Below are 128919 nucleotides of genomic sequence, written 5' to 3'. Positions count from 1 at the left end.
TAATGTTAGGCGTCATATAAATTATTAAAATGTAAATTGAAAATGAAAGGGTAGTGACTATACCACACTTAGGTAATGAAAATTTTAATTTTTAACGAACAAATGAAATTTAAATGCCATTCACATCAAACATAAACTTTTTGACGTCCAACACGCCTTGCGTGATATTTTTACTCTATATTAATCGTTTTCTGAACTTTTCTTATGTCTATTTGAAGAAGTCTTATGAATTTTTGATTAGTTTTCTATTTTGAGGTTATTTTTAATCGAATTTGTTTTTTCTTGTTAGAAGCTATGTAATAATTATATGTGGAATTACGTGCAGCACAAACTCGTGGGATGTTCTTATAATATTTAGTTTAGTCTTAATATTTTGATCGAATTTTGATGTTAATGTGTTTTTAGACACGGACGTAGTTTTTAGTTAGTAATCTCTAAATGAATCCGGAATAATGTGTTATGAGGACACTCAAGCAGCACTACATAGTTGCTTGGGGATTGCTACGTTGCAGTATCGACTGTATAACATCAGAGAGATGGTGTCTTGACAGCACTTTGAAGATTGCTTTTATTTGACGACAATATTTCCGACTATGTCGGCAAGCAAATGGCTCAAAAATGGCGATAATCTGTCACCGTACTGCCTGCCGATTTGGTCGGTGTGGTGGTGACTCACATGACGGTGTGCCTTCCAAGTTTGTTCCAAAAATAAAATAGAATTTATTAAGTTCTCAAAAATATTCTCAATTAAATTGTCAATTTCTCATCATAATTGACCCAACATCCCCTCCTTCCCTTATCAGTTAAACATTCCAAATTGGTAATTCTACCATCAATAAAATAAAGTCATTGTAATGAAATAATTTAATGAGTTCTTCAATAATTGATATGACCTTTATTTTTTATCTATCAATTTCTGTCGTGTTCTAATGATAATTACAATGAAAGTTCGAATTTGTAGGTACAATGAATTAAAACATAATGAAATGGAATTAATTACAAATGGTGCGATGGATGCTCGTCCTTTTAGCTTTATTTCCATTTTTTGTATGTAAAAGTTCAACAATTAAAGGTATGAAATGAGTATTTTTACATTTTTATGGATGGTATGGCTTGATAATGCTTGTTTGATTAGGAACTTTATGTAGTGAGGTACATGACTTGAATTTAGTTGCTAACCTGCTGGATTTAATTATATTTATTAAAACTTTGCCTGTTAAACTTGTTAATATGCTTGTAAGACATCCTCATCTTGGATATTCGTTCCGAAAAAGCCGCGTTATTTGATCATCAATACGAACAAATATAATATCTATATCGCATGTATATTGGATGTTATGATTCATTCAAAGTTTTTTTTTGGAATATCTCAGACATAAAAATGTAAAAGAGAGATTCTCTGCTTGCATGTATTCTAAAGATATATGGTTGGATGTTTTTTGTTCTGTGACTAGATGAGTGTGCGGACTATCAATATATGAGACTTTTTATTGCTTTGTCTTTCATTCTACTCTGTTTTATTTCTTCCTTTCATCCATTAACATGTTCAATTTTTTTTTGTGTGCACCCCACACAAGGGGAGGTTGTGGAAATGAGAAAGGGAAGCACTTAAAATGAAGGGAGAGATTGAGACATTTCAGCATGTATGGAAAATTTTTATGATATTGTCTCTCACTATGCACAAAAAAACAAGAAACCCACACTTACAACACAAACATTCGTTATAATAATGAATTTTTTTTGTTCATAATATTCTTCCTCCGCTGTTGCTGTCCGTCTCCTCTTCTTTTTTATGCTGATGGGTGTCTTGTCGCTCTAATGTTTATGTTTGCGTAAATGATGTGCATCTTTTGTGTATCGAACAAACATTTAACACTCATCTAAATATTCATTTATGCCTATTTTCTTCGTTTCTTCTTCGTATATAGTCTATTTGTATGATTTAATGGTTCCGTCGCTAGTTTCACTTTCATTGCGGCGCGATGGGTGGAAATTTATTGTTTTCGGGCGAAAATATTTTATGATGGATTTATGGGTCAATTTTGATGGTAATTTAAAGTTCAAACCTGTCTTACAAATATGGGAAATTGCTTGATTAAAATGTGTAAATTTTATTGGATTTTAGGTCGGTTACATGACTTGTTGGTTGTTCTTAATTGGTGTTTGTTTATGTTATTAGATATTAAGATGATGAATCTTACTTCGCTGGTCCTACGGCTTAATTGTGATCATTCCTTATAAGGCGTCTTAATTGCTAGCTACCGCATACTTAAACCATGCTGTTCTTCACTGATCCTATCCCTTGTGGACAAAAATACTTTAGAACTGATCATCTTCTGGATTCTATTCTTCAGTTGTGATTCGTGATCTTCTTTAGATGATATCAGGATCATTGGCTCTTTAAAGAGTTTCTTTCTACAAACTACTTGAATGTCCACATGATCTCTTGACAAGAAACACACTGAATGTGATTTTATGTATCCTAAATGTACCACATTATGAAATGTTAGCGATAAACTGTTCTATTAATTGAGCATAGTCATAAATACCCAAAATATCCCAAAATGTGGATCAGCAAACAGTCACAAATCAATGATATAATAAACCCCATTAGTGTGAGATAAAATTGTGGAAAATTCCTTAATAGAATAACAGCCGCATTTCCACAATCATGAACACCAACGCAATTTTGTTGCCAACCACAATTTATTTTGTGAAGGGGAGCTGGAATTAATGGCATAATATTGTGAATTGATAGAAATTTGATATTTTTCTATGTTTTCGTTTGTGTATTATTCATTTACATTATTTAAATATAGCAAAAGGATCATCAATCACCTTCAATATCGAAATGGATATCAAGGATATATCATCAATATAATATTGAATAAATATCAATAATGATCTTGTTAGTCTTTCTTTCATTACTTTCTTCTTATTTCATTCCATTCTATTCAATTCAGTGGAGGACGACGAAATGAGAGATAAATAAAATTCTCAGATTACAAATAATGACTTAATGGAGGAGAAAAGTGGGTTGAGAACAATTTTTTTGTGTAATGCCAACAGAACTTTATTTTGGTCGTTTAAATTCGTCTTGCTATCATTGACATTAATCTTAAAATTACACAACAATCAATTACGACAACAAGGACCACAAAATATTTTTTTTGATGGAAAATTTCTGTGCTGATAAAAAATGGAAAACAATACTGAGTCAATGAACACGCAAAGTCATAAAAAATGTCATTTTGAAGCCATATAAATGGACATTCTCAAATGACTTGGTAACTGAATTCATAGAGTTAAGGATTTCATATTTTTTTTCCTTTTCATAAACTTTAACAAACTCGTTTCAAGCGTTTAAATTGCTTCAATGACAAAGCAAACTTTAAAGGAATGACGTCAAGGATCGTTTACATCTTGGTGACATTCAGCTGTTTTGCTATTATGTAAAAACATTTCTGATGTAATGTTCGCATTTATTCTTTGCGTCATTACGTTCATATCATAGAAAAATGCGCCATAATGTCAGCACATCCTCACTTAATTTACCACAACTTCCACTGTCTCCATCGACAACTCTTGTTTATTTTTTAAAATTGTTTACAAAGGAGCTCTAAACGTTTATGACTAAGTAGGGGTTGTGAGCGTGAGTGTATGTATGGAATATGATGGAAATCATAGAAGTGATAAGCATCTATCACTTTTACATTAAGTATGCATGTATGTATGTAGTCATTATTATTGCCATGAGGGATATATTTTTTACTAACATAAATTAGATTTTTTTTCCTAACTTTCATGCGCAAGCGTTTGACAAGTTTGTGCAGAAAATATAAAATAATGCAGGATATGACAATAGTCCAGCTGCAAAAGGATGAAATGCAGTTTATTGGAAAAATGCAGATGAGATTATAAAGACTTTTGTGAATGAATGAATTGGATCTTATCTGGTGTTAGCCAATTGGTGCCAAAATAATCTAGCTTTATAGCATCCTTAACCTAAAAATCTACAGCTATATCTATGTAAAGTTGCTACAATTTTCCATCATAAAACGATGATTCAGCAGTTCCTTTGTATGCGTTCAGCTAGCTGTTCTATCCCCACGAGTCTTCTCTACTCAGTCTTATCTATGATTTACTGCACATTTTTCACATTTCAAGCTGATATTAATAATTTACTGCAATGCATTGTAAAAAGGTGACGCTAATTCAACCGACAATGCATAATGAAATTTGAAAAAGAATTCTTTTTTTCCCATTTATTCATCAACATCAAGCCAAGCATGTGCTGTATGAGAAATAACGGAAAAGAGGCAAATAAAAATGCAAATATTCGAAAAGTAATTTATATGCGTCGCTGCAGCTTTTTCCTTCATACTTCGCTTCCAATCTTGATTTTTCTAGTACAACCGACGACAGACACAAAGTAAGTTGTGACAGTATCCTTGCCCTGCGATGATTTCAGGTTTATTTTAATTTCTTGAGGTTTTTATGGGGGGTTGAACTTTTGGAACTCCTAATGATATTAAGAAGTAGATATTAAGGGATCTAGTCTGAGCGACACAAATGAAGATATATCTGTCACAGGACACTATAGCCCCCCGTTAACCTCTTCTTCCATATGCATGCCAAATTTAGTATTTGGGAATTTCTAGTCGAATCTCAAGTTAAAAGTTTGACTGCTTAATGATCGCATGGGAGTCAATGGAAATTTTCCTTCGAATCTGAACAAATTTACACCTAAGGTCACCACCTTTTTTAATTCATTGTGGAGTCTGCTTCCTTTTTTAATTTTAATAATTTTTCTTTCTCAATCATGACGTGCCTTTTTATTCATCATCTTCGTCATTCATGTAAAGTTCTTTCTTCTTTATAAACACAATCAATGCATATTTGTTGTTGTCATGAGAGGTGTCTATGTTGATTTGGCGACAGTAAGAGTACAAAGAAGAAGTAAAAAATTCATGATTCATGAGGAGCAGCAATCTCTTTTTTAAGTATAATAATAAATACTAAAATTAGCACTCGTTAAGTCTGTAAGTGTCATTAAATTATATTTTTAGCCTAAACTTGCACTACCAACCCCATTGCATGTTTAAGTAGACATTATGGTCATTAAAAAGATTATTTATATGCGAACTAGCAATGGATGCATGTTCATAAAATTTGAGGTGTGAGTCCCGGGATAATTCCACCAAGAATGTCGTTTACTGTTTTCATATTTTTATCATAATCGTTTTTTCCATTCCTTTTTTTGTTCATCTGACGTAGACTCTTGCATTATGCCATACAAAATATTATGTATGAATAAATATTCGATATTTATATTAAATACACATATGGATTCTTGTATATGTGTTGAACATACATAACATTTTTATTGTCGACAATCACACAATATGGCACAATGAGAAATTCATTATTTCCTTTCATATTATGCTGATGTTTCGATTATTTCCTCTCTCTAACTTAGGCTGTGAGGCACACAACACATGATATTTCTCTATGATGACGATGATTGTTGTTTTTCATTTCACTTTTTCTTGTTCTTTTCTCTTTTATTTTATTTGTCGTCAACACAATCGTTTGTTGCGACGTGAGATGACTACTAATTGTTTTCGATTATAATTGTGGCATCAGACAAGTGTAAAAATGCAAAACACCAATAGAAATTGTTTTAGAATATATCTATGAATGTCTAGTTCAGATGTTGAGCTAGTGTTTTGACAGATTGTCTATGATAGACATACCCGATCGGTTCTTGTTAACATCTTGTCCACAAGACAGTAAAGGAGATAATTTAGTTAGAACTAAGCTAAATCCGCTTAGTAGTGACTTTTAGGTTTCTATCAAATGAGATTATCAATCTTATTAGACCGCCTGATTAGTCACCATGTAGTTGGAATCATTACAATACAAGCCAATCGGGTGATCTTTGTGAATATTGCAGATTCTTCAAAAATCTTAAACAGAACAGTCAACGCAGCTGATTCTCAATTCTCAAAGAAACCACTTTCGTACTCGTATTACAAATATTTTTCTCATTTAATATACAGTCGGCATATTCTTAATAATTGTTTTGCAAAACACACCAACATTGTATGCTTGGAAGCCTCAAAAGAAGAGACATAAGCTTAAATTTCACTTCCGAAAGCTTTGTTTTTCCGATGAAATCTCAATTTTCCTCATTCAATTTTAAATTTTTGCATTGCAAAGCAATTTTTTCTCTTCACTCATGCCTCACTTTACAAGGCACAAGTCAGTAAGTAGAAAATGCATGCATGAATATATGTAGTTATGAATAATTTATGTGTATACAAATGATCGCATTTGACTAAATGAGATTTGCAACAAGATTTGTCGTCGGTTCTTGAAGAGCGCAATGCTGTGTGAATGCTTTGTATAAAAAGTTTCACTTAGTCATTACATTTCATGACTTTTCACATAAATCATTATCATAATAATGCAAATGATGACGACGGTTTTTTGTCGTATGCACTTAATGTGTGTTTTGTAAAAAATTAAAGTGAGTGAGTTGAGTTCTAAGATGCGAAATGATGCTGAAGAAGAAGAAGATGAAAGGGATTAAGGTTTGCTCTTAGAAGCTCTGTGCATGCCACATATGTCTTTCATAATCGGGTTAGAAAATTTTGTCAGTAATGTCACTTATTAAGGCGTCTTTAGGGAATAGACTTAACTATCAAAAATAGGGTAATTGATCAAAAGTCTGATCCCAAGGTGGTATGACTCTGGCTTAATACCGAATGCTATTTAAATTCAGATCCTTTCCAGAGTCACATTGGCTGATCAACCGATTTGTGCTATTCGAGAGACTTTAATTTTCTTGCAGACATAAGGAATAATTAGCCATACTTGGAGCAGTAGATCTCAATATCCTCACAACTCTCCTTATCCACAGACGGTCGAATCCAAATCGTCCATAACACCACATCAATTGTCATAGCAAGATCTCCTTTCAAGCCACCAGCTTTCTTTTTTCTTCACATCTTAAAAAATTATAAAGAGGATAAAAATTATGTGTATGAGAAATTGTTCATGTATAAGCATGGATATACTCGTTAGGGTTAATGAGGCTTAAAGAAACTATTTTCCTTTAAATGATGCTGAAATGGGAAAGAAAAGAATACGAAAAAAAGCATCTTTATTCTTGGAGATAAAATGTTATAAGGAATGAAATGAGAACTTTAGAAATCTGTTGGATGCTGATAATAATCTAAAAAAATATTCCATTTTCTACTTGCATGGTTGGTGTGTTTTAATCGGAATCGACGGAGTTGAAAGTTTAAAGATTGTAATGAAATGGAAGTTTTTATGCAGTTTTTTTCGTGCAACGTTTTAAAGATCCTTAAAGTTTTGGTTGTAGATGATTTTTGTAGCGGAAAATTAGTTTCCATACAAGATTTTAGGAATGTTTTCATGAAAAACTCTAGAAAATTGAATGCTTTATTTTCAATAAAGGAGTGACCCCCTGAAAACGCTCCAGAAAATGAGGTTACTTCCGGAATTTCCTCCTTCATAATTATTCAAAAATATGAAATTTCAGCAATATATTCCAAATTATTACATCTAGCTCTATAATTATTCAAACAAAACAAAAATACTCGCAATTATAATTTTCTAAAAGTAACGCGCTAAACAAATGAAGAAAAAATTAATTCCAATGACTCACATTTTGCAATTCATTAGCATTTGCCTCTAAGTATTTCACTCACATATTTATTTATGCAAAAAACAGAAGGAAAGAAATGCAAAACAGAAGAAAGAGAAAAAATTAAGAAAATCTAAATTTAACATTTGCCGAAGTCACGGAAATTAAAGTTATTCACATTTGTTGGTGCCATGGCGCATGAAGATCCACAGGAAAAATAAAAATAATTTTTTTTGCTAACCAACTTAGATTGAAAAAATAATTGAAGGTGTTCTGGATGAGTTGGAGCATTGTTTGGTGGCGCTTTGGGTGGTTGATATTTTTTCGAACATATGGAATGTGTAGTCATAAGAATCTTGGACAGTGGACATTTTGTAGTGTATTTTGGATTCAAAATGAAGTTTAAATTGACTATTTTAATAAAAAGTTTGGTCGTTGAGGGCTATATGGCAGTCTAGTGCACAAATTGATTGGAATAAAGCGTTCTGTGAACATTTAGAAGCTACTGCATGTAGACAATGCTTGGTTCTGCTGTATGGACAACACTTTAACATATGCTGATCGGTTAAAGCAAAGCAGGAACTGTCAAAATTTAAGAAGCATGAAAAAAATGATGAAGCACCCAATTGAAAGTCAAGGCATCAAATAATACAAACATTACTAAAATCCTCTCAACAAACACAATAAATGGCTGCAAAAAATGCGCCTAATTCAACAATCCAGCCCTTAGACTATCACATCACTTTTAATTCTTTATTTAAGGAAAAAAATAGTAGAAGTAAGATAAACAAATAGAAAGACTAAATGGATAAACAGTACACATAGCAGAATACACACAACTGATACAACAGAAATGCATTACGAACGTGGAATAAGAATCATCTTGTATGTACATCTCTTCTTTACTTTCTACACATTTTTTTTTTGTCTAAATGAAATTAAGTCTTAAGTAGGAATGAAAATTTGTTGAACAATATTGCGATATTTTTATTTTTTCACTTCTTATGGCTTTTAGAAACTCCGAGTGAGGCAGGAATGAGAAGATATAGAGCAATTTCTTTCATTGTTCCTTAAATAGAATATTGCTGTATTTACATGCACACTAAAATAAATGAACGCAATAAGTAAGAAAATCTAAGCTTGTTTGCTTAACGCATGCCTGATTGTTATTAGAAAATTAGTCTCGTTGCTCTTAATTGTTGCTGTTCTACGGTCAGTACTTTTTCTGCACGAGTCGCTTTAAGATTTGCTGATTGTTCCTACATACAGCTTGTTGATTAATTAATTTACCCTATTTCGATTGATTAGTTTGTTGCTAAATTATGGCAAGTAATGAGACAAATTGACCGTCAACGACAAATGGAAGTTCCAATACTTTAAAAATATTGTGGAAGTCAAAACGTAAACATTTGGCACTACTAATTTCCATGGAGAAAAAAAGAAGAAAATTTAAAGTAAGTAAATGAGAGCAAATGCGTTAACAAATGATGATGAACAGTCCCAGTCGTTCTCTTCCATACGTCTTTGCATCCAATTTAAATACACTTTATTTCTATGAATGGAGAACCTTTTTTCAAGAATCTTCACACTTTAGAGTTGCTATGAGCCATCATCATCATCATCATCATGAACTGAAAATAGGTAGGAATTGTATACAAAAGCAAAGTTTATGGAGATAGGTAAATAGATGGATGAAAAGATGGCAAAGAGATATGTAGGAGATGATACGTGATACATCTTTTGAGGAAGAGAAAGAAAAAAGGAAATAGGAGGAAATTTGGAGTGCTGAATAATGCCACTTAGACACTATGGCTCCAACATATGAATATTGTTGATAAAGACATTGTTGCTTACTCATCACTATTTCAACATATTTTTTGCAGAACTAGTAAGTATAATATTTGAACCATACTTTAAATATAACTAAGCATAATTAAACTGTGATTTACAGCTCTACACATACAGAGTCTTTCATTACTTAATAGCATTAAGAATGGAGTCAGAACAGTAAGAGCATAACATAAACACATGTAATATCCATAGGTGGATATGCTTTATACATGATATGCCGAAAATAATTATGCAAGACAAAAGACTGGTCCGACCTACGGTATGGGAATTTGAAAGGAGATTGAGAGAACACAGAGCGTAGCAAAAAATATTGAACAAGAAAAGTCAATAAAAGTTAAGTGTATGGTCAGAGACTTGAGAAGGGAGAGTTTCATAACATGTATTTACATAATTCACAAGTTGGTCGAACGGAATTGAAAATCAGAAGAAGAACCAGAGACTTTTCACCTTTTTTCTTTCAAAAGTCAAATGGAAAGATTTTTGTTCCTTACTAAAAGTTTTGAATAAATCTAAAAAACTTTTTGGAATATTGAGCAGCACAGAGACGTAAGCTGCTTTCATTTTCTTGGAAGATTATGTTGTGGGTGCGTTGGATATTCGGACTAATTTTACTTAAAAAGCCGATGATCCAGTTCATTCGATATTTTCTGCTGTACTACCTCAACTCTATTGCTCCTACCTCATCTATACGTTTTAATTAAATTTGCTCTCATTTAAACTTTTACACAGTTGCTATTTTTACCACAAATACCGTCCACATTATTCTACATAATTAACCTTTATTCAGGATGTATTTATAAACAGTTTTATATAAATAAAATAACGCATAAGAATTAAAATTAATATTCATCGATAAATTCTCTATTGAAAAAAATCTCTGTGTTGCTATACACTTGTAAGCTTATTAATAATCTCGTATGGCGCTTGTTATAATTTCAACACAAAATGTCATTAAAATGGGAAAATGTGAAAAACTCAATCAATTTTCAAACGCATAATTTAGTGCATGTGTCTTGTGTTTGGGTATTTTGTCATATTGTCTGGGTTGGCATCAGTTTGGGGATTCAATAATCAGATTTGGTACCCGATTTCCGGATGGATTCTGGAATTGAGAAGCGCTAGCCAGCAAAAGAGATTGTTCTAGACGACATTTATATGAAGTCGTGGATCACAATTAATCTGTACGACCAGTGAGCTGAACTGAACTGATACCTGATCCAAGTGGCTGTCTCATGTCGTTAAAGTAACAAGTTTGATGTTAACTGCTGTATAAATTGGCACTTAGATAGCATGTGGCAGCCATCTGGTTGTAAATTGTGAATTATTCGCCGAATACTTCCTGAATTGTATTAATTCCAAGAATCAGACTATCCGAAACTCCAGTACTTAGAATCCTTATAGAATCTGTATAAAAATAGACTTTATGAATTAATTCTATGTCAACATAATCATAAAAATGCGCTTTATGTCCATCAATCCTTAAAAACTTTTCAAAAATTTTCATTCACGATTATTCAATTCAGACATTTTCCCTACAGAAATATACGCACAATCAAACAGAGAGTGAGAACTGACAGAGATAATCGGAAATATGGAGAAAAATTGACGTTATGGAAATAAGGAAATCGCACTAGTTGGCTAATAAAATAACAATAAGTAGTAAAAGTTGAATGAAATATAGGTGAATAAAATTCAAAAAGAAAGAAAAATAAATGCGCAATTTATAGCAAGTCATTTTTCAGTTCTTTGTTATGATTTTTTTTTGTGTTTGTTACAATTTGAACTCAAATAGAGAATCAAGCAAGTCTGATAAACATTTCAATTTATGAGGAAGTAAAAAATATTTCTATTTTCCAGAACTTCTATCAACAAATATCATTTTGAAATGATTCATAAAAGTTTTACACATAAATTTCCTTCCTTCCGCCCCGTTCCGCAGATTCTATGTATATGCATCCATGCACACAGCCAAAATAACAGCAGGAAAGCTTTATAATCTGAAAAAAATATACATTTTTTAATCATCATGTCACATGTTTATTGCAAGTGCAACGAATTCATGATGGGTGAAATGAAAAAATAATGGAAATGATGAAGAACGAGTTGGGGAAAAAAGTTGCTTAATTAAGCACGTTTTGTTGCCACATGATCTGAATTTGTTTTTATACAATATTTTCATTTTTTTCATTACGTTCTTTTGCTGCACATGAACAGCAGATATCAATTGCAGAATAATTTTTTTTCTCTTGTTTCTGTCTCATTTTATCTCCTTTTCACTCACTCATACTCTCTCTCTCTCTCTCTCTTGATCGCTTACACTTTATTATAATCCACTTGATTCATACATTGTTGGATAACATATTTTGTGATTTTTATTAAGTTATATAATTATTATTATTTGTTTGTGGTATAGATCCTGGTATGAAATTTTGATAAAGGGTATTTATTTCCGATTTTGAAGATGACTGGATGACCGGATGACCCAAGAACTCTTGGAAGGAAGCTGTTGATATAGACAGTATTGCATTTAATATTGGATATTGATAGATGGAAGCCATCGATAGTATCAGCTCAAGGTTACTGTCAGCTTACAGTTAGTAATATCATCAATAGAATGGTTCCGATCCCTAACTAAACTGCAGGCTCCACTGAAAGTATAGTCTTGTAAATCAATTATTAGCCAAAAATCATCTTAGTACAGCTCTGAATCTTAATAATCTTAAAAGCTGAAGTCAATTATTGCCTACTAAACTTCAAGCTCAGAATCAAACTCGCGTAGTGAGGAATTGAAGCGCCAATTAACGACCAAAGCCAGAATCAAAGTAAAAACTTATACCCGTTGTTCCAGTAAAGTGAATTTGCATATTTAATTCCTCAATCGCCTCACTCAATGGATGACTTCACTAGTTTTGATACAAATATTCATTGCTCCCCTTTTATTCCTTCTTCTTCTTCCTCGCATTTCAGTTTTGAATGCAAATAAAAATTGAATGTTGAAAAAAAAATATTGTAGCTGAATGGAAACAACATAAAATTGTTGCAAATATAGTTTCATAAAAAACTTTATTCAAGCCAATGAATGATTGAAAAAATTCACTCAATTTTTAAACAATATTGAAGTTGTTCCTTTGAAGAAAATAATAATTTTTAAATTGAAAATATTTTATGATGCAAAAAGATGCTGTGAAGTACCTCAGCTCGCACTCATCGATATCAGTTTGTTTGAGTGATTTCTGTAGAAATTTATAAGAGGAAATTAGCATTTTAAAATTGCGCAATATTTATTGAGCATGCATTTTTTAAGGATGAATCATAAATTATAGTAAGCTTTGAAAATAAATGAAAATTTATCGAGTTTTTATTTCTGGTGCATTTTTGTTGTGGTTTGCTGAAAATATTGTTGTGGCTTAAGGATGTCAAATTATTGCTGTCTGAGAATATGAAGTCGTCTGAAAAGGTAGGATTGTGAATTTGTAGAGTCAGCTGCTTTATCGGTCTCTGGTGAAGGGTTTGTTGTACTTTTTAGTTTGTGACACAGTTCTGTGAAAATGATAGGGTCGAGTTCTAATATCTTTAATATCAAATTAAGACACAATCAAGGTTATTGTCCAGAAATGGTATATCTCCTTAGGTATATTGAACTATGGGCCCTTAAAAATACCTAAAATGCAGTTCTTAACTCACTTCCTTCACTGTTCGTAAAAATCAATTGTGATCTATGATCTCCCAATGATGTCGCCTGGAACTGCCTTGAGCTAATTTACCATCAAAAAAGTCAGATTTGAAGAGCTTAATTAATAGAGTTTCAACAATTCTCCTAATAATCTGTCCAGCCAATCAATCCCTGTTCAGTAAAATTTAGCTAGTGCTGGCTAATGTATGATCTTAATAGGCAGCTCTTAGAGACACACCTTGAGTCATTCAATACTATCAACATATCATACATCCCCAACACGAGCATGCAATTACATTATTGCTAGATACTTATAGACAAAATTTCAAACATCTTGACATTTTCCACTGAGATAAATCCATGCATAAAGAATCAAAGGAAATTTTTTTCTCCTTTTTATATTGAAATAAATTCTTAAGAAGAAAATTGAATAGAAACGTAATTCCCATCACAATGTCCTTTTGAAGAAGAATAAAACTCTCAAGAATTTTCACTCTATAAAGTCAGAAGATTCCATCACAGATTGCAATTTTTCCTCATTTTTACCCTCTCTTACGATTGGTAAGTCACATAATCATCATCAACATCATCATATTTTCCTTGAAATTGACATAAGTGCCTCTCAAAAAGCATTCTATCATGTTTTTTGTGTGATTTTCTGCTCTAATTTTATTGATCCTTTCTTATTCTTCTTCAAGCTAGGAGACATGATGAGTTGATGAGATGATTATTATTGCTACAGATTCTAAATTTAGAATTGAATGAGATTGTCGTGTCTTTTTATAGAAAATAAAATTTATGGCTTACTTTTTGATAGCTTTTATTTTTTTGCTTGCATTAGAGACTGCAAATGCTTCTGGAAGAGATTACTATTTTGATAGCTGACGGAGATTTTAAATCTTGTTGGTTGCCAGAGCACTACTCTGTTATTCTTACAATTTTCCTTCCTCATATTTTATAGTAACAAGTTTATGCGTCAATAAAATGTCAGTCTCAATAAAAAGTTTCAATTTTAATGCAAGCCATTCAGTCATTCAACTACTATTTTATCACAACAATGTCATTGCATAAAATCTTTTTGCAACTTTATTTTTATTCATTTTATATGCAGATATCACGTTGCTATGCAAAGTGAGCTTTTTGCATACAATTGTGTCGTCCTTCTATTGTCATTTTTATGGACGAAGAAGAAGTAGGAAAATTGTTAAAAGAAGCAAAAAGTTCCTTTTGAGCGGAATGAAGTCAATGGTATGATTCAAGTCAATTGTACATCTACAAATATTCCATCAACATTTCAACTGGCTCTCCTTCCTTTAAGTTATTTCAAATATTTTAAAATGGCAATCGGCACAAATAAGAAGTGGAAATTTTCTCGTTTCATTTCTTTATGTTCACTCTTTATTGCACAATAAATGGATTGCGCACTGCATTGATTAAATGTGAATAAAAATGAGATGAGGATTTTCTTTTTTTGTGTCGCTGCCGCATTTTGACGATGCTGATGATGAGTCATCACGTTTTTATAATCCACTCCTTTCATATTTCATATTTTCTTTTTGCATCTTACCAGCTCACAGATCTCCATCATTAGAGATGTGCGAGGCAAGTATGAAAGCTAAATAGATTGGGTTTGAAGCGCATCTGTAGTTTGTGAACAGAGAGTTCAGTTTGAGCCTGCTTCATGTAAAACTCATAATGGCTTATGACCCTAGTCAAGAAAGATATATTAGGACCAGCACTATGCCAGGTTGACGTTGGACCGACTAATGACAATATCCTTGATTTAGTCACTAACTTGCTCCTACCTGGGATAGCACATATAGCAAAAAATGCCAACAAATTGCAAAGTTTATGTCAATTCCATTTCAAAACTGACTTTAAATCGATTTGACTTTGCCTTAATGGCAGATTTGCTCAACATGTGTTTTTCGGATACTTATCCTCTCTAAAACATCACTCTCCTTGTCTTACGTCCAATTTTAAGTATCTCAAAAATTTGTAATTGACATAATTTCCATCAAAATCACAGTCACTTAGTAACACACTTATAAATCCCCTTAAAAAAATCAATCATCCTCAAATCTGAGACTTACTTCCCTTTCGACAAAATTTTTTTCGTTTATTGCCAGCATTTCCATAAAATTACGCACCAATAAAAAATTATGAGATTCATATTCATCATGCTGTATATGATCATTGCACGTTTTCGCAACATTTGTTTTATTTTATATTATATGTGTATTATAGTCGTTATTGCTTGGGATTATTGATGAGCTGCTTGATGGTGTGAGAGAAAAATATGCAAATCAATATTATTTAATTCTGTATTTGATTTTCTTGTTTTTCCTAGGAAGTAATTGAAATTTCCTTTTATTTCCTGCTTAAATTAACATAATTAATTATGCATTGTTATTTATTTTGATAAGATTTATGGGATAATTTAACGATTTTTGTTCAAGCAGTGCTTGTTATTCGTGATGTGAAGGACTTTTAGGAGCTCTTTAATAGCTTGTTGTTGTGTGAATAATGTGGGTATTTGTATGGCTTCTAGGTTCAGCCTTGAATGATATTTATAGTGACAGTAGTCCAAAATTGGTAGGTTATGTCAATTTTAGGGAGTTAGGTACCTTAAAGTCATGTTTTTTGTCAAGAGTCACTTGCTGACAGGATTTTGAAATCGGAATAGAGTGATAAATGCGCGACCATACAAAGCCATGCACCTCCTATCGACTCATTTGTTTAATGTTTTCATTAATTGACTGTTGAGTGTATATTCCCTATAAATGTTAACATCTGGTCATTAAATGAAATTTTAAACTGTTTTTCTGTCTATAAAATAAACGACCCATGTAACCAAAATATTCCATATATTTTCCTTCGACATTAAAGGAAAATAATATGTACTATCCATTAATATATCAAAAATTTTTTGTTGTCCTTGTATGTTCTAAAAGTATTCCATTGATGGACTAACGCAACTTGCAAAAGTTCGAATCTCAGTTTTTCACCATAGAAAATTTTTTGGGAAAGAAAAATAAATTTTGTTCTAAATTTTGAAATCTGTATACTTCACAAGAGCAAACAGAAATCACTTTTATAAGTCCGACCCAAATTTATATGGAACTTATAAAAAATTATGAATGTGTTCGAGACTTAACAGTATGCAGCTTAATTAAATTAAGCTTCTTTTGTCATTTTTTCATGGTGTTAGTGTACTATAATTAAGTGCACACTAATACTTTAACAATAAAAATACATAAATATTCATGGAAAAAATACAAAGAAAACATGTGAATATTTATATGCATTTTATTGTCCATCAATGTAATACTTTTGTATTACATTGGTTTTCCCTTTACGTACTACATTGATGTCATATTACATCTTCCCTAATTATCTTCCTTTTCAAACGACAAGGGAAATACATGGAATGTACAAAAGTATTATCCATGGAAGATTCTTATGTAATACACAATTCTTCCTTTTGGTTACATGGGGAGAATCTCAAAAAAAGTAAATTTTGCTCATCAAATTTTGCGCAACTTTTTTCTTTTGATATCTATACTCGCATATGTGTGTATTTGAGAAGGGATTTCTTTTTTTCTATAAACAAAAATAATTTTTTCTTTCTATTCCGTTGATGCATACGAAGATGAAGATGAAGAAGAAAAAAAAACATTGAGAAACGAAAGCAATCAAATCAGATTCGGTATTGAATATTATTGAAAATATATCAACTTACATGAAAATGATGCTCATCATTTCTCAATCATTTTCTTTCTTTCATTCTTTTTCATGTGAAAATTATCATTTGGAAATGAAAATGGAAAAAATTTATGGTTATGAGGAGAAATGAGAAATGTATGTAAGTGGAGCACTTCGTTGCTGAGATTTTTGTGTGCAGATGCTGAGGGTGAATTTGCATTTTGATGTATCTTTTTTAGTATAATGCTCGGGAAACTCTTGAAGGCTATTGACTTGATATTGATGATTGCATAGTGGTAACCAGCTTATTAGCAAGCTTCAAGCGTTATCTAAGTGAGATCATGGATCGTAACTGTTCTGTACAATCAGCAAAATAAGCTTTACTGTGGGGTCGTCCAGAACTGCAGACCTACAGCCTTGAACTAACTCTAAAATGCAGAATATTCAGGACTGCGTTTCTCATACGAACTTTAGTATATTGACATTGCCAAATCACAAACATTCTCACTAAACTATTCAAAAAATCCAGTCAAATCTTCTTATCATGAATTAGCACCTCATCACTTAGTTGATAGAGTTACTAAATAATTTTTGACGCGTAACAGACATGCATCATTATCGTGTACACAAAATTTTGTGTGAATTACCTTTACAATCATTGTGAGTCAGTTGCTTGCAAAAGGTTGTTTCCACTGACTCATCTCTTTCAACAGTAAATGAATAAATCTTTTGTGAAAAGGTAAATGATGCTGTGAAATTTTTGAGTGATTCCTCTCACATTTCCATTTCTCATCAACACGTATGGAATGAGAAATAGAAATAGTTGCAGCTAATGCACTTCCCGATCGATATAGATTTGAATGTTGTCACTATAATGCTTTGATATTGCTAAAACAGAGTTTGATGTCGACTTGATTCCGAGTAGACTTACACACAACTTCATATTTCCCTCGAATTGGTGCTTAACATGATGGCAGCATTCTAACATGTCCCGATCGGGACTTAAAGCTTCTCGTATATAACATTCATTAATGGATTTTTTATGATGTTCACATAATTACTTGACTCCATTTATAGTTTGATTGCCTTCAAATGACAAGTTTTATAGAAACAATAAAATTAATATGTGACAATTCTAGTTTATAGATGTGTCAATAATCTGAGGATAAAATCGTGTCAGTGTCCTGATAAAAATCAATGATGACCTCTATTTTCATAAACTTTTCAAGTCCTGTGTTTTGTGCTTTTGACAGTATTGGAGATGAATGTGATTTTATAATCGGAATCAGCATGTGCAAATTTATATTAAATCTTAAAAATGTTATTTTTTGGATTTTAGTGGATTGAGCAATAGAATCAGAAATTACACAGTATATAGAGTTTTTGAGAAACCAAACAAAACTATGATCGCTCCATGCTGTAAAAAGCTTTCTTGAGTGAGAGAACAAAGAACTTTCTTGATATCTTCATGTCTCATAATTCTTCGGTGTAAAAATGTGTCTTGGTTAAAAAGCTGTCTTCACTAAGTTATATTGAGGTGTCCAAATTGTGATGGAATTATTATTATTGGAATTTCTTTAAGATGCTGTTTGAGAAAATTGAGCAGCAATTTTAAAATTCTCGAATTTCGCAAATAAATCAGTATTAAGGAGTTTATAAAAAAATTATCATACCCAATAAGACCCAATAATTCCATCAATATTGGCCACCTTAAAGTTGGTCAAAAATCCTCTCTCCTTACTCTCTCCAAATCCTCTCATAAGCTCACACATACAACCCAATATAGTCGTACATACATCTGCTTACTTACCTTTTGCATGCATAAACCGATGAACAAATAACAACAAAACAGAAATAGAAAAAAAGAACCACTGACTCTCTCTCCCGCATGTCAATGTATCAAGAATTTTCTCCAATATTATTATTATATTTTTGAGAAATTGAGAAGATTACTCTCTCAAAAATATTCTCAAAGAATGAAGGAACAGAAAAAAAAATTTATGCGACTGTAAGCCATACACAATTTCAGATCGAGAAAAACACTGCAAGCGTTCGTGAATAAAAGTCTCGTTGCTCGTCGTATTTGTTGACTACAACAAAAAAAAATAATTCGGAAGCTTTTGTTAATTAAAATCCATAATAAATTGGATTAAATTGGATTAGAGTGTATCGCATTTCGAATATATTTTCCAGTGTAAGCATAATTATGGTGGTGAATTTTGGAAAATATCGATAGCAGTGGTAAAAAAGTAATTGCTGAATAAGAATCGAAAATATATAAAAATTGGTTCATGTAAAATCAGCCTTTTTGGAAGATGCTGTATAGTGAATAAAATTGATAAAATTATTTGTGGCCGATAGAATAAAACACGGTAAATATCGTGGTCAATGTTAGTGGTTTAGTATCATAAATCAATATAAAGTTAATGGGCTAGTGAATTGTAATAATTTTCAAAAAAGGATATTTGTGTATTTTATGGACATTCCTAAGTGTTTTGCACAATTTTATGTACAATATATCAATTAGTGACTTGTGGATTATTAAAAGATTTAAAAAATAATTTGTGGATTAATTTGAAGTGAATACAGCTGAATATTTATAAGCATAAGGTAAATAGCTATTCTTATTGCATGTTAATAGTCATTTTGACAAATATTAAGGAACATTCCCGAAGTAATTTTACAAATCGGCTTATGTCCTCCAGTGCAATGCAAACTCGCTTTTTCCCTCCATCTATGCAAATTTATAACATTGAATGCATTCGATGGAATTAAAAATAAAACAAAAGGGGTTGGATGTATCGCATTTCAGACGTTTTGTTGAAACTTTTAAGACTAAGGACTTGTGCTGGAATTTTATTACAAAATTTTTCGTTATATCCAAAACGCTTGAGACTACAACTTTGTTGTAACATGTTTCATAATATTTTTTTGCGCACTTTTCTTCAAAAAACTGAAATATCCAATATCCTTACTCACCTTTCAAGTGGTTCTGTCTCACACCATATACGCATTTTAGTGCTTCTTACCATCCCATACATGTTACACTGTAGCAAAATAACACAAAGTGTAAGCAAGAACATTTTCAGTGAATGTATAGTGAGACTTCAAAAAAAAATTTTTTTTTTGTATACAGAACAAAAAGGCAGGCAGCAAAAAAAAAAAGAAAGAAAGAAGAAAAAAATCAATAAACATTCAGTTTCGTACGTTGTTTGGATTTTATAATTTCTCGTGTACGAAAATAATATTGCGTTTAAAAAAATAATTTCTCGTGCATCCAGAAAAGGGGAAGTAAGGCAAGTTCTTTTGTTCTCATCACTTGATTCCTAGCAAGAAATCCGTTAAGTGTGCAAAGTTTGTTTATATAAACTGCACATTAGTGAATCCAATTGTGAATGCCAATGTGTTTGTAGATCTTTTAGAAGTTTACATTAACGCTATTAATTAATTCTTAATTACCACATTCATTCACTTCGTTTCATTCCCAGATGGTTGTATTTTATTTGGGAAAAAAGAAGAAAAGAAGTGAGAAGTGAAAAGTAAAGAAACGAAACTTTTATTTTTTGGGAAAATTCTCAATTCATTAATTCTACTTAGCAATTGGAATAGCATGTAAAATAAGAATAGACATTTTTTTGGTAAATGCCGGCAAGTGTGGGCGATTTAGAAACGCATTTTGGAATTGAAATAAATTGTAAATACATCAGGAATTTTCTTCTACTGCTTGATTAGCCTTACTGTCTTGATTAAATTTTCATTTCATTTGTTATGACAGAAATGTACGTTTGACAAGATGTTGCCTTAAAGATTCTACCCACATTTAAGATAAACAAGTTTTTAGAGGTGTAGTCTAGTTTTTTAGCTTTGAAATTAAGGCTGGCTGCTTACTAGGCCAACACAGCCTTTAAAACCAGTGCCTCGTTCATCTTCGTAGCTTGGATTAACGTCCTTTCACCACGAGAAGGAGTGGTTGGTACATGGTGATGTTGAGCTAAGCGTAGCACAGAGCTACATATGTTGCTCATTTACACTCCTTTGAGGGGCCAATTAGGTAGTTTGACAGGGCTAATGTCATAATAATTAAAAAGGATATATCACTCCATAAGGTTAAAAACCTAACAAAAGACACTAAAGTCGCTCATACAAACATAAAACATTGCTTCCGAGCCTCCTTCCTACACGTCTGCAAGATTGTCACAATCACAAGTAGTTAGTCAGACAAAATGTCCACGAAACTTTATCATTAAGTAAAAGAATAATGCCAAAAAGTAGAAGGAAGATATAAATTATAAATAAGAAAAGAATATGAAAAAGTTTCTATTCTTTAAAGCGGTTAATGTGTGTATTTTGTGTATACAATAGTAAATCCGACCATCTGATGAAAAAGAATTTCCATTTCTAAGTGCTGAAAGAAACACAGCCAGGAATAAAGTGTGAAGAAAATTACATTAATTTAAGTCATAAATAAAGAGAAATGCTAGACACATTATCGTGCATGATATATAAAAAAAAAATCAATAAAAGAACAGAAAAGAAAGTGTAAAGAAAAGGCTTAAGGAATCAAAAAGTGTACAAAAGTTGAGTGGATTTAATCTGTTAGCAGCAATTAACATTTAATCATCATTCTCATGATTATTCTCACGTTGAAATGTGAAAGGTTGTAAAAGTAAAAGAAATTCTTTCAAAAAGAAAAGAAATTCTTGACTATGAATAGCAATAATCCGCACATACATACAAATAAATATTCATCCATACGTGTATCCATTTAATGCTTAGATTCTAAGTACATACCCATCTGAAAAAAATTGTATGTTACATTCAAGTGATATAAAAGTTTATTTCTATTCATCCAGAAAGAATAAAGTCAGAGAGAAAAAGAGTGAAGGAATAGGCAGCATAAAGGTATAAAGGTGAGAAATAAAAACGAAAATATCGAGAACGATTCTCTCATTTTTACGAGAATAATAAGAATGTACATACAGCAGCAATATAAATGAATAAAAAATAAAAGAGGAAGAATCAACGGAATAAGACAAAATGGGAGAGGAAAAAAACATTCCGGAAGGGTTATGCAACTAGCGTGAAGAAGAAACAATCAATTTTGGGGGAACTGAAAAGGAAATTTTATGGGAATAAATGAGGAATTAATGATTGTGGATGTTTTATAGAAAAAAGGGATCGATTGATTGAAATATCCATTCCCAGACTAACCCTAAAGAAGGATGTAAAGGATTACGATTCAAACTTACATGAAAATCCCGTGAAATAAATATTAATAATGAGTTTTTGCCCCAAAATATCCCATTTCATCATAAGTCTTCACTAAGCCACATCCAGATCATATTGAATTATTTATAAATTTGAACCAATTTATCAGTTGCACTCCATTCCATTCATGATCCCAAAGTTGAACAAAAACAAACAGTTCCCACTCCACTCCATTACGACAAAATCACTTTACTATCATTCCTGTAATAGTAATAATCTTAAGAAGTCGAGTAATGGTGCTTTTATTGCATTTCATGCTTTTGTGTGTAAATTCACTATCTGGTGAGAATGTGATGTACGTAAAAGTATCTCTTTAAAAGGGAATAAAAGGGAGAATGTTGAAGACAAAAAGGAAGTTTTATATTATTTTCACATGGCATTGTTTAATTCGACTAGCCGAAGGAGAAGTATGTATAGTAAGGATGTCAAATAACAACAGACGGACATGTGCGCATTTTACTGTGTGTGTCATCACGAATGATCAACAAATATGCAAGGTGTTGATTGATTTATAGCAAGACGTATGCAGGAAGCCATAGTAATATAAACAGTAAGACATTGATGGACATGGTCCCCATTTTCGGAAAAAATAAGCTAATAATAGTTTATATTAAAAAGTGAGTCAGTCGGAAAGTGAATGGATGTGATCTGTGTGTGGGATGACCACAAGTAAAAAAAAAAAGAATAATAAGTATAAAGGAGAAGAAGAAGAAGATAAAATAAGGCATGGCAAGGTACATTAATAGAGGAAGTTAATTTTTTTTTGTGTCTGTCGGTGGTGAATGAAAGGAGAAACGCAGCCGATGAAGAATATAAAACCCCAAAACAGCATAAAAAGAAGTTCATACATCAACCGACATAAAAAAATATTAGATATCAAAAAAAAACTCATTTCCCTTTAACAGACATACATATACATGTACACATATTCATGGCTCTTAGCTGCAGTGACATTGCATTCAACACAGACGAAGAGTCCCAAGAGCCGTGCATCAAAGCGTGAATTTTTAAGTGCTTATGCTATGTGTCTCTCTATTGCAATCATGATGGTTTGATGATATGTATGTAGAATGCGAGAGAGTAAGAGGAAAACAGACTGAAGTATGACGAGGATCATCATAGTCATAATATGCTAGGAAATATTTCTTTATTCTACATTATGGTTTTTGCAGCTTTAGCTAGATCAGGATCTAGATGGTCGGAATTCATGTTGGATTTGGTAGTTGCTCAAAAATTTATTATGCCGAGTTGGAAGTTGTGGATTTTTGTTGGTGGTTAAAGTATTTTTTGATAAGATGGAACTAATTTTAAGTACAAAAAACCACTGAAGATAATGAACTTTTGACTTGTTAGTTAATTGACTGACTAATTGGATGCTAACTAAGCTGAACTAAATGCTGTATTGTTTGATAGTTGATAGGATAATTGGTTCATTGAATGAGATGCTAATTGAATTAACAGTGAAGTTTTAGAGCGTTTAGACCTTGATGATGATGACGATGTCGATAATATTCGTTTCCTTTGAGATTCCTGAATTATTGGTCCTGATTCTAGACTTTTGCTGTTATTGAGGCACTGCCAAGATTCCAGAATACACCTTATCAAGGTTTATTTGGACCATTGCCTTTTTCTTAGACCTTATTCGGTCCTTAGTCGCACTAGGTACCTAAAATGCTTATTGGGAATATGCTTGGCTATTAGGGATTCCATCAAGTCATTGAGATTGTACCAAGAAATTTCAATATTACCCCCATATTGACTTCTAAAATAAGGATAAAAAAAAGAAACGAATATAAAGTCATATGTAGCACTTAGCATAAGAAAGAATTTTAAATGTAGAGTAGAGAAAAAAATATATGAAAAGATATTCAGCAGTGATAAATAAAAAGAGTTATGAGAAATTCCATTAACATAATGCTCTCAATTTTCTTACATAAGAGAAGAAGACACGAATACGACGAAATAGAATGTTGAATGCAAACCAACATAAATATATCTCAATTTTCTTTCAATTTCAATAATTTTCCCATCTTCTAAGTGGTAATTTGATCATTATAATGAAAGCATGTCAGAATGAATTTTGTTTGGCTTCAATTTTCTGTTATTGCACATAACAAACAAGTCAAGCAAATTTTGTATTGAATAAATTTAGTTAGTACGCTCGTCTACTTACTTCTCAAATAATTACGTCACATCATTCAGTCTTTCTCATTGCCATTAGACAAAAACTAATGTATGAATGTCATTGATACCCTTGAATTTGCTATTTCATTGCGTACGCAATACATTTAATATTATATTCTTGTTTTTGCTGCTTATTGTGCGTGTGGCTTTGCAAGTTGCCACATTAAATAAATTTTGACATACAACAAAATAAAAGTATGTTTGGGTATGCCGATGAACATGGACATAAACTATGACTATGACTCTATGGTGGATTAAGAGATAAAAATTTAATGAGAATAAGTGAGAGACATACATAAAGGTAATAAATTAATTTTTCGGTAGTGGTTTAGTTGGGATAGTTCCGGGCTATTGTGAATAGGACGCAGTTTTTCTAATGGAATTTTTCGGAACTTCGGGGCTTATCAGTTATTAGTTCCATTGCTGATATTACGTAATAACCCGACCGACACATGGTTTTATGCTGCAGTCCTCATGTATAACTGTCTGTGCTTAATTTCTGTGTAGTTCGGATGCACAGCAAGGGGTGAATAAGCATGCATTACGCAATATTTTGCTATCTGCAGCAAATTATCAGCAATATTTAAGGAACTAAATGCAAAATATTTTGTAAATAATGGAATTTTTAAATGCCTGACCTTGAGGGGAGTCTACCAGATGAGATTATAGACTTCCAACCTGAAATTATTTTGGGTTTCAAGGCATTTCACGATGTGTATTGAAAATAATTAGAGACTTTCTATTGACTCAATAAATCCCCTAAAATCAGTTCAACTAGAAATTCCAATCATCCATGAAAATTTTCTAAATTCTTATTTCCAATATTTACGACCATTAGTTATCCAACCCGAAAAAGTAGACGGGATAGTTCACAGAATTCTGACAAAAAGGAGTTCCAGAAAAAATTATTAATAAATATATTGAATGCAATAAAATATCATTAGACCATGATTTTGACATGTTCTCTCCTTCATGGTCTTCTTCTTCATCCTTACTTCGTCGTTATGTTTCTGTTGACTCTTTACCTCATTTTCTATCCATTTAATTCTCTTCCTTAATTTACACCATAAATTTATTTATAGTTCACATGAATGATGCACACAGGTTGTAAAGAAGGGCGCATAATATAAGCATAAATAAATAAGAATGAATAAAAGTACATAAATGAGCGAGCGACAGGCAGAAAAAAATGTTGCATCCTGTTGTTACAATTCGTGAGAACTTTTTTTCTTCCATTCTCAAACCTTCTTCTTCTCTTTGGCTCGTCTTCTTCAGCTTTATGTTCATTGAGTGTGTAGAATCTTCTTCTTATATTCTCTTATTTTTTTACAACAATCGATCGGAGAAATATGAAGGATGAATACATAAATTTCAATTGGCTTTATGGTTATTACTTGTGCTGATTGATCTCTTTGCAATTTTTATTCAAATTTATTTTCATATTAAAGAGATTTTTCCACGTTTCGAATCAAAATTGATTTCTTTGGCTGGGTTGGATCTTGAATTGGTTCAATCACTTCCTCAATAATCAGACTATTAAACAGTTAGATCTCAGCAAGATCATAATCAAGCTGTATTTTTATGGATTTTTTAATATCTACTGAAGACTATGATTTCAATGGTTTACTAGCAAGTCCGGACAAGACTTCGAATTTGTGGCGTCAAACTTTACTAGAATCTCAACTCTGCAACCCCAAGTAACGGAGATTCCACTTTAACTTTTAAATTATTTGCGGTTAATCATAATCAATTTTGGGAAATAAAGAAAAACTTAATTCAGTTTGAGAACTTTAAGATCAAGCCAGGGACGGAGCTGGAAATTTTCGGAAGAAGAGGCTTGCACTCTCAAGGAATCTGTTTCCATTTGTGACTCAAGTTTCAATCTAAAGATCCAAACCTTCTCAGAAACTGATTTGATTGACTGCATCCATTGAATGAGTTTAAAGATTGAAAACTCTCAGGCACAGCTTATATAGTCCAAAATTTTAATTGAATCATTTAAGTTGAACATAGATCCAAACAGACATGCTAGATTTTGAACAAATAATTTGAAAAGAGTAATAATTGAAACCATTTAACTTACCATAAATCATACAATTTATTGTGCTTCAGATGTGCTTTCAATTGAATTTTTCATTTTTCTATTACATTGTGAATGTGATTTTAATTAAATTTTGTGGTTTATGAAAGAAATTAGAGCATCAGTTATGATGTTGGAAACATTTGAAATGTGGCAGATAGAGTAACTGAATAAAGTTATTATTTGTAGGATTACTCAAATATTGGACAACAAAAAATTATTGTAAATTAGACATCGACAGTTACAAGATTATCACATTTCATGCTCGTAAACAATTACCTCTTTTTTGCCGATAGCCATGTGTTTATTTTATTTTAAATACCGTTGCCGTTCTTGAGATTTTATTAGTGAGATAATAGTCAGCATTCCATCGCGTCGCGATAATAATTATGCTGTTATGAGGATGTAATTGAATATTTTTATGGATCGTGATTTCTGAGATTGCATTGATACTTTTTGCGAGTAAGTTTGTATAAAAGTCGGAAAGATGTTTATTCATTTGTGCTTACAACTCTTCGCATGCCTTAAATTTCCACTTATTGTATAGCCTTCTGAGTAGCACAATGCAGTCGCTAGGGTACCGGTTCGTTGCCATATTGATGAAAGGTCCCCTAACAGCACCATCATTGCTGTAGTTGACTAATGATTACTTGCCCCGCAGCACACCGTGGGCGTTGCCCAGATGACACCGTGGTGACGGAGTTCAATCCATTTTTATGTCAGAAAAATGTTATTCATTGCATTGTGCTGCCCGGGTTAACTGCTTGAATCAATAAAAATTCACAATATTCAATTAAATTTAAATTTTGTCACCTAACCACATAGACAACAACTACTAAATCCTATATCAAGTATCTCTCATGAATAATTTAACTCTAGCATCTACATAATCCTTTAGTCTGATGTTAATAAATTTATTGCCAAACGATTAATATTTTCACAATACAATATAATTTTTTATAAATAAATTGAAATATAAAAAGCAATCAAGATCTATTAAAATTCAATACTAATAAAAGCCATAAAAAATTTAGACTTGCTTTGTTTTGCGAATTTGCTAATTCATAGAATTCACATGTTATATGGAACTGGACTTAGAATTTCCGATTAATAATTCATTTTTGGTATCATATTTTTAATGAAAAATTGTGATACTTTTGTGTGTAAATGTTAGACAATAGAGCCATCTGGGATTTGGAATGGAACCGCTGCACAAATATAAACGTAATTTTTAGATGTCAAATATTTTTCCATCGTAAATAGACGACAGATAGTCAGAAGCTAGTTGTTTCTAATTTCGTGACATGCAACATTCTGCGTTCATGTTGATTGGACATGAGATTACGCTATTATTTATTTAATGAATCTAATGACTATTTTTGAATTGTCACCTGCTCAAAAAATTAAGCATGCTAACTCTTGACAGAAGGCCTGTATTTGAAATTATTCAACCCATTAATCTTAAAAAGCTATAAATTTTAAGGCATACTCAAAATATCTATTCAAAATTCTACATGCTTTAATTCCGCAAGCTCATGCCATTATCATAATTGTACGTTATCATGGAAATCTCGTACTACATCTCAAAATATCATTATTTTAAGATTCCCATGCATAAGTGCGGCACTTCTTAGAGTCAAGTCAAGATTAGCAGCAATTGAAAATCAACCCATTCAAAAATAACTTACTGACTCTCATGTCTGCATAATAATGAAGTTTTTCATTATTCAAGAGTAATCAAAACATGAGAGGAGGAATTTTATATTACAATTTTGAATGGGACAGGAAGAAGTTGCTGTTATCTGTATTTTATCTTGTTGTCTCGATATGCAGCATCCTTTTCTTGTCAATGCAACTGATTAAATGAACTTTCGTACGTGTTGGAAAATTTTTAAATTTTTTTGAGTACTAAATAGTAAGGATAAGACGCCATTGCATCCTGTTTTGAGATTTCAGCAGATAGACTATAGAAATGCGCCATCATATTTCATTTATGATAGTATTCCATTAATATATCTAGGTACTTCCATAAACCACGAACATCCATAACTCACAATAACTTCTAAAAACTTGATATATTTTCCCTTATCTGCCCTTTTTAACACTAATAAAAAATTACTAGAGTTTTCAAAAAAGATGGAATTTATTTATTTTCGAGGAAATTCTGTGGTGGCAACAGCAACAGCAGTAAACATAAAATGGGAAGTAAAAGTAAAGTAAAATGCAAGCGAAAAAGGCAAAAAAAAAAACTAGAAAAAGATGAGAGAGAACATAAAACATTCATTATATGATTTTATGGTTGCATTATTCATGTGCATCATACATAAGAAAACAGCAGAGGCACTAAATGTATATATACATATATAGTGAGTGAGAAGAAGATAGAGTCATAGTTGTATAGCAACCCCTCATTGTTATTTAATAAGAAATTGAAATATGCTGTCATAGACTATAGCAGGAGCAGAAAGCGAGAAAAAATTGTGAGAGAGGAAGATGGAAACATAGTTAAATGTATATGTGGTATAAATATTCAATGGATGATGTACCCAGTAAGTTTATATGACATGTAAGAAGACGCGTATATTAGATACTTATGAATGAATATCTAAGTCAATCTTTCGATTCGATAACTGTGTAATGAGTCTGCATTAGCGGTTCCATAATCGCGATATCTTCCAGTACATTGACTTTCATTGGATATGATTTATCGAGTATTTAGTCCCTGATCTAATTTTGAAGTTGATAACTAGAATATATAGCTAGCTAAAACTTAGAACTGCTCCCTAGGCAAACTCATGAACTCAAGTATCATCATTTTATCGAAAGTCACGAGCTACTAGCTTGCTTGAAGCTCACAAAATAGAAAAATTATTCAAGACATCTCCTATCAGACATTATTATAAGCAATATTGCAATATATGCCACATAACATGCATGAATAATAGATTTGACCTTCTATCAATCATGATCTCTTGAGTTTTATAGTAAATAGCTAGAAAGATGGAACTACAATAACAAAAAAATTATTCAAAGTCATAAGTATAATACAAATAATATTCAGAATTCATTCAGACAATCGAAGTTACTTAACTGAATGTGAATGAATGAATAATTCGAAGTGTGAGCCTGTCATCTTGTCACAGTCACTTTTCTTTACATCTTTTCAATTGACACATTCGAGCACATATCAGAATCACAGTAGTAAAATCTAAACAGTCAGTTGTTATATAGCGGAAATCTGAAAAATGAGAATCAATAATCATCTTATGATTTTGGCACTTTGATTAAATACACATCATGTTTGATTTTCAATGTCTGTTTATTTTTGCTAGCTATAGAGTCAATTGATGTTGAGGATGAGTGGGTTATAGGTCATATTTTGCTGAATTGTCTGTGATTTTTTATGGTAGCAGATGTTACTTTTTTTAGTATGAGGATATAAATTTGATGGCTTTTTAACAGCCACTGAACAGCTTTGGAAGTTCAAGTGTTTTGATATGTTAGCCCTGGCACATACTGAACATAATTAAATGTTATTCTTGAATTATTTGTTTTGGACTGAATATCCGAAACGTGACTATTTTGTCATTTTTAATTCCTTGGGGGATATAAGAAGTTCCGCAAATCAGCAATAAAGCGCTCATATTTTTCTTATTTCCCTACTTAAAATGGATTTAATTTATTTTTCGAGGAATAAATCTGTAGATATATGAAATTTGAGTCAATTGCTTCCATTTGATGGCTGTATGTTTTTCCATCAAGAGGCATTGAGATGAGGACTTATCATTAAAGGATTATTTCCATTAATCTCTATCAAATATTTGATGTGTTTAAGGAAATATCATGAAATGACGGAAGTACTGTAAGAATTCAACCATAGAGTAATTAATCTATGGATTAAAATGTTATCTCAAAAGATTAATTTTAAAGTCATGAAATGTAGTTTCTGTTCCCTAAAATTTATCCCAATATTCATAATCCTCATTTATTCAGCACATTCAGAATCGAGATATATCTTTCGAAGCCATTAAGTCCTTTCAAAATCCTCTCATTAATCCACTTTTCTTAAAATTATTTTCTCACTGGGAATTCATTTCAAACTTCTCAAACTATATCATGTGCAGGCAATGAAAAGCCAAGAACGAAGAACAAGAAGAATAAATAAGTAATTCTTAGATCCCCATAGGAATTATTTCCATTTCTCTATAAGACTCCTTTACAGTCTACTCAGTCGATTCTTTTTTATTCTCTTTCTCTCTTACTCACTTCCATCTCTTCAATGTGCAATTTTTTATTTTCTCCTTGTTTTGCTTCTCTTCTTTCTTTCTCATTATGGAGATTCTGTAAGTTCACATACATTCTAGATGCATGATGATTAAGGAGGAAACAGGTATATTTATAGTCGGGGACAGTTGAGATTCAGCACATAGCATATATATGTATATATATACAATAAACATCATGGCATGTGTGAGAGTGTATTATGTCATTGAATGTGTATGGATATTCTTATGTTATTTGCCTTACTGCTTATGTTGGCTTATTTATTTTCAAGAGCATGAAGAGTGGAACATGTGAATAATAGACATAAATTCATATGCAGAATTTGTGTATTAAACGCACTGTTGAGAGGATTGTGATGATTTGTGGATATGCTGATGGTATTTGAACTTGATGATAAATCTGTTGATGTATGCCAAAAGATCTACATTTTAATGAAGTTTTAAGCAAAGTTTGAGTCAGGTTTAGAAAGTTCTCAAATAATTCAAGATAATTTTAAATGAAGAAACAAGGTTCAAATCCTTATGATCTATTTGATTTTCCCAAATAGTCCCAACGTGATTTTTTTGTCTTTCCACTTTTTTGATTTTTATAAATAAATTTCACTTTTTTTTTTCAAAAATTAAGTAGATAAATAATGAGAAAATATCCATCAACTCCAAACTAAAATTCACACAGTTCATGAATTCATGTAGGAAATAATGACTTCATTATGAAATTAAATTAGATTAAGATTAGTGTAAGACAATACAAAGAATGAATAGATTCTTAAACGTGAATGACTTAATTGACTTGATTTTCAGTTAGCTTCGCTTAGTTTTCAATAGAAAACTGCTTCTGTTTTGTATTAAATTGATTAATTAAGATATCTGATTTAGGAATTTGAAACAATGTTGAACAGATGACTATAATGCTTCCATATGGATGACATTCTCAACTTTGAAAACTTAATGAGTGATAATATTAATGAAGTCATATAAGTAGTCAGTGTTTTTATTTTCTTCAAGCATGTGCACTTGGAAGGAATTGTAATACAATGAAAATTTCGATTCACATAATTTATTAGAGTGTACTTTAAATTTTAGGGGAGTTTAAGTGCTTTGTTATGTACGTTTTGATAGATTTTTATGAGGCTGGTTCAATGATCTTTCTAATTTGACTTAGAGGAAGTAGGAATAATAGCTAAAATTAGAATTCTGATCTTTGGCAATCTGATAATATTGAATTAAATCGCATCTATTTCACTGAATATAGCTTAAGTTCTTGCAATAATCAGGTGTTTTCCAAAACGCATGTCACCTTCTTTAATTGTGGTAAATGTAGTTTAATTAAAACGACTTCCTGGCGGATTTGTAATTAAATGAGATGTTTATTCTTCAGAGTTTAAAAACAGACTGAACATTTTTCATTAAAAGGGGTTTTCAACTATGTTCAATTATATATTATTCAAATTTCAAATGACCGTTATGACATTATAAATGAATGAACGACAATTGTGGAATTTTGAAGACTTTTCTTGTCAAATTCATGACAGAAAATTCATATCTAATAGCATTAAATCCCTAAATATAGATGGACGTCATTTGTACACGACCCCAAAAAGATTTTATCATCCCAAGCCTTTTTCATCGCTCTTCATCTTATTCACACTAAATTACCTTTATAATTGCCTCTTTTATTATCCCCCAATTTCATCCGAATGTTACATCATAATCATCCACTTCGTAGTTAATTTTGTTGAGTCTATTTGAAGTCAATAAACTTGAACTGGGAATTTTTTGTCGATTTATAAACTTTAACAATTAACATTATTAACGCAAATTTCATTTTAATTTCCTCCAATTTTAATTGATTCACGTCATGAGTTAATATAATAAAATCAATATACAATTATGCTAGATGAGCTACATCCCATGCCAATAATTAAATTCATATTCAATTTTTTTACATTAATTAACCGCTGAAAATTAACATTTCATAACAAAAATAAAATTTCTCATTTTTATTTCCAAGCTTAAAATATGCAAAATATTTTAAAAGCCTTTACAACGAAGTCACGAATATTCATAGTAGTTCCTTTACCTTCTTTTTGCTTTTGAACATAAGTTTACAATCATAATAAAAATGAAAATCGCCAAAAATAAAAATTCCTCGTTTTGTTCTGTCTCTTTCTTTACCACACATCTCACATCTCGTTAAAGATTCTTATTCCTACAATCATTTCTGCTTTTTCTTTCCGTTCCTATACTTATTCATCGCGATTTTTCGAAAAAAATCTCTTTTGTGACGACAAAAACAGTGTAAAACTAGTTGGGAGGTCATGTTGTGGTTACATATATCGGACAGGTGGCGCATTTTGGGTCATGCTAGGCTCAGAATTCCTACAGATCTGACGGCAATGCTCCTTGCTTTAAGATCTAGTAGATATTTGATATGCAGCGTCTGTTTGTGTCTCCGCAATCTTAATAAACTGAAATGCTATCTTAATAGTCTATTTAAGTGTCCATAAAATCAGCCATTCGAAAGTGAATCATATGCAAATATTTTCATTCAAAATGCTGGCTTTCGGTCAATGAAGAACGATAGTAGAAGAGAGTAAGAGAAATGAAAAGGTAGAAGCGAAAAATCGGCAAAAATATACACGAAAAAGTTGAATAATATTGAGTAACAGAGAGGCTCGATTAAGAATGAAGCAAAAGAATTTGAGTTCAAAGCATAAAGTCAGATGAAAAAAAAAACATGAAGAACAAGATTCTTTTTTCACTTTGTTCCTATATACATGCTCACATTTTATGAGATGAGATTTTTTTCTCTTTCTTTTTTTGCCTTTCATTCTTAAAGCTTTTTATTTTTTTGCTTTGTTCTGGATATTCTTTGGCTCTTTAATTCTTTGCGCGCCACAATAGAAATCTCCATACAAAACTCATCGTAAAGGGTCAGGGCTGAGTGATGATGATGGAATTTTTCTCAATTTCTCTCATCTCAGAACTAACACAAAAAAATACATCACAACCGTGAGCGCACCATTTGTGCGGGCTCATTCCATCATAATCATAATGATCACTCAAAGAATCATTTTTCAAAATTAAATGTTTTATTTTTTTCGGTTCTTCTTCCTTTCTCGGCATGCTGTTGTGTCCATGTTACATAAAGATCTCATGTAGACTAAGCTCTATAGCTCAATTAGCCAGCATCTTTTTTTGATGAATTTGAAATCTTTTTATATAAAAATAAAAACAATTGTTTTCGGCCTTTTTTGTGGAATGTTTTTGTTGGGAAAGAGTGATGCACGGCATTCATTTTGGACAGATGATTTTGAGAAATTTTAGGAATCTTTTTATGTCTACTTGAAATTTTTATTGTTGTTTAAATGCTCTGATTATGCAGTTTAAATTCTCACGTTTAAAAAATGTACATTTATGCAGCATAACACTTGATAATATTGCCGAATTTCCTAACGGGACGTTCATCAATGATGTGAACTTTTTTGATTGTCACTGTCGAAATCTGGCAAAATCTTGTTCTGCCAAGACAGCAACAGAGAGTTAGAGACAATGGTTACCAACTCAGAATACATCATTTATGAACGCCCCCACAAACATTGTTCCAAAACTTTTTAATTCGTGTGAATTAAATTTTTTTTTGTTTCTTTTCTCTTTTCAGATAAAAATAAATTCCAAATTAGTTTCGCCATCAACGGATCCAAAATAAAAATCACTTTTTTTGGGTAAGAAATGAAGAAAATTAAGTGAAGAATAAAGATGTAAATGGATACGAATTAGATGCACGCTTAGATAAAAAAATACATTTTTTTTGTGTCTGTTTGACTAAAGGGTTATGCCATTCAATCATCATCGGGGCTATGAATCAACATAATTTCCTTCATGCTCAATCTTGAGAGAGATATTTGAAGGTGTACTGAGGTGGAAAATGAGCCGATGTGGTTATTAACATTGAGTTATTTGGGATTTTTGAAGAAATAAGTTCTCAATTTCATGGGATGGGTTTGGACATTTTGACTGGCTTTTGTATCAATTCCAAGAATACTAATGGATTTATTCTAGTAGAAAAATCGATGTAATTAAAATGTTTTTAAGCTTTGAATCAAAGTTTCTATAGGAACTAACCAAACGATTAAATTCCTTCACAGTAGAAACTTTCTTCCACCTACATAATGAGCGCGAATATTTTAACAACTAAAGAGAATGAAATTTTCATGCATAATTGAATACATGCATCTACCTCATTTACTTTACTAATTGTCAATTAGATAATGTTATTTAAAAGCTGAAGTGTTTAATTAATAGTTTCGTAAGAACGCAGTGTTGATGGCTTGAGATAAGCCTTTTGTTCAACAATGATTGAGTTTCGGGAATTTTCTTTGTGTCAGAAGTTGTTGGAAGTGGATTTCATTGCATTGTAGATGTTTTTGATAAGAATCTATGATTTTCTATAGACATGATGCATTTAGGAGCGTAATTGGCAGAAGTACAAAGAGATACAACTCTCTAACATTTTCAGGCACTCCTTCATTGCATCTAAATCTATATTACCTCATTCACTCAACTAACATGACCCATAAAAGTAGCAAACATTAAATTGCATCACTAAATCTCAAACAAACTTCCTCAAAATTCCATCACAATGACAGCAACTCTGATCGAAAACTTGAAACAGTAACTAACAAGCACAGCGAATTTGCATAATATATCTACCGTTCTGTCATTTACACTAAATTATTCTTATATTCCCTCTATACTAAATTAAAACTTCCTCTTCAAGTTGTAGGAAAAATTTTCTTACATGAAGTTTAAATACAGCCAGCATTCTCATTCAAGAAATTGTCATCGCAAAACTTTTGACATTTCCGTCATCATAAAAATGAAAGAATTCTCATGTTTGTAATATGAATAGGCAATAATAATCGTATTGAACATCCTGTTTTTGTCAATATTTAATGCTTTAACGTAGGAAAAATATTAAACTTTCCCATCATGAAATTTTCATTGACTTTTCTTTTATTCTTGAGTATTTATTATTTATAGCAGGTCCATGGGTACAGGTCAGGGGTATTTTAGGAGTCATGGAGGTATTATCAATTTTTTGATGGAATTTAAAAAAAATTGCCACACAATTTTGAATTACAAGGGAACTCAATACGTTCCACGATCCCTTAGTCCATTCCATGACTACTAACAAAATGATTGATAAATTCAAGAAGGTGGGGAAGAAAGTTTCATGCTGACGTAATCGATGAATCTCAAAAATCTAATTTTAATTCAATACTTTCTGTCTGTATCTTTATGATTTTCAATAAATCATGCATGATTATCAATTTCCTCGAATGAAATCACTGAGTTTCTCAACAATGCCTCAATAATGGCCCGAGAAACACAAAGCATGCAAGGAGCATGCCCTCAAGTTTATTTAGGGTACCAATATATATTAGGGTAGATATTCTATTCATCTTGTATAGAATGTCTACTTATCTATTAGAGATAGACTTCAAATAGCTTTGTGTCGCTCGGGCATATCTACAATAAATAAGGAAGTAAACAATACTCCCAGAAATACTCATCAAAATAGAATTTTCGTACAGATTCCCACAAAAAAAATTTGAGTATCATCATCGTCATCTGGCACAGTGATGAGAATAAAAGCAATGTAAATGTATAGTATATTCCCAACTGGCATCAGCAATGATATTATCCAGAAACTAACCGTAACGAAAATTTGATTAGTATTGAATATAATTCAATCTTTTTTTATCACATCCACTGTTAATAGACCTTAACAAAATAAATCACAAAGCTGATTCACCTTGATGAGCACATTCAAAAAGAAGCACAAAATGGCATAGAATTTGAAAATGCTGAAACATGAAAGTGATCAATTCATTCTCGATATGAGCATCTCATAATAAAAGGCGCCGTTCTGTAGTCCATACTTTTTTTCCACCATCATCATCAATTGATTCAGATTGTATGTGCAAGCAAGATTTCAGTTATTTTCTTTTTTGTTGTGTATATAGGAATATACAGCATAAATACAAGCATAAGTAAGCACAACGAAAATCATAAATTGAAATATTCCATTCACACTCCGTCACTTCTTCTTAGCTTGTTATTTTTGGGCAGTTTTGATGGTTCATTGGATGGAAAAGTGTTGAGATTATTTTAGACAGTTCTGACTTGCTGGCAATCTTTGACTGTTCATGGATGTTGCAAGATTGTTTTTTAATCTTTTTTTGAAAAACTGAACTGCGCCTCCAAATCGTACCCACAATCATTCCACCCGCATTTCTCACCATACCATACCGCACTTTTTTTTTTGGATATATTCAATCGTCGACATGAAGGCATAATAATATTGAGGAAAAGGATTGATGTGTTGTGTTATTAAAAAGTTTGAAATTCCTCACGCTGTTGCTGCTTGCTTTCATTCAGCACCTTTTTTTTCAATCCCTTTTCGGTATCCCTTTTTGGTAAAGGCTCAGTAGCTTTAATAATAGCAAGTTGCTGTGCCAAGAAAAAAAAGGCGAATGAATTAAAAAAAATGAAAGTCAAAAAAATCAATGAGAATAATGTGCAAAGAGTCAAAGGGTCCTTGTATACATACACACACAAGCTTGTTGTGTGCACTTGAAAAGCCATTCCTTAATCCCTTACCGCATTTGCCATTCAATGATCCTCAACCTCTTATGCCTATTTGATTTACTTACCCTCAATTTAATTTATTCATTTCAAGATTTTTTCGAGTTTCTCTAAACGATTTTCTTGTTCCTACCTAACATCTTTAATTTTTAAATCCTTCAAGTGCTTTATCTCTTTCTTTCTTTCTTTTTTCAAGGAAGTGCATAGCGGAAATTGAAATTTTCATTGTCATTGGTAACTTTTTATTCCATCTTTTCTGACGTTCCAAATTGGATCATTCTTAGAACACCTTTCATGTAAATACAACGTTACTTAGACGACGGATATACACATTGTTATGCTGCCATGTGCTTTAATTGAATTGCAACTTACATATTTACAGCGATAATTTGAATGATAATTGGAATTTTTGGTAGAATTGAGTTGAATTTGTACTTAAATTGCTGTATTTTTGTTAGATTTGGAGCAGAACTGGAAATAACTGGCTCGCTTGAACCCTTGTGCCATTTGAAAGTAGCTCCTGACATTTTCAACAAACGACTACGAAAACTTTTCTATTTCAAATTTGTCATTCTTACAAAAATACGCTGAAACTCATCCACCTGTAAAGACTTTTGCACTTTTCCTCCTTCTTTATATTTTCATACGTAAAATTCCAGCTACAAAAATCCATTCACATCGCTGATCCATGAGATATGATTTGAAAAAAAAGTCTCATGATTCACTGGCTTGTAAATTTTAATTATTATAATATGACAATAACAAGATTTAAGCTTACAATGTAGCATAAATTTAAAAATAGTGTAGGAAGTGAATGAAATGCTTATAGCATAATAAAGTCCGTTAGATGGAATTCTTGATTTCTTTTGTGGAATTGGATTTTGCATTTTGTGGAGGCACGAGAGACTTAAGGTAGACAGATATAGCTAGTCCAAGCATTTGAGTTGGAGGGGCTTATCCCTAAACTACCAACACACCTACCCCCTACCCCCCTTCCTAATACGTGTCTAAGGCAAAGAGGAATGACTGACAATGGCAAGCTCACTTATCTGCACGTGTATTTCCACTTTTTTTTTATTTGCACACTCAGCATCTATTTTGGAATGAACAAACTTTCTTAAACTTTTTTGATCCCATTTTTGCGGATGTTTGATAAAAAGATTAATAAGTTTTTTCCATTGTTTTTTCTTCATTAATGGAAAGTTTCTTATCAATTCAAATAAATTAATATTTTTATGGATGCTTTTTTGGGGGAGTCGATGAATCTATTACATAGAATGGCTGGCTATAGACCTGATTGATTGGATTTTATTGCTGGATTATTCGGGTTCTAACCGAAGATAGTCATTATATGGAATAGTTTGATGATTTGTGGGCAATATAAGCTTACTTATCTACTAAGCTGGCCGTAGAGAACAATTGTGATCCATGACTTCCCTCAGATGTCTCCTACAACTGGTCCTATCGCTGGCTACCGCTTACCAACTGTCAATCGATTTTTAAGGCACTTTTGGACCACTTAGTTCAAAGCTAGATCACCAAAATTGAAAATTCATAGACCTTCCTGCAATTACTGTAGCTTCACTGCCGAAATTTCAATGTTGTTACGTCAACCAATTTCTAATCAACAATAAAACGTATCATTTCCTGCGATAAAAGAAGTCATGCAAAAAAATAATCGAATCAGTTGACTGAATGCCTTGATTTGATCTTTTGACTAATAAATTATGCATGAAATTCATCAGTAAAATCCATAAATTATTTTAGTTCTAAGTAAAAATGATTTGATATATGAACTTTTTTCTCTCATATAAGCAAGTCATTATGCTAAACGCTTGGAAACATCCTGTTTATTTCCCACAGTAATATGAATTTTTTTTTGTGTCGGTTTGTGACTTCAAGACAAGAAGTTGTGACTTCAAGAAGATGTTTCCAAGGTTTTTGTGACTTTAAGAAAATCGGAAGGAATAGCTGAAAAGTATTTTAATTCCTTAAAATTGCGATGAGATTCCCGCGGCATTTAAATTTCAACAATTTAGATGTCAATCGTGCAATTTGAAGAAAATTCCATAAAAAACTTGTCGTCCTTATAAAAACAGCCATAAGATAATGTAAAGTCAGGAATTGGGGAGGATAATCTTTATGAATATAAAGGCACAACAACGAAATTGCCTTTCCATTATAATACAATACATAAAATAAAATGATAAGTAAGAATCCATAGAAAGTCTGTAAGTAAATCCTATCAACTCTAACCCACATATCCCATTAAACTTTTTTTTCTTCTTCTGTTTGAGATTCCACCGCATCAACATCCATTTCAAATTCATATCCCATTTAAATTCCAAAATTCCTTCATAGCAGCGAATCTTTTTTTTTTCCTACGTACTTTTATTTCCTTCTCACTGTTTTTTTTTTCTTATGAAAATATTTTTCTTTTCCACAAACGCCATCGCATATATGAGTGTACATAAATATGTGTGTGAGAGAGATGGAGGAATCTTGTATAAATATAAATGTCCTATTGGATGTGGTAACATAGCGCATTCGTTGCGAATAAAAAATTTGTGATGCGAAAGGTTTTCGTGGAATTGAGTACTGAAGGAAATAATGGAAATGCCATTTCAATCATAGATGTTAGTTTGCTATTGAGTGGGTTTTTCGGTGGAACATTTTAATTGATTGGAAAAATTTATTCATGGGAATTTTTTTGTCATATTGAGTATTCGAATTAGTTACACATACTGAGGCTCATTGGGGGCTGTTCACTAGTGATGTTCTTGAAAAATGGACATGTAGGAGCACAACTCTTGCTCAATGATGAAGTCAACTTAAGAAGACGTTTAAGGGAAGTCATGAATCGCAACTGATCTGTACGATCAGCCAATTAAGCTAGCAAATCAAGATTAATGCCGTCAGTGTCGGGCAGTTAAGGACAAAATCTGGTATATTTTCTTGCAAAATGTTATAAAATTCGTTCTGAAACACTTGGCTTCTTTGGGGTCTTTCACTTATTACGTTCGCTTTTTAGAATGAAGTAGGGTAGGGAGTCTACGATTTTGTTGCAGCAGTAGCTTGATAATGGCCTTTAACACAGTAATGATCCAGATTCAGTCTTAAAAATCATGTCAAGTGGTTAAGAAATGATGTCTAACCACATATGCATTGATAAAACTGTCAAAATTAAGCCTTTAACTATGCAAACCCTAAAAATCAATCAAAAGCATTAGACGTAACTTACAAATGACTCCCGTTTGGAATTATTGTTTATTTTCGAGTTCCTAATAACTCATAAAAATGAGTCTTACGCCAGTAATTTTTTCTGTTTTATTTATGTCCACACAAATAATGCTCATAAAAACTGCAAAGAGCTTTTTTGCGGATGCTATAATCTTAAAAATGGGATGACAAACAAATAAACACAGCAGTAAATTAAAAAATGCTTATCAAAAAAATATATATAGTCACCCAGACGACCTATAAACTCACTCACCTTTTACTCAATAATTCCCAAGATAAGCTAAGTATATATATAATATGTGGATGTATGGTATGAAAAAAAGGAGGAAATTTCCTTTATTTATTTCCAAATCTCCTACAGTGAGATATTGCTTTCATATACATAAAATATATTTGCACATACATATATCTTATTTCAAACAGAACACAGTGTTTTATATCTGAGCCGTTTAGCTAAAAAGAATAAACGAACGACAGTTCTTTTGTGGCATTTGACAAATTTCAATGCCATATCAATATTTTGATGTTCATCGCTTATCATTTCACTTCATCGAACTCGAGAAAGAAAGAAGAAAAAAAGCGAGAGTGAATTTGGCATATAAACACATCTACACATAGACGTTGTTTAATATTGAGTGTAATTCGAAATTCCGACCCCTTAGAGATGATACGACAGAGACAAGACACCGTTTAAATAGGATGTAAAGAAAAAGGGAGATGGGGAACAAGAAGTAGAATAATGTAAAAATATCTCTGAAAAATTGGTATTTATATTTCTTATTAGGGTAAATGGAACAGCAAGTGTTAAATGTATGTAAAAGTGGCAATGAAGCGTATGGGGTCGTGTGCTTGTGATGTTTAGCATTTATGGCGGGATGGAGCTGCAGATGCAAATCTTGGGGAGTGATACTCAAAGGCAAATTCCGTTAAACAATCAAGAATCTAGTACACAACTGCAAAGATCCCATATTTGAGGATGACATCACTGAGCAATGAATCATTTGTAGTAGCAAGGTTTTAGCTACAATGTGTAATTTTCCACCTCGAAAAGCATAAACTGCGCTAAAATGTTATTTTGGAAAAAGTTTATTTCCCATGTCAAACAATCAAATAGATGTAGATAGATGTGTATGTATACAGAAAATATTTTCTATCCTTATTCCTTTTAAGAATTGCTTGCACTAGCAAGAATAAGAAGTAGATATGCGATATGATTCGATCACAGTTCAGTCGCTCGTTATAGCATAAAAAAGCGGATTTCTCGTGTATTTCTTTGTTATTACTATTGTTGTTGTTGTTATTGATGCTGAATATATGTTTGTATATACGTATGAGTCTGCATGTTTAAATATTAAATTTCTTATCATTCAAACTGCAGCTCAAGAGGAAAAAAATGTGTTATTCTTCCCACTTCCATGTTTGTCTTCCTTAACGGAGGTTGGAAATTTTTCAATAAGAGCTCATTTTACCCTTGGGAAATGCACTAAGGTGTTGTAGCAGTAACAAACCTGATTATTCATTCATTCCACTGACACAAAATAGAGTTGACTCTATAAAAGTGTTAGCAGCATACAATAGGATGGTTTATGCAAAAAAAGAAAGTTTAATCCTCCTCACTTCATGCGCTGTGCCTTAAGCAACTCTGAAAACTTTTTTAAAGCTTCCAAATTTCGATTTAATGGTCGTGAAAAGAGAAATATTTTCAGGACGTGAATTTTTGAAATGGAGAAGTGGATTTGAATTGAACATTTTCTCTGCATAAAAAATTTGAATGCAGCTTGCAATCCGTTGCTTAAAAGATTTAAAGCATAAACATCAGAATAATGCAAAATAATGCAAAAAAAAAGTTTTCCTTCTTTTTTTGGGATTAGCAATAAGATAACGTTTGCGGATAATGTTTGGCAATAAATGGAAGTTGAACATTGATTTTTGATGATGGCGTTAAGCTGTTTAATGCTTTGCTGATACTTTCCTTAATATTTTTATAATGAGGATTTTACGATTTATGTCAAGACTTGAAATAATTGGATTAATATTGATTTTTTTTCTTGTACAATTTCTTGTTGTTATGACTCAAGAGAGTCTATCCATCCTTACTGTACATCAAACTTTGTCATAGATACCTTAAAAAGGATATTAAAACCTCCAATTAAACTTAAAAGATCCTTCAATTTGCAACTAAAAGTTATCACCATAGCTGCCACCCCCAGTATCAGACCCCATCCAATGGCAACATAAACATCTCTCATTACATCCTTGATATGTTGATTCTAAGATTGACAAATCCTCAAAAAACGACAAATATTATTGAGAAGGAAAATTTTTTACTTCCTCATCTCCAATTATTGACGTGTCCTTAATGTGATTAAATCCCTTTTGATGTTTGTGTTGTGATTTTCATCTTTTGACATTTTTCTATCCTCAGTGACTTTTTTTTCAGGCATCGTTAAATATTTTAATCGAATGATGTTTGACAGGTTGATAGTTTGCAGCCAGAGTGTCTAGATTTTTAGTTCTATTGATCTAATTCAGTCTTTCTCAAACTTTATCGTCCGTGACACATTCCAATGTATTCTGTGATACACCTGAAGGCATTAAGAGTAAGCTAGTCGCGTATCCTCAATCTAGAGTAGCTCTAGTTTAAGTTGATAGCCATACTTACTCATTTTTGCTTATTGATCCATAAAATCATCACAAAACTTTCTACGAAGGCTTATTTAAGGATGAACTTTAATTCGTTCCTCAAAAATCATTCAAAATACCCAAAAACTTAATTCCATATCCACCCTCTTTGCTGAACTATGTAGATACAAGAAAAAGTAAAATTTGTAAAAAGATATAAAATTAAATGAAAGAAATCCAAAGATAAACACATAAAGAGCACACAAGGCAGAATAAGCAGAAAAAGAAATGAAAATTTGCAAAGTGAGCGGAGATAAATGAGATGTGGAGAATGTCTTTACATCCAAAAAAAGAAGAAAATTCTTCTACGTCTTCTTATTCTTTTCTTTCTTTCCTTTCATCTGTGACAATTGCAATTCATCAAACAATTCTCTCGTGTTGAAATCTAAAAGGATGATGATGACTGACTATGTATAGTGCTGTCAGTATTGTATGAATGATCTATATAGACGCTTATGTATGTAACATATAGCATGGGATGAAAACGGCACCGAAAGTGAGGAAATGAATATAGAAAAGAGAAAATAGAGGGGTTGAGAGATGAAATTAAGGAGCAAGTATGGAATTATTGTATGGGGGATGTGAGAGTGAAGATTCTAATGGGTCAAGTCTGATTCTTAAGATTAGCATTAGGCATCTATATAGTATGTAGTTAAGGAGTCGTCTATTTAATACAAAATGCGTTTGGAGGGGGAAAGGGGGTGTTAAATAGTATGGGTGAACTTAAAAAATATCCAAAAGTCAGCATCAAGTTGAGTTGAGCCGCTTAATTCAATTTAAGTCATATAAAACAAATAAGACATCGATCTCTGATATTATATAGCGTAAATGCATGGTTTAAGTGCATATCCAAATAATTTGTATTATTAGTCATCTACATTCCAACCCTAGAGTTAGTTCCTATCAATGGAACGTGACATCTCCATTAGAAATTGCCAAACTATACAACAGACAAAATTATAGCGAAAATTGCGCTTAGAATGACAATAAAATTCATCGAATTTGAAATGGAGACCAATTCTGAAAGAAGAAAGAAAAAAATCAGCATTGCCTGTGTGGATTTGACAAATTCTCACATGATTTTCTATTTTATTCACACAATTTGACAGTTTCTCTTTCATTCAATCTCTCGCAATTTTCCTACTCAAAAAACTTTAGTGAGTAATGGACTCTCAGAGAATGAAAAATGAGTAAAGAAATGTGCTACATAGAGGAATTTGTAAATTGGGAACTAAGGGCTCGCTGCTGTGAAAATTGAGCAGAACAAAAGAAATTCTCAAACACTTGCCGCGCAAACTCCTCTCTCGTTCTCTCATGATTTTTCATCCCCCTTGTGTACAGTCACAAATACAATAATGGAAATTTTCATACAAATGTTCAATTTGAGACAGTAAGGACAGGATATACATACAACATCCTGTATCGTGTATTTACAAAAAAGTGATGAAAAAAACGTGAGAGTTGAGAGTGAGAAAAACAGTAAAAATTATATTCAGTATGCGAAAAATCAGGGCTGAATAGTGAACGAAAAGAAGGAAGCATAAAAAAAGAGTGTGAATGGAAGAAAATCGCGAGTGTATGAATCAGGGCTAGTTTCAGTTCTTACCATTCACGCCAATCGAGACGTATTGTATACGGTGAGCTCCTTGTCGTTCAATTTTTGTGAGCTTTGCTGAAAAGGAAAAAAGAAAAGAATTTTTAATACATAAAAAAAGTGGAAATATAATTGTGAAAAATTGGAAAAATCAATGAAAATTGGAAAGTTTTGATGTCAATTTAGTGAAAATTTTAGAAAAGTGAAACAAAAAAGGAAAATTCTCTTAAAAAAGAGAGAAAATAATTTTTTTTTATGAAAAAGTGAGGAAAATTTTTCATTCATTTTCATGATATTTGTTTTTTGCACATAAGAGGATCACCATTTTGAGGATTAAGGATTAATTTCGCATAGTGTAGACACCACAAAGTACGGCAGTTTATGACAATCAGAGTCAGTCAAATTAAATCTTGCAATTTGGGTCACAAGGGGATTTTCTTGCTCAAAAATTCATTCACAATTTCCATTCCTTTTTTTTCTCGTGTGTGCTGCTGCTGTGCTGTGTGTTCCTCTCCTTTGTCAATAAAGGATTTTTTTATTCCCTTTCTTCTTCTTCTTTTCATGCCACACCAAAGAAAATTTTCTTTGTACTTGTTTCTTTCCTCTTTTTTTTTTCGGGAAGAAGCATCCACATAAAAAGTATAAAAAAAAGTTTCACAGGAAAAACTTTTTTTTTATTTCTTCTTCTTTTTTCCTTAAATTTCTTTGCTCTCTGTCGCTTTTGCCTTTGCTGGAAAAAAGGAACACACCCATTTGTTTTCCTCCCCATGAAATTTACTCTCTCTCCTCTGTCTCAATGTCTCTTCATTTCTCTCATACTGTGTACACATACAATTAAAGGATATTCTTATACTATTAAGCACACGGACGTGTATGGACGTAAAGTAAATTGAGAAAAATGAGAAAAATTCCTCGTTTGTATTTACCTACAAAGTGATGTGCTTAGTGGAGTAAGGTGGAAAAATTGTGTAATTTTCCTTCATTTCTGATGCAATCTTTGAAATTTTGCTTGACTTTCACTGAAATTGTAGACTTAAATGTGAATTGGAACTTGTAAATTTTGACAAGTCTTGCTTTCATGTTGGATTTTGTGTGAAAATAATTTAGTGAAAATGAGAGAATTCGACATGTTTTGCACATAATGGTACACATTTTCTGGGGTAAAATGATGTCATTTCTACTTAAGCGCAAAAATGTCAAATATTTTATTTGGAACTAGTGCATTATACCAATAAAATTTTAGTGTTTAGCATGGTTTGAAGTTTATTTGAATTTTTTATGGAAAATTAGACACTAGTCGGTTTTGTGCTTTATGCTCTGGTTTCAAGCTAGTTCTGAGTTAGTTAGAAGCCATTTCAGCTAGATTATAAAGAAGTCATGACTCATGGTGGACTTAGCTTGACTATATACCAGTCTTTATGAATTTAGCTTGATTATAAGCTACTTACTTCGCTGACTGTACAGATTAATTCTGACTCATGGCCTCCCTTAGATAACTCCTAAAGCTGGCTCTATCTCTAGCTCCCGTCTGCCAATTACCAAGGACAATATTATCTCTATCGACAGCTTCCTTCCAATTTATGGTTATAAGCTACTCCATATAAATTCTAACCAAATCTACATCCATGAAGTCAGCCTTATAGGCAAGCAAGGCTGGTTACTGGACCATGTTATGCAAAGAGACAATTAATTGTGGCAATTCCTCATAGATTATCCTTAAAATTGCGGATATCAAGAACAAAAGAAACAACCGAACATCCCCCATCCAATTTATTCACTCTCATGTAATCCATCGTGGACCAATTAACACATACTATGTGTTCAAATTTAAATTCAGTAAAAATAACTAAAGGGAATAAATTGAAATGTTCAATTAAAAAACATGCATTCATTAATGCTGTCAATAAATTCAGACGAATTAAATTTAAAAAAATATTCGAGTTGAGTGTTTTTATTTTTCTGTGTCTGTCGATTACATTAACATACTCGCTGGTCAGCATGATAGGGTTGAATTGCAATTCAAGTGTTTTGTGCTCAAAATTTGAATATTCAATTTTAAAACATTTCGAAAATTTTTATTAAATTAAGAAAATTCAGAAATCTTAATTAATTCCATGACTCAATGTTCCTCCAAAAAAAAAAAAAAAACCTTTAGCTATTCAGATCTTTAAGATCCAGAGCTGCGCTAGGGCGATTCGCGGCTAATGATTGTTTAACGAGTGAGGGTGCGCCAGACCACTGCACTCAATAGACCTACAGTTTATAGTGGGATCAGAACCACTCCTTTGATGACGCTATTATCAGCTTATTGTCTCTGCCTTCCTTTGTAGGCCTTCCTTTGTAGGCTAGAGACAATAATGTTCCTCCAAATCCTGCATAAATTCAACAAACATTTTAAACAATAAATGGTGACACCCCAAAAAGGTACCAATTCATACCCCCCAAACACAATCGAAAATGAGCATTATTTGGTATTAAAATTTACTGAAATATAAAGGAAAAAGTCTCGTTCCATAAAAAAAGTATGAAAAATTGTCAAACCCATTCAGCCTTCACAGCTGTGAACAATTGTTGACGAATAAAATACGACGATAAAGAAGAAAATATTCCGACCCGTTTGAAATTTGCAAAATTTGTCAAAACCATTTCAATTCTAACGCAAATTTTCTTTCTCAGCTTGCTTCTTATTGTTTTGATATGCTTGTCTAAGTTCGGAAGTCACTGTGGTGTGCGACGCATTTTTGTAAGATTCATGACTGTATGTAGTCGAGAGATTCATAAATTTTCATTACTAAAGTACAAAAATACATAATTAAGAATCTTAAGGGAGCCTAGAAGGGAATAAATCTTCCAGAAAGTTTCAACATTTCACGCAACTTGACAACCGTCTTAGCATTAATGCTTAATCCTTTCGTAAAATTGTAAACACCACAAGAATTTTGTTCTACAAAACTCAGCTATGAAAAGCCCAATCCAATCTCATTTTCATAAGAACATGAAAGGAAGGGAACAAAAAATTATGCACAAAAATTTTTTTCAGCGCCCTTGCTGGAAACAAATGGCGAAAAGAAGACAAAAACAAATGTTAAGACACAAAAAGAATTAATGAAAATGAGAGGAATGAAAAATTTAAGGTGACAGATTGTGCGACGTGGTAATTAATTATGAAATGTTATGCTGCTTACCTTTTGTTCACATCATACTTTACATACTTCCTTTTGATTAAATATTTACTGGAATTCATTTTAAATTCGCAAAATGAACTTGAATTTATTGATTATTGTCTGAAAAGGGAAGTACGAATGATTGCGATCTGAGCTGTTCAGGCACAGAAATTGAAAATTCTCGAAGCATACCCGATCGGCAAATATTAAAATGACGCCACCATGACAACGTGGTGGCAGCATACTTGGATCTTAGTACCAACTGCAACCCCTTGGTTTGGTCAAGTGCCGATCGGGATGAAAGCTTCATAAAGCTTCAAAATACTCTCAAGGCATCAAAACATTATTTCTACAGTTTTTTTTGTCAAGAATACTAACGTAATCTGCTGCCATGGAAATCTGAAGAAAAAGCTTTCATTTCCATTCTGGGAAACGATTTTATTAAAAAATTAAATTCAATTTTCGAGAAAATTTGCGACTGTTTCATGGCTATATCCAAGTAATTAATTTTTGCCCTTGGGGATTATAATGATTGTCAATGTTTTTACAATGTATTGATGGATAAGGAGATGAAGGTTATGTAAGCAGATTATGATTTGTGTAGACTAAGATTTGTTGCAATTTGCAGGAATTGCTTAAATGATAAAATCCGAATTATTTCCTTTTGTCGTCATCTGATGGTTCTCGCGGTTAAGATTGTCAATTTAAGCCACATAGTTAAGCCGCATAGCGTTCGCCATTGCCATATTAGTCGCTATCATGACTGATATGTGGTCAAAAGCATTATCAGTAGATTGATAGATTCAGTTCTTACATATAATCCAATTCTGTTGAAACAATAAAATTCTCAAAATTGCATACATAAATCCAAAATTCATTCTCTATGCTTCACATCAAGCATAAATATTTAACCTGACAAAAAATTCCACAACCACAACCAGTAAAAGTTTCAAGTCAACAAAAAGTTTTAGATGAAAAGCTCAAATAACCACACAAATCATCAATAATTGACCTTTACTTCCATCTCTTAACCATTCTTCTGAATTGAATTAAAAAGTCCAACCATTCCCACAGATTCCCCCTAATTTGTCTTAATTTATCGACAGAATAATACAGCATAGAAAGTAAAGTCAATTGAGCAAAAGAAGTATAAAAAAGAATTCATTAAATTCGTTCACGCCTTAAAATTTCATGATTTCCAGTTTTCATAAATCCAATGAATTCGTTCATTAAACTCCACATGCCTCTTTTAGTTCCACAACCTTCTATTACCTTAAAATAATAATAAAAATAAAATAGATAGGTTGTAATGATTTCCATTTGCATGTGGGATATGGAAATCCGGTTGAAAAAAAAGGGAAATAATTTGATTATTATGTGAAGATGTCGAGGATCAGAAATTGAATTAAAAAGCATCTCATGAGGGAACAAGGAAATGGGAAATAAAAGTAAATGGATTTGAAGAAAAATATTTCATGCAATTTTATCAATTAAATGGTTCAGTAAGTTTTAGGCATGTAAATATCGAGATGGGGATTATAATTTGCCATAATCTACAACAGTGGTGGACAACCAGTGTTCCACGGCACCAGAAACATACCATGAACTGTATGTCGTGTGTAGATTTGGTTTTGACTTACCACCAATATGTACCTCGTTATAAAAAAGGTTGCCCAACACTGATCTACGCAGATTTTGAGAATCTGAATGCTAAAATTAAGCTAGACATGAATTTGAAATGGAAATTGGCTGTATTAATGAATTTATTGAAGTTTCCTGAGATTTAACAATAGCTGTAACATTGTTCATGGGAATCTCATAACAATATAGCATAAACTGCTTCATAAATTCCAAACTAGCATTTTCATATTAAATCAGCAAGCTATCGCATTTCAAAATCTAGTTCAAAGAACCCTTAACAATCCAACCCTTTATAAATAAACTCCATCAAATGTGGAGTTGACAAGAGTTAGAAAAAAAAACAACCAAATAGTAGAAAATTTTTCATATTTACGCCGCGTCCCGTCGCGCAATCTCATATCAGTAGGGGTGAAAAAATGCAAAAAATAACAAAAAGGCAATCTGTCACCAAGTAATCGCTCATAGCTAAACAATCGACACAGTGGGGAAGAAGAAAACAATAGAAAAATGCAAATGAATTAGTGAGAAATGGCAATAAATTTTAATAGGCAGCTTTAGAGGACATGAAAGGCAATTAAACGTATTGATTGGATATTGTTATTTTTAAATTGAACTATTTGACATTATGCTGATTATACTTATTGTAGACTTACGTTTCCTCAACTGTCTACCTTTTAAAGCAGCACACAGCAAGTCCATCAATTGTAATTGTTATAATCTCAACCGCAGTTTCCGCTACTTTTCTTGTAAATAATTTAATTGCCTCATTTTCTCTTTTTACTTTTTAATCCACAAAAGAAGAAGGAATGTGCCTTGAATGTCCACAATTTCCATTTCTTATGTCATGTCTCCTCCATCATCATCCTGCAATTGACACTTAAATGAAAATCTTTTTCATCATATTATTATTTTTATCTTCTTTTTCTTTCCTTTTCATCGTACATTTCCAATTTTCAGTGACTTGGAAAAGTAGAAGTGTTTCCGTGTCGCTGACTATTCCTTTTATTTTCATCTTCTTATTCCTCATCTTTTCTTTTTGTGTGCTCCCCTCCTATATCTTATCATTATCATCAGCAGATGAATATTTTTGTCGCTTGAAATGTAAAGTGAATAAGTGGGTGAGACAGACCATATAAGGGATTGTCGGTGCTGATTCAGAGATGAGCTTTTTTGCAATTATGATAAGATTTGAACCCTCTGCTGCACATTCTTTTGATTTAACGTTGCAATGATCTTCAACTTGGCTTGATATTGTTCATTAATTAGTTGAAGTATCTTTACTTCCGAACTGACTAGCTCTGTAATCTGGTTTGTACTAGGGATCGTCCGAAATTGCAAGCTTGCAGCCTTGGACAAACTTTAAGGTACAACCCAAAACTACAGTCTAGTGAATCTAAAACTGCAGTATTAAGACGACCTAGTTTGAACTGATTCTTTACCTCTTAAGCAATTGAGCTGGCTCTATAGCTGATGCTGATCAAAATTTCATAATTCTCATCCCCAAATGAATTCTTGTCTTTATCAGCAGCCTTTGGCTGTGCATTGTTTCAAACAACCATTAATCCAACTCTGACTAACCTAGAAAATAAGACAGTAAGTAGAAAAATAAAAATGAGAATGTCAAATTGACGCGGCAAGGGTGCAAACATCAAGCTCTTCATTCTCCTTCGAGAATAAGAAGAAAAAGCAAGAAAAAAATGTAAAAAATCACGAAGAAATTTTCTTCTTTGTTTGATATGAACTCTATGTACATCTTTATGAATATGACTAGGTATATACCTACTATATATATGTATGTGATGATGATGTCGACACGACACGACATGAAATGGAGTAATAAAGAAAAAGTTTTTTTTTGTATCTTGTTAGGTGGAGAAAGAAAGCACAGGACGATGTTACAGTGGGGGTCGGGGATGAAAAATCTTTCCCGACAATACACCCAACCACACCCGCAAGCTATAATGTTTCCACCCGAAAAAAAAGATTCTTTGACTTTACTTTTTTATTTAAAAAATTACATCAAAAAGTCAACTACTTACTCACTTCCAACGCGATTCTTCCTTTTCTCTCTAACGCGTTAGTTCACATTATTATTAATGTGTATCCTGTGTGTTACTCGTGATCTGATATGTATGCATAAACACACGCACCAAATTTTTTTGTTGGCCCCTTTTTTTAGTGATCCTTTTTTTCATGTTGTACCGAATACATAAAGAGAGAAAGTAAGAGAGGCAGAAAAAAAACTAAGTGATTTGAAAAATTATTTTTGGGCGTAGAGACGACGTGTGGAAGGCAATGCGGTAGAGTAATTTAAGCCTTCCATGAAGGTCATCAGGAATGTGTGGTGAAAGAGATTACTTTTTTGCCTTTTAATGTGCTCTTTTTTTAGTGCTTTGAAAAATATGTTGCTATTATTTCTGTTTGAGTATCCTGGATATGGATATGTTTTGGATGAAGTGTATGAATTTGAGATAAATTGGATGGGAGTCAATTTGATAATTGGATTTGCTTTGTTCAGTATTTTAACAAATTGAGTGAAATTTCCACTAATTGAACTGTTTCCTAGAAACCCATTTTCTGTCATCCAGCTATAGCTATCCCTGATTAATAGAGGCTATTGAAGTTCGTTTGACTAGCCTACATTGCTTGCCTGCATGCATAGAGTGTATAAATATTGAAAAATGGAAATGAGCGACATTGAAGGAATGAAGAAGAATTTCAAGGTGATTTTGCATGCAGAGAATAGAAAAGGACTTTAAAACCCACATAAAGCTCATTGTATAAACTTATTTGTGTGACATGTCAAGATAATAAAGGTAAAGGAGAACTTTTTTTGTGAATGATGATGAGTCAGAGTCACAAACACAATGAACAGAAAGAAAAATAATGGAAAATAAATTCCAGTCGTCCTATCGAGTCGATACTCGTTGGCATAGAAAATTTTTTGTTGCCAATTTTCAATGTGATTGATACATCCAGAGAAAGAGAGACTAAAAAAAGTGCATAAACGAGGGAAAATATTTGGATTGAAGGCAATTTATGCTAGCAGTGAATTGAAATCATGTCAAATTCACACAAACACACATGCAGGATCTCATATGGAATGAAATATATATAAAATTCTCATTTTTTATTGTCATTTATGTGCATAGAGTGTAAAAAAAGGCTTCTCTATTTATGCAGCATTGTATGTCGCACTGTACTTCAACACTTTAATTTAAAACTGCTATAAATTTTACAAATTTCTTGTCATAGAAATGATTAAGTTTGGTGTCAAACTAATGAAGTAATCTAGAAATTCCTGGGAGGCACATGATGTGAAGAGTGTGGCAGGATGGCTAAAACTTAATTTCTTGTCAAAATCTGTCCTAAGGACGATGTGATAGAGCCAATTTTAGGCGCTATCTAAAGGAGGACATAGATCACTATTGATCTGTACGGCTTGTGAAATGAGTAAGTATGGTCGGCGTAAAAATCTGAGTGGAATCAGTCCCAAGACTGACAGACGCTTGCCTGATGCTTACATACATACTTCGCTGAGCGTTCAGATCAACGATGACGTCTAAAGCTAGCTTTATCACTAACTTCCTTCTGTCAAATTCCAAAACCAAGTGTTATACTGTATCTATCGACAGCTTCCTTCCAATATTCTGAATACTTTGCTATTTTGTGTAGCATAAAGTCTATCCCAAGACTAAAAATACAAATTTAATTAAATAAATCCATGCAAAAAATAACATAATATGAGTAGTGCAATGCGAGGATTCGTACATTGCTCTCATACCCTATAAATGTGTTCATGTACATATATATGCAAATATGAGTGGCGTATGACTCTTAAAGCTCTTTAATTTGAAGTGAAATATTATGTAGTTCTCTTTTTTAGAGCATGTACATACATGTGAGCTGATTTTTAATGCACAAAAATGTAAATATTATTGAAAGGAGCATCCTTGGGGAGATTTTGTGTGATTTTAATGGAAATTGTAGAGTCAGCAGATGATGATGCAGAGCTATATGATGATTAGTCATCGAAAATCATGAAAATGCATTTGATTGACCAATATTGATACAGTTTATATTAATTTATAAAATGTGCAAACTATGCATTTTTATAAATGTGCCAAAAACTATGTCCAACAAAGTTTTCCCAAGGGTAAGCTGGCACTATCAATAAAGAATGCAAACAAATCGATTGGAAAGTTTTTCTATGCATAATATTATGCTCTTTATAGTGGAATCAATCATTGATTCTTGGTTGTATCGATTTTTCAATTGACCGAATTGAGCATTTTTCTGTTTTTTTGCGGGTACGAGTGGGGGAAAATCATTTTAATTCCAGTCAAAACCACAAAATCTGTTTCCAATCGACAATTTATTTTAAATTTTCTTCTTCTTATTTCGAACGACAGCAATTTTAAAAGTATAGTAATAAATTTCATCTTAATCTACATATATCCAATAATTTTATATTTTATGGCTGATGATGACATATTTACTACGTATTTCTAATTCCACGTCTTAGACGGCAGTCTTGAATATTTTATGTTGATTCTTTCAACTTCAATTAAAAAAGTTTTTTTTTTTCGTGTGTAATTGACTTGAATTATTACCTTGGGGGAGAAATATAGTAGCATATGGTGGGGTAGGACATAAAGTTTAATGGATTTTCGGTTTGGGGGTTGTTCACTTATTAGGTATCGCTCTCATGTGGGGTGTCGAGATGTTGTTACGCTTCAAACCATGAAAAAGGAGATTTTCATTCGGAAAGGGGTAAGGAGGGTCTAAAAATCGATTTCCCGCGTTACATAACACTTGAACAAGCCCCCTTCATTCACCGAAATGAGCACTTTCAAGCTTAATTTCTTCTAATCCAAATAATATTTTTTTTTTCTAAAGAGACCCTCAAGCAGCAACTCTATATACAATTTCACTGAAGTCAAAACAAAATAGTCCAAACAAATTCAACAGCAAAACAAAATCAGCACAAAGTGCTCGAAAAATAATGTTGACAGAAATTCAAAACAACTGACTGAATAACTGAACAAAGCACGGCAATACTGATTGACAATAAAAAAAAAAAATAATTTAAATATTTAAATGTATTATTTCAAAATACGAAAATTGCCCTCAAGATATCAAAGACATAATAGAGAAAAAGAATCGTAGACAAGAATAAAGTATAAAAAAAATTTCTGGTACGAGTGGGCGAGATTGAAAGTTTAATTCTTTTTCTGTTCTGCTTGCCTGTTAAACGAAAGAAAAAAATCAATGATTTATGAAAAGTCTATAGACATTGTACAGAGAGAAAGAATCTGCTGCTGCTGCTCGACATTGAAATAGCACACAGAGAAATAAGAACAGCACCCAAAAAGAAATATGGAACAAAGCACTTGAAATTCAATTTTTATTTGAACGCACTTGAATAAATTTCCGAATTTTTCTTATTTATCGATAATTTAAATAATTTTTTTTGTGTATCTATGAAAATGTGCTTGTGCTATTTATTGGCTGGTGTGAATGAGCTGTGAAAATGTTATGATCTGTAACAATTATTTGATTAATGCTCTAAAACGCTAAACAATATGGAAATCTTGAGTACGGAAGCTGCAAGTTGATTGATATCATTGCAAATCGAGCTATCAGGGATGTGTTCATTAATGACGTGTTTTCAGCTTTGTACGAACTATAAGGTACAACCTGAAACTGCAGACTTGAGCTATTTTGGTTTAAAGACCTGCAAATTTGGATGAACCCTAGAAATTAATAACCTTAATAGTTCAAAGTCCATGTCCCCCATTATAAGAAGTCCATAACCTCCCCCTTCCCTAAATTCTTAGACATCATAGCCAAATGCTAAGACGTCTATTTCAGGAAATTCCATTACATCACTAGAATACTTCCAGCAGCAGATTTCTTTCAATTTCTCTTTATCCCATCGATTTTCCTCACAATGCACTTGATTGATCAATTGTCGATAATGTAAAGAAATTTCTTTTCTGGGATGAAATGAAGGCATGGCATGATTGTAATGAAATCGGTTGGAATATCGGAGAGGAAAAAAAAATTCAATTTACGTAAATTCTTTCATTTGAATTAAATTTGATTAAAGAATATTGTTTTGATTCCTCAAATAAAATCAAAATGAGGAACATTAATGGAAGTTCAAAGGCATTTTCATAAATAAGGTTTTGCGTGCTTTCAACCCTTAAATTCATAGCGCAATTTTCTCAACTATATTAAATCCTTTAAAATGTTGAAATTTAGTTCCAAACTTTGATTCATAAATCCATGTCTAAGTCATAGTAAAAGAACATTTTCTCATCATGAACGAAAAACTTTTTTTTTTGATATTATTTCACATCTCTTCTATCTCACTTTTGTTTGCATTTCATCGTTTAACTTTTTAATTTCCATCAGCACATGTGAACACCTTTCAAAGTTTTTTATTTTAAAAACTTTTCAAATTCTCTCATTCCGAGTGATACAAATGAAGAAGGCTCTGACATGGAGCTTATAAGGCTCTTCTGAACCTCTTCTATTAGCAGTAAATGGTAATCGTCCCCTTTTGGGTTTCAAATTGTTCCTAATCCTAGTTTTGGCAGTCCATATGACTTTCAAAACTAAGTGGCTCCAATTTGAAGTTAATACGAGGTTTAGAGAAGCCTTAATAGCTCCATGGCAGATCTTCATGTGTATCACTCGGGCATGGATGCAATCAAAGAAAAGTTGTATGGAATTAGGTTAATTGGAAAACATTTTACGCTGATTTCTAGGAAATACGACTCGATTCTCATTTCATCCCTTTCTCCACAATTCAGTTCTTTATTTTTGACAGTCATTAGTGCCTGTCGTTGATTTTTATCGTACTTTTCGTCTTGAAATCGTTTTTCATTTGCTTTAATTATGAGTTGTACTTTATCGTGCTCTATTTTTCTTGCTAAAATGTCTTCAGGAAATGGAATATAATTTGATAAATAACCAAAAAAATCAAGTCAGAGGGTAGAAAAAATTGAATTAGTTACAGGAAAAGTTGAAGAGAAAATCGATAATATTCAGAATATTCAGCACATGCAAGTCAAATGCTTTAAAAATATTTCCTTCAACCCTACACAAATAATTAAATTTGCATAATTTTCAGCAAATATCAATCAAATGTTAAACAAGCATAATTGATATTTTAAATACAAATAATATTCAATTTTCACATTCAAAATGCTGAAAGTATGAAGCGACGTCATTAAATGCACTAAAATAAAAGGTGTAAAATGATGATTTACCCATGAAATATTTAATTAAGAGCTTAATACAGGAATGAAAATTTATCAAATGAGTCTAATGAGATTGATTCAAATTGAATTGAAAATGGTTAACAGGAGCTTTTGAGTCAATTGCAGTCAATTTGATGTTTCTGGGAAAATTTACTATTGAAATGCATTAATTTTGATAGTTTTTAATGATTTTATTCGGAATATTGTGTGGATTTGAAATCAATGTGGATTTGAGTTGACTATAGTCAATTTTTCAGAGTATAAAAAACGTATAGGGGTTGTTTACTTGTTATGTAACGCTTATAGGGGTGTGGGAGGTCAAGATTATGCGAATCTCAAGCCTAAGAATTCTAACCCGAACTACATAAATGAAGGATGCATCAGTCAGCTTTTAAAGCTCCACTAAACCTTTTTTACTAGAACCAAATGAAAGCAACCTCTAATTGACCTAATGGCTACAAGCCATGACTATTGGAGCCTTCTTGACTTGTGTCGCTCGGGTAGATCCTTAAAAAAATCAAAAATTCTCAAATTTACCTCAAAAATCTCCATTAACCACTTCCTTTTGTTCTAACTAATTATTTTCAAATATTTAATCTCTGCACTAATAATTCATGACAAGCTGTAATTAAGGGGAGATTTAGAGGATATAAAATGACAACCAAAACAGTTTTATAATATTAATTTATGGTTGTGGCTTTCGAATTGACCTACAAGCTCTACTAATTTTGAATACGTATGGAAATGAAACAAAAAATGTTGTGCTTTTTTACGGAAATTAATAACATTTGACATTCGATAGAGTCATGATATGTATGATGTATATAATGAATGTTAAATGGATACTTATTTAGAGTAATTAATATTGATGCATGACATAATTTAGGGTTGATGGGAAATTGGGTGAATTTTTCATCAGATTTATATTGGAATTTTTGGAAGTTCTCTTTTTTGTCAACAGACATAGATAACAGTAAAGGTAATTACTTTACCAAATCAAACAAGTTCCATCCATAATTTTATTCATCGAACACTTTTAATTAACATTTATGCTAATCCTATCAAATTCAGCACGATAGTTTAGTTATGAAAAAGTTCCATGAATTTTAATCTCTTAGTAAAATTACCGCTATTAATTTCCATAATCCAGCAACACTTCTTTTCAAAAAAAAAAAATTTAATCTCAACCAAAACTAATTTGAACATCGCGAATTTCCATTTTCAAGCTGTGAATATGAATTTTTATTAAAAACTTCTAAATTTATTTCAATTCATCTTTGCTTAGTTATTACCACGAATAATTCATTCTATTCAATAAAAAAATCTCCATAAAAATTCTCTGCCATTCTTTCCATCACCAGCATCCATATTTAATATTTCACACAATTATTATATCTGAAAGAATAAATTTTTTATTTCATTTGTTCATTCGAGAAATTTCACAAAAACATGATTTTTGAATTGAAATGTGAGAAAAGTTTTGCATTATTAAGCGATACAAGTTGGAAATTTTTGGGGTGCTGATGGCGCATTATTGTTATGGATTGAATTTAACACTTGAGGCCTCAAATGATCAGATTCTAAAGATTCAGTCTTGAAATTCAGAATTCAAAGATTTGGTCTCAAATTTTGGATTCTTAGTAAATCATGCTTGCAATTTGGATCCTATTGACTTCAGACTCTCGCAATTCAGTCCTTAAATTCCGATTCTAGCAATTCAGTCTCTAAATTCGAATTTTTATAAATTTAACCTCCAATCAATTCTATAAACAGCAAATGACAAAAATTCATAAACAAATAAGACATAATTAAGAAGACCAAAAAACTTCCCAGACATATTGAATCCACATCAACCACATAATTCTCTTCAAACTCTGATAATAAGGACATCATAGTGTATGAAAAAAAAAATAATAATTCTACTAAAATGAAGATAAAAATTTTGGAGCATAAAAGAGCAAATATTAATGGATAAAGTTGAGATACATAAAATGCCATTATAAATAACTATATACTGCCATGTTATAATCTCTTCCCGAAAAAAACAGACTAGAGAGTGAGAAAAATAAATAATATTAATGGAAATGAATAGGAAGAAGTAAAATTTGCGCTAAAAATCCCATTATCAGCTCACGGAAATTTGATAAATCACTTTTTGTTGATGGGCTGAGATGTTTATATATGTATGTCCATTGTTGAGACATTGTGCATGTGAAAAGTGAGGCGAGAGAAAAAATATAAACATCTAAAAACGTGACAGTCAAAGCTCATTTTATTGTAAGAAGATTATAGGATGATGGAATGAGTGGAAGAGGAAAAGGCATCAGTATGAATATATAAAAGTGACTAAGCTGTCAAAAATATGAAATTAATGCGCTAATTGATGCTGTTTGTAGTTTTATTGTGTAAACTTTTATTTCTCTTGCTTTGTGCAGACTCATTGTGAGAGCTGCAAATATTATGGATTAACAAAAATTCAATGAATTTGATGTTATACAATGTTTAGTCTGGTGTGGATTGATGGAGGTGATTTATGGACTGTGTGAAGTTAATCATTCAATTCTAGTCACAATGGTCGGCTGGCAATGCTTTACAATTTTTGGGAATCCCGGGAATTTGTCGAGACCAAACTTCTGGAAACCTTAGTTCCCTTAGTTCTTATCTTGTAAGCTTTAATTCCAAACTCATCAAATTCACTTAAACATGATCATAATAGCAAGCATCAAGCTTAAACAAACCCAACCAAATCTCAATTTCCCTTCAAAAATCTCTCATATTTAATGAATACCCAGATAAATTCAGTTCAGTTACTTCATCATCATCACAATCATTGTTTAATAATTCTTCTTTCTTTCGTCTGTGGCTTAAATGTTTCCTTCTTATTGTTCATCATTTCACTCTTTACAACTAGCAGCATCGAAACAATAAAAAAAAATTTTTTTGGCTACGATTACTAAATGCCCGCCACACGCACATACATAATGAGAAGCATCAAGAGCAACATGAGCGTTGAGGAAATTGAAGATGTTTTTTAACGGGACAAATGAATGTAAATAAAGTCGAGATGATGGGAAGTTTAGGAGAGTTCTGCTTAAAACTAGTTTTTATTCATTCTTTCATTTCTTTAAGTATTTTCGCTTTTTTTTATACTTCTAATATCGTTTGCTGCTGCTGATGATTATCATTCGACCTTTCCTCCGTTCATGTGTATACATAAATGAACTCTTACTGTTTATTCTCTTTCTTCATATTTTATTGTGTGTTTTGATATTTCTAAACTGTTGTGGATTCTTAAATATGCAATTGGAATGTGAGAATGGAGATGAATTAAAAGAAGTTTAAGATTATCTTGTGAGAAACATGAATTTTTGTGTCATCATTTAACTTGTTCTCACTTTATCAATACAGCATCAAACATGTTACTATAAATTAATAGATGTTCATCCAATCATAACACAATTTCCATGTTAAATGCATAGACAGTCCAGTTCTATTTTACCATCATTCTCAGGATATTGCATATCTGTTCTGAACATCTGCATACTCTCATTCATTAATTTCCTGGGGTTCTATCCAGGCCATCATCTACTTTGTCTGTAATAAATTAATTAAACAAAAATAATCTAAAAATCCACAGAATTACATCCACAAAAAATTTCAAAAATTCATCGACAACATCACGTAAACCGGTGTCCTATATAATCCGCGTGCTTGGTCATCAACAGAAAAAAAGATCGATTAAGTTTCTCCATTTCCAACAAAGTGCATTGTATACCTTAAAATCCATCTTGTATCTTGTTTTTATCTCCATAAGCCTGTTATATCTGTATCTACAAAATGCATTCACAAATGTATAAACTCAATCCATAATAAAAGTAGCTGTTTCTTTACTCTCCCACTTTTTTTTATAGCTTATCTTCTAATTCTATTTTCTCACCTATCATTTAAAATTCCTTCATCACATCCATTCCATCCATGATGCATTTACATATGTATATATGTACATCTCCTCTATTATGCCTCATATCTTACTATTCATTTCATTATTTTCATTGGATTTGTGGTATTGGAAATAAGAATATCTGAATTTATAAGTTTATGCTCATTATGTTAACATAAAAAGCCATTTAACGGATAATGTCGTCGGATCTTTTTGAATGAACATAAATTGTAACTTAAATGTATATTTTTCTTCTTTCAATAATTAAATCAATGACTAAACTTCATTATATGGACGAGATTGAATGATTTGAATATTTTTGTTTGGATCGCGTAGGAATCAAAATATGTATTTATGGCTGTTAAGGTCAAGTATTGAGTGATTGTCAAGACGCATTTATGAATTAATTGATAATTTGTTCATAATTTCATTGGATTAAGTTAAGCTGCAGATATTTATGGTGAGAGACATAAATGAGAAGCTTGTGAGCTTCCGCTAATTGGAATGATGTCTAAACGGCAGGCAATATATTAAGAAGCAAGTTGCGTTTGCTTGGTTGTGGTTTAAAATGACAATCAATTGATTGTCAAGCGATCAGCACTTACTCGAGTGGACAAGCTCATTTAGACTATTTTCTATCGATCCACCAATAAAGCAATGCTCTAGCAGCCATGATGCACGACTTTAAGTATCTTTGGAACCTTAATTCCAAATCAAACTCAAAAGACAAACTGAACAGTTTGAGAAATTGAAAATTCCATCAACGAAATGCTATGAGTATCGATTTCTTTTGTTTCATTCTCATTTTGAGCATGGGAGGCATAAATTTTATAGAATGAGAATTTCTCTGCTGTCAACTGTCGCTATGCTATGTTGTTACTTACAATTTTTCATTTTCCCTAATTTTTTCGTGACATTTCATAATTTTTTTTTCTTTCTTTTCTCATTCTAGGCAAAGCACAAGTAAAACAAGAAATATAAAGTAAATAAAAGGAAATAAGGACGACAACAATAGGAAAAGGAGCATTAAAAGGAACAAAGAAAAAGTTGAGAAGAAGTTAGCGACAAAAGTCACTAGAAATAAAATAAAAAAATTATAATAAAACAATCAAAAAAAGAAGAAAAATTTGAAGATGCGTTAGCTTAGTGGAGCTATGGGATCATATGAGGCATGGGCGTGTGTAACCCTGGGGATTTCCGGTGGTGTCCTGATCAGACATTAATCGGGTCGCAATCGACCACATCCATCCTTTTCAATGCATACAATAAATTATTTATATTACTTCTCATTCTCCTAAATACGAGTGGTAATTCAATACAACCAGGTGCGTACATATAATCTTTTGTGGATGCTTATGTTGTTGTTGCTATTTGACTTTCTTCCTATCCAACTTTGGGGTCTCTCAGTTATTACGTAACGGGATAAAACTATTTTTTGACTACCTCTCCACCACCTTTCCTTTGATTGTTTGATGCGCAATAAGCATAAGGCTTGTGTCTCTAGAAGCGTTACGTAATAAGCGAACGTCCCCAGCTAGATCTGAAGACTTTTTTTTTTCAATTCAATATCATGAGCCCCCATCGTAAGGCACAATTTAATTCGTTAAAGGAAAATCCTTGAAAATAAAATTCTCTCAAAAAGCAAATTTACTTATTTCTTAAGCAAAGTCTGTCGAGTATATTTATTCTTTTTGAAGGAATCTTCTTCCACTTGGTACGCAGATGTACAAATTCAAACATACGACATACACCGTTTTACAACCTTTTTTTTATATTCATACTTTGTATATATTTTTTTTCACCTTCCTCGTCCTTTTTTGTGTTCGTTGTGTGCTCTCATGTCCTGTGTTAAAAAAAGAAGTTCCTTTTCTTCTTCTGACTCAATGACACACATATAATTTTATTTGATTTTCAATCACCACGAGCATGTTCAATACATTTTTCAGGTAAAGGTTACACGACAACAACAACAACAGCAACAGAAAAAAAATTGGATGGAAAATAAAAAGAAATTGTTGACGTTGCTGTTATTTTCACGAAACCCTTTTGTATCATCCCAAGGGGATTGACACTTTATGAGTTCATGAAAATTTGGACTGATTGATTTTTTTATATTGGAAGCGGAATCAGCGATTTGGAGAGTTTTTGATTGAAATTTAGATGTAAATGGATTTAGAATATTTCAGTCCGAGACATGCTTTATTTCCATCATACTTACTTTGCTGGCCATGCAGTCCATCTGTAATCCATGGCCTTTCTCAGTTGACGTCTAATATTTGCTCTATCGGTGACTGTTCATTGCCAATCACAAATCGACCAACTGTTTCCATTTTTATATGGCACTAATAAAGTAGTTAAAGCTTAGCCTAGTTCCAATGAAATTGATTACAAATGCCATAATTAAATAAAAATTAAACAATTTACTTCCGCATTAATCTTTCAAAATTGGCAATAAAATTTTTGTCAAAAATAGAAATAACGTCAATAAGCTTCTTAAAGGATTAATGGCTATAATACCAGACGTAGACATATTGTTGTTTTGTGTATTTACATCGAGTTTTGTTTACTCGCCCACACACACATCTAACCCCACAGAAATGAGATGTTTTTTTATTCCGCTGGAATCAATTAACTTTTTTTTAAAGCTTACATGAGAAGATTAGAGTTTTCTTAATGGACAGGCACAGCTTTATTGTCCCAAAAATAGCAACGCACAAAATCGATAATTTCCATTCTAAAAATCACAAGACCAGCAAGTAATTTACCCAAAAGTCAACATTATTAGACAAACAACCCCAGCTGGAACTGAACATGATTAAATTATTATGTTTAATCTCTCATTCTCTATCTCCTCAACAAAAAATTTATTGAATGAGGGCACATTCCGAAGAAACAAACTTTTTTTTAGTGATCATCCCCTTTTTCTATCTCCAATGTGTACCTTGCATCACTTTCCACTTCCCTTTTTTCTCTCCTCTTCTTCTGTAACTTTTTTTATAGCTTTTTATCCGACATAAATGTTGAAAGTACACAAAACGATGAAAATTTAATGTCATGTTAAATTTTTCTTTTGCTGTGTATGTTTACCTGACGGTTCCTCTTGTACAACTTAACGTGTTTCTCTCAAGTCTAAATTTCTGTGTACAAAATGAATATAAATATACATAAATATTACTATATTCAACCCACAAAAATGCCTATCCTACCTTAACATACCTTTTTATCTAAAACACAACTTTCTTTCATCTTCCTCACTGTCTCTGGATGTGGCTGTGTGACTATGTTTAAAAATAACATGAAGACTCGTAATGTTCTTTAAGTAAACGATTGTTGTTATCATTGCATAATGCGGCTGTTCTGAAATGAGACGAGAGATTTAAGGAGGATAATGTTGAGGAATTTTTTTTTTTTGATGGACGATAGCTGGAGAAATTTTTTTCTTCCTTTAAAGTCATCGGAATATTAAATTTATGTGCCGGAAAATAGAAATAAATTTTTATTACCCAGCATTTGCATCCACAAAATCCACAGACATGATTTTACAACATTTTTTTTATGTATTATATTCTCTCCTTATTCAGGTCAAGATGCAACACACATCACAGCAATACTTGGCGAGAGTGTCATCTTCAATTGTCACGTCGAATTTCCCGGCGATCATCCCGTTCCCTATGTCTTGCAATGGGAGAAGAAGGTGAGCGAAACGGTATGCTAATAAATTTCTTTCTCCAGTTCTCTTAACCATATTTTTTTCTGTATTCTTCTTTTACGGCGCATATAAATATATACTAAGAAAAATAAAAATATTCACAAAAAAAATCAGACCTTCTACCTACCATAACCTAAAAAATATATAATATAAAGAATAAAATAAGAGATATAAAAAAATATACCGAACAAAAAAAAAATCATTTAAAAAATAAGAAAAACATATAAAATATTTAAGTATATGACACACGAACGTAAGATACTTTTTATGAATGTCGTTACTTGTTACTTTTTTTCCTTTAACAATTTTTTTACTTGTATTCTTCCTTCTTATACTTTATACTTATTATAATACGTTTATACATTTCTTTACATAAAAATTTATACACGTATCTATATATAGTCTTGATATTGTGCATTTATGGATGTTACATTATTATTATTATTATTGTTTGACTTTTATAGCGCATCTTCCTCAAAAATAGTTAAATATTTAAGTGAATTTATGTATTGTTGATGCAGACCATACAATTTTTGAATAAATTCTAAGCCAGAAACAGTTTAAACTCGAGTGTACTGACCTAACAGGCAAAGAGACCCCTTTCAGGTACCTTGGTTGTATGTTAGCATGCAATATGTCTATTAAGGCTACTTGACATTATGCCTAGTTAATAACTAATCCTAAGGTCAGCTTATGACATTTTCTCTGAAATATTCCGTATAGTAAGTCATTAGTCGATTCCAGGTCTAGTTATAAACTAGTTGTATGTCAATTTATCACGAGTTCCTCAAAAATGGACAAGGCAACTGAACTAGCCTAGGATCTAAGATCGATCAAGTTAAACCTAGACTAGTCCCTACCTAAACAGTCTCGTCTTGATCAGACTAACGCAGAGAATATGCGCTATAACAAGTCAGCTTCAGCAACAACCACGCTACTCATCTCTTAATGCTTTTTATTTAAATATTCCTATACGTTACTTTAGAGGAAAATATATTTATGTATGGCATATAATATCATGAGAAATATTTCATCTTACATTCATTTCATTTCAATTTTCTCGGCCTCCCCTCACCTGTGTGTGATTCCGTAAATGTCTATGTGAATTTTTCATTTACTTGTATCCATCTATGTAGCATTTCCATACACACATGGGGGAAATTTTCATATTTTTTTTTTGTTTTGCTATTCTCCTTAATTTATGTAATTTTGTATTTATGTTCCATTAGTTTAGGCAGAGCTGTAGATGGAACTTTTGAGGGTATAAGTTGTCTATTCACATATTTAAGTACAGAGTTCAATTTTAAGGTGGATATCCTTCTGTAATTACTCTTCAAAAAGAGTCCTTAACTTAGAAGCAAGAGTTTTCATTAGAGCAACTGCAAACCTTCATTTCCTGTGGATTGGATGCACAAATTTGCATTTTTGCACTATATCCTAGTTCCCCTCGTAGTTGGAATCATGACTAGATCAGACATTAATAGTTAAAATACCAATTAGTTTGGGGTTCTGTCCTCCAAAGTCGCTCTTTCTGAATATGACCCTGATTCCTCAATACATCCCCCAAATCTCAAAACAAGATAAAAGGCAAGAAACGAAATTAATTTCAGCATTTCCTCTTTGGAGTCATTTTGATAACATGAAAATCATTTTAAATTCTGTTTTTATGCTTATAAATTATTTGAAAATACCTAAATAAATTCAATGTCTATCCCAATTCAGTAAGTATCACTTACAAAATTCCTAAATCCAAAATGACATATTGACACCAGACGCGAATTTTGTCGTGAGAGGATAAAGTATAGACAATTTTCATTTTCTTCAATCAAATTTATCTCTATTTACTGTTCAGATTTTTGAGATTTTTTTCATTATCAAAGCCAATGAAAATCACTCGTCAAGTTTAAGCGCATTTAAATTATGAATTATCATTACTTAACCTGACTTTAATTTAATCTTCTTTCTGTCTCTTACCTTCATTACTCTACGACTTGAATGTTTTAAACAAAGCCCATGGAACATGAAAATCATTGGAACGTGAAATATAATAGAAAATGAAGAAGGAGGGACTTTAAAGCTCCAATTTGCGTACAGTTGAGAATTTTCATAAGATGTTTTTACTAATGCAGGCAGTCCCTTGAGATTTTTTCTTGACAAATTTCCATTCGAGCATATTTTCTTTCATAAAGGTTATAATGTCATCACAGTAAGCCAGTGGTGGTCAACCTTTTGTTTTCTTCGGCACATCTGTGTGATAAGCTTCAATTGAAAATGCACAAAACATTCGGCACATGTATTGGTGCCGCGGAACACAGGTTGCCCACCACTGCTGTAAGCTGATATATTTAATTTGCTGCATACGAAAATACTTTCAAGAAAAATTCATTCACAAGGGTAAGCTCCTTAAAACACTTTAATGAATGGTTCAATGAACATTTTGAATAAGTAATTCTAAAGATTTTCAATATAATTTTCATGCTATTATTTTAAAGTACGTTAAAATTGTTTTCGCCGTATTACTTTAAAGACACACACAAGGTAGAAATTTAATTGAATTTAAGGAGAAGAGAAATAGAAACGTGTGGAATCAAATTACATGCTGTACCACATTATGTAACCTCTATGACATGTGGAAAGGTTAAAGTTTTTGTTTTGATGTTTTGAATAATTAAATTATGAGTGAGAATTGATTAAAATATAGTTTAATAGTTTTCAATTAGGAACTTTTGATGCCGAAATTACCATTGGAATACTTCTTCGTGTAGAATTTCTTGAGGGATGTTCATGAATTATGTCTTAGCTCAAGAACACAGGGACTGGCTTTGACTAGTAGTAGCTCCAGATGATTAGATAGAACAATAAAGTCCTAGAAAGCACTTGACATTGAAGTGGACAACAATTCGGATCCAGGCTGATATGTTTTTGGCCTGAGGATGAATTTCGTTGATTTTTCTATTGAGTCATAGCTACGCTGTCCTAATTTTTAGCCATATCCAATCCGTGTGCCTTCCAGGCATTCATATGCTAATGTATGTCGATCGGGCATCAAACAAATTTAGATAAATGAACATCAAGTCACTCGAAAGATTGCCAATTGAAGCAGGAAGATTTCAATCAATATTAAGAAACTAAAAAACCATTTCAAATCCCCAAAAAAAGCCCCAGCAATTTAAGCCATAGATTTCAATTCAATCAAGATAGATAATTTTACATCCATCATGAAAATGAGAGAATCTCCCAGCATAGTCAGCAAAAAAAAGTGTGGTTCACTCTACACATTCCTCTAAAGTCAATAAGTCAAAAGCTTTTCCTTTTTAACCTCAATGTAAAATTCATTAAAGTGAGTGAAAGACTGACTAACTAAAAAAAATGTTCAATTCCTTATGAGCAGCAGAACATTTTTTGGTATAGACTTTACAATAGCGTTGAGAGAATGAACAAGAGCAATGAGAAAAAATGGCTTGTGAATGTTTCAGGCATAAATTTCTCGTTTACTCTCTCACTTTACTGCCCCCTTACCACTTCATCGTCCTCTTCTGCTTTTGCTTATTTTTATATTATTTTGGCATCTCGTGTTCGTCATTTTGAGGAAGCTTTTCTCATCTTTTTTGTCTGTAAGTGCTGCTTTTTTCGAGATGCTGTGGATCATTTTGATCCAAGTTAATAAGATTGAGGATGCAAATTGCTTTTTGCTATGGAAATACTTGAAAAAGTTTCTGGAAAGTCATTAGAAAAATTGAAAGTAATCTTAATAGCTTCCATAAGTATTCAAAGTAGAGCCTCAAAAAATATTCGTTCCTAGACAGATTATCCTGAATAACTCCCTCACTTAATCATTGTGATATTTTTATACGGCATAAGAGGAAGCTTTGTCAGGGGTGAATATAAATAAAGAAAGCTCGCTATTGTCGCTCTTTTAGCAAATAACAATAGACTTTTTCTTTCTGTTCCATGTTCTCATACCTTTTTTTTTTCATGTCCATACCTTTCATGTGTTTCTATCTCTCTCACCCATCCGCATTATACAATAAATAAGTACGCATGAGATGTAATATAATAGCGGCAGTAACAGCGGTAGCATAAGGCTAACATTTTTCGGATACATGAATGTTTACTTGCGCGCACACACGCATACCTATACATGTGTATACAACAATGAGGAATGAAAAATATTCACCCATCAAGTCAAATGAAGCAGGGATCAAGAAGATTGTTGTGACTATATAGACTTTTTTGTTTATTTGTTGTGTATAATTTACTAAAATTGTTCTTTTGTTTTCTGATGTTTAATGCTGAGGTTGAGTTCTGATTTCAATGTTGCGAAACAAATCCAGGGGTTAAAAGGAAATGATGCGAAAAGGAATTGAATAGTTTTGTTTTCAAATGCCATAGATTATGTCAATTATGAGAGCAAGGGATGATGACTTGGTTCTGTTATGAATTTTTTGAATTTGCTACTTTAGTTGGATGAAGCACCTTAGTGAGATAAGCTGATAAAGTCCTGATTGTGTCGACTTCAATTCTCATCCATTAGGTTTCGAGGAATTCAAGTTATCCAGCCTTAATTCCATTTCAACTTCCATAAAACATAACAATATAACTTATAATTTCTCTGCCGTCACATTTGTCTCGACGATACTCTAGTCTATAACCATAACAATACGTAGTAGCGTTAAGCACATCCACACACATACACATAAGGTGTGGATGAGAATGAAAATTCCCAAATGTGCAGTGAAAAAGTCGTTGTCGTGTGTTTATTTAAACATTATTATACTTTTTCACATGAATACTTCTTATTGCTATATACTTTTTACTGTTACTATGACAGGCAGTTGTTGTTGTTGTATTAAAATTATACCTATAAAGATGATAAAGCCATATCTGTAGCTGTATAAGAAAAGAAAAATTGTCTCTATAATCCATGATAACCCATCTCATGGGATACACAACAGTAATGTCGGAAAATTTTCGACTTTTCCGTTCCCTTAAAAAAGCTAGTGAAATTGAAACTACTTAATGCTACTTTCATAGGATCTTTCATCTACACTATGGCATTATATTGCCTTTTTCCTTCCTCCAACCGTTCACATTTTTTTTTTCGCCTCAATGCCTTCTTACCTCCCACCAAAAAATGAATTTTATCAGCATATCCTACAATATTATTATACACAGTTTCTGATACATATTCAGCATACAATTTCTGCCTTCACTTTCATTAATATTTGATTTTTATCTCTGCTGCTTCCAATGCTGGTGAAAATTCTTTTTTTTTTTCATGTTTCCGAAACGAAAATTTTTTCTCATCCACGGATTTTGGTGGATTTAAAGATGGGCACTAAAAGAATCTCCTTGTTATGACTTTCTTCATGCAGGATTTGAATATTCACATCCACAGCAATAATTATGAGAGAGAACAAAATGAGAACTTATCGATTTTTTTCCTCCATTCTCGCACAAAAACCTGTCCACTGGATGTCCATTTCATACAATTTTAAAGCTTCCGAGATTAACTTGTGCAAAAGTTTTACTAAAGTGATTCCAGTAAGGATAAAGAGTATTCTTTCCTCGATCATTTTGTCATCGTTAAATTGATTTTAACTGAAAATTCAATTTTTTTTTGCTCATCCTGAATGGATTTTACAATGCCTCAATCCTCTTCCGTCAACGACTCTTATTCTATTTTATAAGCGAGGATAAAATGTTTTTTTAGCATGGAAAATTACACACCAAGGGAGCTTTTTACCCTCTTCTCACTCTTGTAAATCGAGAAACTTGTAAAAGTTTTGTGTTGCTTCATTTTTCCTGTTACTCTCATCGAGAAATGAAATTTTAATAAGATTATCTGGTCATTCCTTCTTGCTTGATTTCTTTTTTCACTTCCATAAGTTGTTTTAAAGATTTCTTGCTTGATCTGTTCACTGGTAGGGATTTTAAAGTATTTTGCTGAGTTATTATCATATCTTTCATCAGATATGAGTGTGGGCTTTAGCTTGTGCAGCCTCTATAAGGGCATCTTACATATCCTTCAATATTAAATCATTCCTTCCACAAATTCTTACCCGATCGGCACATATTCAAATTTTTGAAGTCACTGCGCTGTTGACCAACTCAAACCCAATGCCAGCTACTGTTCAATTTTGCTGAACAGCGATCGACTGGGATATGCAGTCCGTAGTTACATTCGAACACATGCCGACCGGGTTAACATTTTTGTTGCTGGGCAGCAATTTTAGGAATTTAATTTTGGAAATATTCTCCAATAATGATGCTGTATGTATCTGTTTCATACTTGACTCTTGAATAAAATTGAGCATAAGCCAAAAGGAGTCTCGTTGTCTCAAGATGAAAATGAAAATCATCCACGAAAATCCTCATAAATCGTGCCAATTAGTCATAAAAAAATCCATTCAAGAAGCACTTCATTATGAAATGTTAGGTTAGGTAATGTCTGGAATGACTTCAAGTCATGAAAATAATAGTCACAGGAATGATTTGTAATAATTAAGAAGCAATTGCGAGTCAACAGAAATATAAATTAATTAATATTTTCATTAAATTTATAGCCTTATTTTTAATCACAATTTCATTCATCTCAATATTCATCGTCAATTGCTCTCTCTTTACCCTCCACCTTTTCTTCACCGTTTCATCGTCAACAGCAACCGAATAAAAAATTATTAAATTTTAATTTTTTATTTTCAACGAATTTTCAATGGAAAATTGTTTTGTACTTTTTGAGCGTAGACTTTTATTCAGAGGTGTAGCTTTAAATTTTCGAAAATTGGGGGACTATTTTGGAAGTGTCCGGGGTGCTTCCATATATTTCTAATTCTTTGGAGGGGATCTAAACCTTCACAATTTGAAAACTTTATGTGCCATCGCACAAACAGATTTGAACAGCACTGGAATAGATGGAAGAAGTTTCCAATTCCATTTTAGCATCATTCAAGTCTACATCATTTCATTGCCATAGCTACATCATCTCATCTGAAAAAGCGCTTTATTCTGCTTAATTTAAAACTCTCATGCTTTTATGCTATTATATGTACAAACAACTCACAGTACATACCCACATCCACATGCTCAAAAATCACCTCCTCTCGAAATTAAATTTGAAATTTCATTTTTAATAATTTTTTTGTGTTCTTCGCTCGTCTGCTACACTGAGCACAACGATGTAAATAACATATATAATCATTTTTATTCTACTATTCTTCTTTTTTTGTTGCAATTGATGTTGTTCATGCTGCTTTTTTTCTATTAAGCAAAATTAAATTTATTTATTGTTGTGCTTGATGATGATGATGATTTTTTTTATTTTATCTCTGTTGGTTTGTTCCAGTTTTTGAGTTGTGGCTGAAAAAATTTTTGGTGCATTTAATTTGAATTAAATATTTTTTTTTGTTCCTTAAAAATGGATGCCAAAAGTGCACCAGGAATTTTTATCAGTCACTGATTTACATTTTAATTGTTGTTGCATTTTACAAACAGAATTAAATCTTCTTACATTATGTTTGTTTATGAGATGATGCAGAAAATAACTTTTTTTTTTTTTGGAAAATCTGCTGAAAGCCAAAATAGAAAAACAAGCGAGAAAATTTTTGTTTTAATTAAAACTTATTATATTACCATAGCGTACTTTTTTGTGTGTATTAAAAAATAACGAAATTAAACCTCAGTGCATATATATAAAATATTTATTATCTATCTCTATAATTATGACTCTATACATATGAAAACGTACAATGAGTTATGTATATAGCATTATATAATATACAAAAAAACTTTATCTGACTAGGGTGCTCAACTGAGCAACGAGCAACTCGATGAAGTAAACAAGTTTATATACCCGAGCAAGACAAGTCAAGAAAGCTTCCCTACGGAGCCCTTAAGTCTCCTTTTAGCCTCATTTGTTAACACTAAATGCAAGATGCCTCCGTTTGGCATCCATATGGCTGCCAAAAATAGCCCTAACAAGCAAAGAGCATGCATCCATGAAAGCGTTCTTTTTGCCTGTTAGGGTAAACTGTCCGTCTCGTGATAATAAAAGAGGTTTAACAGTGCCTTCTTCAATTGTCCCGCTCGGGATTAAGATTGCAACATTAATTAACTACCAGTCTGAAGATCCCTGAAGTCAAGAAAAGAAAACAAAAATCTCAGAGGACTCTCCCCAATCAAACTTTTCTTTCCTCTTTCATAATTCAATTATATCTGCTAAGTTAGATGAAAAGAGGGGATAATATAATCAAAAATTCCAACTGATTAGAACTCAATTAATCAACAAATGTACATATTATGGTTACATGTTGGATAATTACTTCATAAGTCTATGAAATCAGTTGAGCACCCTAATTATTACATAAATTTGTGTTGTGTGTTCCGGTAGAAAAATATGAGCTTTTTTTATTATCAATATATATATGATATATAACAATGAATATAACTTTCATTCGTATTCTCTCACTCAAATTGCAATTATTAATTATTATTTTATTTATTCATCTCCCTCAACACCTACAACATCGCCAACAACAATGGAAATAAAAAATTTCCCTCTTTTTCATTCGCTGTGTGGGTGAAAAATTTGGCAATCATCATCACACCATTATGATATGAAAAATTATTCCCTGAACTATATGAAATGTGGCTGTGTATAATAATTGATACGACTCCAGGGACAAGAGACACCAATCTACATTTGGTATGAAAGTTATCCAACGCACAGTGGCGAGGGCTATGAGGGACGTGTATCGCGTGTCTCAGCTGACTCACCATTTGGAGCGGCATCGCTTAATTTAACAAATATAAAGGAATCGGATCAGGGATGGTATGAATGTAAAGTCGTATTCCTCAATCGCTCACCAAATCATCATAAAAATGGCACATGGTTTCATCTTGATGTACATGCGCCGCCTAGGTTTAGTGTTACACCAGAGGACATAATCTATGTTAATTTAGGTAAATTACAATGATCCTTTTAGCCTCGAGTTGATGATGATGTTGCTGTTGATACTACTGCTGTTGTTGTGTAATTAAGGTATTCTCATTTTTTTTTATATAAATGAACGAGGATGATATACTTTATAAAAGGCAATGAACAGATGCGCATTTCAAAACTGCTGCAAGGAATTCTGTTGAAGAGAATTACCGCTATACAATTTTTTTTCATAATCATCAAAAGTCTTTGTGTAAAAAAAATCAATAACCGACAAAACGGAGCAAAACAACAAATTTATATCCACAAAAGCTCGGCTTTTTAAAATGAAAATACGTCGAAGTCGCTTATGGATCTATAAATATAAATTCCCATCTTATATAATTTTCTCTTAGGCATAACCGACCTCATCAACCTTTTTTATTTATTTAATATATAGGCATCTTCATCAATAACAGTAGTAGTAGCGACATAGCGCATATCGAACGGAAATATATAATCAATAACAATTTTATGTTCCTCCCAACGCTAATGAGATAATTTTAATTAACAGGTGATTCAATTATATTAAACTGCCAAGCGGATGGCACACCGACGCCCGAAATATTGTGGTATAAAGATGCCAATCCTGTTGAGCCATCTTCGACTGTCGGCATATTCAATGATGGCACTGAATTACGAATTTCAACAATACGTCATGATGATATTGGCGATTATACGTGCATAGCGCGTAATGGAGAGGGACAAGTGTCGCATACGGCACGCGTTATTATTGCCGGTGGTGCTGTAATTATGGTGAGTTTTGAAAATTTTATTATCATTATTATGTTTGGGGATGTAAAGTAAGATGATTAAAAACAGTATGGAAATTATGAATAAATTTGAGGCTAATTTTTTCTGTGAAATTTATATATAAAAAAGAAAATGTTTAAGCCGAAAATTGCGTACCTAAATAAATCTAAATAATAAGGCAAAAGCAGAAATTCTACCTCAATTTAACACCATATTTTAAATAATAGAAACAGCAATATTGCTGGCTGCGGTATAGAATGAGGATATTTGCATTTATTAATTATTATACGATACTTTTTTTTTTGGCTCTACCTTCATGAAATATAGTAATTATACAAATGACGGTACCTTCGATTATCATCACAGTCAGTCTCTCTCTGTTGAAACAAGAACCTCCGACCCTTAACAAAAAAATATCCATTAAGTAACTCATCTCCTTATTTTTCTAAGAGAGTGAAAGTAAAGATGGCAAAAAATGAGCTTTTGAAATATTATGAAAAATTCTTCATCACATCCCGTTCCATTTCATTAGTACCACACGCATTCCATACAAAGAACAAGACGAAAGAAGACGTAGAAGATGTATTAATTAGAAAACCTAATCAACGTCACAATGTGTATACATAGACTGTCGTGAAAAGTGAAAGGCATTAGTAACCCCACGATTTGTTGTGTGTGCTGGATACGATACACATGCTATGAACATAGGGGTGAATAAGCTACAAAACAACCATCAATAAGAAGAAGAATAATAAAAAATTTCAAACCATTATCCCTTTTTTAACGCTTTCATATTCGCGAGGCTTTAACTTCTTCTTCTTATCCTTGCTGACTTTGTAGCAAAATAAAAGACAGTCTTGTTGCCGAGAATGAAAGATGAAGATGTGAATGAAGAAGATGAAAAGAAAAATTTCAGTCATTTAACTTCTTAAAAAGTGACAAGTTTTTTTTGTTGTTTTTGGCATGAGAAAAAAAGGCAGAGGAAATGGAACGAGAGTGTCTTCTTGCTGTTCTAGACGATACGAGAAAGAAAGTCGATATCATGCATTTAATACGAAAAGTCGATAACTTACAACCTCATAATAATGTCAATATTAATGCCACAAGCATCAATTAGCAAAATTTTAATTAAAAAATATTTATGGAAGTTAAGCTAATTAATGATTTGAGTCTATAAAAAAGAGTAAGGGGTTTTGGAATTTAGAAAGTAATTTTCCAATGGATTAACTTTCACATGGCAATGAAGATTCTAGAAGTAAATAAATTAAGATAGGTTTCCAATTATAGGAAAATTAATCTTTAAGACAAAAAAGGATAGATAATTAAGATAGCACGCAATTTTTCCAATTAGAGAATACTTGAAAATTTTTCAATCACGATGAAAATTCTTAGAAAAAGTCAGAAAGGGAAGGAAGTTACTCATCGAATAAAGGAAGTAATTGGAGAAAAGTTTGTGAGCGTAAAAAAGCATCAAAAGTTTTTTGTTTCTAAGAATGACAATCAATTTTTTATGGATGAAAGAATTCTTACACGAGTTCTTTGATTATGCTCTATTTATAGCACAGAAGGGTTGTGTATTTTAGAGTAGAATAAGGGGTGGTGCTACGTATTTAAATCCTATCTTCTGAATATAGAATTGATTGATTTACAACATACTCCGCTGAGTAGCACTCGAATCCACATTCTAGAATACCTAGTCCCATTTGGTCGCATGCTCCTATCACTGAGCTATCAGGGGTTGTAAGGAATCGTGGCACAAAACACACTTAAACCTTCTTTCTCTACCCAATGTTCATAGCACCAATCGTATCGTTCTATTGAACTACAGCACCAATTTAGCTTCAATTTCATATGCCTACGCCACTTTCATAGGAACCAAAATTCAATTCCAACTAATTTGTTACCTACAAGTCAAACAAAAAATGCCAAAAAAATACAAAAGAATTCAAAAATCTTTCATTCGTTATTTAAAGTGTGATGATTCTTTGATGCTCCGAATGGAATTAGAGGAAATACTCTGATTCCTGTTCTGAGAACATATTTATCCAATTTCAATATGATCTGGTGTAAAAATATTCTACTTTGCTATTCTCGGAAGTAGAAAATCCATAAGCTTTGCCATAAAATCAGAGCCAGCCGGAAGAAACCATTAATATCTTTCGAACGAGCATTGGACTGATGATTCTGGCTATAAAGGTTGCATTAGTAAAAGCTTAAAATCTAAACATTTCCAAGAACAATAGAAAAGCGAAGCAACAAAAGCAAAAGTAATGAAAAGTATATACTTCAATCCTTACGATTATGTTGTTGATAATATATACGGGATGAGGAAAGGAAGGAACAGAGACATAGAAAAAGTTGTGATAACAAGTTCTTCATTTCACAAACACAATTAGTGGTAATTATTTTCCATTATATTAAGAAATGATAGCAATATTCCATCCTTTCATCCGCTTCCTTCACTCCGTTGAGAAGGTGAAAAAAATTTATTTTTCCCTTATCTGTCTTTCGACAACATCAATCAACAATTAAGGCTCAATTAAAGTTTCCTATTTCGAATACTTGATACTGTTAATCTTTTGTTGCTGCTTGTGCTACTCGAACGTATTTTCTAGTGACAAAATGAATGTTTGGAGGAAATTGCTGATACTGAATTCTGTAGAGTAATCAAGAATGAAATATTGATGCCAATATCCAATTTAAATGTTCAAAAAAGTTTCAAATGGAATATCCAGCATCTGCTATTAATTAAAATCCCATAATGCGTTTTAGTCATCTCATCGCGGATATTAATTATTTACTGTTATTCCTACCAATTTACAATCAATATTTTCCCATCACTCACTAATTTTACCTTTTTCTGTTCATTCTTCTTCCCTTTTCAATTAATTAATTAATTTAGGTGCCGCCCATAAATCAAACAAAATTGGAAGGTGAAAAGGTACAATTTACGTGTGAAGCAAAGGCGATGCCAGGCAATGTTACCGTACGCTGGTTTCGTGAGGGTGCACCAGTACGTGAAGTTGCCGCACTCGAGACACGCGTCACGATACGAAAAGATGGTACGCTCATTATTAATCCTGTTAGTGCAGATGATAGCGGTTGGTATACATGCGAAGTGTCTAATGGAATTGGCGATGCACAAAGTGCTGCTGCCTTCTTGAATGTAGAATGTAAGTTATTACGACTTCTTGTTTCATTTTATTATACATTTTTTTTTATTCTGTTCACTCGGTATGTGCTTTTGTGTAAAATGGTGATACAGCTGAATGTGCATGGAAATAAAATTATAGCCATGCCGCAGTACTAAATGGATCATGAGGGGATTAATACAGAACAGAGAAATACTAATGGTACATTGAGAAGGAAAGGAGATTACAGCTTTTAACGAGGCAACTTAATTACAACAATTTTTATATTTTTTCTCGCTTGATGGTTTTGTTAGAGGTTCTGTTTGCCGGGTTGGGTCAAGAATTATTGCTGAATATTAAGTACCATAGAGTTCTGAGCGACTATGTTGATATGATGTCATGCAAGCATGTAACACTGCAGTCATTTAACTGCCAGCGGCATGTCATCAATTACTAGTTGACTTTGCAGCAGCTGTCACCCGGGAATGAAGAAAACCTCTATAAATTTCCTTCCAATTTTTAAGCCACTTTACATGTTCTGTTCATCATTTAATCTTCTTTCACCATGATCATATTATCTGTCCATCTCTTATTTCTCCTTCATTCATTGGACAATAAGCGTCTAGCTATAAAATTCATCACATTTTTTTTGCATTCATCTTTGATTAATTCGCATATTCTTTTTCTGTCTTTTTTGCCCCCCAAACATCAACATCAACATGAAATTAATGGAAATAATGACAATGGCAATGACAATAACATTCTCAATTAATTCAGATCCCGCCAAAGTGACCTTTACACCCACAATACAATATTTACCATTCCGTTTAGCTGGTGTCGTACAATGCTATATAAAAGCAAATCCACCACTTCAATACGTGACGTGGACGAAAGATAAACGCTTATTGGAACCATATCAGACTAAAGATATTGTCATTATGAACAATGGTTCATTGCTCTTTACACGTGTTAATCAAAATCATCAGGTGAGTTAAATCGATTATTTTAAATGACTTGTCAAATATTTTCTGTTGCCTGTTCCGTACTCAAATGAATTGAAGCTTATTATAATTACAATAAAAAATAATTATTATGAATTAATGAAAATTTGATTAGATCTCAGCACAGCCTACTGTAGTAATTTTTGATGGAAAAATTTGTCAAGTCAATTTCATCGGAATGTCGAGTTGTTTATTGAGCTTATTCATCTATAAATAAACTGATTTTGATCTTCAAAAAAAGATTTTTCTTTGAAAGCAACAACTTTTTATGAAGACTTGACTTTGTAGTCATGTAAAGGCATTCCATAGAGTTAATTCCTAGAAACGTAGTAGCTCAATTTGAGAAAGTGATATTGTTGACACAAAATGTGGAAATTCAGTAATGATTTCTGAAGAAGTAACAAAAATCTTTATATTTTCTTTATAATTAGGGTCGTTATACATGCACGCCATACAATGCTCAAGGCACACAAGGCTCATCAGGTCAAATGGAAGTGTTAGTACGTAAGCCACCATCGTTTATCATCGAGCCAGATCCACTTTATCAACGTAAAGTAGGCGAGTCTGTTGAGATGAATTGTGATGCATTAGAAGCGGAAGGAACGTCAAAACCAACAATTACATGGCAAAGACGTGACGGCCAACCATTCCAACGTAATCGTGTGAAAGTGTTAAATGGAAATTTAACAATAGAAAATTTGAGACGTTCCGATTTTGGCTATTATGAATGTGTTGCATCAAATGAAGTTGCAACAATAATATCATCGACACAGCTTATTATTGAAGGTACACAGCCACATGCACCATACAATTTAACAGCAACAGCAACAGAATTTTCTGTAACATTATCTTGGATGCCTGGCTATTCAGGCGGTCCCGATTATAAGCAAGACTATATCATTTGGTATCGAGAAGCAGGCATCTCTGAATGGTCAAAGATTCCGGTCACACCGTCAGGCAGCACACAAGTGTCGATTAATCGATTGTCACCGGGAACCACGTATGAGTTCCAGGTTGTAGGAAACAATCAGCTTGGCGAAGGAATGATGAGTAAAGTCATGACTATTCGAACGCTAGGTAAGCAATTTAAAATCATTCTTTGTGCTGCTCATAGCAGATACTTCGTTCGCCTTTTTTACCTTCCATATTTTATTATTTGAACTCTCTTATCCTTGTGTTGTGTTGAAAATTACATTTTATTGAAAAAGTTTTGCTTTTCAATTTTTTTCTCCCTCTTCCATTCGTTCCTTATTATATATTTTTTTCTGTTGTTATTCTCCTCCGCTCAGTTGAAGACGTGAAGAAAAAGAGAAGAAAATAACCTCAATCATGTATTGAGAAATTCCTTTTTTTTCTCGTCTGTATTTCCATCAATGTTGTCTATTGATGCGCATCACCTTGAGAATGATGGAATGTTTGCTGTAATAGTTTGTCTTATTGACTAATTACCTGTTTACTTACATGGTTATACATACGTATCTTTGACTTGAAGTTATTTGGAATTAATTAATTGTAAATTAATGTCAGATTCCAATAAATTGTTTAAGCATCTGGAAAAATTTAATGAATCACTGCTCCTTGCTGCTTAGCAACTTAAAGTACGAATTAAAGCTTTAACAGTCACCCGAAAAGTCTATGAAAAATCGGTACCACGCCGGCATAACTCTGATTTGGAGACAGAATTAAATAGGGTCAGGCACTAAGTCATAGTTATGTCGGCCTGAGGCTGAATTTTAATCAATTAATAATTTTGTGCTATTCGGCTCAAGACAGCATAGAAGCAAGATCTTGGAAATTATTACCCATAGCTATCATTAGATGATGCTTGAAGCTGATTCTCTAGATGGCTCTAAAACTGGCATCAAGTACATTTTGCTTCTTCGTTTTGATAATTTCCATGATATTTTGCAAATTTCAAGGATTAATATTAAATTTCTATACTGAAATCTTGTATCCACGCCTTCTTCTATACCCAAAAATATTAATCCACAAACCCCATCCTTTCCGGATACAAAAAAGTCAATTACCAATCAAGCAAAATCACAGCAAATTTCCATAACCTACAGAAATGCGCTTCATTTACCCACGACAAATTAACTCTTGCCCCCCTTAATTTTGTGTATCTCCCACAACCATCTTCTTTTTCATTCTCTTATTGATTATTTCTTTCATGTCTCTTTTATCATTCAATCTTCGATCAAAAATATTCTCTTTTTTTCTTCTTTTTCTTTTTCTATTTTCTTTCTACGATAAAAACTTTTCTGGTTCCTCCTCCTCCACTCGATCAATATACGACATAAAAAATGATGATGACATAAATTAGATTCGGGACGACCAACTAATCCAAAGTCCACTGCCGCAGCTCCAGTTACAACGACAATTCCGACAACAACTACTCATAATCCAGCGAAATTTCCCGAAAGTCCTGATGAATTAGGTAAGGAAGCGATAATGATGATTTTATACAGTTACATATACATACATGGTACACAATACATATACAGTCATAAACACAAATGTACAATCCATATTAAGACTTTAATAAGTTAATAATCGATATTGATTAGTTTATGTGAAAATGTCAAAAATGGACCTGCCTTTCCTACATTTTAGAAGCTCTGGCTTACAGTTTTGGACTGTACGTTATAGTTCGTCCATAGCTACAAACCGGAAATCTTGAGCAAACTCTACAAAAATGTAATTTTGTGGACATTGTGTCAGAATTAAGGATCAGATACTTACGTTAGTGACTCGGACATGCTAAAGACATCACCTAGCATGCCAATGAAGTAATAGAAATCTAGTCAGAGAATTTATGTGCAATTTATTATGTAAAAATGCATCCGATAAAATTGGTCGCAAAAATTTATGAACAGTCAATCAGCCAAGCATTTTATTGGTCTTGAATCCTATAAATTCACCATAAAGATTCTATCAAAATGCTTTCATGAGAAAGTCACTGCTAACAAGAAGCATAAAGAGTGATGAAAAAAAAATATTTCATACATGTTCATTCTTTTTCCTAAACTCTAAGTATCAAGAGAGGAAAAATGAGAAGCATACAGACGAAAAACGAAGACATTTTACGTCTGACAAGTAAACAAAAAAAAATTGTGAATGATAACGATGATTATGATGTTAAATGTAATGTGGATGTTGAATGAAAGGGAAATTTCATCTTGACATGCTGAAAAAAAAAAGAATTTTCTGTGTAATACATGAAATGACTGTAATTATGGCTGCTGGTACACATTAGATTTGAGCTTGAAATATAAAAAAATACTAATCATAAAAATTATGATAATTTGAAAATGATGTCGTCATTTTGATGGGATTATTAAAGCTGTCATTTCAATTGAAAAATTAAATTTTGATGTTCTTTTGTATCTAATTAGTTCCAATGTTGTGAAAACTTTTTTTACACTTGCTTGTTGTCAGCATATGAAACAGGAATGTAGTTAGGGTTCCCAAGCGATCGGCCATGGCGCCGCCTCTATTATGCTGACATTTGTTAATAAAAAAGGTTTAACGGAGCCTTTAAAGCTCCATGGCACAGCATTCTGAATTGTGTCACTCAGAGTCAGAGCTCGGAGTCGACACGAATTTTATATGAATTCCAGGAAGATTGAGTTCATAGAGAAAGTCGACTCGAGTCCAAAAGGGTCAAGCCCGTTCCCTCACATTAGAACATCCTTTCTTGTGCTGTAAAGCTGAGTTCAAATACTGCAGCATGCTAAAAATTTAGAAAATCAATGAATTTTTCATGCTAAACCTTTAAAGGAGTACCTCACTGCCTTATTATGCCTCTGTCAGCATATTAGTACATTTACCTGAAAACATGTAGCATGCTTAACATTCTAACTTCGGATATTTGCTGTTACGTGACTTTAAACAATTTTGATATTCATACTTTTTTCCCCTTTGACATTGACATCGCGTAGAATTCACGGAATTTTCTAGCTAGAAACTTATTTGGCATATTGATTTTTATGTCTTTTGAATACAATTGAGAATATGAAATTTTTGGTTGGAAACATAAGCCTTTGTACAAATATGTTCATAGCAATTCTAACTAAAGATTGCATCAAGACATTTCGAATGGAAATCAATAGAAAGTCAATAGAAATCAAGCCACAGCACATTAAAATGAAAACACATTCACAAAAAGTTTCTCACATGATTGTTCAGCACAATCTGTCAACATGCTTAAATAAGCCTAGTTTCTAAAGCTCATAAGCATAAATATATATAAAAAGTTTGTAGCTTCTTTTTCCCGTCTGACAAAATGAAATGGAAATAGAAGAGCAATTTCTCTACCCATTTCAAACAAAATTTTACTTCCATCAAAACAAGCAAAAAAAAATCAACATCCATGAAGCACACAATTGAAGCTAGAAAATGAGCAAGAAGAAGATGGGGGGAAAATTTTCATGTCAATTCTCCCATGAGATTAATGAATAAAAATGAACACAGAAAAAAAATTGAAAATAAGAAGATATAGCAACATGACATTATATGCCAGACTTTCATCAACATCATTTTCACAGTTTTTTTCTTCATTTCTTATTCTGATGCTACTGCTGCTGCTCATTTTATTTTCTTCTTATTTCCATTTTCTTATATTTAATGGTGTTTTAATGACAACAATTTGAAGGGAGACAAAGGAACCAAAGTGTCATTGCAAACATTCTGTATTAGTGTTTATGAATTTTTAAAAGCCATAAACGTTATTTCTCTTCTTTTTTGAGAAACTTTAAGGAAGGGGAGATAGTGAAATTGAGTGGAAAAATGAAAAAAGTTTTGGAATAATGCATTTTGAAAATGAGAAGGATTAAGAAGTGCTTTAAAGGATATTTATGGAAATGACAAGTGGATTTGTTAGTCAAACTATCTACTCCAGTGGTTGGCAACCTGTGTGCTGCGGCATAAATTGGTGGTAAGCGTCGATTGAAACCACACACGGCATATGTACATATGAAGACTAGAGTGTCGCGGCACACAGGTTGTCAATCACTGAACTATCTCCTCAATTCGAATGCACGCCAAGCTGACAAATTCTATCGACATTAAATGCTAATGGCATTTTTAAGAGGGGTTTCAGGTGCAATAAACACAAAAAAGTCATTGGCTTTTTAGGAAGGTGCGAATTGTGCTAGACACAGATTTTTTAGGGGAGAATTTGGACTAAAAATTGAAACAAGAAAATTAAATTTATCGATTTTCAAACAATTAATTCTACAGTATTTTTGTAAAATTCCAACCATAAGCTTCTTACCTTCCATAGTCCTATCATTCATCGTTTCAAGACCAGAAAAAGCTATACAAATACAACATAAATAAAATATTTACAATAAATTTCCCACAAATATTTTCAAACGAACGTTAAAATAAATCAAAATTGTCGGTTACGGTATGGCCCACGTGCAAATAAACTGTACCATTATTATGTTCTGTACGCATTTTGTATGTCTATGATTGTATGTGTATCTAAGCTTTTCATAAATTCCTAACGAATTTTTTTTATATTTTATTTTTATCATCATCACTTCCTTCCACGTGCACATAAACATTTTTTATTCATCATTTTTTGTTGCAATTTTCCAGCTCAAATGTTCCTTTTCCTTTCTATTCACATTCCGCATGTTTTATAATTTGAACATTTTTTTTCATGTAAATTGGCATTGTTAGATCAAACGAGAAGTTTGATGTTATGTGAACGAGGTTGTTGTTAGGGATTCAACATATTTTTGAGTTTTCATTCCATCCACATTGTTTTTAGGTTCAAAACTGTACTCAGTATGGCATCATTTAAGTATAACGTTGTCCACATGGCACACATTTAGTAATTATTAGTGACGTGTGCCATCCAAAAAGCTAACTTGAATGAAACCATATAACTCCATCAAAACATCCATTAATGAAAAAGTTGTTGACCAAAAATGCAAACCATCTGATTCCAACAATATCTTACAGCCACCAAGAATCTCTTACAACTTCCTCCCATGTTCCTGTTTACGGTTTCTCTTTCACAATCCATTAATTTCAATATCATTTAATTGCTAAGAAAATTTGCTTATTAAATCACTCTACATCGTGACATTGAGAGTGTGAGTGAAAGGAAATAGACGGCAGCAGGCGAAGTCAGTTGAAAAATTGCTTTTTATTTGCTATGCGGCTATATCATGCGGTCGGGACAGCCTTTTTTATTTCTTACATTTCTGCCAACATTGAAAAATATTTTATTCCTTTTCATTTGCTTCATTTGCGGGTTAATAATTCACTTTTTATTTTACTACAGCTTCAACTTGTTTATTTACTACTTCTGTTACCTCCATCCACTTTTCTTTAACTTCTTACGCTTTCTGTTGCTGCTTTTAATTCAGCCCCTTTTGAAAGTGGTTTCTCTACTCTTTTAGTCTAATTGAAACTGATAGATCAAAGTTGTAGGATGAAGTTTATAGCTATAACTAAGAGTTTGAATGTCGGCACTGAAATGTATCCAGCAATCATGCATTGGTACGGAGAACTCAAGCAATAACTGTAAAACAGCTGAAAATATAAATCGAGTAGAAATTTTGGGGATTTTTTGCCTCATTTTTGATTCCTTATTGATTTAATTAACAACATGCTATTGACCTACTTCCATTAATTTAGTTCTTTTGTATTGTTACTCACTCCAAATCGGAATAAATTTCCTTTTTCTGCTAATTTTCTGATATGAAATGTATTTTTCATGGAATTATTAAAGCTATAATTTGTAAAGTCATCTAGTTCCATGATGTATAGTTTTGAGTAATCAGCCGAAATGAGGATGAATCAAAGCTACTCCATTTTTCATGCTGACCCAAATATTTTGACCTTTGATAGAGATTTTAATGAAAAATTTTCATCCGTTTGGGTCAAAGTAATTAAAAAAGTTTGAAAATTATGATTTTTCCTTTTTCTACATGATTAAATAAGCGTCTGTGCCTTTATAGACTAAAAAATAAATTTGATTCTGCCTTAAAGATATTTAAGAGATTGCAGAACATAATTTGTCAGGAAATTGTCACCCATCCCTTATCATAAATGGTCACATTCAATTCATATCTCAATATTTTCACATCCAATCAATTTGGAATCAATAAATGACAAGACTTCAATTGCAGACATTATTATTTCATACCATTTCCATTTCCTATTCTATTGAATATCATAAAATGTCTCCTTTTCTCTTAATTCTCATTGATTCCACGATGTGGCTGTGTAACCTTCAAATACACATCCACGATGGAACTGAAATGGCATAAAAGAATGAATCGAGGAAAAAAAAAGTACATAAAAAGCAAATAACAGCTTTTTCTTGTCCTCCCACTTTACTTCATTCTCACACATTTTTCTTTTCCTTTCAATTCTTCCTATTCCAAAACTGCCTTTTATTCGTGTAATCGAGCAGAATTTTCATCTCCATCCATTAAACATTTTTATTTTTCAAGTAATATATCAAAAGCTGTCTTAAAATGAAACCATTTACAAAACTGCTGAACACTCAAAGAGATTATCAATCGGGAATCAGGAAAATGTACATACTACCATACATGTAAGCTCTGTATAGAAAAAGAGACTGAAAATGGTGTAGGTTATGTTCGATCTGGAAAGGGCTTGTTAATCTCGAACATTGATTATGGTGAAATTAGAAGTTTTTAAAGCGCATATTCATGGAGATTATTAAGTTTTCAGTGCTTTATATCCGATCGACACAAATGTAACTAGGTCAATGTGACTCAAACAATTCTTTACCCGTACAGACAAGGAGCATGCTCAATTATATTGATACTCTCGGTATACTCTTTTAGGAGAACATATACAATGTTGCCGATCAATTGGATGTCTCATAACCAGAGGTTGAAGACAACCTTAACCGAATTAAGTCGACCTTAACCGACTTTAGCCGACCTAAGCCGATCATACCCGACTTTATCCGACTATAGCCGACAGCTTAAAACGAATCAACCTCGACTTCTGCTCATACCCCACTCAGACAAATTTGATCCCAGTAACTCACTTATTTACCTTCCAAGCTTAATCCTTAAAAAGCGTAAGAAAAATACTGTATGAGGGCAAAAACTCCTTTCCATTAATCTTCTTTTTTCCTTCTTCATTCTTTTTCTCATTTTCTTGTTTATTTGCTTTTTCCACTCTATTCATTCATTCACTCTACATACATATATAACCTATATATGCGCCAAAACCTGACACACAAATTTCTTTTCCAAAATATTATCTGCACACACATTATGTGAACGCATACACAGATAAAATGTTCAAGGAACTGTCCTTGGATAAACTTTAAAATAATTTAAAATGGAATTCTGAATTATCTTTGTTTAATGATAGTAAGTTCTAGTTTGGAGGACAAAGTTTTTTGTAATTTATAGACATTTGTGTTAGATTCTTATTGGATGTTTAGATAAGCAGTTAGAAATTCCGCCAAAAATTCGACCTAAGGGCAGGCATACCATGCTAAAAATGTCTATTGAGAAAAAGATAGACACAAAATAACATCGCAAACAGGCAGTTAGAAATGGCAGTTGCTGTAGCACTACAAAATTTATTTTCAAATAATTCTACATAATGATGTGCCCTCAAATTTATTTTCATGCGAAAATGTTCGTTTCCCTTCTCCTTCCTATCCAAAAAAAGAAAAAATTGCTGCCTGTCTGCTGAACTTGTTGTTTTGTTAGAAAATTTATATACAGCTATTTTTTTGCATGCATATACATATCGACTAGTTCTGTGGACGGAGGGAACGATGTGGAAATTGTAGATTTCCTCATGTACGCCTTTCAATCGACTCCCAAAAATTTCATTTGTTTTTCGATTTTTTTGATACATTCTTATTGCTGTTATTGCTGTATGGATGGAGTCATGAGAGTTGTCAATTGTGCAGTTAAAGTGTTACATTTGTTATGTCGGATGATTTATTGGATTAAAAAAAGTACTCATGAAAATTGAGTAATCCATTAACATTACGGGATCTTGCAAGAGTTCTCTCAATTTGATGAAAAAAATGTTCTGTCGATTTATGTTCATCAGTTCCTTTTATTTCTCCCAAACGGAACATTTTTGTAGTTATTTAATATTCACCAATCAATTTTGGAGCTGCAAACTACTTTCGTTCATAAATATTTCCCACTCATCTATTCGTAAAAATTCAGCACACATCTCTTCCTCTTTTTTTATTATTTTTGAATTCAAAACATTAGCTTTTATCATGCTTTTTGCTTCCAGATGTTGGTAATTTTAAAGACACAAAGACACCACTAATGCCACTCAAACCAACAGGTAGAGATTCCATTATATCATACATACTTATGATTTTTTAAAAAACATATTTTTTGTGCATGTGTGTGAATATGATAAAAATTCTCATGCTAAGGAAATTAAGCTTGAAAGCTTTTTGGATAGAATAATATGAAAGGGTTATTTTAAAAGTATCAAGGGATATGGTGTTGATGCAAATTGAGCTTAAAAGGTTTTCAAATTTGTTTTTTGGGGTTTTCAAAGTAATGCTTTAGATATTTTGGGTCATTCATAAATGATGTCCATCAATGGATATTGAGCTTTTTAGGGGGTAGGCTAGAGTATGGTTCTAAAGCTGAACCTGCCCAAATGTTAGGTTATATTGCAGATAATGAGCTTAAGAGTCAATCAGAGCCAGTAAAGTTGGTAAAATACTTAAAATTCATCATAAAATTGTATAGACTGTCCAAAGACCCAATATGCCACATTTAAAGTTGAACATCATTTATGGATAGCCCCTAATATATTTATAAGAGCACTGGATTCCGACTTTTTAAAACAAAAGTTGTATCATGAGCCAATTACAATAATATCATTTCGGCATTCTTGTCCATTATAATTAAAGTTTAAAGACATTACAGTTTACAGAAATTCCACATCATCAAATTCGAATCTCTCGACAAATAAGCTAGTTAAACCTTATTTTTTTCATCCTTAGCATAAAATTTTGTGCCTGCATATCTTCTTCCATTTTCATATCATCTTCCATAGCCACATAGAAATTTTCTATTTGACAGAACTTTTTTTTCATATTTTACATTCTTTGCTGTAATTGTTGCATATGTATAAGGCACACATATTTCATTTCCATTATGGCATTACATTTAAGAAACCACATTACTCATTTCTACAAATTCACAACATTCTGTTTGTTATGCACATTTGTGTTTCCACTTTTTTTTCTCAATTCCTTGTAATGTCTGGAGAGAAAGAAAGTTTTCGTGCTGTTGATTTATGTAAATAATCTTACAGAACTGCATTATTCAACCACCCCATATTCACAGAATAAAAAGCTCCTATCATACTCATTTTTTTGGCTTAACCCCAGACTATATAATTTCACATAACTAGCTTCATTGTTATTAAATATTTTATTCACGAAATATGAAAATTATTTTCTGTGTATGGTTACCTATATGAGCTTCATTTTGTGATGGATGTGCTCTTGGATGTTCATTTTGACTGATGGATGTGATGATGTGTCTTATAGTTCATAGTACTTGCAGAGTATTTGAACAAATTAAGACACATTCTAAAAATAAGCTCAAACCACTTCTCGCTGCAAAAGTTGCTCACCACTACGCTAGTTTTTAGTGCTCATTAAGTCAAACTTATTATTTTTCTCAAACAAATTGCGAAAGAGAAACTGAAACATCTGAATTTTTTTGTGCTTTACTACAAACCACTTAACTGCCACTATAATATGCATCAACAAATTTATTTATTTATTTATGTGTTGATTTTTTCCTTGCATGTTTACTTACTCCTTGCCTGCCTGCTGTTACTCAAAACTACAAAAATTAAAAAAAAAAAACTTTTGTACTTTTTCAGTCTGCAATTTTGATTTCTGTGGAATCAAGAGAAATGTTCACAAAAAATGCAATTCTTTAGTTACATTACATAAATTATTGTGGACTTTATGTCGTTTGGAATTTCGAGAGAATTAAAGCAAGAAAATGTTTTGCATAATTTGCTGTAATTTGGCATAAACAAACCATAAATTTTCTAAATGCAATACTGTTTCTCGTTAAATAATTAAACATAAATAAATGCTGTGCTGTTTGTTCTTTATTATGCTGACTGTATTGATTGTATGACTAACGAGGACAAATAATGATTTTTTTAAAATAAAAAATAAACAGCACAACCAGAAAATTTCAAGTAAATTAAAAATTGTTCACTTTGCAAAGACCACAATCCCCACTACAATCAACATAAAGTCATGAAAAAATTTTCTTTCTAAGCTACAGCAATAGAAGTTGCAGTAGAATGAACACATAATAACAATTTTTTAATCCACAAAGAGCAGTATCATAAGGCATCATACATGACCATTCCGAGGAGACACAGGACATAAAAATGCATGATATTGTACTATAGTGGTAAAATAAAAGAGCATTCGTTCAATTGAACATGGGAAGTACACACATTCACAAAAAGTTTCCTGAATACGGGAATCATTGTCCTTGCGGATGTTTCGGAATCTATTTTTTCAAATATTTATTGACCGTTGGTTTTGACTTAATTCACACTATCCGAATAGCTCAAATCGACTAATCGTTCAAAATATCCAGGATCTGGCTTACGTGACTCTAGCGTGGTGTTAGAGCTAGTGCGAGCATGCTATTCGTCTTGTGTCAGCCCAGCGTAAATCTGACTTGATGATGAATTCGGTTTCAATCTGACATCATGCCAGAGTCACGCTTGGCTGGTGTCGGATCTTAGACCGATTACCAATTTGTGCTATTCAGGCAAGTTATAGTCTTTAAAATTAAAGCTCATCCCATCAAGTTCTCAAAACTATAAAATCTGACAAAATTTATTCTAATTCCTACTTCAATTTCCTCAACTACAACTAAGCTTAGCCAGAATAAAAGCAGATGAAAAAATTTCCACTGTAAAGTTTATTAACCATTCATTCATAAAACTTGCAGTTGTGAAATTCAATCCTCAACTCACCGCAATATGAAGGAATAAAATTCTCTCTATTTTTTTTTTTGTACTTCCTTTCACGACACATATATAGTCGAGAATTTTCAACAGTACAGAGAGATATATAAATGTTGATGATATAAAAAGTGAGGATTTAGGAATGAGAAATGGAATGGAAAAAGTCGTAGGTTGAATGACATTTCCCTCTTTTTCATCATTTTGAATTAAATTCAAAGTCATTCCTTTTATTCTTGAATTTTGATGAATACTTACTATGCCTCACTCTATAGTGACTGACTGTTGGATAGACTGTCGATATCAAAATGCGCACAAGACATTACATCATGCAATTAGCCTTCAAACTTCTCATTTTGTTGTCTTTAAAACAAAAAGAAAAAATTCATTGAATGCGCAGAAAAATTCCCGATTCAGTCGTGTGGAAGTTCATGATTTTTTTTTTCTTGACTTGATTCGTATTCCTCAACAGTAGTCAAGGATGTTTTAATGCGATTTCAGTTACAAAATGAAATAGAAAAGATAAATATTAATTATGAAAAAAAGGGGGAAAAAAGAAATTTATTTATGAATTCAACAGAGACACGATAATCATGATAATGATGGGGGGAGTCTCATTGCTCACAGTCCAATATCTCATTTCCGTTTTACATCAGTTACAGGCATGTAATGCGGATGGTTGATAAGCTGTCATGGTTGGATTTTTATTAATTATAAGGCACAACCCTTGGAGGAATTTTTGTCAGATTTATAATGGGATTAAAATCAGAACCTGATTGTGGCTGCATATTTTACATCAATTTCCGATTAATGCTGCTACTGACTCTTGTGATGCTCATAATCCGGAAGATTATATTAATTAAAATATCATCATAAACTAAAATTATCAACATCACGTCCATAACACACATTGACATTTTATCTCAAACATGTCAATCTGAACAACAGATATCGATTGATATAATGTTAAATTATTATAATTAAGATATCAATTAATGTACATATTTCTAAAAGCATAAATTCATTTGAAATTCCCCTTGAGGTAGTGCAGCCGCTATAAATATATAAATCTTTGTGGATCACTAATTAATTTATAAGAGAGAAAATCTGCAAATGACTGTAGTCGACATTTTAGTCATAATCACGTTAACATTTTACCATAAATCTCTTTTCATTGAAAATTTTAAAAGGAAATTAAAAATTTTTCCGTCATTGCTCAAAGTCTCATGTGTATGTCTACATGTAATTATTTAAATATGACATTGAATGAAATTAAATTAAAAAAGACTTTTTTCAGCCACAACAAGCATGACAAGACGGTATTAGCTAGACATATATCCTCACACTCGCGTTATTGTCTACACAGTGCTATACACTGAAAGACAAATGATTGAAACTATAACAATAAAATTAAAAAAATTACATAATCACATACACAACACATATCACAGCTATAAGTACATTGTCACGGAAGAACGAATCTAAAATGTCAAAATATTCTAAAATAATAATCATTTTTCTCTCTTTTTTGTTCTCTATTTCATTCAATAATGCTGCCATTGCTGCTGGTGCTAAACATTTTTCAATGTTAAATCATGACTGCGTCTGCGACTGATATAAACATCATCAAATATCACATGAAATGACTATACAGGACCGAAACCAGGTCAACCGCGAAATTTAACAGTGACAGAAATACCGAATGGATTTCTCATCTCATGGCAGGTGCCACTGGAGCGTGCACACTTAGTTCAATTCTATACAATTAAATATCGTACCGATGCATCATGGAAGACACTCAATCGCGGTCAAATCCGGCCGGAAGAGACGTCATATTTAGTGAAAAATTTAGTAGGCGGACGCACATACTATTTTCGTGTAATAGCAAATTCATTAAAGAACTTTGAATCGAGCGACGAGGTTAAATTCCCAGTTCCAGCGCGTGTTAAGCATAAAGCAATAACAGCTGGCGTTGTTGGTGGTATATTATTCTTTATTGTTGCCATTATTTTATCGATATGTGCTGTTAAAATATGCAATAAACGCAAGCGACGAAAGCAGGAAAAGGGTAAGTCAATCTTATTTCCAATGATATCCAGTAATATTTTGTTTGGTGGTGTGATTTAAAAGGGACTAACTTACAACTAATAAATTATGCGATTTTAACATAGATTTATATGAATCCTATTAACATTAACAATACGACTGTAAATGGGTGATTGGACTTATATTCCAGACATCCACCAAGTCCATCCTTTACATAATCCTCTCTTGTAAGAGAAGATGATTGGTTCAAAGATCATCAACATTCTCATGATGCCGATGATTGAACCTTTTCATTGAATTCTTAGTCATAAGGGGATTGCTTTCATTTATAATTTTGTAAATAACTTATAAACATTTTCATATTTGATTATACTTATATATACACAACTATTTGCATCCTTTTCAATCTACATATTTGATTAGTTTTCGTACAGTATCTATGCATTCTCCTTTTGTGGACCATTCATTCAATTGTACTGAATGAAAATTGAGATTCTGTTTATAATATTCATATTGTTGTTATACATACATGACATACACAAATTTTCTATAAAATTCAGATACAATATACATGATACTGGCAAATGTAGTTGAGGGATTAATTGTGTGAAGAGGTCGAGTGGACATAAATCCTTATGGCATTTTATGTTGTGAATGATGTTTACTTTCTTACGATGGACGATATTTCCTTAAGCATTCAAAATTATTGTCTATGTTGTCTTCTTCTGTATTATTATTCCATCGTCTCATAACAACTTCCATAAATTAATTACAATTGTATGAAACAGGCAGAAATTTAGATCATGTTGGGAATATTATCGAAGATTGAACTTTTATGCTTCAAGAAATTCTTCTTAGAAAATTGTTGGATGTGCTTAAGGAATTTTGGACACCCTTGACTTTGTCATCAACTTGCATATTCATTAATAAAATTTTTAGAGATGTCCTGAATATTTTTATATTATTATATGGACTTTCAATCAATTCAATTTATGCTGCACTACTGGAAGTATCCATAGGTGCTACCTAAATGAAATTTCTAGCCATACTCAATATCTATTGTTTTATAAATTAATATTCATAGCTCAAGTAGAGCAACTTTTTCCATTTTTCCATGCATTAAAGCTGCTGCCACACTAAATGAATGCAAATAGTTGTTATAGTTGAAATATTTACAGTAATTTATTATATTTTTTGTGTAGTTTTATAAATTTGTAACTTTTTTATAGTTGAGGTGTTTTTAGTTGCTTGACTTTTGTTGTAGATTAATTTATTTAAATCATAAATCATCAGATATGAAGGATTGTTACAGCTGAGACAGTTGCTAAACGTGTAAAATCTTATTACATTGTTAAAATATATCTTAGCAACGAGTCTGCTACATCACAATTTTTCAGGGACGACAATAGAAACAACAGAGATGGAAATAGCTTGTCTTATGTCTTGTATCATTTAAAGCTGGTTGGTATCTGGTCGGCAGATTGCTTTTGACTCCCAATTGAATTTTGGACCATTTTGCCACTACCTGCCAGCCCATCTCTGTATAAACAGACATTCAGTTGCCTAACGACGAATTATTATATGATTGTCATATCTTAACATACAGTTACTGACTATGTAACTAGTTTTATTGATTGAAGGAAATTTTCCTGAATTTATTGCTACTTTGTCAAGTTTATAGACGAAAAGGCTATAAAACTACCAAGAAAAATCAATAATAGACATGAAAATTTCATGTCCATCAATCCTACAAGCAGAATTAACTGCTTTTGATAAAATAGTAATCAATACATTTCCCCTAAAGAAAAACTTTTAAGATAAACTGTAACAATCCTTTTGATCATTCCATTTTCGACATTAAAGTTAAACATTAAACATTATGAAAACATGCAAACACACACACAGACATACATTTACATCATCTATTATTAATAAAAATACATAAAATCACAAATACAAATAAATCACTTGAGAAAGTAAAGGAAATAAAGAAAAAGGAAAATGCCATGAACAAGTTTCGACTTCAACAACAATAAGTTTCAAATCGAACGATGGCATGAAAGTAAAAGGAATAATTGGTTCAGAAGGGATAATAAGAGATGAGCACGTTTGTTAGTAAAATCAGAAGCCTTAAAGTCTATAGCCATGCCTTAAAAATTAATTTTGCTGTGAAAACCGCGCTACGGCAGAGATAAAATAAAATTTGTAACAGATTGTTTGCCTTGAACGAAAGAGAAAAACTTTCTCCAATCAGTAGATAGGGTGCGTGTGGTGTGCGCGGTATATGTGGCCATAACTGTAACTTTCACCCTGTTTACTTCATAGTTTATTTTGAAAATGAGAGTTGAAGGAAATTAAGTTGAACGATTCTTTGCCCATCATTTGTTGGTTATGGAGAATATGCTGAAAAATTTGTCAGAATGTTTGGGTCGGAAGGAAATAATCTGGTGATTGTCTGATCAAGATGTCTAAAACTTACAATCTGGAGATTGTTGAATATCAAAGTAATGGAGGTATTAAGGTGATTTTAAGGTTCAATTTTTAGCTTCCATTGTTTAAAATTTACAATTTTATGTGACCAGACCTTAACATCCATAAATGCGCATTAGACTGACCACCAGCAACTCGGTTCCATATTCTCTAAATGAACAAACTTTCCCCACAAGGCACAAACTCATTTGCCACTTTTTAAAAATAGACAAAAATCGAAAATGCTTATTTTTCCAAACTTCTCATTTCCATAAGCAGCATCGACTTTTTTTTTATTTTCGTAACGAGGGTGAGGAAGACCGCAAATGGAAAAACACTTACCATCTCATCATCGGCAAATAACATTTTAACAACATCAAGATATACATTTGAGGCACTTCCATCCACATCTAAATACACACAACATTTGTTTAGATTTTCATACTTATAAACTACTCTTCGGTTCACCCAACCAAATGGAGTCGACATAAATTTTATTGATTATTTTATCTAACTCTACTGTATGTATAAAGTTTGGGAAGAAGGAACAACATAGCAAAAGTTTTATGGAGCTTTTAATTATTGCAAATAATTATAATTTTTAATTAAGAAATTATCAACAACAAAAGTATGGGAAAAAATATTCAATTTGGCTCTTTACCCTCGTTTCGGCAATGCATTATGGTTATTCTTATCATAAAGGAACAGCAGGAACAAATTAGTGAATTGAAAACTAAAGTGGTCGAGGAAAGTTTTTAATTTGCAAAATTATTCACAAAGGAATTGACTTTAGGTAGTTAGATTTGGTATTTTGCCGCAATCTGAGCATGATAATGTGTGACCCGAGCAGCACACGGTCTGTGTAAAATGATTTGGAATCAGAAATTAAGGCATCTTCATGCATTCATGTATAGTATGCCATCCGAACATGTTGAGTCGCTCACATTACTTCCTCAAAATTTCACTTCCCCAGCTATTTGAAATACAAAAGAAAATCAATCGTCTGTAATCAAACGATCGCATTACAACCGTCACTTATTAATCCACAAATTCATTATGAATCCATTTTCCATGCTTCGTGTTTACATTTCCTCCCTTTAATCTCGAATCGAATGAACAAGAAGAAAAAAGGGGCGAAAAAAAGAGAATTGCGATTTTGTGCTTTCGACTTAAGTTGAGTTTGTCATAAAATTTTATAGCTTTTGCTAATGATGATTGGGGTTTATTTGAATATATTGTGTACATAGAAGAATATTATCGTATATGATTTAGTAAACATTTTTCCATTGTTACGACCTAAGATATAGTGTATGATGTTTATTACAAGTCAGAGTTGATAGCTTAATTCCATTTTGGAAGGGATTTTTAAGTGCTCATTTGTTGGGAGTCCTAGAGATGCAGGAACTAGTCGAAAACTATTAGATTTAATTTCCCGAGCAACTTACTTACTTACTTCGCTGGTCGCCTGAAGTTTTCTTCCACCTGCCAATTTCCAATATCAAGTGAAACATTTTCTCTGTCATCAGCATCTTTTCAGGAGTTCTGAGGTCACCCTTTTGCTCCCTTGCCAAGTAGAAAGTCAGATGTCAGAGACTAGAGTTCATAAGGTACCATACTGGCTCTACATGAGTTCCACAACCCACTTTATGCTGCTCGAGTCAAAAATAACTTAAATTAAATTAACCAGTTATCCACAGCTGATACGTGACAAATAATCTTAAAACACAGCCGCATAACTACAACCCACATTCGCAACCCTGACTCATTACGAAAAAAAGTAGGGTTGGGCAAAATCGTATTCGAATATATTCGAATACAAATATTCGAATATTTTATGCGAATATATTCGAATACATATTCGAATATGCATTATACAAAAAAATTCCGTTGCATTTGGTTTCTTAAAAGAGTAATTTCTAATCGCATTTGTGAAGTATGTAATTTCATACAAAAGTTGATCAAATAAAATCCTTTTTTTGCTTATTTTTGGCAAAAAAAGATAAAACCTTAGTAAATTTGTGTTAAAACATGTATCTATGACTTGGAATGATGCTCTTATGAAAGAATGATGACGCATTAATGCAATTTTATTAAGAATTTCTAATTTTTTGCCTAAAATAAGCAAAAAAAGGATTTTTGATCAACTTTTGTACGAAATTACATACTTCACAAATGCGATTAGAAATTACTCTTTGAAGAAACCAAATGCAACGGAATTTTTTTGAATAATGCATATTCGAATATGTATTCGAATATATTCGAATATTTTTTTGTTCATATGCGAATATATTCGAATATATTCGAATATTTGCCCAACCCTAAAAAAAAGGAAGTAAAAGAAACTTTTTAAGGGAGCTTTAAAAAGGCATTACAATAAAATCTCATAAACAAAAACTTAATAGTATTAATAATTCACAGTATATAAATATTTCTGTAGTAAATAAATTAATTTACAACTTATGGAGAAGCTCAGTCATACAAAATGCTTCTTTTATTGTATTTTTCGCTCTCATTTATGCTTGCATAAAGAGCAATTAATTTGGAGGATGTATAGGAAAATAATTAAATAGCTATTATAATTTTATAAATGGAAAATTATATTTTTCTGATGTCATCTCGAGCATTTAACGGTGAAATTTATTGTTCTGAGGGTTTTTGGCCTGGAGAAAAATGAGTTACTGTTTCGGTAATGTATTTTTGTGGGATTGTAAACCTTGGGATGACTTGCGTAATGCCTGAATCGTTGAGTTAATCTAGAGTCATGTTGATTTTTCCGTGGCTCGTGAGAATTATCAGCTTGAATTTTTATTTTCAAGCATTAAATCATTAAAAAATTCATAGACTTGGGACTTAACTTTACCCAATGGTAAGCCCTTGTCATATTCAGTAGACTCGGTAGGTATTCTTTTGTGCTTTAAGACAGTGGTGGACAACCTTTGAACACTCGAGTGTCGCCAGAATTTTTTGGAAATGCCATGAACTTTACACCGTCTCTGGACTTACTACCAAGGTGTACCCTGAAAAATATAAGGTTGCCCACAACTGTCTTTAAGATAAATTTAAAGTAAATAAGTCTTGTAAAACTACAAAGTGTCTATATCTCAATGAATAGAACTTTCATATTCCTTTATGCTTACAATCATCTTAGTCTCTATGTATTCTACTCAATAAAGCCTGTCTGCTTCATAAAATATTAATGGAAACTGACTAATTACTTTGATGAAAACTTTTAACAACAGTTTATGAACAGAAGAGAAATTTTTTTTTTGAGTAGGATAAAGGAATCATGCAAAGCAAGTTAGATAGACAGGAAGATTATCGATAGAAGTTGAAGATAAAGAGCTTTTAAGTATTAAAAAATTCTGAGATAATCTACTGAAGCGATAAATTTTATAGAAAAGCACTCACAAATGTAGTTTAAGCTGCCAAATCTGAAGTTTATTCTTTCAGAAAAATTTATGCTACAAAACATCCAATTTATAGTATTTATAAAAGGAATAAGGTTAATAAACATAAATTAAAGTTTCTTTATCCTTTAACTCTTTCACTCATTCACGAAAATTTTAAACTTTTCTTTTGTTATAAACTCTATATTTTAATTGTACCTCAAAGCAAATTAAACTTTCCTTTCCAAAATAAAATGGTACGATTTTTCTTATTATAGAAGTGCTTGCCAATGAAGCTTGATGAGAATTTAAAATAATTTCCATTTTTAAAATACAGAAAAAGACGAAAAATTAAATATTTTATCTTGAACTTTCAATCTAACTAAAAGAACAAACAATTTTTTTTTTTGTGTATGTGCCTTTAACTTACAATTTGGCTTTTGGCTAATGAGAATGAAAATTTAAAATGTCTGACCTTTTTCAGTTTTAATGGAACAAAAACACGCAATGTTATCCTCAGAATATGTTTATCAATTAAATTAAACAAAAAAGTTTTTGTTTCTTGAGAACATATTTTTTTGGGAGGAATTGCCAGCTTTAAAATTGTAGGGTCGATTACTTACTGTAATCATGTTCCCGAGCAGCACAAGACTGATTTTTTGTCATCAACTGGACTGCTGAAATTAGCGAAAATCGATTAATTAATCAAAAATCCGGCCCTGGACCGATGTGACTCTGATTCAATTAAATCCGGCACCATGACAAAGCCTTACTGACCTAGTGCTTGAATTAGAATCGACCTGAATAGTGTCCTATAGATATGTTAGGAGATGCCATTTTCATTTAATTGATTCCAAGTCACCTTAAGTCAATATGATTTCTCAATCCGACTCCATTTGAGTTAATTTCAGTCAAGGGCCCATTCAAGAGGGTTTGTGATCAATACCTTACTACCCCCTCCTCTACTTCCAGCATTTGGAATAAAATCTTCACTTAACTAGGATTATTCATGAATATATCCCAAAAATCTTCAAAATATTTGCGATCCATTGAAAAAGATTCATAACCCCCCTCTGGCTACACCACGGAGTTGACTCAACTCTGGCAGAAAGCAATAAGTTCCTTTAAAAAATATGTATTTTTTCAATAATTCCAATGAGTTTCTCCCAATAAACCATAAAAAAATACGCAGCTCCACAATCATTGAGGTACTCAATCAATATAAATTATTATCTCCCCCCATCAGAAAATTTCCCGAAGCAAGCACACATGTGAACGATCTGTGCACGGTTATATGACAAATCATAAAACTTTTCAATCACATCATAAATTTTTGCTATAAAATTTTTCTTTCTATTAAAGGAAATTTTTTTTTGTTGGAAACAGCGAAAGTTCCCCAGATTCTTTTTATCACTTCTCACAATTCTTCTCGAAGATACAATCCCATGAATATCAGACACAAGCAATCGATGTAAAAGTTGAAAACCTTTTAATCCCTAATCAAGGGTATGCATGGCAGTTTTTTCATACTTTAATGTATTCAAAAGTTTAAATACACATATACATTGGATGTACATGATAGAAGATTAGGGAAGCATGAAGTTTTAATAAGATTCAGGGTGTGTGTGTGTATGTGTGTTATAGACATAAAGAGGATATCCCCTGAGGGAATTTCTGTGGAATTTCTAAGAAACTTTTTGTCATATTTGAGGTTCGTCTTTGAAACTATTGACTTTTATTCATTATTTTCTGAGACTGCCTCAAAGTTTTGTATCATAAATTTTAATAAGTCTCACAAAATCAGCTTATAGGAAACGACATTACACACCAATGTTGAGAGAAACTTTTTAATACATGGTAAAAATGCGTAAATTAACTACCATAAAAATGTATCTAAAAATCCCTTTTTGTAATAAAAATTTAAATTTTTTAAATTTTCCCAGCCTCAGCCAATCCACAAAAAAGGCATAGTCAGTAGGTAGTTTGAATCTCATCAGCAATTTTTACTGCGAATAGAAGTATTCTCATGCACAATAAATTCTTTCGATGCTTAACAGAAAATTTTCACCTTTTGTAGTCAACAAACAAAGGCACTTAATACTGCCTACCTCCTCAATGCTATTTATTTGTCTCATTCATTGAGAATTAAAGAAAACAATGAATAATTTTTCATAATTATTTTCATGCTATTTTTTCCCATTGTTGATTTCATGTCAAAAAGTATATAAGGATGCTCTCTGCATTCAAACGTGCGGCACCAACCGTAATTTTCTCTTCTCTATACATTTGTTTATTCATTCATTTTATACTTTGTATTATGCCATGCCAGCGTCATCATCATGTCGCGCGAGAAATAGCAATGGCAAGTTATGAAAAAAAGGGGGAAGGAAGAAGAAGAAGATGAAAAAAAAATTGTATGAATTATTGCGCTCAGCAGGGGAAATGAAGTGAAATTAAAAAGGAAATTTTATGCTCACTTTTCCCAACCTCTTGATTCCCATGTGCCATCACCGGAGATGTAGGGATATCATTTTGTCGAGTACTTTAGCCTGATAAAAGTTTTAAATTCCCATGATTTTCAATTTTTTTCGGAAAATAAGCAGAATGAATGTATGTTGAAATTTAAAGAGCCTGAATGTAGGTCAGAATAACAAAATTTGCAATCTTTCGATTACGGACGACTTTTTAATTTCACGTCTCTCGGGACAAAAGTACTTCAACTCAGTTCATACCTATAAAATCGAATCCTCTATACCGCACATCATTTATTGTATTGTTATTCATATCCAGTGAATGATGTGAATGTTATGATACATAAAACCCCGTCATGTACATATGTACACAGTGAGACACTGAACGAGAGGCTTTTTTTTAATGATGATAATTAAACATTTCGCTTTTCACATTGAGATTTCAATTATTTATGCTTTAATTATAAGTGAAATTCGTAATAATAACAACAGAAATAACACGAGCGGTAATGTGATGAAGAAGTGGAAATGGATATGAGAAATAATGTAATTTCTACAAATTTCCTTCATTGTCGTTGTGTATTTAATTTCTACATTTTTAATTATATTCTGTTCATTTTATGATTCCATTTTTATTATGTTGATGCCTTTTTTTATATACAAAGACAGAATACTGGAATGACACATTTGTTGGTGGAGTTGAAACTTTCTAGCGTGATTTCAAAATTGTTACAAAATACTCATTTTGTCTATGTTAACTACTGCATAATGAATATTTTATTGTGTCGTGCTTGCTGACTTTGTGACAAAAGAGAGAATTTGTAAGCATTAGTGGCTGAAAATTCAAGGATTATGAATTGAGTTATGGGGGATTTGTAGCATAATAGATCATTATATAGTCTAGAAGCTGTTTCCTTGTGTTCCTTCAAACAGTCAGCTTGATATCTCTTCCTTCTTCAATTTTTGAATACCATAATGCTATATCCCTAAGTTCCTTTGAACAATCAGCTTGAGAGTCAACTGTTGGGTAAAATAAGCGGAAAATATTATAAAATGTCACAATTTTAATAATTTTATTGACCAATTCATGCTCCATGATCAGCATATGCTCCAACAATCCTTTTAATAAAGCATCAAAGACTTTTTTACTAGTTTTCAAAAACAGAAAGATTTTATGGGAAAAATTTTATGGTTTTAAGTGCTTTTTTTTCGAGTGGGTGTAGTTAAAAACTTTTTAAATTTCTGCTTTTTTTTCTTGTTCTCCTCAGTGAAAGGATAAAAGTTCCATAATTTTGTTAAGTTATTTAAAAGCTTTTAATATTAATGAAGATGAGGAATGAAAAGGAATTTCTTAAAGTCAAATTATTTGTTTTTAATTAAGGGGTCGTCCAATTGTTACGTAATAGTCATAGGTGACCCCCCTCCCCCATCTCATCCTCTTAAGGTAGTTGAAATTTTGATATGATTCAAGCAATCGAAAATTGAACTTATGCTACAAAAGGAATTTTCATTTTTCACATCCCGTAACTACTGAATGACCCCAAAAGGATAGGTACAAACTTCTCAATAAGAAATAAAGTTTCAATTTCTTTTCTGAGAAGATTCATAAGTCTTTTGATTCATTTGAATAGATATAGTTGAACTTCCAAGTTCTTTTATAAAATGAATTAGCTAATAGATTGACTGTATGATTGCGTACATCATGATTGCCGCTTGAGAAGCTTAAAGATATAATTGGTGTCGTTACAGTCAATCAGATTTATGCCAAATTTAGAAAAATTAATCTTCTTACTTATGAATTTAAAAAATTGTAATTATTTATAAATTTCCGTAGAAAAGTTTTCACAATAAAGTAGAAGAAAGCGACTTCTTAAGGATCTAAAAACAGCTCTTTGTATAAAGTTAGAAAACCGAAAAAAAAGAAGAAGAAGCTTACCATTATAAATATATATTCGCTCAATCAAGTCTTCAACTTCAATTCAATTTTAACTCAGCCTCTCATTTTCCTTGCCTTTTTATTTTGTCATTCAACAATTTTCATTTAGGGAGGCAAGAAGAAATTGTTGTGATGACAAAAAAATTTGTTCCTTTGCTGGGTAGGAATAAAAAAAAATTTAAGGTTCAAACAAACACACAGAAAAAAAATACATTAAAAACACATTTTCCCATCATGCATATACACACATAATCATGTACTTGTTATAATTTAATTTCTACTCTACCCCAACTTTACTTGCCTTCCATTTTAGACTCATCATTTTTTTTTTGCCTGAATTATAAACTTTTCTTTTAGAGCTTTTAAAGTGCTCCTTTAGAGAAATTTTGTGAGATTTCTGTCAGATGCCTGTATTTATTTAAGATGCTGGCCATTTTGTTTGTGAATTTTCAGCAAATAGACACTAAGATGGTCTAGTTTACATAATTTACTGTGAGCTTTACTCATCCTTTAATTAGAAACAGGCACTGAATAAAAATCTCTTCAAGCTGATTTTGTGTCTAAAACAGACAAATTCGCTTGTGGAAGCCATAAAAGTTCTAAGTCTATGAAAAACTCATTAGAGAAAAATTGAAGGGTAAGCTGTAGAAAAGTAGCAACAACAGCACATACATGACGTGCTATTCACTTTTCGTTCCCATCTTGCTTTCTTTTTCGACATCTATTAACCTTTTCTATCAAATTTTCATAATTTCATTAATAAGCACATAGGAAAATGTTTATGTTTATGATGTTACTCGTCGTCTTTCCCTTCCATCTCATTCTCCTTCCCATATCCAAAAATAATAAGCACAAGAAAAATATTATTTCATTAAGGAACATCACCTTAATGAGAGACTACCAGCATCATCGCAATTTTTCATCGAGGAAAAAAATAGAAGGAAGGAAAATGAGAAGGAAGTAAAGAGTCCCTTTTGACCCCATCCGAACAAAATATGAAGAATTCTTTTTTTTTCGAAACTTTTTACGCCGCTACCAAAACTCCTTTATTTATATATGCCAAAAATATATCTACATCTATATTATTTCTAACAACGAAAGATATTTATATTGACAATGACGACGACGATGATGATGATGATGTTGTTGATGTTGATGCGCAAAAGAGAATGGAAAAAGGATAAGGAAAAAAAGTTTATTTTTCTTTTATAACAAAACGAAATTAATGAAAAGAGGAACTTAAGTTTGAATGTATATAGTAATTAGTTTGAAGCGCATTTTCGTGGGTATGATTTGGGGGGTCGACATCCTCCATGAGAGGGACTGTATTGCTTGGGATTGGCAGAACCATGACAGTCTAATGTTAGTTGCTAGCTTCTGAAACTGGCCCAATTCTAACACAGATCTATCATTTCATTGCTAAGGTATAGCATACCAAAAAGACAGTCAATCTAAAATCAACCCATCAAACTCATCATGCCTGCTAAAAAGTCATCAAAAAAGTAACAAACCGAAAAGGAAAAAGTCGAATATCTCAAATTTTCAACCATAGAAATTCTTTCCTTTTTTCTCTCATTCCATTTGTATTTGTGGATGTGTCTGTGTGTCTTCGAATGCCTTCTTTAGAAAAAAAGAAAAACAACAACCAGCACAACATGAATTGGTAAAAAAAAGGGAAAAAATTTCCTTCTGTTGTTGTTTTTGCTGTCAAAATGCCCTCCTTGTCAATAATCTAATTTAGGATGCTCCCAATTCTTTTCTATAAAGCAATGGAAATGAGAAAAGGCATTTTTTGACCGTAAAAATAATGGAATGAAGGAACATGATGAAGGGATAGACACTTGAAGACGGACTTGAAAGAAGAACAAAAAAAAATCTTTTATTAAGTCCTAATTTTTCTCTCTCGAGAAGAAAGAGAAATAATTAATGCAGGATGGAATTTAATGGAGATCAAGCTCTAATTTATGTTTGAAAATTTCTTGCTAATTGGTAATTATATAGTGAGAAGCATGTGGATGAGAACAACTGAGACTATAAATTCAATTTTACGTTTTCGTTCAGTTAAAGATTATAAATTTTAAAGTTTTTAATTAATTTAATTAGAGACTCCAACTAACATATGGAATGGATACTGTTGTAGTGGGAAAGTGGCAGTTAGTATGATTGTGCTGAATATTTTAAAACTTAATTTCGTGATACAGATAGTTTGAGAATATGTTCAGATGTTTTATTAAGGAACTGACGATGTCAAAAAGGTTTGATCACCCAGGGGTGTATACGAAAGGGGGAGGGGGGTGTTCTAATGTCCCTGTGATCACCTTTTGCCTGACAATTCCAAGTTCCAGAAGAACTATAATCGATTATGAACTCAAATGGATTATTCCATATAAATTGTCGTCACAATCCAACTTTTACATTGATAACCCACCCACTTTGCAGTTAAAGTTATATTTTTAATTGAATCCACCATCCATCAATCGAATTGGAGATAAAGTTTCAGTTCCAATACTAAAATTCTTGCCAGAGGACAATTTAAGAACCGCAATTAATTTTCAATTATAAAATAGAATTTCCATCAATTTTAAATCAATAAAAGTCGTTTTAGCTTTTTTTCCAATTATTAAACTTGTCTCGCTGATGCACTTCATCGGACGTTGTTCAAGCATAAAAAAGTTATTGGAAAATGAAGATGAAAAAAAAATCCCATTTTTCCAATAAATCATCTTTGTCCATCCCTTTGTCATACAATGTTATGTATTTTGTTGTTTTTCTCCTTTTTATCGGATCTAAACAGCATCACTAAATATATGTAGTGGAGAAAAAAAAGCTCTAAGCTTAGGTATGGCATTAAAGAGAATGGAAGAAATTGAGAAAATAGAACTTTGGGGCATGAAGAAATGGAAAAAAAATCTATGACTGTGAAAAGTGGGAGCAATGCCACTTTTTATGTTTGATAAGAATTGAAGCGAACATTTTAGGATAAATAAAATCCAGACAGGAAGTAGAAATGAAATTATATCCACAACAATGCGCTTCAAATCAGTAACAACAAAAGAAGAAAAATGCTTTTATCCTCAGCCTTTTTTGCCGTGTCCTAATTTACACTGAATTCATGTACAGATCTTTTCAACTAATCCATTACGTAGTTTAGAGTGAAAGCGTGAGTTTGTAGAACATATAAAAAAATATGTGTAGGAATTCTAACAATATGTAGAACTAGATATAGTTATTCTTGTAAATATGTATAGTAACATATATAAGGAAAGGATGCGGAGATACGGCTCAATACTACGCCAATTAATTTTAGAAATTATTCGCTTGCAGAACTCCACATGGTAACAGCACGATTAACAGATGTACGTAGCGCAGGCTATTCAAGTTCCGGTGCAAAGAGAAGTGAAGTGCCTTTAAAAAGGTAAGACCTATCCAATCTGTCATTTCCTCCTTTTTTTAGCATTAAATAATGACCTTCATCTTAATTCATAATGTCGAAGCTTTTTCGTCCTTTTTACAGCAGTGAAAATATTCAACATTTTTATCTTTACTTTCTCTCTTCTTTTTTTACTGCTGCTCCTCACAATATTTTTTGGATGTAATATCCATTTTTTATTGAATTGATGACAACAATTGATGACATGAACATAAAAAACTACTTCGGTTCTATATTTTTTTGAATACTTTTTTGTGTGCTCTTCCTAAAGGATACAAGGTGAATTTATTATGGAACAAACAAGATGTAGAGGATGAGAAACTTGGAATTTGATGCTTGATACAGTGACAAGTTTTTAAAATGTCAATGTTTATTTTGTGTCCAATACATATTTAATGGACATGAGAAGGTTTCTGATTTTGTCATTTATTTCTGTTTGGATTTTTTGGCAAAAAAATCTCCTGTGATGAATGGAATCGAATTCCAAACCAGACTTGATCAACCAAAAATAACAAAATTAAATATCAAGCTGAGTCCATTGCCATTAATATCCCCTCAAATTTAATAACATTCCTTTGAACGGAACCAAAATTAAACTTAAACATTGCACTTCAGCAAATACTTTCATCAATCTCTTCATCACTTCCACTGAATTTGTCACAAAATCGAGACTCAATGTGCAAGTAAACAGAAACAAGATTACGATTGAAAATGAAATTAGTAATTGAAGTTAAAGAAGCTGAAACTAATTTACGTCTATTTGTAACTGTCACTTACTATTGAGCATCGTTTCTAGTCGAGATGAGTTCAATGTCTTGTCAGTAAAGCAATTATTTCTCTTCATGTATCACATCCAAAGTTTCCAATCCTCAATCATTAAGCAACGCTTTGATTATTCTTCTTTATTTCGCTTATGTTCATTCGTATTTCCATTTTTTTCTTTTTTATTCCGTAGCACATTTTTTCTGTTCGAATAATTTGTGTATATTGGTATTAAATATGCAATTTTTCGTTCCTTCGTTTCTTGCAATTACTTTATTTGAAGGATTTTTTTGTACTTTTTCAATTACAATTCACATTTAGTGAATTGGATTGAATTTTTTATGGAACGCATTTTTCTCGGAAATTTGTTGATTCTTTGTTTTATGGATCTTCTGTATTTAGCTTTCTTATAAATGTAGTTTAATTAATGCTATTTCGTCAGAATTTGTAAACCAAAGAGATGTTTATTATTCGTAGTTAAAAAACTGACTGAATCTTTGCATCAGAAGGGGGTTTCAACTATGTACAATAAATAATATTCAAATCTCAAATGACCGTTAAAACAAATTCAATGAAAGAAATGAACTAAGAATAGAATCAATGAAGCCTTACAAATGCAATTTTCCGAGAAAAACGAACTACCTTAAGTTATTGATAATCATCCTCTTTTATTCCATTCATGCATTATTTTCATTTATTTACTTTTTTCCCTCCTTTTTCATTTAAAATCTCTGTCGAAAGTCATGTTTTTCCTTCCGCTCTACTCTAATGGCTTTTCTTTCTCTCACATTTTCATCGAGTGCACACAAAAAAAAAGAGTTCGAGTGGAGAGCTTGAACACAACATTGCAATAATCAATATTGATGGTTTCTTATTTGCTTTTGCCTTCTAATTGAAAATGAATTTATTGAATTTTCCTTTTTCAATTCATTAAAGATGCGCAAGAGAAAGAAATATCCACGAGTCGTTCATTATGAATGAATATAATTATGCATTGAAATGTAATTGAAAAGCTTTACAGGAGCGTAAAAGTTTGATGAACATTGTATGCTTTATATTTGGAGCCAGACATACATATTTACTGTTCATATTTTAATAAATACAATGTATTGAACAGGATATGCACTATTGAAATCAATGGATAATGGATGCAATTATAAAATTAATTATAAGAATGTAATTCCGTAAAGTCCGTTTCTAATTATTTTATGATGCAAATATCAATACAATAGCAATTTTGTATTTGACTAATGGGATATAACGAGCTTTTATCAGGGTTTTTGTTTTAACAAGTCGTAACAATTATCAATTTCCATTGGTGCATATTTAGAACAGATAAATATTGAATTAAGTTAGTTCCTAGAATTTTTGTTGACTGTACTTATCAATTTCATTCCATCATTTGAAGATTTCATATCAAAAGTAGCTTTTTCATCCTAAATATATTCAATTTTTGGATCAGACTCTAACTTTTTCTATCCAATGAAATAAAATACATGGAATTAAAAAAATCTTTCAATAGAAACTTTTCATTTCAATTCTCAAATATCAATTAAGGATAGAAAACATTTTACTTCGAATGTACGTGCTCATCCTTTCTCGAATTTGATTCATTCATCATCGAATGAAAGCATAGAATCATCTTTTCTCAAAAAGAATCTTAATTTATAATACACATGATATGACGATGATGGATGTATTTTATATTTATACAAAACTACAGCAACAACAATGAGGAATGGAAGAACAACAGCGCATCTTTAATTCAAAAAGGAAGAAGCTTTCGTGTAGAATGAGGGAGGAGAAGAGATAGATACATAAACATGAGAAGCTTTCATTGAATCTTTAAATAACTTAATAGCCATTGCTTCGTCTATTGAAGAAATAGAGAGCGGAAATTAAATTTCATAAATTTCTATTTTTTGTATTGTTTTCTTTTCTTCATTTGTTCCTTTTCGAAATTTAATTAATTGATTTTCTTTCTTTCGTTCTCGATTTATTATTGTTTATGGTAAGGCTTAGACATTATAGAGTGGATTTGTACTATATTGCTAGATTTATTCAATATCTTCATTGCTAAAGATGCGAAACTATTGACGCAGAACGAATGATATTCATTATAAAAAAGATGCAAAAAAGATTTGCTTCATTAAAGAGGCAAACCTTTTTCTGCATCTTTGTGTTACAAAAAACTGAAATTCATTACATTTTTCAACCATTTCAACTCCAATTTGACCTTAGAATGTCGATACAATGAGTGAATGTTCTATATCACTCGAGTCTAATTAAACATTTATAAGTATATTTACTTTTTGCTATAAAAAAGCAATTATGTTCGAGACGCGAAACAATTATTGCTAATGTACACATTAAGAGAAGCGAAAGTACAAATTGTTATTGATTCTTTCCTTGAATGACAGTACGCCCTAGCAACATTACATTTCAAGTGTCTAAGTCTTACAAATTGTATTCTTAAATCACTTTATTTTTGAACATCAATTTCCATCATAACGACTTTAAATAATCCCATATTTTTCTTTTCTTATCTCTTCCTTTACCATGTACAACAGATATAAATCAAATGAATATACCGCAATAAATATTTTATTGGCAATATTACATTGGATATGGCCACCAGGACGTTGTCAAAATTGTCAATCAATCTATTCCAGTTCATTAAATCTATCCAATGGCAATCATCATCAACATCAAGAAATTCATCGAACGAGTGATGGACGATTCACATTAGAAGATGTTGTTGATGGTGTTATGGTGGAAACAAAGAGGCTTAGTATTAATTCACAATATAGTAGTAGCGACGATGGAGGATTTCTTCCGCGACGACCACGCATTCCATGCCCTTCATGGCGTCGTCCACTTGTTCAATGTCCAAGCGAATTGAGTTCGGATGGTCAAACCTCAAATCGTTGGATAGGATTAGGAAGAAATCTTTTACAGACGATACCACAATTGCATCATTATCATCAAAATGCACCACCAACGTCAAGTGTTCCAATAACTGAAAATCTTCATATTAATACAATAAGCGCTAATGTACCTGGTCCAATGATCTCTAGTAGTAATTTATATACGCCATCATCTCAACGCTTAAGTCGTATACATGCAAGTTCACCTGCAACGTCAAGTCCATTAATAAATTCACCATGGTCACCGCTATATTTTAGTGATCTCAGCTCAGTTCATCCTTCATCGGCAGAACGATCATTTCCATCATCGAATGCAATGCCACAGCAACAAACTCGTCGATCAGCAGGCAATAGAGTTTCTCGTTATATTAATGAGTTACCAGCCTTGCGTTCGTTACATGACGAGAGACAAAGGATGACACAGGGCTTTATACCCGTGATGGAACAAGATCCATCACCGCCTATAAGAAGCTATTATGCAAATATTGGACCGCCATTATCGACGCATCCAATAACAAGCTATAGATCATCACGATCACGAACATTCCCGCGCTATAATCGAACATTGCGTGCCGTACCTGAACTTTCATCGCCAATATTGAATTTGAATCTCAATATTTTGGAGCAGTCGCCAGAAAGTCAAACAAGTTCAAGTGGCTTTGGAAGTAAAAATACGTCATCGCAACAGAATCAAAGTTCACATTCGGGTGGTACTGTACATGATTGGCGTGTACCACCATATCGACCACCACCACAACCATCAACATCATCAACCACATTTGGAACAACTGACAATTTAAATCTTTTTTCACCATCATCGCCATATTCAATGTCACATTGGTTTGAATTAATGCAACGATTAAATTTAGCATCAGTAAGTGAATTTAAAGCTGTCGATGTTGGTAGTGTCGACGGACATTACGAATTTGATCATTACGATCCATCAAGTCCGACACCAACAGGATCAACGCCAACACAACAGCAACTAATGCAACAGCAATCGCCGAATGATTTATTGATTGGAACATTGAGGGCAAAGAGACAACAATTACAACAATTACAACAGCAAGTAGCAGAAGCAACAACAACAGGTATTCAATATCAGCCGCGTTATGATCAAGCAACAATCGATGCTCGTGTGCAAGCAATGAAAGAAGAATTTTATGCATACCGAAAACGTCAAGCAATAAAACGTGCTGGAATTGTTCTAGAAAGTGCATGTTAAAAAGCATCACTTCCCCTCCATATTTCATCTAATGTGACATCATTTTAATTAGCAGAAATAGCTGCTTAATAAAATTTTCATTTTTTATGTATAATACACATCAACGGAAGGAAAATAAATTGATGTCGCAATGATGAACGAAAGGAAGAGATGAGAGGGGAAGTGAGGTGAATATTGAATGAGAATGAGACGAAAAAAAAAATAGGAATTAACAAAAAAATAAAATAAAATTTTTATTGAAGAGAATTAAGGCACGATGATATGCTTTGATGATTAATGAGCATCACAAAAAATTGAGGATGGTTGCTCATTCATCACATGATGTACAAGAGTTGAAGCTTTATATTTATAGCAAAAAAATGTGTCGTGGAAGCTTCCGCTTTTTCCTTTCAAGCATCTCATCGTTCCTTAGGGGAAAATTTCCATAGAATATTAGAACAAATATGAATTAATAGCGTATCCAAAATTTATAGGAATTAACGCGCTCAAAAAAAACACAGCCTCAAAATGATGTAAAACAAAGTTCTAGACAGCAGAAATCGTTTCTAAAAAATAAAAAAAAGTTTATATTGAACAAAAATAATATTTAAATAGTGTGCGTACTGTAGAAAATGAGGAAGTAATTCCAGTGAATATATATAAAAGAATCATCGCTTTTGAGTTCAATTTTCAAAATGTCTTCAATTTTCTAAAGCACTTCTGTGGGTAAATTTTAAAACGAAAAGTTTTTTGGAGACATAAAAAATTTGCAAATGTCAATACTGAAAGCATTCATATAGGCTTGAAATGTCAATACCCGAAAAGATATTCATGAAAACCCAGAGCATTAAATCAATATTTAAACGGAATTTTTGAGTACCGCAGAAAGCTGTTATTTCCTCGTTATCATATCATGTCCTAATTTTCTTCTTATGATAACGACGAAAGGCCTTCTTCCTTCTTTTCAAAGCCCAAATGCGATCAATCTCTCGCATTTTTTATTTGTGATTGAATAGAAGATATCCACAAAAAAAAGGATATTTGCACATGAATTGACTGTTAGAATACATTTTAGAAATGAATAATTTAGTTGTCATGGCGGCCGCCTATATTCATTACTAAGTATTCTTGTATGGATTCCCAGATATCACACAAAGTATCCTAGCCTTAACAATAAACCTTTTTTTCAATCATTTTCATTTCGTACCCGAGTGACACAGCTGAACTTCTTTTATTAACATCAAATGGAAGTTGCCACATGTGTCGCTCGGGATTAAAATGAAGAAAAACGCAAAACAGCATGAGTGGAAAATTGGAGAAAATGAGAATAAATACAGCACCACCAAAAAAACTGTGTTCCAATAGCGAAAAAAAGCTTCTCTTTTTTTATGCTGTGCAGTGAAATTTAAATTTGTCTTATTCTCGTCCTTAAAGTGCTCTTGAATAAGTAGGTAGCAGAAAAAAATGATGAAAATGGAATTGGAAATGACGATAATTATCTTTAAATTTTTAAAGAGGGTTTCAAATTCAACATTCAATTTAAATTACCTGGGAAAGGAATAAAAAAGTTTCAACTTCTCCTATTTCAAGATGAATTTTGTGCTTTTTTGTTGAAGTTAGGAAACCGAAGGAGAAGAGAAAAAAAAGTTTGAAATTTATAAGATCTGACCCTTAGGCAGAAAGTATGAAGAAGACTTACAGATTGGAAAGTTGTGATTAGTAAACATTCAGAGATACTTTAAAAAGAAACTAAAGAGAGGTTTTGGATAGATTTTTCTAGAGAGGTAATTCTTAAGAGATGAAAAGTTGATTCTAGAGTTCAAACTGGATCTGAAATAACTTTTCAAATCAGAAGCTCAAGTAAATATTTTCAAGTATTGAAGTTTTTGAGCGTCCATTTTGTAAACTTTCTGTTTACACATCCACCTCGAAACTTTGACCTTCAAATTTAGTTTCATATCTTGATTATTTGCTATTTGAATGATTCGATAGTAAATTATGAGTGTGAGCAAAGCTTAATTCATCAAAATATAGCAATGAATCAGCTCAATTAATCTAAAATTGAAGATTTTAATTATTTTCAATCACTAAAAAAAGTCGTAAATATTGTGCAAAAATTCAAATATTCAAAAACCGTTGGATAATTTCAAGTAAGGCGAGATACAGTATTTGACATTCCTTTCATCTCTAATTAGCAACATCTAATGTAAATCCCGAGTGAAGATAATTTTAAAGTCAAACAAATTCCTTCGCTTTAAACTTTACCTCCCGAAATCCTCCAGAAAATGGAAGACGAAAATCTAGGAAAAAATTTTTCATGTACAATAAAATTAAAAGATGAAAAAAAAAATTAATTCATAATTAAATTAACTTTTAAAAGTAAATGAAAATTTTCAAGCAAAAATGAAGAAGATAAGACGTAAAATCTAAGAAATAGAAAGTTAAACATCGAGCGAAAAAAAATAAGTAAATAGAGAAAATTTGCCATTTCAGCTGCATTTAAAGAAAATATGTCGTGAAATTTTTCAAAAGAAAAACTGATCATCTCATAGATGTTGTTAATAATATTAAAAATAATTATTTCCTTTTGATAAGAAACAAAAAAAAAAATATAAAAAATGACGAAAAAAAAGCTTACAAAAGAAAGCTTTCAATTGAAATGAGAGCTTTCGAGTGTGAAATACCAAGAAATTACACAAACGAAAATCAACTTCATCAATTTGAGACAAAAAATAATAAGAGTAATAATAATGATACTAATAATATTAATTTAGGATTGAAAAAAAATATGGAGAAAATTCTGTGGAAAACCGTTACAAAAAAATCATTCATATAAATTAATTTATAATTATAAATAGAAGGAAAAACTAATTAAAATAATGGAAATGAAATACTCATAATAAACAGATAGAAATAAATTTAAAAATAATAATAATAAAAGTGCGTGGATCAACGATAAAAATATTATTAATAATATTATGAGAACAAAAAACATGGAAAATGAATTTTTAGCTAAATATTCAAAAAAATATATTAAGTTTTTTTCATGATGCGCTACATTTAAGGAGGAGAGAAACGATCCTTTCGGAGAACATTTTAAGAGGTTTGATGTGGCTCGATGATCCTTAATTGAATCCTTAGTTGGATTTTCTAATTGAGACTCTAACTCTAATTGACAAATTGCAACTTAGTAAGTTCATTATGTCTGTTAGAGTAAATGAACCATATTTTATGGTTTCATTACAAAATCTAGCTTTCAACTAAGGATATAGAGTCCAGCAAATTTTGATGCTACAATTCCTAATCCTTAAAGAAGTAAATCTGAGATTGATAATCATTCAAACTTCTAACTCAGATCTAGCTCTTTATTAATTAGAATTTCTTATTGTGTTGCTCAAAAATCAGTAAAAAGACAGCAAATTTGAGCATGAATCATGTAGCAAATCCACCAAATCATACAATATTCAAGTTATTTCTGCTCTATCTGAATAACCCAGATATCCAATATGTTTGGTAGCTAAACTACATTGAATTCAATTCTGGCACACAACAATATGGTTATAAATTTTGCAGTCCACCATTTGCATTGCCATTAACCTCAAACTTTTCTGTTTTTTTAAACAATATACCAAAATTGACATCAAACCTCTTTAATCACCAACAAACAGAAAACAGGTAATATTGACTCGAAAAATCTAACAAAAATTCTCTATAGGGATCTAAATGTGTACATGTTCTAAAGGCAAAAATGAAAAGAAATAGAAAAGGTGACAGAAGAGGTCAATAACAAGAGTCAGGTTTCAAAATCGTCATCAAAATTTCTCTCACGCTGCAATCGCAAAAAAAGGGAAAAAGTCAAAATTGGTTACAAAAAAAAATGTCGCAAAATCAGCATCTTGTAAGTTATAGATGAGAGTCTTGTTCAACTATTTGAGATGAGCAAGAAATCTTTAATACGAGATGGATTCAATTCGTTGGGTGTTTCAAATCGATAAAGTGCTGCTTGAATTGTGCTACAAACTTTTTTTTTGTGAGATTTAATTTTCCAAGTCATACGGAAAAGTCTTACAATCTCTGTAATCTCAAAAGACTTTTTTCAAATCCCAAACAAATTAAAATTCTATCTAGTAAAAAATTCAATGAAAATTTTCAAGATATAAGAATAACGAGACTAAAAGAGTGTGACTGAGGAGGTTTAGGATGGGAGGAGATTTTATGGAAAATTTCTCGGTAGATAATGAGTATTGAAACAAGGTTTGGAACTTCCTATCATCATTTAATCTTCAAGAAATGTCAAACTTAGTTCAAATTCAAAAAATCCGTTAAAATTCAAATTCTAAAAAAACTCTAAATTTCAAAAATATTGACACAGTTGGCCTTGAGCCACTCAACATTCCTAATAAGTAAATCAAATCTAATTTTCATTCTTAAAATTTATATCAATTCTCAGACCTCAAGGATATTCAATCCTTGTCTACTCTCAGTAATACATAATAAAAATTGTATTCGGGAAGTTAGACACGACATAAGAAAAAAAAATATAATTTGGAAATAAATTGCGGCAATTTTATGATTCCCTAAAGCACTTCACGGAAAAGAGTAATACAATTCGCATACATCTATAAAGACATAGATGGATGGAAGAGTCTCTAGATAACAATCAAGATACAGCCATGACTGGAATTTGACGGTGCGGGTGGGAGAAATGATGATGATGATAATGATTATTATTTTTTACGAGACAGAAATAAAGGCCGGAATAGATGAAGTATATAATTACAATATTAAGTATAAATTAATTATAATAAAAATTTATATAAAAATGACAGTGTGATAACAACAACAAAAAAAAATTAAATTTTAAACATAAAAGAAATACCAAAAAATGCCGAAAATGTAGCGAAAAAAATTGTATAAAAATTGTGTCGTAGATGATTTTTTTAGAACATTTGATTAAATGTAGCGATATATCGACTCACATACAACTCCAATTTATACACATCTCCTCCTTCTTCTCGTCCTACTTTCTCTCATATCTTGACATGTTATCCTGAATGATTTCACCCCCTCCTTTTTTGGAACTTCCTCTCAACCATCATTCTATTCAACATCATCTTGACGACGAAATTACGCTTAATGTGTCGTGGAGCGTAACTTTATCGGCAAGTGAATTTTCCACACAACAAATTCTCAATTCGTGCTGTTTTTTCTTGCCTTACTTTTAATTCCTTTCTCAAACACAACCTCAAACCCTCTCCCCTCACTTTGCCTTTTTCTCTTCAAAGTACCGATGAAGTTTTTGTTTTGGTTCCTTTTTTTACCTGCCTTTCTTGCTCATACAATTTGATTGTAATTAATTACTTTTACTCTTATTTTATGAACCCGAGGAACATTAAAGGCTGATAAGATTGAAAGTATGTGATCATGATAGTGGTTACTTGCTGAGAGATTTTATTGCTTTTATGCTGCTCTGGTTTGTAATGAGGAAATTTAAAGAATCGTAAGAATGTCGTGAGCATTGTCTCTGTTAGGAATCGAACCCATGTCTTCTTGGGAAAGCAATTAATCCTGACTTGTCTAGACATTCGACTAAAGTAATATTGGCAGATTATCTAATAAATATGCTCCGACGACAAGAAACAGGAACTCCAAAAATATCAAATTTCATCCCAAAAACTGAAAAATCTCAATTCATTCTTCTAAAAAATTATGAAATTTAGTGAATTTAAATTTAAAAAAAATCAATTGACGGATTTAAAGATCCAGATCCATCATTCCTTTATACAGAGTAATATCCAACATAAATCACTATATTGAGAATAAGAAAAATAATTCTAAATATTTGCAAGAAAATGAGGAAAAAAATTTACAAAAAAAAATGAAACTTTTTAATTATCAACATTATAAAGTTAGAATAATAAGGAAAATGAGAAGATGATTTACACAGAAAAATACACACATGCCTACAGATACACATATACAGATTTTTTACACCTACACATGAGCCCATGAAGATGATGAAAATTAATTTGTACAGGAATAATTCTTTTTAGGGGAAGTAAGTGATGATGAAAGAAGATTTAATTGATCTCAAGTTTAATGAAAATTCATTTTTAATTAAGGTAAAGATGTCTTGAGGATGGAAAATTCATGCGAATTTGAACTTCAATGAGACTTTCGTCTGTGGTTGCGTTGGTGAAATTCCATTTTTTTTAAAGCAATAGACAACCAAGTTTTAAATTCAATTCAAAACCTCATGTACATCTCATTCATATCCCCAGATGAAAAGAAACTTGTTCCATTAAATTCCCAACAGACATTGATTTTCCTTGTGGATAGAGCTAATAAAATTCCATGTACAAAATTCAATAACAACAGAAAAATTGTTATATCCAATTGGAAATCTATTCAGTCAATTCGCAATTTGCTTATGTAAATAAGCTACAATAACATTCAGAATTTTATTACATTCGGTCATTTCATTTAAAATGCAATATCAAAAGATCGAAGATTAATGCGATTGAGTTCGATAGACAAAGGCCAAACGATTTTTGAGTTGGATATGGCGATGTCACTCGAAAAGCTTTTTTTGGTTAACATTGAGTTGTTGATGAACTGGATTTGAGTAATTGATGAGTTAGAGGTTACTATTGGGATATATGGGATTCGAACTCAAGATCCATGACTTCAATTGCGGTTGTCTAACTTCTTTGACAATGTTACAACTGAACCTTCAGAGAAAAGTTGACAAAATTGCTAATTTAAGCTAGTTTACCAACATCCTTAGTTACTTCCCATTGCCAACCCACAGAACCACAAGTAAAGTATCCAATCCTTAAATTAACATTACTGTATCGTAATAACAACATCGATTACAGATTGGAAAGAGAAACGCATGAGAAACATTATTGTACAATATTTACATAATTGTGAATAAAGGAGCACACACACACACATACAGACGAATTTACACACACACAAACACGAAAAACGGTGAATGAATTTTTTTTTCGTAATTTTTGCGATAAAAACAAGCTGAATAATAAAAACCAATAATTTATTGGCACACTATTTATTCCACAATGCGATACCGAAGAAGAAAAAGAAGAAGAAGAAGTTTTTTTTACAAACTCTGGAAAATTTTTGTTCGCTCTTTTTGCATTCGCTCGATACGAGATCGATAAAAATAAAATAATAGGAAAAAGTTTTTCTTTTCTTATTTTATTTTTCCATTCATTTTCCTTCTATGTAAATAAATATTATTGAAGAGGAGACGAGAAATATTTATACAAAATAATGGCAATAGAGTTTTTGCTGAAGGATTCATAAGAGAATGAACAATTCTGAAATGAAAAATCAAACTGAGTGAATGAAAGTTTTTCCTTTTTGTTGTGTCTGCGACATCTGAAATTAGGGTGAAAATTTAAATGCTTTTTTGTTTGGAATTTTTAAAGTTTGAGTTTTGGATTTAAATTAGGATTGCGAGGAATTAGATTTGATCTGTTTTTGCTGGTCATGTGAAAATGTTTAAAGTCTTCAATTAAACTTGAATCGATTTTGAATTTCATAAAATCATATTTTGAGATTAAGTTCCAAATCAAACTTCAAAATTTAGTTCGAAATCTAACTTTCGAAATTAAGTTTGAAATCAAAACTTCGGAATTGAATTCAAGATCAAACTTTCAAAATTAGATTCGAAAAGTTGACTTTTGAAATCAAGTTCGAAAAATCAATTTTCGAATTTTATTTTAAATTTTCGAAATTAAACTTTAATTTCTGAAAGTAAGTTCTGAAGTGTTGAAATTAAAGTTGAATAGTTGAACATTGTCACACGACTAGCAACAGCATCTAAAGCCAAGCATCCTCGCAATGCCCACATCACTCTTTAAAGTCAAAAAAAAACTATTTTTTATCATTATCTAAATAGAAACAAAAAAGAGTTGAAACAACAACAAAAACATAAACGGCTATGAAGGATGATTAATGAAATATAATAATACAACAAACTCGGGATGACGGGGAAAGGAAATCTACACGTACATGTATATTATATTATGAATATGTAACATTTTTTAGTGAGATAAATGACAAAAAATGTTAAACTAAAATGAGGCATTAGATTTTTTTTTTCGCTCGTTTTCTTTCTTTTTTACATCCACAAAAATTCATTCACTCACTACAGCTTTTTTTTCTCCATTTTCATTCCGTGTTATGAAAAGTTTTATGGGAGTTTTGAAAGTGCTGTGGAGAAACATTTACATGACGAGAAATTTTTTAATGTCGTATGTAAGTTTTTGATTCATTTAGAAAAAAAACTCAATGTTTTGAACTAAGTCGAATTTTTTCCGTAAAGTTGTTTGTTTTGGCGAGTTGGTGGGAATTGCTGGAAAATCTGAAGCAAAGACAGGAAGTGAAATAATCGATGGAAAATCAAAAAAAAAAAAAAATATACCATCACCTTAAAATTTAACAAACTGGAATCACGAAATTTTCTTTAGGATTCGAACCTTCGTTTGAGTTCTTGATTTTTTAATTATACAATATCAATCTGACTAAAATGCTGACTTAAATCTAATTTAAAGTCCAAAAATTTTAAAATTTAAATTTCAAAAATCTATCAAAAAAATCCTTCCCATGGAATCATCGCCAAATCAAACAACATATGAGAGCAATCCATCTACTTTCTTATCCATCCGTGAACTTTTCATGGCACACAAAATTAATCTCTTTTAATTAAGTAATTAAATAATAATAAATCAACATACATAAACACACATAGGCTGAATATTCAAAAAAAAATTAAGAAATAATAAAAAAAGAATAAATGAACTCAATTGTACATTTTAATTAATGAATGAATTAAATTAACTAATTAATTAATGATGAAAAATGCATAAAAAATAATTAATTGATTAAGGAAGATATTAATTGATGAATAACTGTAAGTAGATGAAAAGGAAACATTTCAGTTTATAAAAATACTTAAAAATGAAGACAAAAAAAATATAAGGCGAATTGAAAAAATTTTAATTAACGAGGATATGACACTTTTACGATTATGCGACCACTAAGAAAAATGTACACACTTACGCACGTTAAATTTACAAAAAAGAAAAGAAAAGAAATGAGGATGAAATTATTATTGTTCAAATGGGGTGGTTAGGGGGTTAAATTGAAATTTCATAGTCGATGATTTTCGAAAATTTATTAAAAAATTTAAAATCAAGAATTTTACTTTCGAAATAAAGTTCGAAAAATTAACTTTCGAAAGTAAGTTCGAAAAGTTCACTTTCGAAAGTAAGTTCAAAAATTTCACTTTCGAAATTAAATTCGAAAATTTAACTTTCGAAATTAAACTCGAAAATAAGATCTAAACCCCCAAAATAACCCCAAAAAAATTATTTTCTTTTTAAGTTTTATTTCTCATTAAATTTAATTAATTTTACAATACTTTTATTATTTATTAAAAATTAACTTAGTGATGATAAATTATTAAGATTAGCTAACTATGTTTATGTTAACAACAAAAAAATGTAAGAAAAAATATGAAAAAAAAAACTTTTTATTGAAACAAATTAGTTTTAAAATTGAATTTAAGGCACACTTAAAAACCTAGACAGAGAATATAATAAAGAGCATTGTAAGGATTGAAATGAATTATATAAATATTATAAATATGAGGAAATGCTATCGATCATTTTTCATTTTTCACAGTGAAAATTTATTTTTTATGAAATGAATAAAAAAAAAAGTTGAAAAAAAAAATTTAAATTGGATAGTTTAAAGATATAGATTGAAGTTTTGGAGGCTCGGATGTTAATTAACATAAAAAATTGGAATTTATTCGACTTGTTGTGTCTATTCAAATTAAAAATTAAACCCAAATCCGCCGAAATTAGGCAACAAAATAGTCAAAAGAGCACAAAACTTTCAATTTTTGATAAGGAAAAAAAATAAATAAAAATTCAGTTCAGCTAAAGAAAATTAATTAATTTCCTCTTCATTCCAATTAAATTTTCTGACTAAACATATAAATACACTCAACTACACTCTCAAATTTCATTGATATAAGATTTTAAAAACATGAAAAACTACACAATGAAGAAAATAATTTAATTAAAAGAAGTGAAAAAAAATGTAATAACAGTGAAGAAATATTGTAATGGCAAAATGATGAAAAATTAAGTAAAGATGAAATTGGATGACACACAATATACCAAAAAAAGAAAATTGAATAAAAACTGATATGAAAAACTTTCATGAAAAATTTGCGGCTTCTGTTTTACTTTGTCTGTTTCAGGTCTATTCTTAACAGCAGTTCACTGAGATATTCTTGACATTTTAGTATTTTACAGGATAATTCTGATTGCTAGAGGCTAGAAGGGTTAAGTAAGTAATGAATTCCTAGGTCAGAACAACAGTTGTAGTACTTAACAGGATTTATTGTTGTAGCTTGTTGTAGCCTACAGCAGCATCCTATTCAATCGTTCAATTAGCACATTGCAATTCACACAGGATTAACCGGAACTAATCATCATCATTACCAACTCAAACTCTTTAAGTAAACCAAAGACAAACTGAACATTTCTGAATCATTCCCATTCCAACTTTCAGAGTACATCCAAATTTTCCCATTAAATTCGCTTCCTGAAGTCCCATTGTAGACAAATTCCATTTCCCATCCAGAGACATATGATACATGCAAGGGTGTGGGAGAAGAAAGAGATTTATGACAACATCCTTGATTAAATTGCATCTTTCATGCTCTTTTTCATTGCATTTGAATTCAATTTTATGTACTCTTTATATTCTTTTATAGTGGAATATTCTATTTTATAGAATTTTGTATTGAAATTGGATTTAAAATATTTATTTTTTGTATTTTGTTTCTTTTTAGTTTATTCAAGTTTTAAGAATGAAATAGGAAGTTTTTAAAGAAGTTTGTGGTTTGAAAATAGCAATGTTACTGAATTAAGTTGTTGTGTGGTGATTTTCTTATCATGTCATATGGTTTCGATGTGCTTCAAACTTTTAATTGAGAGTACCACATCAAATTTTCAGCTATAATTAGAATCATACTTTATTTCAATATATGTGGATCTTTTGGAGAGACTTACAACTTGCTGATGAATCATAAATATCAATCAGCAATATGAATTTCGAAACCATACCTATATATCCTGTACCTTACAAAATATTTTAATCTTAATTTCCATAACGGCTCTGAAAAATTCAAACAACAATCCAATTGAAGCAAAAATGAAACAACAACAAAAAGATGCGAAATCTTTGCTTCATTTTTATTTACAATTTTGATTTTTATCAGCACTTTATGTTTTTATTATTTTATATCGTTTTTTTTCTTTTAATTGCACCTTATCAAGTAAGTTTAATTAGAAGGTTGAATTAGAAATAGTATTGACATTATCATTTCATTCATCAGGCAGCTATAGATAGCAAAGTATCATCAGAAATGAAAAGTTTAAAACTGAATTTAATCGCAGCAGCTTGTGAAAATATGGGAATTGGATATAAAGGTGATTTACCTTGGAGACTTAAGTAAGTATAATGACAATGACTTATTCAAATGATGTCTAACGAGATTTATTATTTTTAGGAATGAATTAAAGTATTTTTCAAGAACAACAAAGAAAATCAACGACACGACCAAAAAGAATGTTGTTATTATGGGACGAAAAACATATTTCGGAGTTCCAGAGAGTAAACGTCCACTTCCGGAAAGATTCAACGTGGTTTTAACAACAAAACCTGAGGATTATGAATTTCCATCAGGTGTAATTGTCGCTAAAAGCTTAAATGAAGCACTTGAAAAGATCCAAAGTCCAGAATTGAATTCTCAAATTGAAAATGTATGGATTGTTGGTGGACATTCAGTCTACAAAGAAGCTATGGAATCTCCATATTGTCATCGAATCTACTTAACTAGAATTATGGCTGAATTCGAATGTGATGCATTCTTTCCTCCACTAACTGATAATTTTAAGCGCGTTCCAAACGATCCAGACATTCCTGAAGAAATTCAAGAGGAAAATGGAATTAAATATCAATATCAAATCTTTGAAAAAGTTAATTAATATTTAAGTCTAAACTGTGATCAAGAAGAATTTCATAGAAAATAAAAGCAGCTTCAAGTTCATTCCAATGCAAAGGAAACAAAACCCAACGGACATTTCTTGAATAATTTATGTATCAAATTTTCCTTACAAAATGAACGTGATGAAGGCAAATGATAGCTTGATAATCTCAATCTACACACACAGCGATACATTTACCCACGAGAGAATGTAAAGAATCCTTGATTAAATTTTCCTTTTCTACCTTTTTCAAGCGGATTTTGTGGGCGATGAGGTAGTTTTGGATGCACTTTGTCTGTGACTTAACCGAATTAAGAGCAAATTTGGAAAGAATTGGTTTTGTTGCATTGATCTCACTGACATTAGGCCTAGGCACTCTAGTGTTTTCCTTTATATAAAGTCAAACATCCAGCAACAGTCATGTATAGTTGAATGCGCTTCTGCTGCAATTCAATCATTTAGCAAACTCCCCTATAATCGCTTTCCTTACCCTCATTTTATTTCGTTCATTTCGAATGAAAATGGCTGCAGAGCGATATTCAAGCGAGTATGTACAGTAACAGGCATTATTAATTTTAATTTGTGTAATAATTTTCCTTACTTTATTCACCTCCTTTTGCTATCTGTACTGTATTTTATGAGCATTTTATGTCTGTAAGTGATGTAAGTACTTAGAAATATAGCATATTATAGCTGCCAAGTCTCAAAGCCAAAACTAATGAATACATCCACCTTTTATTCTGCTCATCGAATAATTTACCGATTTTTATATGCTATTATGTGCTTTGGTGGAAATTAAATTAGATTAAATATTTTAAGGGGATTATGAAGTTTAGTTTTTCGCGTTGATTTTATGAGATTATTTTTACTTATGGAAGTCTTCTTCTTTCACAGCAACAACCCTTGTCTTGTTTTTAAAGAGTGAAGTTTCAATTCTCATGGGAATTTTTCAATTTTCTATTTATCGCTGGCTTATGAAAGGAATAAAGTGGAAGTACCCATCATGTTATGAAGATTGAATGTATTTTTCATGGCTTACTTAGATGTAATTTTGAAGATTATAAAGGGAGATTCGATAAAAATAGATGTAAGTATCTATGAGTTATGTACTTGTGTAGAATTGGGATGTATTTAGGAATAGCACTGTTAGGTCCGTTCTGTCAACAACCCATTAATCAGTTGATCATGTAGCCCTCAAAACTTCCAAAAAATTCACAAATTTTCTACTTTTTAAAGCCTGCCAAAAAAGTCTCTTTAACACCTCATTTTTAATAATTTTACTATGAGCGACGATAATATCCAGCAGTTTTATGAATAGCAATCCATTGTGCTACCGGCAATTATTCACCATTAAAATGAATCACCTCTATCATGAATGAATCAATTTCAATTCATTTCGCTGATGTATAAATGATGAATTTCTTTTATGTAAATTTCATCTTCTGTTCATCCTCACGGTAAAGTCGTCATTTGTCATAATTTTGTTGTTATTTAAAAGCAGATTGTGTGTTTATTTGTCTCAGCCATAAATGGAATATCCGTCAAAAAAGCAAAATCTATTATTTACTACTTTATATTGCATCAGATATATCTCTGTATTTTTTTGTTCGTCGACTATAATGAATAGGAGATGATTCTTTTTCAAATTGCCCACCAAGAAGTCACACACTCGTATTAAATAAAATCATGGATAGCATGGTGGAAAATTATAGAAAAATTATCATCGTCTGAACAAAAGAATGTGTAAATTGAAATGAAATCTCGCGCGCATGATGGAATTACCAGAAGCTTAATGAATTTCCTTTCAACAAAAAAGAGAGAAAGAAGAGATGGAAAAGTGCTTTTACGATTTAAATTTGTATCTTCATTACTTCATATAATACTCAATTTGTGATGGATATAAGAATTGAAGCTCGTTCTGTTTTGTTTATGGATGTAAAGGATTGGCAGTTTGGCTGTTCCTGTATAGTTCAATTTCAAAGAGTTAAGATTTGATTTTTTCATTGCTAACTAAGTCGAAACATCTGAGTTTCGCGTCAATTTTTGTTTAATTCATTTTAAATCATTACATCTCAGCTCTCATCCATGAACTACACAAATGCGCTTAATATCCCCAACTGAATCACCATAGAAACCATTTCCTACCACATCCAGTATATGTATATCCATCACAATATCTATTAGAACTTGTATAATTTTATTGCCGTTCATCGAAACCACACACAAGCAGTAAACATCGGCAATGGAAATAAAATGGAAGTGAAATAATGAAAATAATAATTTTATTTTAGAAAGAAGAACCTTGAAGGATATTTCTATTGTTCCTTTTTATATCCCTCAAAAAATATCTATTTCTTTCATTTTCACCTTTTGTGGATATGAATTTATGATTTAATGACTTGATGATCGTCAGAAATCTTTCACTTTTTTCCACAAAGATTTCTTTTTAAAACCTAAAATCTAGTTCCAAGAAAAACTCATTTCAGGAAACCGCACACAAAAAAATTATTCAAATTTAGAGAGAATATTTACAAGCCACAAAAGCAGTGACATTAACAACTGCATAAAGACACTTCCCTCTTTCATTTTATGACATTCAACAGAAACTGGCAATGAAGTTTATTTTTTTGGAATATGGTGGATTGTTGGTTGTAGCGCATTTGCGGGATCTCGCTAAAGATGTAGATTAAGAGTTGTAGAACAAGAGTAGCTTCAGTTGCTATCTAAAGAAGGTCATCCTGAATCCATTATGATCAAGCACTTGTGAAGTGCCAATGCACACTACTCTACATAAGCTTAAGATCCAGTCATTGGTAATGATCATCAATATTCCAACAATCAGCCCTAACAAGCCAAGAGCATACCATCATGATACAGAAAGACAACTACGGTACCTAAAGGCGGTATCTTTGCCTGTTACTGCAGTCAAGTCAAACTGTATCAAAATTCGACTCAGTTTAAAACAGGAAAAATGCACTAAAACGAGCATCTTCTTCCGCATGTTTATGCATCTCATCTATACATTAAGAGGTTTCTCTCTTTACGACGACGTTATAACTCATTTCCCCAAATCATGCTTTAGTTTATGAATTTTCATTGTTTTCCGTCAATTTAAAATGCATTAACAGCCACTTGAATGTCTTATTTCCCACTACATATTTTGGTTGTAGCTCTTTTAAGCCACACAAAACATATGCAGTTATGTTACTTAGCGATATTATTAAGTGAATAATTTTAAATGATTATATCCATGAAAGATGGCGGAGTAGCTGTGTCTAAAAATAATATCCAAAATGAAATTCAGCTTGTTCGTTTCTCTTAATTGAAGTGTAAATTGACATATCAAGCATAGAAAATGAGGTGCAAAAAAGGCAAACAAATTTTTTAGCAGTAACTGCCAGTGTTACTTATATGCTTCGGTTTGAGCAGATTATTTACTTAACCAGAAGAATTTTTAGCAATATTTTGAGTGCTGTGCTGGATTTTTGACGGGATGTGTTTGGCACTTTGTCCTTTTGGTGCAAATATGTTGTTTTTTGTGGATAAGTACAAATGAATGTATGGTATATGCTGTATATTTTGTCATTCTTAAGGACGTGGTCTTAAAAGTCAAAAAATTGACAAAAATCGCTTGCAAACCCATTTGGTGCCTAAAATGCATGCTTAATTAGAAGCGCCCCATCCACCGACATCCTAGATTCATCCACAACTCACCTTTCATTCTCATTCTCTTCTCTTTTGCTTCTTTTTATTGCATTGTGAAATACCGAAATGAATAGATGTTGAAGGAGAAAATGAAGGGACTTTAGGAGCTTAGCCTTTGCTAATTGCTTCATGCCTTAATGTGTTGTCATAAACACGGATTTTTCACCACATGAATATTTTTTTGTGCTGATCTTCTGAAAATTTTTTGTTGTGTTTTTGTTTGTTTCTGTCAAGAATCCGAAAGCAACAGAACAAGAGGAATCAGAAGAAGCATGAAAAGTTCACAGTAAAATGCAGAAGAAGAAGGCATGAAAATTCGAATTTTGAATTTTTTATTCTTTGATTCTTGTGTAGCATAAACCACATACAGCGGCTACCTAAAGAAGCCTCAGAAGACCATTTTTTGTGGAAGCGAGACGATTTTGAATTTTAGCGTGACTTTTCATGCCAATTGACATGTTTTACATCAATATTTTCGGTCCCAGATCGTCATGGTTCAACGATAAAAATTTTCAGTTCCAATAAATCACTTTTAATGTCTTAATATCAAATTGAATCAAAATTGACACAGATAACCGAAAATTAATTGAGGAATTAATTGCTTGTTGGTCATTCAATGTAGCCATATAACAGGAAGAATGGATACAATGCAATGCGGTTAAAACTGTTTATTGCAATTAATTTATATCCATTGTGTGCATCACTATAGATGAAATTTATGTGAGGGTGGATAAAATTGAATGTACAGTGCATGCAGGATGGAAATAACACCGGTTTTACATGCTGTGCTTTATCCTGTTTTATTGGTCAACGAAATAATTTATCGACCAATAATTGCTTAATTGATTGATTTGTGGTTTAATTAACTGGAAATTTATTTGAAATTGACATTCAGGTTGTTGCTGAATTTAACGGTACCATCGACATTTGTGGCTTTATATTCTTAGAAACTCAGCATAAGAATTAACAAGAGGTTTCACAAACAAAGACACAACAATTTGTGTCCTTTCCACAAATGCCTGACAATTTCTTTCTCAATGCATAGCTCACAAAAAAGTCTCAAGAATTGCACTTCAATAAATAAAAACTGAAACCTTTTCTTCATTCCTCTTCTTCTGCTGTGTTTCTGTCAGGACTAAAAGATGAAAATTTTCTTTTAGCTGTAAAAGTTTATTGCATAAATTATAGCGTTAATATGGTTTTTGAAGACTTGTAATTTATGATCATGTGTATGTTTTGGATTGTAGAGTGGAATAATGGCTGAATTGGGTCTGAGTTGACTCCGAAAGAGGAAGGGATTACTTACTTACCTACTTCTCTGGCTTCTTCCTATTGGTAAGGGAATTCCTGTAAATACTCGTCTCATTTTAAGAACCATGAAGACCTAGCTCAAATACTTAGAGCTATGTCAACTTATTTCCTGTAAAGCAGATTCCCACTCTCTACTTAAAGTCTTAGCTTTTGGGGATTTAAGAACCAACAAACCTACATTCATCAATTTATCCAAAATCTATATGAACCTTACTAATAGAAGCTTTCAGTGCTTAAACTCAAAAACTAATGTTGATGACCCTTTTGTTAGGACATGTTTGTCACTAGAACCTGAGCTCCCCAAAACATCCAAGACGTCTTCCCATTCAGAGCCACATCTCCCTTCCATAATTGCACTGTAATAAGTAGCAATAAAAATTTATTGACGATCCTAAAAATTCATGGTACTGCAGAAATATTTTCTACCTCTATAGTATATCCCTTCGAATTCCAATTCTTCTCTCAATATGAACAGCACCAAGATCAGCACTCAAAAAAGAATATTCAAAACAATCAAAATCGTATGATTGCTTTAAAATGTTCCCAAATCGCTATGAATAGTAAAATTGTTCATTTCTTGAGACAATCCTAGTAGTAAACAAAACTTTAGTTCCTTCCCTTTTCATCTTCTTCATCAATTTTTTAAAAATAGTAAGGATAGGAGGCGATGAAAATTCATTTTTTATTCATTTATA

At 31.8% G+C, this 128919-nt stretch overlaps 2 protein-coding genes across 6 annotated transcripts; both read left to right on the top strand.

Annotated features, from left to right (window-relative positions):
• The first annotated feature begins 18947 nt into the window (after positions 1-18947).
• On the top strand, positions 18948-121380 carry LOC139087729 (protein turtle-like). Of its 5 annotated transcripts, none has more exons than XM_070636627.1 (13): positions 18948-19514; positions 34381-34444; positions 61855-62227; positions 64484-64596; positions 73290-73572; positions 74103-74344; positions 77244-77514; positions 78250-78458; positions 78905-79550; positions 80797-80910; positions 92137-92550; positions 106115-106205; positions 109553-121380. In XM_070636627.1, the coding sequence occupies exons 3-13, from the start codon at positions 62074-62076 to the stop codon at positions 111132-111134; spliced, it is 4119 nt and encodes a 1372-aa protein (XP_070492728.1). In that variant the 5' UTR covers positions 18948-19514; positions 34381-34444; positions 61855-62073; the 3' UTR covers positions 111135-121380. The 5 variants fall into 5 exon arrangements, with proteins under 5 accessions (XP_070492728.1, XP_070492729.1, XP_070492726.1 ...); XM_070636628.1 differs by lacking the exon at positions 80797-80910 and adding an exon at positions 87744-87797 and having other exon boundaries at positions 64484-64608; XM_070636625.1 differs by having other exon boundaries at positions 64484-64608.
• Positions 121381-122416: 1036 nt separating this feature from the next.
• On the top strand, positions 122417-123297 carry Dhfr (dihydrofolate reductase). Its single transcript, XM_070636805.1, has 3 exons — positions 122417-122496; positions 122557-122672; positions 122731-123297. Exons 1-3 carry the CDS (start codon positions 122446-122448, stop codon positions 123206-123208), a joined length of 645 nt encoding a protein of 214 aa, XP_070492906.1. The 5' UTR covers positions 122417-122445; the 3' UTR covers positions 123209-123297.
• The last annotated feature ends 5622 nt before the right edge of the window (positions 123298-128919 follow it).

Source organism: Chironomus tepperi, unplaced genomic scaffold (assembly GCF_022539635.2).
Source record: "Chironomus tepperi strain 1889 unplaced genomic scaffold, CSIRO-AGI_Ctep_v1 contig_137, whole genome shotgun sequence".
Classification (NCBI taxonomy): Eukaryota; Metazoa; Arthropoda; class Insecta; order Diptera; family Chironomidae; genus Chironomus; species Chironomus tepperi.
The sequence above is the reverse complement of the archived record's forward strand: the minus strand, read 5'-3'. Positions and strand labels throughout refer to the sequence as shown.

Excerpts from the sequence above, each read along its gene's own strand:
- LOC139087729 (XM_070636625.1), top strand. The coding sequence starts at position 62,074 with ATGGGCGTGTGTAACCCTGGGGATTTCCGGTGGTGTCCTGATCAGACA. Across the intron at positions 73,573-74,102 it reads CATAATCTATGTTAATTTAG|GTGATTCAATTATATTAAAC; the intron begins GTAAATTACAAT and ends TTTAATTAACAG. Across the intron at positions 79,551-80,796 it reads CATGACTATTCGAACGCTAG|ATTCGGGACGACCAACTAAT; the intron begins GTAAGCAATTTA and ends GACATAAATTAG.
- Dhfr (XM_070636805.1), top strand. The coding sequence starts at position 122,446 with ATGTTTTTATTATTTTATATCGTTTTTTTTCTTTTAATTGCACCTTAT. Across the intron at positions 122,497-122,556 it reads TTTTAATTGCACCTTATCAA|GCAGCTATAGATAGCAAAGT; the intron begins GTAAGTTTAATT and ends TTCATTCATCAG. Across the intron at positions 122,673-122,730 it reads GATTTACCTTGGAGACTTAA|GAATGAATTAAAGTATTTTT; the intron begins GTAAGTATAATG and ends TATTATTTTTAG.